Below are 136,272 nucleotides of genomic sequence, written 5' to 3' on the forward strand. Positions count from 1 at the left end.
CTACTCACTGGGGAGGGATTCTCGTGTGACTACAGGGCTGAATACTCTACATGGGGGGGATCCAGGATGGGATAGAAGGTTAGTGGGCTTTATTGGTGTTGTTTTGCTCGCATCGGAAGCGTTGCCGAGCGCTGCTCATATCTTTCAGTCCGTCGACCCAGACCATTCCAAGTCGAAGCCAAAAACCTGAGCTACATCTCTTTCTCACTTGTCGATCATGATGGCGAGCAGGGATTTCCACATGAAGTGGTCTCTAAAGTCAGTGCTCTCTTCGTTTCACACCTTCTCAGGAGAAAACCCTACTCACTTGAATATTCTCTCTACTTCAACCCCCTCCGTAGATTGAGTATCAGTTACTTTCCGGCGGTAAATGGAGAATCAAGATGACAGCACAAGCAAATGGACCGACACCAATCATGCTTTCCTCGCATGTTTACTGGTTTGTTTTTTTTATTTTCTTGTGATTGATATCTTGCCAGGCGGTGGTGCTCACGTCTTGATTTGCGCCGGGGGGGGATGGCAGGAATTTGGATGCATATGGCTCGGACGAGTCGGCCCCGAAGCATTTCCTACAACTGAACGCGCCCCAATACATTGCCACCGACCCGATCCTGATCCCGACAGGGAAGCTAGAGTCGGTGAAGAACACGCCGCTGGATTTCCTCGAGCCCACCGAGATCGGTTCGCGCTTGAACGAGACTGCCGGGCTGTGTGGCCAGGACTGCATAGGATACGTCAGTAGCCCCACTCGCCACCCTCGTCCTCCTATCTCATGTCGGCCACCGCAAGTGACGAAGGGTCTGTTTGTTAAGCTAGGACAATGCTTTGGTCTACGATGTCCATCGGCCCTTGGAGGTCCCAGCAATGTCAATGTGGAGTCTTCAGTCGGGGATCAAGTCAGTCCCCACCATTCTTGCCCTTTTTTTTTTTTTTTTGGAAACCTTTCCCACTGACCCTTTCGCCCCCGCTTTCGGGACGCTCAGGATGTCTGTCATCACCGACCAACTAGGCGTCCAAATTTACTCTTGCAATTCAATCGTCCCCAGTGATAAGTCCATCCTTCCCATCCCTCGGAAAAAATCTCAGGCCGGACCGAATGGGATTTATGAAAACTATTCCTGCATCGTAATCGAGCAACGTAGGTTCCCAAGATATCTATTTTTCCTGCTCCTGTAAACCAAGAAAACACTGATAACTGAGATTATCACCGGTCCAACTTTCGTTTAATTAGAGGGGCTCATCGATGCTATTAATCATCCGCAGTGGAACATCGATAGCTTCTATGGGCCCGATAGACCTTATGAGTGGAACGCCATATACGAATTCTCAATTGTCTAAATCATCTCGCTTGATTGTCTCCTTTCAGACCCAAGGCACGTGATCTCATAAGCCAGCATCACTCCAGACTAGAATATGCCACTCTTCCGGTCCGTTGTCGGTCTCTTCAACGACGGCGACGAAGATAGTTCTTGTTTATTGTATAGAGTACATCTTAAGGTGAAGAAAGTCTTATTTTTCGACAAACGTTTGAATAATACATGTATGTATGTCGTATGTTGTCTTGCTCTTCATGGCTCCTTCATCTGTCGTTGTTATGTACTCCCCTCCCCTCACCACACTCTTACACCAACCAGTCTCGTTATTCATGTTGTTCCTCCTTGCCATATCTATATAGGGCCTTACCTAAAAAACCCTGTTTTTCCGCGTAAAAACGCTGTTTGATGACCTGGCGACGTCTACACTGCTGCGGCGTACACGCGGTTTCCCCCGTTACACATGGTTTTTTTATCTAATTTTTCACGGCTTAGTTTTAAGCCTTTTTTGAAATTTTGAATTCATTTCCTACACTTTGAAGGGTGTAGAATTTAATGGTGATATGTAACCATTTTTTACTAAATTACTCCCATGAAAAGTTAATTTTGGAGCCCACCTAGTTTCTTGATTAAATTAATGTGGACTGTTCTGGGTGTTTATTGGGACTTTTTATTATAGTTTTTGTTAGAATTATGCCCCATGCCCAGAAGAGGGTTTATTTCCTTTTTGTTCCTTTTCTTTCCATCAGGGTCCTTTAGCCTCCTAGGCCCCTCTTAGGCCCCTTTTTCTCCATGTATTTCATTCGTCCCCTCATGAAATACAACCCCCACTTAGTTCCAAGCCATTGGTAGTCAGACCTGCTCCATTGGAGACTTCTGCACTGCTGTTCTGAGTCCCTGTGCATCCTGTGCACTTGACCTTCTTCAGCTCACTTCACCTCATTCTCAGGCCTCTGGCCACATTTTCTTCAGTTTTCTACATGAAATTAAAAGGCGCAGAATTTGATAGTAATATGTTTTAACTCAATAATTGCATCAGTAATTTTTTTACGGGGTTACTTTGCGCACGGAGGGAAACTCATTGCACACAAGGATTTCCGTGGCTGTGACGTTGCTTGACATCATGGTCAAGCCCCCCTCCATGCGTGCCCCAATCTGCACACGGTGATTGCAGGGGAGCGAGTGAGGGACAAACAGTTCCCCCCTGTCCACGGAGGCGGTATGAGTGGGCAAGGACCTGGGCGTACCTGACGCAAGGCTAGACACCAAGTCATGCGCATCTGTGATGCACAGCCTCGCGGGTCATATAAGTATGGTCCTCAGTGCTGATGGTTTGACTCCCTCAGCGCTCCTCTTCCCATCATTGCCCATAGCCAGCTCATCTAGAGCCGCTCACCTTTCACAAAAACCACCCACCCACCCTTTTTTGGCTCAGGGTTTGGGTTTACACCCAAATCCCCAAAACCTCTATGTTCTTTGGCATAGAGATGAGGTGCAGGCGCATCCTCTTCTCCTGGTCAAGGTTAAAAAGGGACATTGGCCCTTCCTACCTTTACACCCGCACTTGCTGCGGCTTAACGGCGGCGCCAACAAGTCGCGCAGCAAGTACCAGGCAAAGAGCGGCCGCCACAGTGGACGGGCAGCAACAAAATCATCTGGCCTCAGGCCAGCAACCAGTAAAAATTGGTTATCAAGGTCCTCTCAATGACCACAAACCAGCCATTGGGGGGAATCAACCTTCCAATTCTGCTACAGACCAGTCATTGGGAGGACTCAACCCTCCCAATGACTTGAAAAGACCAGTCATTGAGAGGAACAAACCCTCTCAATGACCAATCTATTCCGGTTATCAAGGAGGATGTGTCCTCTTGACGGCCCATCTATGCCGGTCATTGAGAGAAGATACTCCTCTTGATGGCCAGTCTATTCCGGTAAGCAAAAAAATTTAATCCTCTCAATGACTGGGAACAGTCATTGAGTGGAATTAATCCTCTCAATGACAAGGACCAGTCATTGAGTGGACTTAATCCTCTCAATGACCGGGACCACTCATTGAGTGGACTTAATCCTCTCAATGACCGGGACCACTCATTGAGTGGATGTAACCCTCTTGATGACCAGCGCCCATTTTTGGAAAGAACTGTGCAGGTACCAGCGGTGTAAATGTGTGAGCCCCCCTCCTGGGGTGTCACAAACATATGACAAAGTCCCAAGCAGTACCCATGATAGTCTCAGTTCCTCCCCCTTTCATCTAGCTCGGTAGAGATGCTGATCTCTCCTTGCTAGGTATGTCCTCTTTTCCCTTTTCCTTCTTTTCCCTTTCCTTTCCTCCCTGTCTGATTGTATTGAGAGATTTTGATCTCTCTTTGCCAGTCTTCCCTTTTGCAATACATATCACAGTTGGGCACTAGAATCCATGGAGACAAGTTTCTCAGCGCCATTCCCACAAAATAGTACCCGGGTTTGTTTTGAAATTCTATAATAAGTGGTGCTTGTACTTTGCTGGTGCTTTTAGTCGCCGCTTTCTGCTAGCGCTAACACTAATTTTCCATTTGAAAAAGTGGTGCCCCACTCCACTACATGAAAACACCGCTTTTTGTAGCAAAGGGTAGCTCTTGCAGTGTTGGTTAAAAATTGGGCATGGCTTTCCACAAACTGAACAATTGGAAAATATCCTACCAACAATCAATCAAAATCCATTTGGAGTATTCAATTCAACAGGACTCAAAACAGTCAGAACAAAAGAATGAATGTGGATCCACAACCAGTTTCTCATATGCAACAAAGGATACCTTGTGGACATCTGGCCAACAATTTAACTACTCTAGAAAACAATCAGACTCATCCTTCTGGAACTTACTGCAAACCTCTGGACCCCAAAGGCAACAGTCAACCCATTACAGAACACAGTAAGTATTGCATTTGGCAATTTTGATAGTTCCTCCAACACTTTTGATAGTGCCTCAAGTCTCACTTGTCTCTGAAATAAACTTCAGGGTGTAAACGGTTTCGGCCAACCCGGATCTAACCCAATATTTGTCCCATTTTGGGCTGGGTTTTGGCACATTTAGAGTGAAAATTGGACAACAAAACCCAAACAGACCCAACTCCAATAACTTTTGGGTTGGGTTTAGGGATATTCTTGTATTGAGCTATCCTGAGAACCCCAACTATGAACCAAATCTGTAGTACACTTTACGCCTGACTTAGCTAATTCCTTCCTCCTTGGGGGAGTGAAGCGACCTCTGAAGGAGGGACTTACACGCTATGTGGACCCCACAGCCTGAGAGAATTACGACTTTTGGTGGGGAATTTTTTAGAATCAATCTCCCTCATGAGCCTCTGCACCATTTTTGATATTGTTTACATTTCTGGGATGGCCCAAGCTGTCACAACCTTTTTTTTTCCTATCCTCAAAACCAACACTGGGTCGCTACGCTAACCACAGCGGTTAGCGTAGCGTAGCGCAGCGCAAATGCGCTATTTTTTAGCGTAGCGTTAGCGCAATTGCACGCATATGCGCTAACGCTACGCGCACGCGGTGCGCAGCTATTTTAGCTGATAGCGTAGCGTTAGCGCAGATGCGCGCAATTGCGCTAACGCTACACATGCAGGGCGCAAAAGAGCGCGAGCTACGCTTCGCTACAGCGCCTTTAGCGGGAAAAAAGGGCTTTTTTTCCGCTAAAAGCGCTGTAGCGCAGCGTAGCGACTGTGGCGGCGCGCTAACGCTAACAAAGAATTGGCGCGCTGTTAGCGCCGCTGAAAATTAGCGCAGCGTAGCGGCGCTAACAGCGCGCTAACGCTATGCAAAATAGATGGGCGTTTTTTGCCGCTACGCTAACGCGTAGCGCTGAAATAGCGTAGCGTAGCGTAGCGACCCAGTGTTGTCAAAACCTCTTTTTGAGCTGCAATCAGAGTTGTAACATCATGGATTTCAAATTCTGTACAGTGCAACATGTGAGATACGGGATATAGCCAACTGATGAAGTTGCAAAAAAGACATTTGACTGACATTACTGTTATTATTTCAGCTCAACAATAAGAGGCAACAAAGGGGGAGGGACTATCTGGGGTAACTGATAGGACCAAGGAGCATGAAAGTAGGACGTTTGGGGCTCACACTCAATGATTTTATTTTTTTATCCAAGGAGCGGACACATAAACACAACTAGAGATCCCCCTGCACATGATCCAGAGGCGGGCTAAAAGCATGTGACACAAGACAACAGGAACATAATATCTACTGGGACTAGGACAGGAACTGGGACAGGAACTGGGACAGGAACTGGGACAGGAACTGGGACAGGAACTGGGACAGGAACTGGGACAGGAACTGGGACAGGAACTGGGACAGGAACTGGGACAGGAACTGGGACAGGAACACTCCATGTATCATACTTGTTTCAGAATTGATGGGACAGGAAAAAATCCCTCACTACATCATTTTTTCCCAAATATTTTGTTCAAGTGTAAATTGCTGCCTAAATTGACTGGATCAAGTCTCTGAAACAAAGTAAGGGAAATTATGGTCATCAAACCATTTTAAGAACTGACTTCCAAAGCCAAAGCCAGTCAAACATATTGTTTTCAGTGCTACATGTCTTGTTGCTCAATAAAAAAATCACAGCACCTTTCCATTTTTTAGCCAGGTTGCTGAATTGGCATTTAAACAAGCACTATCACACCTCCCTCTCCTCTTGAACAGAAACCTTGAAAACCACACTATCTCTTCACAATCAGAAAGCCAATATGATACAACCATTCTTTCTATTGTTAGTCATAAGCATACTCTTAAAAGCCTCTTTAGCAACTATCTGTGCAGAGGTCACCTTAGATGGCCAGTGCTTCTTTGTCGTAGATGCCCACCAAATCCCAACTTATCAACAGGTAAAAAAGGCGGGTGAAAAAATACCACAAAACTTGCTACTCTGCCATGATCCAAATACTTACCAACCACCTCCTGAATCAAAGATGACCAACCTAAAAGTTTATTCAGTATCAAATGAACATGAAGTCATCTACAGAACTAGTGATCAAAAGGGACCCAACGATTTTGCCTCTAGTAATATTAAGCACGGACATGGTTACATGAGAATTCCAAAATACTCAAAAGCTTGGGTGGTGGCTGTCACTTCCCCTATTGACAAGGGTAAAGTGGATCCTTCCCAGAAATTGTTGCCTCTAAACTCTGAAACCTGCAGAAAAGTATTAGAAACCTTTCAAAAAAACCCAGAAGTTTTCTATCATGAAACCACTCTTGGAGAAGAAGAGGAGCTCAAAATGAAACCCAAAGAGGCTGGAGCCAATACAGCTTTTGATGATGTTAAAATGATACCTGAAGATTCCAAAGAAAAAACTGATTTGACCTGTAAGTTCCTGCATGTACCCATAGGTAGGACTAAACATTATACCAGTATAGTTTCTAATACATTCTCTTCCTATTCATTCCACAACCTCAATCAGCCTTGGTTCAAATTCCAACCTACCATCACTCTAATGTGAAATCCTAATGGAAGAGGCACTTTTAAGAATGCAACCACATGCACTGGGATTAAACAGGCTATCTTTTTGGATATCAACAGGAGATATATGGAACTGATTAATATCTTATCTGTTGAAATTTCAAATCTATTCAATTCCCTATCATCATCAACAATACTTCATGCACTCCATTCATTGGCTGGTTTCCTAAATATAGTCATAATGGCCTTCTTCCATATTCTTCTTTTGTCTATTCTTATTCCTTTGGCATTGTTCTGGCTTGCATAAGACCACATCCTTAGCTGTTCATTTCTACAAGATTTTTTTTGTGGCCCTTGGAACAAATCACTCTTTCTCTGCCTCTCTAATCTGTTTTTGATTTTTTCCCTATGTCTCTCAATTAAACAACAGCATTGTGAGGTGCTGCTTCATCAATTTTGCAGATTTTATCCCAGTTGAATTATCTAAGTTCACTAAAACCTGTAACTCATGGAACTTTGGTTCAAGGGTTTCCCCTCATGAAAACCAAAAAACCTTGACTTTTAACTCAGTAGGGCTGGTGCAAATCACGCTAACCAGTACCCTAAGCCCACGTTGCCTTTGACACTCCCCTGTGGCTTTAAAGTGCCTAGGTAGGTGTCAGCACCCGTCTCTTATGTGATGTGGCGTTGATGGGTTTTTGATTGCAAACCGCAGCGATTATGTAGCGGTGGTAAGTTTTTGGGTCACACTATAGCCTAAAGACCAGTGGAAAAAAGTCCTACTCAACGCCGGAAGGCGGAGGGACTGGCACCCTTACATATGTAAGGGGACGCGGCAAAAATCAGCCAAGCGCCGTTGCGTATAAGAAATATATCACTTATCTTCCAGGTTACCAGTGTGATAATAACACCTGTACCTAGGGAAAAGATACACAAACAGAAAAAGAGCTGTAAAGTAGAAAAAGGTTATTTAGATTATCAGAAACCCCACTCACTTATGATTTCAGTAAGGTACACGGGTTTTTTGTGGTAATAATCTTGGGGGGAAGAATCTCTCCAGGGGAAAGACCCCCCCCCTTTATATTACAGGATCCTGATCCTCCTTTGAGTCAAGGTCTCTGAGGGATCCTTAACTCCAAGGAGGGGGAGAGGATCACGGAAATCAAGAGAGGGATTTACATAAATAGTTATGTAATCTCTCTATTTGTATATAAATTGCTCTCAATAAGGATAAATACATAGAGAGATAATCTTATCTCTCTCTGTATGTACAATATGTAATGAGTGTGGAATAAGGCTAATTACATACTCAAAAGAGTGTGAAATATGTAGTTAAATAAATAATAATAGTACATTGTAATAAAAGGTACTTATTAATGTAATGACAGGGAATTGAACTCATGACATCATGTACCCGAGTCAATTACTAATGCAGTCTTTAACCATTAGGTTATAACACCGCGGGCATCTCGCTGTTGCTGCGGGCCGCAGCGACATCATGATGCTGCATATCAGAATACAGCGTCAGCTGCAGCGACATCTGGCCGGCTGATTTGCCTTTAGACAGCCGGCCACCACAGTACATACATAAAAACCTCTTGATGACTGGTCCTTGTGCCGGCCATTGAGAGGATTACACACTCCTCTCACTCCTCTTGGTGACCAACTCATGGACCGGTCATCGGGAGGATTCCACACTCCTCTCAATGCCAGCACACACTGGCGTCAAGAGTAGTACAGACACCTCTCAATGGCCGGCACAACGACCGGTCACCAAGAGGAGTACGCACTCCTCTCAATGGCTGGCCCAAGGCCCGGTCATTGGGAGGAGTACATACACCCTTCCCTCGATGGACGGCAGAGACCGGGCATCGAGGTGCATGTACTCCTCTTGACACCGGCCTGTGTTGGCATTGAGAGGAGTATGGATTCCTCCTCCCAATGATTGGTCCTTGTACTGGTCATCGAGAGGAGTGTGGACTCCTCCTCCCAATGACCAGTCGTTATGCTGGTCATTGAGAGGGGTGTGGACAACTCTCAATGGCTGGCACAAGGACTGCTCCTGATGGCTGGTCCTTGGGCCATCCATCGAGAGGAGTGCATACTTCTCTTGGTGACCGGTTGTTGTGCCGGCCATCAAGAGGTGCGTTGTTTGTACATACCCCGGTGGCCGGCTGATGGAAAGCCGGCCAAGTGTCGCTGCAATACTTGTCGCGCGGGGTTTGAATCCCCACTGAATTGTCAGATGTCGCTATGGTCCGCAGAAACATCGAGATGCCCGCAGTGTAAGAAATGTACTATACCATTGTAGACACATGGACTTAGTGTCTCAGTTTCTGAAGGTGGGGGAGCATGGGGGAAAACCTTTGGTGAAAATGGAGGCCCTATTTATATTCTTTTCTACTGGAGGGTCTTCCTTCCAGTTGGTAGGGTTTACAGCCCTTTTGACCGGAAGGGATTCCCTTCAGTCAGAGAGGCTGTAGAGCCTCTTCGCCTGAAAGCAACACTGGGTCTCTACGCTACGCTACGCTATTTCAGCGCTACGCATTAGCGTAGCGGCAAAAAGCGCCCATCTATTTTGCATAGCGTTAGCGCGCTGTTAGCGCCGCTACGCTGCGCTAATTTTCAGCGGCGCTAACAGCGCGCCAATTCTTTTTTAGCGTTAGCGCGCCGCTACAGTCACTGCCAGCATAATTGGCTGGGTTGAAATTATCCAAGTTTAACTAGGATGCATACAGCCAATTTAAACTTGGTTGATCTCAACTGATGAAATATAAATCCAAGGTACCACCCTTGGGATCATATTTCATTGGTTGAAATCAACCCAGTTTAAATTGGTTGATTGCATCCCAGTTAAACTGGGATAAATTCAACCAAGCCAATTGTGCTGGCAGTGAGTCGCTACGCTACGCTGCGCTGCGCTACAGCGCTTTTAGCGGAAAAAAGCCCTTTTTTCCCGCTAAAGGCGCTGTAGCGCAGCGTAGCGCGCGCTCTTTTGCGCCCTGCATGTGTAGCGTTAGCGCAATTGCGCGCACCTGCGCTAACGCTACGCTATCAGCTAAAATAGCTGCGCACCGCGTGCGCGTAGCGTTAGCGCATATGCGTGCAATTGCGCTAACGCTACGCTAAAAAATAGCGCATTTGCGCTGCGCTATGCTACGCTAACCGCTATGGTTAGCGTAGCGACCCAGTGTTTCTGAAAGGATTCCCTTCTGGTCAAAGGGGCTTCAGAGCCTCTTTGACTGGAGGGGAATTCAAAGAGGCTGTAGAGCCCCTTTGACCAGAAGAGAATCCTTCTAGTCAAAGAGGCTGTAGAGCCCCTTTGACCGGAAGGGAATCCTTCCAGTCGAAGAGGCTGCAGAGCCCCTTTGACCGGAGGGGAATCCTTCCAGTCAAAGAGGCTGCAGACCCCTTCGACTGGAAGGGATTCCTTCAAGTTGAAGAGACTGTAGAGCCCCTTTGACCGGAAGGGAACCCTTCCAGTCAAAGAGGCTCTTGTAACAACTCGGAAATTCTTCATTACCTCTTACTCTTTTATTGCATAGTAGTATGCATTTCGATGGAAGTGATGTCATTCGGTAAGAAGAGTCATGCGTATGAATGCAATAAGGGCTACTAATTAATAATATTGAACTCAGCTTGTCTTATACTTAAAATCTTGTCAGATAATACTCAGTTGTGATACGAATTGTGTTCAATAGATTGTTATAATAGTTCTTCCCTCTTTGTTCGAGATTTCCCTTTTCTCTTTTCTTTATCTCAATATCTTTGTTCTTTATTTATCATCACGTTCGAAATCTTATCCATTAAACTTCACCTTATACTGTACAAGTTAAAATCTCATTAGAGTTTCTGCAAGATTTAGCTTCCCCTCTTGCTTATGCTAGGCTATCTTGCCATTTGAGATAAGACAAGTAGGTGGGCCTTCACAATTATATCAAGATCTTCATACTCGGATTCCTTGAAAATATTATCATTAGAGTTCTCGGAGTCTTGTTTGTTTGAAATTGAAAACTTTCTTCCTTTCGTACCAGTTAGGAATACTCGAGAAACTTTTTTGGCTATTCAACCTTTTCAAAGTTTATCGCTTCACGATGTCCGACTTCTCTTCTCACGTCGATCAACCTTTGCGTCGAATGACCTTTTCCACTCCTCTTTCTCCTACTCCAGCGACTCAACTTTCTCCCACTCCTAACGTCATGCCTGCTTCTCCGCATTCTTCTACCGGTTGCCCGTCCCCTGGCCCGGCACCAATCGGCTTTGTTCCTCGACCAATTCCCAGCACTGAAGCCCCGGCTAATCTTGCTCCTCATCCAGTTCCTAATCCCCATTTCACCACGCCGATTATTGCCCTTCCTTCTCCAGCGGCTAATGACGGAAATGTATCAGATATGTTGGCTTGTCTTCAAGTTACTGAGGGAATGGATAGAGATAATACCATTTTGACTAACTCACAGTCTATAGCAAATCTTCAAATAGAAACTCGTTGATTGGCGGAACTTACCCGAAGATCTGAGGATTCAATTCGTCAATTGGATCAGTTGAGGGTTTTTGCGGCGGATGTTACTCAATTGAGAGCCACGGTTGAAGAGCTTCGGTCGACCGCAACGGCCAACAATGTTTTTTTGGTTCGTTTTGAAGAACCTGCGGTTGCGCCTCGCCCGGTTCAGAACATCCCAGAACCTCCTTTCTTCTGTCATATCTATTTCTCGGGAGATGTAACAGAAGCTCACAAATTTTTTTCTTTGGTTCGAGATACCTTTGCTCGCTTGCCCAATCATTTTGCGAACGATTGACAACAAGTTTTGTGGATTGCTTCTTACTTCAGAGCGGCTTCCGGCCGTATTGGGGATCCTTGTCCGTCATACACCTGGTGGCGAAGCTTGTTGGCTAGGAACGCTCATGTCCAAGGATTGGATGCTCGCCGCGCTTCTTCTTTGACGGATTATGTTATCAACGAGTTATTAACTTCTGATGCCTTCTTGACAACACTCGAAGACACATTTTCGAATCACACTGAAGAAGAAGATGCACAATGACAATTGTTGGCTTTGAGGCAAGGTTCTCGACCCATTGGCGACTTCAATATTCAGTTTAGGACTTTACTCTATGGTGTGGATTTGTTGGACGCTTCTCAAATTGAGATTTACGAGTCGGCAATCAATCCCAGAATTTTAGATTTGGCAGCTATTAGAGGGGGTTGGAATGAATTGACTTCCTTGGAAGAAAGAATGAAGATGGGGGTTCGATTATCTGTTGATTTGCCACGTGTTTCTTTATTGAATCGACCGCGCCCTGCACCTACTCATATTCCTCAACCTCCTCTTGTTGAATCTCGCCCTCCTGTCGCCCCTCCCCCGCCGGTCAATAGAACTTCTCAGCCAGTTCTGATGGACCTGGATGCCATAGAAGCGGAGGAAGGGTTTTCCTTTGTTAATTTCAGGACGGAATGCCGAAAGCGTCAGTTGTGTATTTGTTGCGGTAATGCTTATGATTCGGGGCATGCCGCCATTCGCGGTTGTCCTCTTCCGGATGATCGTCGATTAACTAGGCCTGCGATTTTGCGTTTGTGGAGGGATATGGGAGGCGCTCTTTGCAAGGATTCTCACGAGCCTCGTGCGGATGGATCTTGAGATTCAGTTTTCAAGGGGAAGAAGCGCGAGTCGATCTCGGAAGTCTCGCAAGCCGGTCCCAGCAAGAAATCTCATTCTGAACCTCCTTTGAATTTTGGCGCTGCAACTTCCAATAGGGCTTCTTCCGTGCCGTCTGGTTTGGGTTCTCTTTTACCCCCTAGCGGTGGTAATCCAGGTGGAGCTGCAGGTGGTAGCTCTCAAGCTGGGCCCTCCAGGATGGAAGCTTTGGATTCAGTTTCTGCAGAACCCTGGTCCATCAGCGAGATTTTGTTTCATCGACAAATGATGGAAGCTGAATATGATGAGGAAGAGGAGGGAGAGTTTAGTAAGTCTTTTCATCGGATATTAAAGCCAAAACTTTTTAACAACCAACCTTTCTTTGACGGAAAGCTCCTTGTGAGAAAGAAAGAGTTGATTGAAGTTTTGGTGTTGGTTGATTCGGGGGCTTCTACCTCATTTATTGATGAATCTTTTGTTTTACAGAATAAGTTGAAGTTAAAGCAACTCGATTGTTCACTTTGAGTTTGGTCGTTCGATGGCTCGGCGCCTGTTTCAGGCGATATTGTTCATTTTATAGATGGTTTCATTTTGATCCCCACTGAGGGGGGCAAATTTCTGCATTCTTTGGTTTGTTTACATGTTACTAAATTGTCTTTGGCAGCCATAATTCTAGGGAGTACTTGGTTGAGTGCTACCAATACGTTTATTGGTGGAGCGACGAATGATATTGTTATCCATAGTAGTGAGGTTTCTGTTTCTCCAGCAAAAATTTCCAAGGGATCGTGTTTGTTGAAAGAATTTCATGATGTTTTTGTAACTGAGAGTTTGTCTTCTCTTCCTCCACATCGAGCTGGTTTTGATTGTGAGGTCAATTTAAAAGATAATTCTACCCCGCCTTTTGGGAGGATGTATAATTTGAGTAAGGAAGAGAGAGATCAATTAAAGAACTACGTGGACAATAACTTGAGTAAGGGTCACTGCAAAAAAAACTGTGTCAACTGTGAGCAGTTGACATGTGGCAACTCTGAGGAAGCTTGTGGTGTTACACCAGCCTTACTCAAGGTTTGACTCAACCCAAGCTTCAATGCACAGTCACTGTGCACCTTGCACAGTGACTGTGCCAACAAAGGCACTTCTGCATTCATGTGGAGTTACAATGGCAGCTTGGCTTGAGTATCCTGCATGTCAACTGCAAGCAGTTGACCAGGTTATTTTTGCAGTGGGTTTTATCCGCGTTTCTTCTTTGCCTGCAGCTTCTCCTATTTTTTATGTTAAAATGGAAGGGAAAGCAGATAGGCCTTGTGTTGATTACCGATTGCTGAATGGTATGACGGTTAGGGATTCTTACCCTTTACCAGTGATATCTCAATTAATGAATAATCTTCATGGGTGTAAGTTTCTTTCAAAAATCAATCTGAAAGCAGCCTTTAATTTGTTGCGGGTTGCGGAACTTGGAAGGACATGAATGGAAAACAGCCTTTCGGACTCCTTGGGGGTTATACGAATATCTAGTAATGCCGTTTGGTTTAGCTAACGCACCGGCGACTTTTCAGCGCTTCATCCAACACGTTTTGCGGGAATACTTAGATATTTGTTGTTTTGTTTACATTGACGATATTCTAATATTTTCCAGGACGGAGGAAGCGCATTTTGAAGATCTTCGTAAGGTTTTGTCTAAATTACGGGAATATTTGCTGAAGGCTTTATTGTCCAAGTGTGCATTTTTTTGTCCTCAGGTTACGTTTTTAGGTTTTGACATTACTTCTGAAGGTTTGCGCATGAATCGGCGGAAGTTGGACACTATGAGAGATTGGCTATACCCTACAAATCTTAAAGGTTTGCGTAGGTTTTTAGGTTTCACAAATTTTTATCAAAAGTTCATTCCTCGTTTTTCTCAGGTGGCAGGACCACTGACTACTCTGACTCAAGAAAAGAAAGGTGCGGAGGTGGGTTTTGTGACTGATGCTTCTTTGAAGGCGTTTGAGAATTTAAAAGCATTATTCATGGAAGAGCCGTTATTAAAACATTTTGATTTTGAAAAGTTACAAATAGTGCACTGCGATGCGTCGGGGTTTGCAATAGCTGCGGTTCTCAGCCAGCAAGATGATGAAGGGAATATCTTTCCAGTAAGTTATTTTTCTCGGAAGCTGACTGACAGAGAGCGATCCTGGCCAATATTCGACATTGAGTTACTTGCAATAGTAGCAGAATTTTAGGATTGGGGGGCGTGGCTGATGGGGACAGCAGAGCCGGTACAAGTTTTTTCAGATCATTCTAATCTATTACACTTTAAAACAGCTAAATATTTATCTCCGGAACAAGCTAGATGGGCGGGTTTTTTGGATAACTTTAACATGTTAATTTACCACATTGCAGGTGCCCGGAATCCAGCTGATGGACCAAGCCGTCGTGAGGACTTTGTAGGATCGCGAAGTGAGATATTTGGTTCGGAGACTATAGCTAAACGTTTGGTTGAGTGCGAAGACGTTGTGCCACAAGATCAGGATGTGAGAGTCGGATTTCATGGGATTCATGACATGGGGTTTCAACGACCAAATCAACAGTTATTAGATTTTTTTGAATCAAATTATACTAATGAGGAATTGGTTTTAAAAGGGGTAGAACAAATAGATGGGGTTGTGTGGTACCGTGATCAAATATTAGTTCCTGGTTCTTTGCGAGTTCGGATATTGACGATGTATCACGATGCACTGACGGTTGGTCATCCAGGGGTGGCGCGGACTTTAGCAACCCTTACGCGAACATTTTCTTGGCCTCAGGTGAAAGCTTCCGTGATTGATTATGTTAAGACGTGTGATTCTTGTCAGCGAGTAAAGGCGCGCATGCAGCTGAGTGATGGTAAGTTGGTTCCTGTGCTATCTGACTCAAAACCATGGAGTACCATTGGTATGGATATGATAACTAAACTGTGGGTTTCTGGAGGTAATGATTCAATATTAGTAGTAATTGATTTGCTGAGTAAACTGACTCATTTTATTCCTTGTAAAGAGGCGTCGTCATCAGCAGTTTTGGCTAATTTGTTTAGGAAGAATGTTTTTCGTCTGCACGGATTGCCCGATAAGATAGTTTCTGATTGTGGGGCTACTTTTGTAAGTGAATTCTGGAAGGCATTAATGACTTCTTTGAATATTCGCAGTTCATTATCTACTGCGTATCACCCGCAAACGGACGGTCAAACAGAAAGGATGAATCAGGTTTTGGAAGACTACTTACGACATTATTGTTCTTATTTTCAAAACAATTGGGACAAGGCGTTAGACATGGCGGAATTTTCAATAAATAATTCGGATTCATCAAGTTTGAAAGTTTCACCATTTTTTTTCACGTATGGTCATCACCCTAAGTTTAATATTATTACTGAGTCGCGAGGGATGAAAGATTTAGATACTTTTATTACAGATTTGCAAGAGACTCAGGAAACCGCGATGGAATGTTTGGATCTTGCAAGAAGGAAGCAAGCGAAGTATTACAATCTAAAAAGAAATCCATTGCCGACGTATGTGGAAGGTGATTCAGTATTAATTTTGCGGAAGTTTATCAAGACGCGTCGCCTGAATTCAAAATTGGATTATAGATACATCGGTCCGTTTAGGGTGGTAAAAATGGTAGGATCTAATGCGGTTCAATTAGACATTGAACGTGAATACCCAAAATTACATCCCGTTTTTAATGTTTCTTTGATAGTACGTTATTTTGGACCAAATAGTATTGTGGATCGCGGAATGATTGAGGGTGTTAAGGAGAAATATTATTGCAACAATGAGGTGGTTGATTGGGATAATCTGAAGGATGTTTTGGATGCGCGTGAAAGACAAAAAGGTAAGTATGATTATCTCATTTCTTGGAAAAACTCTACAGTAGGAGATAACACTTGGATCACTGAAGAACATATTCCTGAGAGTTTGAAATTGATCATTCACAAATTCCAAACTTCTCATGCGGAATTATTTGGCTTAAAGAAGAAAAAGAAAACAAAGAAAGCTAATGATTCCGTGGAAGGATTGTAGGTATAAGGTAGGTCTTATTTGTAACGACTCGGAAATTCTTCATTACCTCTTACTCTTTTATTGCATAGTAGTATGCATTTCGATGGAAATGATGTCATTTGGTAAGAAGAGTAATGCGTATGAATGTGATAAGGGCTACTAATTAATAATATTGAACTCAACTTGTCTTGTACTTAAAATCTTGTCAGATAATACTCAGTTGTGATACAAATTGTGTTCAATAGATTTTTATAATAGTTCTTCCCTCTTTGTTTGAGATTTCCCTTTTCTCTTTTCTTTATCTCAATATCTTTGTTCTTTATTTATCATCACGTTCGAAATCTTATCCATTAAACTTCACCTTATACTGTACAAGTTAAAATCTCATTAGAGTTTCTGCGAGATTTAGCTTCCCCTCTCGCTTATGCTAGGCTATCTTGCCATTTGAGATAAGACAAGTAGGTGGGCCTTCACACTGCAGACCCCTTTGACCGGGAGGGCATCCTTCCAGTCAAAAAGGCTGTAGAGCCCCTTCGACTGGAAGGGATCCCTTCAAGTTGAAGAGACTGTAGAGCCCCTTCGACCGGAAGGGAATCATTCCAGTCGAAGAGGCTGCAGACCCCTTCGACTGGAAGGGCATCCTTCCAGTCAAAAAGGCTGCAGACCCCTTCAACCGGAAGGGGATCCTTCCAGTCAAAGAGGCTGCAGAGCTCAACCTTACTGGCTGGTGAAAATTTATTGAGAGCAAGTTTGCACTAGTCAACAAGGTTCGCAGCCTCCTTCTAAATAAATCCATTTAATTTTGGCGGATAGGGAGGCATCCAGTCAATCACCTTTACCTCTCTTGTTCCAGCTTTCCAGCCCTGACTGTGTCACTAATCCAACAAGGACCAGTTTGAGAGGTCAACATGGTCTGTCACAAAAGGGGGAAGAGGTGGTATTTTTAACTGTTTCCCGGACCAGAATCTCAAGCCTTTTGAATCTTTGACCGGAAGGGAATGAAAAACTCAGGAATAGGGCTTCATATAATTCCATTTTTTCAAGACAATCAGTGTGCAATCAGCCACTTGACACCTTGGACAACTAGATCCTGGTGCTCCTCCAGGACATATGAAACTTAAATTCTTGCATATTCTAAGCTTGTTGATGGGAAGTGAGAGTTCTTTTAGACACAATTTACACTTTTTTTTTACTTTCTTTGAGGAGCAATGTCATTGTATAGGGCTTCGCCAGTAGATCTTGCTGAATCAGTGGGTGGAGGACTGGGAGTTTCTGGAGCTTTCCTGCTCAAAAAGAGCTTGGCCTTCTCACCTCCCTAGATAACAAAAAGTATTTCAGCTTTCAGAAAGAATAAGATTTAAGGGACAATCTATTGAACAAAATTCACTTGCATTGTAGGTGGTTTCTTGAAGCAAAGGTCCATTGACTTCATCTGTGTCTGGATGAAAATTTACATCTGGGTAAGTTTCAATTTTATTGGGTTAATCAAAAAAATGCTGATCCGGTGACTTTCCAGGTCAATGCAGGTATTTTCAGGAACCCGCCAAACTACAACAACAGGAATCCTTGCAATTTAAACCAATTTCTAGATTCTTCTTGCAAACCCTTTATTGAGCTGATTTGCTCATAAAAATTGTTCAACCTCTTCCTCCACTCACACAATATTATACTGTTCCTCAACACTGATTCATTGGTTATTTCAAAATCATCTGATGTCCCCAAATAAAATGGTTTCACTTATTACATCATATTTTTTCAGTGGCTGTGAGTGAGACTTCAAAAAAGTGTCTCAATTAAACCTGATCTTAATGCACAGTCTGAGACAAGCAGCGGCAATCTAAGCCATGGCGCCAGGCTTGAGTCATTGCCGCGTCCCCTTATTGCATAAAGGGGCTAGCCCCTCCACTTTGTAGCATCAAGGCGTGGTTTCTTCCCATTGGCCTTAACAGGTTATAGTTTGGCTATATTCTTCCGCTGGCCGCTACTCTAGCCGCTACAGTGTGTATAAAACCCATCAACTCCATGTCACGTAAGAGACCGGAGCTGAAAATTTCCATTAGAAACTCCAGCCAGAGTGTCCAATGTATGCTGAGCTTTTTGGACTATCAAGATGTCCATTGGACACTCTGAAGATTTCCAACAGATGGATTTACAGGCAAAGAATCACTTTGAATCTTCCGGAAGCTTCCAAGTGATGCTCAGACCCCTGAAGTCCGCTGGATGCTCTCCAGGCATCCTACAGACGCTTCTCAATCAGAAAGGTCCGCGGGATGCAGTACATTTCCAGAAATGCACCTGGTAGTGTATGTACCCCCTTTTTCAACAATGGGTGATTACGCTACCCGCAGCGGTAGCGTAATGGTAAAGTAGCAATTTTAAGGTTGCTACCGCTAACTTACACGTACTTACATGTAATTTTTGGGCACTAAATTATCTGTGCACAATTTTAAAGATTTTTCATTGAAACTACGCTATCAGAAGGGTTTTTTTGGGGGGTAGGCTAAATCCACACCAAACAATTACTACATCCACTCCAAAAATGGAGTGAACAGTAGTCCACTCCAACTTTCATTGGAGTGAACCAATATAGTCTACTCCAAATTTTGTTGGAGGTAATCTTCAGTTAACGCAAGGCAAGAATTGATGATCTGGTGTTGTGCAGTTTGATTAAGACTTGGGAAATTTGCCTTGTGATTCATAAAAAGTGAAACATGCATTGTGGATTTTGATCTGAAGAAATTCAATCTAGATAGCAAGCAGATAAACCATAACACATCCATTGGTGGATCAGTCAGACTTACATTTGGTGTGGGAAGGGGCAAAGTATAGAAACCTATTAATGACCATTGCCTCTCATTTCAGTTCCTATGTCAAAAGGTTAATGAATGGGTTTTCACAGTATGCAAAAGTGATGTATGGAGGTTTTCCATACAAGAATCATCAGTCAAATGGAATTGCTGTCAATATTAAACCCCAGGCTCTAGAGGCCAAGGAAAATTTGTCTCTGGTTTGAGAATCTGTGTGTCAAGTCCCCCAATCAGCGCCATCATGCAAGCCCATGTATGATATTCATGAGCAAAGTCTTCTTCATGTAATTGCTGGTTTTCCTGTTCCGGAGTTGGATCAGCCTCCTGTGGGGGTACCCTCAAGCTCCTCAATTCATTGCGCTGTTGGATATTGTTCTTGTGTGCGGCAGTTTTGACATGCTGGCGCCAGTCCTTTGTCCCTCTTGCTTGGGGACATACAATAGTATGTAGCACCATCTTTGTGGGTTCAGTCTGTTGACAAAGAGGAATATGTGAGCCTGTGTGTCGAGAACAAATGAAGTAGTGGAGAAAAGGCATACCTGGCTCATCAGTGGAGTCCATCTCAGCCACGGATTGATGATTGTATGGTCCTGGGCGATTGAATTTGTGAAGTGGGGTCTGAGTGGGTCGTTTTGGATGAGAAACAGATCTTGGCTGGGGCAGGAAGCTTTTCCGGATTCACCTCACTAAGTGCTGGGGAAGGAAGCGTTAAAGTTTCACCTTGCCTCACCTATGAAGTGAAAACAAGGGTCTCTTCAAGGTGTGTCTGGGGGTCGTTGAATGCGAGTGCCCTCCGCCCGCATCCCACACCCCTTGGGGCTGCCCTCATGGCTCGTGTCAGCCTGTAGGTAACTAACCATGTCTGAGAGGGTTGTTACTAGCAAGATGATAGTGTAAGATGCCAAGGATGGGCCAATGGGTTGGTGGTAATACCTGTAAAAGGTTTCACTCTATCAGTAATCTTGACTGAGAGGCTTGCTCAATTAAGGCGCATCCAGATCAACACAGGGTGTTAATAGGCATCCAAGGAATAACTCAACTTGGGTTCGTGGTTTTACCTACAGAAAGGTAAGGGTAATCAAGAGTTGATGTTATTCCTGAATTGAAAGATGGGTGAGAATGAAGGCACTGTTTAACTATGTATGTGTTAAACCTTGCTATAATAATATTCTGAGGGATAAACAGTCCTGGGGGGCGTGTTTATATAGAGGGGAAAGAGCAGGAGGGAACATGAGGTGCTTGGAGGCGCTTCAGGACCAGGGGGGAACTGGAAGCGCTCAAGGGAAGCAGATCCTCATGAGGATCAACATTGGAAATGATCAAGGCAGTGTAATGATCAGTACTGATCCTAGATCAGTAGCAGTGCACACTAGCTGATCATAACCAATCATTGATTCCATTCAGTGCTCTTTGAATTGGATTACATCATGTATTGTTTATGTATTTATATCATAACCAATATGTTATGTAAATAGGGACTGAGGCGTAACAGGGGATAAATGAGTGATACCTGTCTTGGGGTATTTCACATGTACAGTAATATTACAATGTATTTTAATCTTACTGTTTGCACGGAAATTAACTCTTATAACAACAGTACATTATGGTAACTGTATTTAACTATGGTTATCTGTGATGTGATGTATAACAAGAGTACATTCTTAAGCTTGTATCCAATGATATACATATGTAATAAAGGTGTAAAGGAATTTACTATAAGTAATGTGAACAATTGCAGGTACTTGGTATGTGTAAGGTACTGTGACATGTACTCTGTGGCTGACAGCTCGCCCGACCCGGCTCAAAGGCTCAGATGGGGCCTCTCTTGGCCTACGCCTCACCAGGGCAGCGGTACGGCTGTGGAGGCATGTGGCCGACTCCCGGGCAACCCAGGGCCATACTCACCCCAAAGCGCCCCCCTGACCTCTGGTCCTGCCGGCGGCCAGCCTCGGCAACACCATGATGAAACCGCGGGTCGCCCCCCCTGCCGAGGCGGCGTAGGGGTGCCAGATGATTGCGTCTCTGGGGCAATGGCAACCCCATGTCACAAATGAGGGCGCCACCAAAACTGGTGGCGCCCCGGTTCATGACAGGGGGCCGTCACAATGACTGTGGGTCTTCATGAGCTCCAGCGGCGCCAATGTGGCGCCTGCACTGCTGGTGCGCCGGCTGGGCGCCCCGACATTGGGCCTGCAGAAACATAAGCTGGCCAGCTGGCCGCCCAACCAAAACAGACCGAAACCCACAAGCTTGGCTCCATCTGGGCAAATGTTGTTGGTTTAGGGCTTTCTAGGTTGGGATGTCCACCCTGGGGCCACCAGACATGATGTATGTTGCCCATTTTTTTGCGGCTCTTGAAGTTTCACCTCACTTTGGTGTTTCCTCTGATTCATTGTACATACATAGTTTTTTATTATTATCCGCAATAGTCTTGTCATAGATGAGCCGAGTTCTGGACTTTGTTTCACAACTACTGAAGCTGACAGCTCCGGTCCAAAGCACCATGTACGAATAGAATACCCGCCCTCAAACTCGATTATTTACATTCGCTTCAAGAACATTTGTGATTGTCAATGAAAGCCGCCGTGGAGGGGTAACCATCTCAGAGCCAAATGTGGTCGCGGATGCTTGCAACCGCCACCTGTGCTCCAGGGATGCAAGATATCAGCGGGTGTCCGGCGTCATTAGGCCCAGTCTGACAGTCAGTCTGACCCGCTGAAAATTTCGACCTCACAGGGCGGGCTGATCACTATCTAATTCGGGGGTGGTCCAACGTCTTGTATACGCGACAAAATTCAAATGCAGCCGTGAACTGGGTTGTGCTGATGCATCTGTGCAGTTCATATTTAATGTTACAGCGGCTGCGCATGGTAGCTCGACATGTTCACAGCGTGAGTAACTGTGAAATTGCTGGGTCTCAGGTAATCCAGCGTAGTCGGCCGGCCAATTGACGGAGGACACAAATTTTTCCACTTCCTGTGGGCCGCCGACGAACGATAACAACACAGTGCAACTCTCAATCAACTTGGTCAATGTTCAGTCTGTCCCGATAGAAAAAGAAGCTGGTGCCGTTGTGATCCTCAACACCCACCTATAATGACAGAAGAAGTTGACTATGAAGGCCTCCAAAATGCTAGTCTGGAATTCAAAATGATGGCGGGCGCGCTAGCTGGAATCTCCAAGCATGTGGTCATGTATCCTGTTGAGAGTATCAAGGTTGGCATTTGTTGAAGCTTGCATGAAGGTATCTGCCCCGCTATGCAGCGAATGACATGCGCGAGGCGAGTGGAGTGGGTTAAAGGAGGCGGTGGCGTGGCATGTAGCAACCATACTGTGTGGCAAACATTTTTAGTAGGGGCAACCCGCTGCCTTGATGCATACATAGTGACTGGTACAGCCAGGGCAGGACCCTGGGAACCCCCTATAGAGGTGGGTAACCAAAATGTATGAATTTTTTGGCCAAAACCAAAAAGGGTACTCACCAAATATGTATGAATGGTGTTTTCTTGGCATGAGGGTACGCATGGAAAATGGACTTTTTTTCTCATGGGGTTGGGGGGTTGGTAACGAAGATTGTATGAAAGTTCAGGGTTGAGCAGAAAAGCCCCCCAGTAACCCCCCCCCCCCCCCCCCCCTCAGCAGCAAGCCAAGGCCAGCCAACAATTTGTTTTTTTCAACTACCCGCCGGCAAGGAGGAGCGGTTCTAGGGGGTTTGAGAGCCCACAACTAGTAGCCGGCTTAATCCTGTTTAATCTAGATTCTACTTGAATACACAGAAATTCAAGCTAATTCTCAAACGGACTTACTTTGTGCACTGCAAAAAACTCTTTGCGCACTGCACAGTGCGCGCAGTCCCAAACACTTCGCGCACTGCAGGCAACGTTGTAACCGCTGCGCTGCAGAAAGCGCAGCGAAGCGGTTAGCGCAGCGGTTTTTGGCACTGCTGCGCTGTGCTGCAGTGTAGCGGTCAAACCGCTGCCGCTTCCGCTTTCCAAGATCCCCAAGAAAAAAATTGTATTTTAGCGCGCTGAAAAAAGCGGCCAACCGCTAAAATCAGCGGTAGCGCAGCGTAAAACCGCTGATTTCAGCGGTAGCGCAGCAGCAATAAAGCGCTAATCTACATACACTGGGGGAAAAAAAACTCGGGGAAAAAAACATTTAAACTACCAGTAATTATCAATAATCAAGATTTTTTTGTAGGTTTTTAGAGGGGACAGAGCTCAAGAACTCCTTTGCAACTGGCGACCTTAGTTCCCTCAAAGACAAGAGTGGTATCTCGGCCGCTGGGATGTGGTTCGTCGTCGGCTTCATCATCTGAGGCAATCGTAAGTATGGTATTGTTTTTCTTCAAATTTGCAGCACGGGGCCGTCCAGTGGCAGGAGCAGGGCTTTCAGGGACCAGCGAAAGACGAGAATCCCCATGGGTGGATACAAAACCTGGCCGGGTGCTTGGGGTACGAAGACAAGTGGACTCCCGGCGGACGGATTCAGGCGGGTTGGTTCCATTGCCGGCGGAGGTGTCAGGTGGTGTAGACGGTGGAATGTCGTTGGATTTGGCGGGTATGGCAGATTGCTGAGACCCGACCATGATATCGACACGCAGTGACTTTGACGAGGTTAGCAAGCGGAGACGTCGAAGGGGTATACTATAACCACTACTACTAGGTATGCCGGTATATGCGCCGCTCCCCGATCGGAAACTGCGCAGCTTCTGCTCCCGCAGCGTATAGCGGTGGGTGCAGCGTTTAGCGGTCAGGAAGCGCCCATGTAGGGGTTTTGCGCTGCGCTGCGCTATTTCGCAGCTTTAGCGCGCTTATTTCCGCTGCGCTAACGCTGCCGCCCCTCAGGATGAAGCAGTACCCCGCTAAATTTAGCGCTAGCGGAAGCGGTTTTTCAACCGCTTCCGCTAAATGCCCATGGGACGTAGCGGTGTGACCGCTGCGCTGCGCTAAATGGCCGCTTTTTCTAGCGCAGCGCAGCGGTTACAACGTTGCTGCAGGTGAGAAACCACAAATTTTTCAAGATTTTTTTCGACCAATCAATAGAAAGCCTTTTAATTGGCCTCTCTGAATTTTTTGGGAGTTTTTTGAAGCATTCTTCCATGTTAAAAAAACATAAAAAACAGACCAAATGTAGGATGTGGGGGCCTTAAAAACAAGCAAGGTTCCCATTGCCCAAAAAATTCAAATATTTTATTAAGTAATTAAAGATATAAGAATAGCTCTTTTGGAAATTTTTAGCTAATTTTTGCAAGGATAAGGGTCTGAAAAATGAGGATATTTTAGATGCAATGTGCTATCATGTAGTGAAATTTCCTCATTTTGCATACCCTTATTTTTGCACAAAGTGGCTCAAAATTATCAAAGTAGATTTTCTTATATATTTCATTACTCAATAAATGATTTGGAATTTTTGGGCTATGGGAACCTTGTTTTTTAGGCCCCCACATCCTACCTTTGTTCTGGTTTTTTATGATTTTTTTAACATGCGGGAATGCTTCAAAAAAAACTCCCAAAAAATTGAGAGAGGCCAATTAAAAGGCTTTCTATTGATTGGTCAAAAAAAATTGAAAAGTTGTGTATTTCACCCGCAGTGCGCGAAGTGTTTGGGACTGCGCGCACTGTGCAGTGCGCAAAGAGTTTTTTGCAGTGCGCAAAGTAAGTCCGTTCTCAAAAAGGTAGAAACATGTCTGGGCTCATCAGAGCAAATCAGAGCTCATCCAACTATCTTAAATCCACACAATCCTGGACATTTAGATGTAAGTTTTGGCCTATATAATTGTCAAAAAATAATTAAATCTATTACACAAGGTATCAGACGTTGAAAAATCCCCGAAGACCCAAAGGCCCTCTGGATGACCCTCCAGCTGTGCCGGAGCAACAAGAAAAAGAGGGCCGGTTGGTAAACTAGCCAGGGAGGGCCTAACCAAGCAGCTAGGTGGCTCCCAGGGAGGGGGCGGAACGAAACCGAATCCCCTGCGGATCAATCAACCGTCCCACCCCCCCCCTCTTTATACCTTAGCAATTAACTCGACCAGCCTACTCCGCAACTCCGCCTCAGTCACTCCTACCCCCGTGGCTTGACTTGTCCCCTCGCCAACCGTCTCCGCCTCGGTACCGCCACCGTTCAGCCCTAGCCAATAAACTTCAGCAGTCACCTCCTGCCCACAAGCCTACCTTTCCAGCTCTCAACATGCAACACAGCCAGCCACACAATTCCTCTGTTTTTGATTACCAAAACCACTGCCAAGGCAAACCCTTGCCCACCCTCTTGACGCAACGCACCTATATACCGTGTTGTTTCCATGACCACGCCACTCGTCACTCCGCGGAATCCTGCCAACACTGGTCGGCACCACTACGCGCTTATCCTGACCCACTGCCCTACTTTGTAAAAAATAGCCAGGCGCAGCAACTGTAACCGCCTTCCCCGTTGCCAAAGCCCGTATGCACTACGAAGAGGACAGACGCCCGATGAAGGACGAGTTCTTGCTCGACTTGCTGGCGCCGGCGGAGGCGCGTTCGCATGCCAACCCGGGTGGCATAAGTAAGCCCCCCTGCTACCACTCTGCACAGCCCGTTACACATGCTCGGTATGCATGGCTCAGCATATGCTAACTTGGCCATGCCGGACGCCGATGTCCTGACTGCTCTCGGAGCTCGGTTTGATGACCGTGTGACTGGAAAAGTTGATAGTTAGTCACCAGCTCTCCCTTTTTTTCTATTAAAAACATTTAGTTTCCATTTTGTCTGATAATGAATAATATTGGCTCCTATCTTCTAGCTTTTGCTCCTCATGCCTTGGCCGCTGCCCAACAGGGACAAGGAGGGATCATCCCTTCGAGATCCAACCAAAGAACATCAAAAAGGTGGTCCAAGCGGCATACTAAGTCAAAGGAGATGTGATCCGAACGGGGCTGCTGAGCATCCTGCTGGCGCGGAAGAGTCCGCTGGAGCGAGCGGAGTGGCGGGCGACAAGCCAGGGGTGGAAGGAGAAGTACTCGTTCGTGTAAGAATCGTCAGGCAAGAGCGAAGCGATCAAGCCGCGGCCCGCAGGAGGTCATCGAGGCGCCCAACGTCTGGTCCAAGGCCGTCCCAGGGCGCAAGGATAAACTGGCATTTTCTACTCAGAAGCGGCATTGCAAACTTCGCTATGAACTTTGCAATGGGCTGATTTCGATCGTGCCGAGTGCCCCAGAACGAGTCCTGTAACATCATCCGCCTCGCGCGGGTGTTCTTTTCATATGAACTTCGCGATTCTTGTCACACTCTATCTCCCCGAGCTCGACGACGACAACTTCTCCTCGTGCCAACGAATCCAAATATCTTTGAACAATCACCCCATCGCGATCTTTGATCTGGCCGACGACTTGTATCATGATTGGACAAGTTCGTCCCCCCCTCCTCTGTTTCCTTGTTGTAGATGCTGACGGGAATGAAGGCTGGGATTTTGGAATAAACCATGAAAATTCAACAAAGCGTATAGGTGTTAATCACCATATTGTACTCAATGCAAGTGTTTTGTAATATTCCAAATGCATCAGAAATACTGTTCCACATATGTAATTATTCATTGCCCGCAAAAATGAATAACTATCACAGGTTGCCAAGTACTACAACTAGAAACAATTAATGTCACACTGTGCAAAACTTGAGGGATGGAGCTGATGCCAAGTCAGTGGAGGACTTCCTTTTGATCTGGAAACTCATGTTTTTCCAGATTTTACAGAAAAATCTGGGCATTGGGAGTCTAGGTCCTACTCTAGATTTCCCTAGAATTCCCTGCAAAATGTGAAAAATTCTGGAATCCCAGATTCATGGGAAGTCCTCCAGTTTCATTGATCTGAAGTGTGTGTCATTCTTTCTTTAAAGGTTCTTTTGAGAAGGGGGCAGGTGAAACAATAGATGTAAAATTAATTTACAACAGTTGAGTATGTTATGTACATCAATACACATATCTTGTCATTTTTAGGCTTTTTTCAATGTCTGAGGAAAAAGGGAGGCTGCAGGAGGCTGCGCCCTGCAGCGGCGAAGGCGCTTTGGCCTCTAGTCTATGTTTAATTCATCTTTGTAAAAATGTTGGTCAATCATTTTTTTTGACTTAAAATGCTACAGCTGCCTATAAAATGCTATGCAGTGAAAAGAACGGCAAGCTGGCTGCGCAAAAAGGCCCGCTGTGGGGTTTCTGTGCCAAAAAAAAAGGGTACGCACCAAATTTGTATGGATTTTTGGGTAGAGCCCTGAGGCTACGCACCAAACCGGTATGAATGCCTTGTGAAAATGTATGAATTTTGGCCAAATCTTGGATTTTTGGTTACCCACCTCTATAGGGGGTTTCCAGGGTCCTGCCAGGGCCCAGCGCTCAAACCTCCATGCTACAACATACAGCATGGAGGGCGACACAACCGCCACGCCACTGCCTCGCGACTGACCACACAGTCCTTGTATACATACAGCCATTCTTGAAAAGCTTGCGGTTCCGGCAGCCTGAGAATCCAACAAACAAAATCTATTTTCTCAGCCCCCTCCCCTGTATTCTTCCAAATCGTCCACTCTTCGCACTCCTTCCCTTTCTCCTTCTCTCCCATACCCCCGCTGTGGAACTCCTACCGTGCCAGGCGGTAGGCAGTGCTTGGAAGGGAAAGTGGTGATGAGCCTGCCTTCCTGTGAGGTCCTAGGATGAATGAGATCTGAGAAAACCAGAGAAAGGGGGTTGAACAACACTGTCAGTGAGACTTGTTGGCGGGTTTGGGGGTTGAGGATCTGGAAAGGGATGCTGATGAGGATCTTGAGGGTTGATAAGGATCTGATGAGGTGATAAGGATAAGGATCTGAGAATCTTGATGGTGTATTTCGTGGATCAGAAGACTGCCATGCCTCCCCATCATCTGAGTTTGAAGTTCGAACTCAGACTCCAGGAAGTGAACATGTCACAGACATGTTCATCACATCCCTAACTACAAACAAGATCTACACAACACAAACAAAACAAAACACACAGAAAGAAAAGATCAACCACATACATAGAAAAATGAGGAGAGTAACATAAGAGAATTATGGGTGCAATGTATCAAAAAGAACAGAGAGAAAAATCAACAACAATCATCAATATCAATCATAAAATCTTGAATCTTGAGCTTGAGATTTGAGATGGAGAATCTTGAAGTCTTGATCTTGATAACTGGTCACTTGAATCTTGAGTCTTCATCTGGATCTTGAACCATGGACCGTCTGTACCATTTTGCTCACCACACCGCCCCCCCCCCCCCCCACAAAAATGCCCCTCGACCCAGCCCCACCTCCCCGCCCAATTGGACCCACCCACATCTCAGCTGCACCCACCCACCAGCCAGCCAGCCTCCCCGGATCCCCAACCGCCAAAAAAACAATTTCACCAGTACAGTGAGTCAGCGCAGCCCTTTTATTAGACGGTTCCTGTTTCTCTGGTGTCACAAGCATGTACATAGTGATATTCACACTCTGAGTCCGCAGTCTACTTTGTCGCCTAACCTAGTTGTCATGTTAAAGTCCAATCCCTGTTTCCACTTGTTCCGGTTTCTTTAACACTCAACACTTGTTCACCTCAAACTCACTGCTCCCTTTGACTCACCGTCTACAGGTCCGTTTCCATCTTTTCACTTCATTATCTCCTGTTCTCACTGTAGGCTCTTCTTTTAGGTTTGCTCTCGTCTGCTCGTTACCACCGCTCCCTAAGCTTGTGTCTAACGCGCATCCCATCCTCAAAGGTGTGCCTAAGTAATCAACACTCAACACTTTTTCGCCTCAAACTCACTGCTCCCTTTGACTCACCGTCTACAGGTTTGCTCTTGTCTGCTCGTTGTCACCGCTCCCTAAGCTTGTGTCTAACGCGCATCCCATCCTCAAAGGTTTGCTCTTGTCTGCTCGTTGTCACCGCTCCCTAAGCTTGTGTCTAACGCGCATCCCATCCTCAAAGACTTTTTTGCCTTATACCTTTTAACCTTCCCCTTTGCCATCCCTTGGCCATCTGACCAAACGACTGATTCCCCTAACCATGGCTGACCCCCCATTTTGCCCTCGGATCCAGACATGGTCTACGTGAAGTATGCCCCCGAAGTGAAGGCCATTGTGGTAAAACTCAGCCTGCGCGGCATGCCCCTTGCCAAGATCAATGCAACTATTGACCAGAACGTCTCGCCAGACTACCTTTCGCGCTGGAACAGTTTGTACCAACAAACCAGGGACTTTGTTTGAGATCCAGCGCTGTATCTTGACCGTGGCCGCCCGTTAGCCTTCTCTTGCAAGGAGGCAGAGTTTGTATTGAACGCTCTCAAAGCTGCGCCCACGTTATACCTTGACAAGATTCAAAGTCACATACAAGCAATTACGGGGACTTGCCACCCAATCTCCACCATAGCCGCCAAATTGAAGACTTGGCTCCTGTTGACCAAGAAGGTGGCCCGTACCTACAACACAAACCAAGACAAGGCGGCCAGGTTCCAATATAGTGACCGGATTGGGAACTTCCCAGCCAAATACTTGGTTTTTCTGGGTGAGTTCACTCTCATTTTCCCCCATTGCGCCCAATGCACAAGGAGCTGAGCTTGTTTTCCTGGCTCAGACAAATGCGGTGTGTCCCTTGGGACCCACGCGCGTGACATTGCGTGGGCCACTCAGGGCCTACGCACAAAGAGGATTCCAAAGGCGCTCCAAGCCAACCAAATTACCGTCATGCCCCCGGTATCATTGGACGGGTTGCTTGGGACGATAGCCCAAGTCGGGTCAATGTGTTGTCTGGACATGCAGTACTTCATCGAGACGGTTTGGGTGAGTGCTTCTTATTTTTGGTTGCGCTGTGGCTTGCATTGCTGATTTTTGCCGTAATGGTGTATTCCTAGATGCCAGCTATGAACCCCTTTCCTGGGAGAAACAGCATCCTCGTGATGGATAACGCGCAGATCCACCATGGGGGGGAGGTTGCTCAGATCTGCGCGGCCGCGGGCGTCTTACTCATGTACCTGCCAACCTACTCGCCGGACTACAACCTGAAAGAACTCAAAGGACTAAGAGCTTATAATTAGATGGTCATGTATACAATCTAATTACAAGTGTCACAAAATATGGGAAAGTAAAATTACCTAAGAGCGGAACAAGAAGCCGCTGTCTACTTTTTGTAGAACTAAAAAGTGGATTCCTTTATGGAATTCAGGCTTAAGATGATCTTAATGATCTTCCTGTTTGCTGGTGGCAAACTGTATCATGCATTAGCTCTTCCTGCGCAAGGATAAGGATAAATCCAATCTCTTACTTGGATCAAGAGTTTATCTCTTATTGTCCAGCTTATTTAGCTTCGGCGAAACGGCGTAGGAGTTGCGCAACGGCGTCTAATCAAGAACACCTTATGTTCAGCTCCTACGGCCTTTTGTTTCTTATGGACGAAGTGTTTACACTCGCTAACTCACCTTTTTCTGTTTCTTCTCTTTGAGAGGATTTGGTGGTTCGTTCGGTCTTTTCCTGTGCGTCTTTGACTGCAGGAGGGGATGAAGCCTTTAGCTGAACATCTCTACCATCTAGTGATTGAACTCGCTACTCACCTTTGGTGTTAGCTGAGATTCTCTCTGCTAGAGGTATCTGACCGGGAATCTCCACGTGTCGATTTTTGCGGCTCGCGGATGCAGAAACTGTATTCATCATTTAGATGCAATCAGTATTTTCATTCCTCCGCAGCACAGCTTTGGACTGCGGAATCTGGTTTGCTTTGCTTACCTTTTTCCGCAGCTTGTTGAGCTCCCGACACCCTCCTCAATTTATCAGGACGGTGTCGTTCACCTTGGCTAGTAATCTCACAGCCTCCCATGCTTCGAGTCGCAAGATGCGAAGCAGTCTCCGAGATTTGGATGACCGCCAGGTTGTTGAGAGATTTTCGAATGACTGTTCTTCCCACTGGTTTTGTGAGGAAGTCGGCCGAGTTGAGAGTCGTCTTCACATAGACCAATTTGAGGAGATTTATCGCAATTAGCTCACGCAAAAAGTGCAGACGGATTGACATGTGTTTTGTTTTAAAACTGTTCTGTGATGTTTCACTTTTCGCCAGATCTATTGCTCCGCGGTTGTCGATGTTCACCGTAATGTCTTTGAGCATTGGAAGCGTTTGTGTTTCATCCGCTAGATTGGCTACCCACGCTAAGTCTCTTCCAAGGTCTGAGAGTGCCTTATATTCTGCTTTGGTTGTCAAAAGTGAGACCGTGGGCTGTTTAGTTGACTTCCAGTTGATTAGATGCTTCCCAGTTAGTACAACATAACCAGTTGTTGACCGTCTAGTATCCGGGCAATTGCCCCAGTCAGCGTTGACATAGGCATGCACACCGGATTCTTCACTCTTCACATATGTCAAGCCGATGTTTCGAGTCCCTTTTAGGTAGCAAAAGACTTGCACCGCCGCGTGGTAGTGTTTGATCCCTGGCTTTTCAAGATATTGGGATAGCGTACTTACAGCATACGCGATGTCAGGTCGCGTCAGAATACTGAGGTAATTCAACGATCCGACTAGCGCCCTGTAGTTTACTCCTAATTCCTCAAACTCTTTCACATCCGCCAGAGTTGCTTTCTTCAGGTATTCCCTCGGGTTCAGAGGACACGATGCCGGGTGGTGATGTTCTAACCCGAATTCAGCCAGCTTTCGATCAATATATTGTGTTTGATTGACTTGAATTCCGCTATTGAACCGCTCGATATTCATTCCTAGAAGAAATTCCGCTTGTCCCATGTATTTTATGTCAAACTCTTTCTCCATTTCCATTTTGAATACCTCCGGTTGCTTGCTTATTATGACTAGATCGTCAACGTGCGCAAAAATCCACGTAGCCAGCTTTCCAGGCGTCGCGGATCGCCAGAAGACACGAGGATCCGAGAGAGACGCTCTGAATCCAAGCGAAATGAGATAGTTCAATAGACGTTTGTACCAGACAAGCGGCGCTTGCTTAAGGCCGTAAATTGCCTTCTTCAGCTCCAAGACAGAGTTTGGTGGGCATTCCAAGCCCGGTGGCGGCAGTAGGGTAACCGTGTCTTCCAGCGGACAAGTTAGAAAAGCACTGCGCACGTCTAGCTGGTGAATTTCCAGTCCATGATTAACCGCAAAGGAAAGCAAGTAGCGAAGTGAAGCTGGTTTCCCCGTTGGCGCATACTTCGCTTCAAAATTCAGACCATAAACCTGTTTGAATCCCTGCGCGCAGATTCGCGCTTTAAACTCAATGACTTGATTTTCTGATCCGAGCTTTTTCCTGTAGGCCCAGGTAGCTGGAATCGGATCGTTGCTTTCCACGCGTACTCGAACTATCCAGACGTTGTGCTTTTTCATGTTGTTGATTTCCTTCAGCTCGGCCTCTTTCCAGCTAAGACTTTCAGAGCACATCATTGCTTGTTTATGATTTTTCGGTTCTATCGAGACAGAGACTGTGTAAGCTTGTTTTCTTTCTCTCTTGCCGTCAATGATGTTTTGCTGATCAATGTCACCAATTATTGGTCTTGCTGGTTGCTCATCGCTTTCGTCCTCCCCTGAGCTTGAGGTCTGTCTGTCAACTTTCTCCTTTTCTCGTTGCCGCAGGTTTCCAACAATGGCTTCAAGTTCTGCCTGATCCTCTTGGTCTTCAGCATCCCCACACAGTTCCAGCTCCTCGTCGGCAAAAGGAAGCTTGGCTTCAGAGTTGAAAAGAGGTAGACGATCACCGTTTGAGAGATTAAAACTTTTTCTCTGCGCCCCACATTCCGGAAACGTCTGCTCATCAAAGTGTGCATGTTTGACCGTAAGGACTTGCTTGTCTTCCAATCTACAGACCTTGTACGAAGAATAATCATTTTCATAGCCTAGAAGTACTCCCTCCCAAGAGATTGCGCTGAATTTTTCTAATCTATTCTGCTTTGGCTTGACTATCCAGACTTGACATCCAAAAGGTTTAAAGAGATTCATGTTCGGTGGCGTTTTGAATAGCAGTTCAACAGGAGATTTCTTGCTTCTTGACAAGGACAGTAGACAATTCGTCGTTGCCGTAGCAGTTCGCACCGCCTCCGCCCACCACTTGGGCGCTAGATTGGACTGCATGATCATGCATCTCGTCATATCAATGATCGTCCGATTGGCTCGCTCCGCCAGTCCATTGTTCTGAGGCGTGTATGGAGGCGCCACATTGTGTTGAATACCCGCTTCAAGAAGAAGCCCGCCGAGCATCTTGTTGCAGAATTCACCCCCTCCATCCGTAAGCAGTTTCTTCATTCTGTACCCCGTTTGATTTTCGAACAGAGTTTTGAACAAGGTGATTGCCTCAGTAGCTTGGCTTTTTTCCTTTAGAATCACGGTGTGAATGTATCCCGTGTGCTGATCTACGAGGGTGAGGAAATACCTTGCGCCAGCGTTCGTAGCAGGTGAAATTGGACCGACCAAGTCGCCATGGACTACCTCTAGTGGAGCACTCGTCGGTTTAAAATGGCTCTTGAAGGTTTGCCTGACTAGCTTTCCTTGCATACATGCGTTGCATGCATGCGTTTTAGTTAGATCTAGTGGAGTTGGAATAGCTGCAGAGATCCGAGCCGAACAGGCATGGCCAAGTCGATTGTGCCACTTGATGAAGTCAGAGGGTTGCGTCGCAGCCTTTGCCATCATTCCCACTTCCAGGTTGATTGGATCAAGCACTCCCTTGATCTCAAGAAGATCATTGCTGATGTCGACCGCAATAGGTTGTCCATCATCAATCTTCACCGCGAACCCATTGAGTCCTTGCTGTATTAGCGCTTTCGTGCGCATCAGTTGCACTGGCGAGACCAGGTTGCGTGTGAGGTTCGGCACGTAGAGAGCGTCCGTGAGTGTTAAAGTACCTCCATTAGCCAATGGTAGTGTAGCTTCCCCTCTCGCAGTAGCCACCAGTTCACCCGACCCACTTCCAGTCGCAATACCTATGCATACCGGACTGGTCTGCTTGAAGTAGCCGAGAGAGGTGAGCATGTGGTTGCTCGCTCCGGAATCAAGGATTGTCGACTGTGACTGAGATCCACTTGTGCTTGAGAGATAACTGAAGGATGGTCGAATATTGCTTTCAGCCGAAATTTCTCCCGCCTTGTTGACAGTAGTGTGGTATCCTGATCCCTTCTCTTTCCTTGCCTTTTGCTTCTCGAGATGCAGCTTGTATAGATTTGGGTGCAGCGTCCAGCAAGCGTCTTCCGTGTGGTTGGAAGCTGGATTGTGCTTATTGCCTACGCAAGTAATTGGCACATAAGGTTTTTTCTTCTTATTCGGCACGTTCGTTGCTAGAGCTGTGGTCATACTACCGCTAGAGTTGGTTTCAGGAGCTTTCCGCTTGTTGGTTCGTTCAAAGCGCCCCACTTCCCGAAGCCGATTGATAACAAACTTGGGTTTACCGAGAGAGTTGAGATCGCCGAATAGACTTTGCATGAGGAATGGGCATTTTTTGGTTATTCGACTAATGATACTGCAGCAGATCACGAAATCGGGTACTATCATCCCCAGAGAGTCGAATTTAGCTAGGCACTCTTCAATTCTGATTATGTACGCCGCCATATTGTCATTGAACTGGGTGTCTTCCCATTGCGCCCACACCTCGTAGCTTGCCAGAATGGAGTCAGAGGCGTAGACAGATTTGAACATCTGCCAAAGTTCATAGGGGTTCTTTGAGTTGTCCTTCTTGACGATGGTGTTGAATACTCCATCAGTAAGATTCGCACAGAGAAGATTGGCGGCTTTTTGCGCTTTTGCCTTCGTCCTCTTTGTCATGTCTGGCAGAGGAGGATTGTCGATGAAGTGCTCAAGGTTGAATTCAGCCAGCACCATTCGGATTTTCTTCTCCCAAATCTCAAAGTTTTCCCCCGTGAATTTCGGGACTTTCATCGTTGGCTTGCCAGCGATGCTGGAATCACTCGACTCGCCTTTGGAATCGGCCATTGTCTTGTCCCGCTCCTAGTCTTATGGTCCTGAGGTTGCGTTCGTAGCACGAGACTGTAAATCTGAAAGAACTCAAAGGACTAAGAGCTTATAATTAGATGGTCATGTATACAATCTAATTACCAGTGTCACAAAATATGGGAAAGTAAAATTACCTAATAGCGGAACAAGAAGCCGCTGTCTACTTTTTGTAGAACTAAAAAGTGGATTCCTTTATGGAATTCAGGCTTAAGATGATCTTAATGATCTTCCTGTTTGCTGGTGGCAAACTGTATCATGCATTAGCTCTTCCTGCGCAAGGATAAGGATAAATCCAATCTCTTACTTGGATCAAGAGTTTATCTCTTATTGTCCAGCTTATTTAGCTTCGGCGAAACGGCGTAGGAGTTGCGCAACGGCGTCTAATCAAGAACACCTTATGTTCAGCTCCTACGGCCTTTTGTTTCTTATGGACGAAGTGTTTACACTCGCTAACTCACCTTTTTCTGTTTCTTCTCTTTGAGAGGATTTGGTGGTTCGTTCGGTCTTTTCCTGTGCGTCTTTGACTGCAGGAGGGGATGAAGCCTTTAGCTGAACATCTCTACCATCTAGTGATTGAACTCGCTACTCACCTTTGGTGTTAGCTGAGATTCTCTCTGCTAGAGGTATCTGACTGGGAATCTCCACGTGTCGATTTTTGCGGCTCGCGGATGCAGAAACTGTATTCATCATTTAGATGCAATCAGTATTTTCATTCCTCCGCAGCACAGCTTTGGACTGCGGAATCTGGTTTGCTTTGCTTACCTTTTTCCGCAGCTTGTTGAGCTCCCGACACCCTCCTCAATTTATCAGGACGGTGTCGTTCACCTTGGCTAGTAATCTCACACAACCCAATTGAGAAGGTGTTTGCCGTCCTCAAGTCCCAATTGAAAAGCCAACAAGTCCTCACTGGGACCCGCGCCGACGCCGAGATCATCAAGGATTTCTTGCCGACTTTTGTGACTCCGGCGTTGATGAGGGGTCTCTTCCTTGGCAGCGGGTACTTGGCCAGTCAATAAAAAGGATAGTGGATGGGATTCCGTCAACTATCTGGTATATATTTCTTGGCACTCCATGATGTATGTTTTAGTAAATCCCCACAAACACGCAATCAAAGCCCTGGGTGCATATCTTACAAAAGAGATTTTGGGTATGTTCCCGCGTGCCGCGCCTGGAAGATGTTGAGGGTAATCCGGTGACAGATGCATAATGCATATGCATCCTAGGGTGTGTATGTTGAAGGTACATCAAGTCGGGAGACGAACTCAGAGTTTTTTTTATCAAGTCATTTCAGTTTTGGCCGCAAGTCTTTGTTTTGGACGTGGTTAAGATCTCAGGTATTTGATTCAAGTCACAAAACATCTGAAGATCAGAAGAAACAGCGAACAAGGTAATTAGTGCAATCATCTATCAATATCAAACTTGAATACTCACTCGTTGTGTCAATAATCACATCTAGTCAAGGATAAAATATCACATCGTTTCAGGGGGAGCTTAATTGACAATATCATCTAGGAGCTAAAGCGTTTGTCTTGTTATCTCAAGTTGTAGTGTTGGTTAGATTAAGTCACCAAAACTAGTGTTTCTTTAGTTTTGTTTTTCTAGTCGTGTGTGTTAAAATTTTCGTTGTTGTGTTCAGTTTACCCGTATAGATTGCATCTTTTCTCTGTTTGTCAATTTCTTTCTCTATATATGTTTAGTGATGTCGTGTGATTTGAGGCTTATCAAACTTGTTTTCATTTATTTCTATTAGTCTATAAACTACTACTACTGGCTGTAATAAATATTGATTCAAAACAAAGAGTGATGTTGCTGATCAACACAGAAGAGGTGATCATGAGGTTCCTGAACCTCTTGCATGAGTCACCCAAAAGCCTGGACATAGTGCCCTCTTTGGCCCTACATCAGCACCTTGGACAAGTCCGACTGGTCCAAGGCGCTGCAAGACAAATTCTTCTCTGCTGTAGCTCAATCTCCCATGGGGCTCACGGGCTTTGGCCTTGAGACACCCGCCTGCCTTTGAAACTCTGCTGCTGTGGGTCTCAAGGGAGTGTTCCCCCTCACTCAATCTCCTATGGGGCACATGGGCTTTGGCCGCAAGACACCTGCCTGACTTGCGGGCAGTGGGTCTCAAATTGAGACCCCACGGCACTGGCTCATTTGTGGGTCTCACGTTATGGACTTCTCCCATCGGCATTCATTGCATGTATTTGTCTTATGTGACATCATAGAAGGCAATAAAAGGTTCTGACTAACTCGGCATGACATGGGCCCAAGGCGGGGGCAGTATCACTACCAAGATGGATGAATTTGCGATTGTGGTATATTGATCAATATAGCGTATATTGATCAATTTATATGGATCAATTTTTTTTTTTTTTATTATTCCTCTTGATACCTTTGTCTGTTTTCCATGTCTCCTTGATACTATTCTATAATCTCTCTCCTTCTGCCTGTGTTAGCTTCAAGCCACAGGAATTTTTTTTTTCTTTTGCCTGATAACATTCATAAATTTCTACATACACCACTCAATTCTTCCTGATAGAAGGACGTTGCAAGTTTTAGGATTAATCCAGGGTAGCTGAGGGGTCTCAAATTTTTTTTCTTTTTTTTTTTTACTTCAACAATTGATGTTATCAGAAGTCTCCAAATCAACTTTTTTTCAAAAGAGGAAAAACATTGACCCCTGACCTCTCTTATGATACCATCCTGCACACATTTTTGATTTGGTTGGTTGAACTTGCTCAGGATATTGCATATCATACTTGAAGTGCTACATGCATAGAAGGCCTTTTTGAAATTAGTTTACCATGGTTTAGCATATTTTGGTCAGGTTCTTTTTTTTATCTACTTTTGTTATCAACCACAGATTAATGAGGAATATTTCCACATAAAACTTCATCGGACAATTTTTCTGCATATAAAACCCAGAAATATTTTAACATATAATTAATTTGGGGTTGCATCCATTATGCAGCAGCAACAATGTGATCAGTTCACAAATATCACTAATTTGGTAGTTTCTGGCCCTTGCTGCCACTATATCTCAACACAGCGTGGGAGTTCTTCCATGATATTGGTATCAAAATGATCAATAGCCCCCAAGGATTCATTTTGTACCTTAAATTACCACATAACCCAAATGTAGCAGCTACAATCTGATCAATTGCCGAATGTCACTAATTTGGTAGTTTCTTGGTGTTGCTGCCACTATATCTCAACACAGCCTGGGAGTTCTTCCATGATATTGGTATCATAATGATCAATAGCCACCAAGAATTCATTGTGTACCTTAAATGACCACAAAACCTCCTAACGTAGCAGCTACAATCTGGTCAGTTGCCAAATCTCACTAACTTGGTAGTTTCTTGGTGTTTCTGCCACTATATATCACAGCAGCATGGGATTTCTTCCATGATATTGGTACCAAGATGATCAAATGCCCTCAAAGATTGATTGAGTACCTCCAATGAGCACAAAACCCCCAATTGTAGCAGGCACAATGTGATCAGTTGCCAAATATCACTAATTTGGTAGTTTCTTGGTGTTTCTGCCACTATATCTCAGCACAGCATGGGAGTTCTTCCATAATATTGGTACCAAAATGATCATATGCCCCTGAAGATTCATTGGGTACCTTGAATGACCACAAAACCCCCAAATGTAGCAGCCACACTGTGATCAGTTGCCAAATATCACTAATTTGGTAGTTCCTTGGTGTTTCTGCCACTATATCTCAGCGCAGCATAGGAGTTCTTCCATGATATTGGTACCATAATGATCACATGCCCTCAAACATTCATTGAATATCTTGGATGACGACAAAACCCCCAAATGTAGCAGCCACCATGTGATCAGTTGCCAAATATCACTAGTTTGGTAGTTTCTTGGTGTTTCTGCCAGTATATCTCAGCCCCGCGTGGGAGCTCTTCCATGATATTGGTACCACAATTATCACATGGCCCTGAAGATTCATTGTGTACCTTGAATGACCACAAAACCCCCAAATGCAGCAGCCACAATGTGATCAGTTGCCAAATATTACTAATTTGGTAGTTTCTTGGTGTTTCTGCCACTATATCTCAGCGCAGCGTGGGATTTCTTCGATGATATTGGTACCAAAATGATCACATTCACCTGAAGATTCATTTTGTACCTAAAATGACCACACAACCCCCGCATGTAGCAGCCACAAGGTGATCAGTTGCCAAATATCACTAATTTGGTAGTTCTTTGGTGTTTCTGCCACTATATCTCAGCGCAGCATGGGAGTTCTTCCATGATATTGGTACCAAAATGATCACATGCCCTCAAATATTCATTGAGTACCTTGGATGACCACAAAACCCCCAAATGTAGCAGCCACAATGTGATCAGTTGAGGAATATCACTCATTTGGTAGTCTTTGATGTTTCTGCCACTATATCTCAGCACAGCGTAGGAGTTCTTCCATGATATTTAAATCAAAATGATTACATGCCCTCAAAGATTCTTGGAGTACCTTGGATGACCGCAACACCCCCAAATGTAGCAGCCACAATGTGATCAGTTGCCAAATATCACTAATTTGGTAGTTTCTTGGTGTTTCTGCCAGTATATCTCAGCCCCGCGTGGGTGCTCTTCCATGATATTGGTACCACAATTATCACATGGCCCTGACGATTCATTGAGTATCTTGGATGACGACAAAACCCCCAAATTCAGCAGCCACCATGTGATCAGTTGCCAAATATCACTAATTTGGTAGTTTCTTGGTGTTTCTGCCAGTATATCTCAGCCCCGCGTGGGTGCTCTTCCATGATATTGGTACCACAATTATCACATGGCCCTGAAGATTCATTGTGTACCTTGAATGACCACAAAACCCCCAAATGCAGCAGCCACAATGTGATCAGTTGCCAAATATTACTAATTTGGTAGTTTCTTGGTGTTTCTGCCACTATATCTCAGCGCAGCATGGGAGTTCTTCCATGATATTGGTACCAAAATGATCACATGCCCTCCAAAATTCATTGAGTACCTTGGATGACCACAAAACCCCCAAATGTAGCAGCCACAATGTGATCAGTTGCCAAATATCACTAATTTGGTAGTTTCTTGGTGTTTCTGCCACTATATCTCAGCTCAGCGTGGGTCTTCTTCCATGATGTTGGTACCAAAATGGTCAAATTCCCCCGAAGATTCATTGTGTACCTTGAATGACCACAATACCCCCAAATGTAGCAGCCACACTGTGATCAGTTGCCAAATTAGTGATATTTGGCAACCATTCACATTGTAGCTGCTACATTTGGGGGTTTTGTGGTCATTCAAGGTACACAATTCATCTCTGAGGGCCTTTAATCATTTTGGTACCAATATCATTGAAGAATTCCCACGCTGCGCTGAGATATAGTGGCAGAAACACCAAGAAACTACCAAATTGGTGATATTTGGCAACTGATCACATTGTGGCTGCTACGTATGGGGGTTTTGTGGTCATTCCAGGTACTCAACGAATCTTTGAGGGAATTTGATCATCTTGATACCAATATTATGGAAGAAATCCCACGCTGCGCTGAGATATAGTGGCAGAAACACCAGAAACAACCAAATTAGTGATATTTTGCAACTGATCACATCCCAGCTGCTACATTTGGGGGTATTGTGGTCATTCAAGGTACACAATTAATCTTCAGGGGAACTTGATCATTTTGGTACCAATATCATGGAATAACTCCCACATTGTGCTGAGATATAGTGGCAGAAACACCAAGAAACTACCAAATTAGTGATATTTGGCAACTGATCACATTGTGGCTGCTACATTTGGGGTTTTTGTGTTCATTCAAGGTATACAATGAATCTTCAGGGGCATCCAATTATTTTGGTACCAATATCATGGAAGAACTCCCACGCTGCGCTGAGATATAGTGGCAGAAACACCAAGAAACTACCAAATTAGTGATATTTGGTAACTGATCACATTGTGGCTGCTACATTTGGGGGTTTTGTGGTCATCAAAGGTACTCAATGAATGTTTTAGGGCATGTGAATATTTTGGTACCAATTTCATGGCAGAACTCCCAGGCTGCTTTGAGATATAGTGGCAGAAACACCAAGAAACTACCAAATTAGTGATATTTGGCAACTGATCAGGTCGTAGGGCTACATTAGGGAGTTTCATGGTAATTTAAGGTACACAATGAATCCTTGGGGACTATTGATCATTTTGAAACCAATATCATGGAAGAACTCCCAGGTTGTGTTGAGATATAGTGGCAGAAACACCAAGAACCTACCAAATTAGTGAGATTTGGCAACTGATGAGATTGTAGCTGCCACATTTGGGGGTTTTGTGGTCATTTAAGGTACACAATGGATCCTTGGGGGCTACAGAACATTTTGATCCCAATATCATGGAAGAATCCCCAGGCTGTGTTGAGATATAGTGGCAGAAACACCAAGAAACTACCAAATTAGTGATATTTGGCAACTGATCAGATTGCAGCTGCTGCATAATGGATGTGACCCCAAAAACATTATTTCTGGGTTTTATATTCAGAAAAATTGTCCAACAAAATTTTATGTGGAAATATTCCTCATTAATCTGTGGTTGATAACAAAAGTAGATAAAAAAAAGAACCTGACAAAAATATGCTAACCCATGGTAAACTAATTTCAAAAAGGCCTCCTATGCATGTAGCACTTCAAGTATGATATGCAATATCTTGAGCAAGTTCAACCAACCAAATTAAAAATGTGTGCAGGATGGTATCATGAGAGAGGTCAGGGGTCAATGTTTTTCCTTTTTTTGAAAAAAAAGTCAATTTGCAGACTTCTGATAACAGATCAATTGTTGAAGTAAAAAAAAAAAGAAAAAAAAATTGAGACCCCTCAGCCACCCTGGATTAATCCTAAAACTTGCAATGTCTTTTTTTCAGGAAGAATTGAATGGTGTATGTAGAAATTTATGAATGTTATCAGGCAACAAAAAAGATTCCTGTGGCTTGAAGCTAACACAAGGGGAAGGAGAGAGATTATAGAATGATATTAAGGAGACATGGAAAACAGACAAAGGTATCAAGAAGAATAATAAAAAAAATTGATCAATATAAATTGATCAATATACGCTATATTGATCAATATACGACATTGCAAATTCATCCATCTTGGTAGTGTATCAAGGAACAATGATGATGTGTGTGAGACTGACAGAGGAAAGGAAACTTGATTGAAACTGGCACCAATGGTGCTACTTACCACAGGAGTTTTCATGCACATGGAACATTAAAACTCCTGACTGGGGGCGACCTCGGATTGCATAATGGCCAAATGGGATGGCTGAGATTCGTCAGAGGTGGTGTCTTTGGGATCTGATGCGTCCTCGCGGGCACGCGCGGGCTCGGCAGGGCCATGCGGGGGGATTGCTGTGGCAGGGGTGGCAAAGACCGGTTGGACAGAGGTGCTTACAGAAGTCAAGCCCACCAATGGGCCGTCCAGCGTGCCTGTGTGGGTTGGTTTTTGAACCGGGGGGCCGCGCTCCTTCTTTGGGCTGGCCAATTCATCCGCAATGGTGTGTGTAGGGATTAACCACGTGGCCCCCTTCATCAATTTTGATGCCAGGGGATGGGGGAACTTGAGCTTCTCGAGTTCGTGTGAGGAGACATCAAAGAAATAGTCCCATTGGTTGATGTGGGAGAGTTTGATCAACCCGCGGGAGAGGTGATCCTCCTTGGGGATGTTGCATAGGTTGAGGAAGTCCTCAATCCCAAGTGACCGGCCAGCCTCATTCAGTTGGAGATGGGTGGTGGGCGAGCTCATACTGATCCAGGAGTTTGGCAATTCCGATCTTGGGTTTGGAATCTTCCAAGTCCGTGTGAACCGTGGGGGAGACCAAGTTTGCCCAAAGACTAACCGACTAACCGTCTGCGCGATCCCCTGCGGAGCCGGGCTGCAAGCAATCTTCCAAGCGGGGGACCAATGGACGTCAACCGGAACGCCGTGGTGTGGCATTACCTCGATATTGGAGCTCACATCCCAAGTGTGGCAAGTTGAGGGGACCGATTGGACTGAGTGATCACCGGGAACTGGAGCTGGGTCCTCAGCTTTCAACGCAGTCCTGTCTAGCTCGTCTGATTCACCGGCAGGGGGGAGTCCAGATTGGGTGACTGGTGTATCCCTACCATCATCCTCATCCTCAACGCCAAGGGCTGTTAAGTCAAACCCGAGGGCGGTCGCATCATTAGTAATTGGGGACAACTCTGCCTGCGACTTTGCCACACTGCCCAACCTAGGAACCCAACGACCTGGGATCACGCAGCCAGCTGAGGAGACTTGGACCGGGGTGAAAACAGAGCCTTTCTTCTGAGGCATAGGGGCTGGGGTTGCCAAAGACTTGCTTGGTGACGCAGCCTGCGCAGGCGTGGTAGGGGGGGGGGGGGGGGGGGGGGGAGGGGGTGCTTGGGTGTTGTGGTTGACTGCGCAGGAGATTTGGTCGGAGAGGCGCGTGACTTGTGCTTGCTGAGTAGCGCCCCTTGCTTAGCAGCCAACTCGGCCAGAGTGGGAGCCGGCTTCTTATCCTTTACAAATTCGGGTATGTCGGGCGGGTTGTCCTGGTCAATTCCCGTTATCTTGTGCAGAATGCAGCGGCTCCACTTGGTTAGCGCGTCCCAAGTGACGCGGATCAATCCCCCCGGGTTGTTGGGGTCTTTTATCCTCATGGACTCCGAGTTCTGCCCGTACTTCCCAGTAATGTAGACGTGTAGATCCGCCGCGATGTGTATGTGTTCTTGCTCATCCACGTCAGCATGAGGCTGCCCGAAATCAGAGGATTCAAACCACATTAATATGGCCCTACGGGGCCCTTGACGAACCGACCAGGATGGGATGGACTTACATTGACCGCCACACAGGCCTGGGTGCGTTCGAGCGCCAGCCGAGTATTGTCGGGCCCATAACTCATAGCCAGAGCATCCTGCTGCGACCTCGCCTGATCAAATGGGCTCAGGTACATTAGCCAGCTACCCAACGGCAAACCAATAATAACCTGAGAGAGAATACCACTTATGGCCTGTTGGACCTTTGCCAACTTGAGCGGATTGGTCATAGACACCATAACCAATAGTGAGGCCGTGGGACTTGTTCCTGCTTCCTCCACGCAATTGACAAATATGTCATCGGAGGTGACCATTGCGTTCTTTCGATGAGCAAACGTCTTGTTGCTTGGGATGATCAACTGCCACCGGAGCAGCCCCTGCCCCTGCATATTTGTGAGGTGCGCCCCCAGGAAAGGGACCAGGGAGTTGAGGGAGTCAATGCAGTCCTGTCGGAACTTCGGCCAAGTCGTGTGTTGAAGCACCGTCTTCAAATACACATCGCTCTGCGTGATCACCCGCTCCCATGGCTTCGCACTGGCTGCGGTTGTGTTTCGCGGGTTTACTTGCGCGATTTGGCCTGCAGCGGACATCTGGTAGACGTGATGTTTGATAAGGATCACGCGGGCCACCGGAGGAGCGCTGGGGGCCGTGATCAATGGTGCTGTAGCCGGGGGGGGAGGGTTCACTTGGGGAGCTGTGGGGCCGGGGCCATTGGGTTGCAATTGGCTGCCCTCCTCGTAGAACAGCTTACAGCTGTTTGCCTGGGAGTCTGGCGGCTGACTCGGGCCGAGGTAGGATTCTTGCGGCTCCCCGGGGGCATTTGGAAACGGGAGAGGGTCAATGCGGCTTGTGAGTGTGAAAAAAAAATTGGTTTGTTTGGTTTGAGATGACTGATGATTGGACGGAAAAGATTACTCTCAGCTTTCATCAAAGGGGTCATCATGCATGGGTACGTGTTGAGGTGAAAATCATACATACCATAATTGCCACGATGATTTGGATATGCTTGATTGCGGAAGCGGACAGCTTTAACTTGGCGAACGGGACCAATGGACCTGATAGATGCAAAGGAAATTTCAGTCAACCAAATCATTGGACGGCCCAGTGGAGGGGCCAAGACTCACCGTACTGGTGAAAAAAAAAGTTTTGGCGGTTGGGGATCTGGGGAGGCTGGCTGGCGGTCGGTTCTGGCTGGCTGGTGGGTGGGTGCGGCTGAGATGTGGGTGGGTCCAATTGGGCGGGGAGGTGGGGCTGGGTTGGGCATTTTGGTGGGGGGGGGGGGGGGGGGGGGGGGGGGGGGGGGGGGGGGGGCAGGGGTTTGGGAGAGAAGGAGAGAGGGAAGGAGTGCAAAGAGTGGAAGATTTGGAAGAACACAGGGGAGGGGGCTGAGAAAATAAATTTTGTTTGTTGGATTCTCAGGCTGCCGGAACCGCCAGCTTTTCAAGAATGGCTGTAGATACCCAAAAACTCAAGGTGGATGAGTTGTTCAGTGTGAGCCTGAGTCTCTATAGTGACAGCAGGACACAAGAAAGAAGGGGGGAATATTTGGATTTCTTTGGATAAAGAAAATACAAATATAAGAGAGAGAGAAACTGAGCAGGATCAAGATAAGCAAATATTCAAGGTTTATTCTGGTGGGAATTCACGTCTACTGGCAATGCTACCTCCTTAAAGGAGTGCTGCCAAGCTGTGCTAGAGAGTGCAAAAGCCTCCTCTCACCAAAGAAACGTGGAGATCTTCTGGATTAGACAAGTTTAATCCAGCCACAATTTTTTAGCTTCCTTCTGGATAGACAAGGTTCTTCAAAGGGAAACCTATGTTGTTTGTTTCTTACAAAAACCACAGAAAAAGAATCAGGTTAAGCAGGGACAGCCCTGTGGTCAAGGATAAGGCAAAGGCCAGCAAAGAAGAGCAGATCAAGCAGACACAGAGTTGTACCTCTGAGATAAACAAGGTTCAGTGAAAGAGTTTACTTACTGTCAATATCCTAGGCGCCTGCAACGGTAGGTATACTGGGAGTGTGGTAATCTCTTTGGTGGGGATCCTAGGGTTATCTGAGGTGTAATTCTGGTGTGCTGAAGTCTGTTGAGCCCCCTCAGGCAAGGGAGATCCTGACTTCGAAAATTTTCACAGTTTGCTTACATAATTACACATGTACAAGTGGTTGGCGCGCCTGGTAGCTCCGCCACATCACAGCTGTGCATGCGCGCCATAGCTCTCATTGAGTCGCGGGACTCAATTGTAATTCATTGAGTCGCGGGACTCAATCGCCTGGTAGCGCTGCCACATCACAACGGTGCATGCGCACCATAACTCTCATTGAGTCGCGGGACTCAATTGTAATTTGTTGAGTCGCGGGACTCTATTGTAATTCATTGAGTTGCGGGACTCAATTGTAATTCATTCAGTCGCGGGACCCAATTGGAGGAACAGATTCTAAGGCTGACACAAGAACTTAGGGAAAGAGTAGGGTTACAAAGGAATGATAAGTTGTAACTAGGGTTAGAATTTCATGAGAAAACAGAGTATGAAGTCAAAACAAGGTTATCTCTTAAGATAAAAAAGACATGAAGAAATTCATATGTAAAAAGTAGAAAAAGGCAGACTTCAGGTCAGCTGAGCTGACTCTAAGGCTGACATTCAAGGTATATAAACCTGGGGTTTTGAATTGTTTAACCCCAGGAAGTTCTCTGCCGCTGCACTTCCAGCTGGCAGCTTGTCCTCAACCCCTCTGCTGCTGCGCTTGAATGCACAGTTTGAGGGTTAATTCTTGATGACCCCCGTTTGCAATTGCCTTAAATGTGGCGCGCTGGGGGTTATCTGCCCAATACTTGCAACCTCTCTAGAAGAGGATGGGTATTGGGTCTGGTGTTGTTTTTTGGCTGTATTTTTTTCTTCTTGTTATTATTTTGTATGGGAAACCCTTGATCTTTGTTTTGGTGATTGTCTGTCTTTAATAAACTTAGATTTTTCAAAGTTACATGCAAGTTTCAATTGTACAGATTTAAAATTACATTTTTTCAAATTTGAGAAAGCTTAATCTAAGTTTATTAAAGACACAGTTTTGCCAGAATCCTAAAAAAAAAATCAAGGGTTCCCCCTGTAAATACAAAAAAAAATTAAAAAAAAAATCAAGGCTTTCCCTGTTGTACAAAAACCAATTCAAAACTTGTAACTTTCCCTCAAACCATACAAATAAAAAAAATCACAAAGCATTCTGAATTCTCAATCAGCCTTCCAACATTGGCAAAGCTGTGCCCGCAGGTGCAACACCCAGCCCGCGTCAAGTGCACGGGTCAAAATTGATGGACGTGAAGGCCCCTGGCCCGCAGCTAAGGCTACGACCCGTGGAGGGCCCACTCTTTGCCCCTCGGACTGTGCATGTGCAACAGCGGAGGGGTTGAGGGCAATGGATAGCTGGAATTGCAGAATCTCCAATCACCCTGGAGGAAACACCACCATTGGATCAAGCTATTCTCTTGCGGCGCATTCCCCAGAACACCCGTTTCCATGAATGGAGATATGTAAGCGTGGCTTGGTAACAATAGGGGCTAGATGAATGCAACAAAGGACTGGAACGGTGGGGGTGCCATGATACCTCAAGTTAGGTGGAGCAGGCGTTTGGTAATGATGGGATGGCAATGGTTGTCATAGGTAAGTTTGAGTTCAATTTGCAGGGGTGCAGGCAACGGGGATGGCAAGGTGGCAATTGGTATCCAGTATCCGCTTCCCTCCTTACCAATAATCTCAGCCATCCTGAATTTTTCCTCACCGTGAGGCTTGAGCTATCCGGCCCACATTTCACATTGGGGGGGTTCAAAGTTGACTCCTGCACTGTTTCAGGAGCTAAAAGTCCCAGCCAAAAATCTCCAGAACTTTCTGCAACTTTGAATCCCCCATTTTGTGGGATTTAATTCAGGACCCACACAAGCAGGGAAAAAGGTAAGTCCAAAACTTGCCCATCTCACCAATGGCTGGCCCAGAGTCCAGACCGGCCATCAATTGCATTGGATGGCCAGTCAACACTGTCCATTTGTACATAAACCCCACTTGATGACCCGGGGGGTCGTCAATTCACAAGTGGCTAACCAATAATCCACCACTCAATGACCTGACCCGGTCATCAAGTGCTTGATGGCCCGGTCACCCAGTCTTTGGTTTAATACAGACTCCACTCGATGACCGGGTTGATCATCGAGTGGAGTGTGGACCATCCACTCGATTGCCTGGTCACCCGGTCATTGAGTGGAGCGTGTACCAACCACTCAATGGCCCAGTTACCCGGTCATTGAGTGGATACACACCCAACTCGATGGCCCGGTCACCCGGTCATCGAGTGGATGGTACACACTCCACTCAATGGCCCGGTCACCCGGTCGTCAAGCGGATACACACCCAACTCAATGGCCCGGGCACCCGGTCAACAACTCCACTTGATGACCAAGTGACCGGGCCATCGAGTGGAGTGTGTACCATCCACTTGATGGCCCGGTCACCGGGCCATCGAGTTGGGTGTGTATCCGCTCGACGACCGGGTGACCGGGCCATCGAGTGGATGGTACACAATCCACTCAATGACCGGGTGACTGGGCCATCGAGTTGGGTGTGTATCCGCTCGATGGCCCGGTCATCCGGTCATCAAGTGGAGTCTGTATCCACTCGATGACCGGACTGGGTCATCAAGTGGATACACACCCACTTGATGATTGACTCAGTCATCGAGTGGATACCCACTTCACTTGATGGCCAAGCCTATTGTTGAGTGGAGCGGGTGTCCACTCGCTGACCGGGTCCGGCCATCGAGTGGAGAGTAACCACTTGATGACTCAGTCGGGTCATCGGGTCATTGAGTGGTGGGGATTGGTTAAAGTGAGCTGTGGTCATTGAGTGGGGTGTACGTGGGAGTATTCTGTGGACTGCATCTGTTATTGACTTGATGACCGGTCAGTTGAGGCCATGGATCTGATGAGGTGTGTCCAAAAGAGATTTTTCTCTATTGGAGGCCATGGATTCAGGAATTTGGGGTGTTTCCTGATTCAGGAAGGCCCTTTCTGCATCCCCTCCTTGTGAAGGAAATTGGGTTTGCAGGAAGGAATTCAGGTCCATTTTTTTTCCTGAATTTTGGTCCTGAAACAGTGCAGGAGTCAACTTTGAACCCCCCCTAATGTGAAATGTGGGCCGGATAGCTCAAGCCTCATGGTGAGGAAAAATTCAGGATGGCTGAGATTATTGGTAAGGAGGGAAGCGGATACTGGATACCAATCACCACCTTGCCATCCCCGTCGCCTGCACCCCTGCAAATTGAACTCAAACTTACCTATGACAACCATTGCCATCCCATCATTACCAAACGCCTGCTCCACCTAACTTGAGGTATCATGGCACCCCCACCGTTCCAGTCCTTTGTTGCATTCATCTAGCCCCTATTGTTACCAAGCCACGCTTACATATCTCCATTCATGGAAACGGGTGTTCTGGGGAATGCGCCGCAAGAGAATGTTGCTGTGGTCATTCCCATTCCTCAGTATTCCATCTGAACAACCCTTCAAGTAGAGCATGGCAGCCACGCGCTATGCCAACCACAGCAAACAGTCAACGCATATGTTTTTTTTTTTGGCCCGCCATTCCAAACTAGGACAGTCTTTGCTTTGTTTTTGACCGGAAAAACCCAGCAAACCACCCAGTTTCCGTCAACCATGGCGGCTTTAGCTGGCAATTCACCCGCCCACTGCGACTAACATTTTCCGCTGACCCCCAAGCTGGGAGACCCACACGGAGCCGTGAAAAAACAGACCCATTCGGAGAAGACATTTGACCGGGGCCAAGACGGCGGCGCACATCTTGTCTTGGTCGCGTCTGCCGCCCAAAAAGAAACTATCAGCTTCCAACTCGACGGGGAAGAAGTTGAGCAAGAAGAACCAGCAACTCCAGCAGGGAGCAATCACCAGGGTCGACAAAGAGGAGCAGGAGGCCAGACAATCAATAACAAGCAGGTTCTGAAACAGCTCTTGAACCAGTCCACTCTCTCGCCCCCTCCACCACCTTTGAAAAACCAGACCAGTCAAACGAGTTGGAGGAAACCATACCAGGAGCAACACAATCTCCCAAAAACTGCATGATCTGGGCAAAGACATCAAGGAGGTGGCCCATGGCGTTGGCTCCTCAATTATCTCCTCCGCCGCCGCCTTGCCCTCCGTCTTTACTCCTAACAACACATCCTCCGCACCCTCATCGCCATCCAAACTCTCAATGACTGCCTCCCTGGGCAGGAAACCTAACAGGACCAAGCTCAAGATTGCCAAAACAAATGCCGCCCAGCTCCAGGCCCAACTCGAGTCCCAGCTGTCGCCCAAAATCGACCTCCGGAAGATCAAAAACAAGTACCTACTCTGGACTTGCAGTGCTCTGAAACTGCAGATCTTCGAGGTCATTTTACCATCAACTCTTTCTCACTAGAGAGAGAGAATAAGAAAGTCAATATAATGTGTTAATTAATGGTCTGTGTATATATGGGCATATGAGCAAAACAATCACCCTGGATGACCACTGTTTGTTCTTGGTGATCACCAACCAAATGAATGTCCTAGAGTTCTGGGGGAAGATCAAGGAATGCTAGACGTACAACCAGTGTTATAAGATTGCAAAGGAGCATATGCGGGGACAGGTGGACGTCTTTCAGCGCCTTCTTGCGCTCTTGAAGGCGCTGAAAGAGTCAATAAATGTTTTCCAAGTGTCCTATCCTCCCATCAAAGTCTCAGATGAGTTCCTTGAACTCCAAGATAACAATGCCCTCACGATCTCATACCACTGCAAATCATATGGCCTTGGGGATCACTACAACTGTGTACTCTCTCTTGTTGGATGAAATATCATTCACATGTCACATGAAATCAAATTACATCTCAAGAACATTCCAACACGTAGAACTTAGAATCAGAAACCGGAACCAACTTGAAGACTCAAGAAAAGAAGAATAAAAACAGCTCAACTCAGATCAACTTGTCAACGCTCAACGTCGGTGTCAACCAAGGTAAAGTCGTTGATATCAAATCATCTAGTATCAACGCTCATCCTGAATGCATCAACAATTCACTCAGTGTCAGCCAATAACATCTGTAAGCGTCAACTGTGAAGAATACAACCTTTCAGGGAGAGGAGGATAGGTAGATAGTTTTACTTTTCAAATTGTTCTTATTCATTCTCATCAACTCAGCACTATTGTTTATTTTTTAGTTTTCATTATCCTTAAAACTTCACGCTGTCTCAATTAGTCTGTTGTCACTATCAATTGCACCATCATAGGTAAACCTCATTAGACTATTGTTGAAATTACTCAGGTGAAAAGAATTGTGTGTTGTGGGATTTGAACCCACGACCTTCTACATTCATGAGAGCTGCTCTTATATCACTGAGCTAAACACACAGTTGGTCTTACTGGTGATTTTTGGATATTAGATCATATAGCTTGGCCACTCAAATGGGGCTTGAAGCATATATTCCAACAACTATATCAATTTATTTTTCCTAACAACTTATTAACTTTCATTGTTTTTGGTTTTTACTACTACTGGTTTTAAGAGCGTGAAATTAAATAAGGTCTCAATAAACTACATCTCTTCCTTTTCTCTTCCCTGAAATATGCTGAAGTACTCATATGCCCACTTTCTTCTCTCCTCCCTTCCCTACGGGGTTTTTGAAAGCTTTGAGACCCATCCCAATATATTTTTTACTTCTATATATTTTTCCTTTCTCTTGCTTGAATGGATCTGTTTGATACTGTACAATAACAACACAAAATGTCATGAAGGTTTTCATGGTGCAACTTTTGAGCTATTGAGGAGGTGTTTATTGGCAATATTATGGGGACAGGCTAAAGCTCTCCAAGTTTGGATTGTGTATGCTCCAAAGATGGCATGGAACAGAAGTGTTTTGGGTGTGAGCTGGTTGCCCCAAAGAACCATTGGAGGGAAAAAGCACATTTTACCAGAGCGTGTGGTTGGAATGATGGATGGAGCCAGCTTGACTGCACCTTCAACTTTCTCCTCTCATGGGTTTTTTGAGGTGCAACTATTTAAGATTAGGAAAGGGTTTTGCTGAATACTATTTTACTGCTTTATTCACTCTCCATTTCTATAAGATTTCTTGAGAGATTTTCAATGGAAAAGTGAAAATATTATTAAAGCAATTTTTTGTTGAATAGTTGATCTTTGTGCTTCCTGTACTTCATTAATTTTCAGATATATGCTATAATGCATTATCAGCATGCTACTCCTTATGATCACCCAGTTTGAGATCCATAATCATGAAGACTTGGTCTTCACAAAGTAAATTTGTTTTTCTCACCATGGGGTTTATCAAATGTGCTATATTTTAAGTATGGAGAAGGCAAAATCAGAAATTTTTACAAAACAATTGACATGAAAAAGAGTGGAAGCAGAGAATTCAATTTTATAGTTCTCATTTATCTAGACAAAAGAATTGGATGAGTTCCTGTTGGTATTTAGAGAGCTCTAGTTGCCCCTCTAACTCCAACAGCTATCAAAACAACAGTCAGTGCACATGAAAGCAATGAACTACAGGCTCATGAAGACATTTTCCCTTTTACTGAAAATTAAGAGTTTGGGTGTGTAAATTGAGATCTGGGTGGCTCCCAGACTTGAAGGGTATTCATCCACTACCCAGATCAGCAGGCATGACCATGACTTATGATCTGGAAAATTGTAAAATCTTTCTGGATTAGTTAACTGAGTAATAACCGGTATTGGGAGACTTTACTAACATCCACTCCAATCCTATTGTTGTTTGAATCTCTCTAGGCAAGATATCTCCAAATTTTGACCATGTTGCTAGGAATAAAACTGTAACCCAATCCATCTGGTAAGTGGATAGTTTTAGCAGTAACTTAACAATGATACCCTGACCGGGACAAGTTTCAACTTACAATTTATTTCCACATGAGCTGGTGAATAACAGTGGAAATTGGATTCCGCAGCGGCGGAGACGCATTGGCCTCTATTCCACTCCAATAAATTTGGAATGAACATCTGTGCACTCCAAAAAAAAATGAAAAAATGTTGCTTGGAAAAAATATTTTTGTAGTGGAATTGGGTTTACTCCAAAATTTTTGGAGTGCATCATGGTTACACTCCAAAAAACAGGCTTTTTTGGAGTGTAATTTTGTCACTCCAACAAAATTTGGAGTAGACTATGGTTCACTCCAATGAAAGTTGGAGTGGACTACTGTTCACTCCATTTTTGGAGTGGATGTAGTATTTTTTTGGTGTGGATTTAGCCTGCCCCTTTTTTTGCATTACATTACAGAATGGAAATTCATTTCTTTTTGGATGGCAGCATTGCTTTCAAAACCTTCCCAGCCTTGGAGAAATCCCCTGTCAGAGGGATTTCCTCCCAAAGCCACATAAGGCTTGAGACACAGTGATACATTGTTGTAGGGAGCAGCCTGCCTTGGTTGCTGCTACATACATCCAAAGCTGCAGAGAATAGTCTCTCAAAAGCACAGGAGCTTCCAGTTTCTCCAAGCAACAATGGGTTAAGAAAGAACACTCATGCGCTTTCTTAGGTCAATATATGCTACGCTATCTGGTTTCTAGGGGTAAAAATGACCCCTGAAGTTACGCTACGGCTTAAGATGAAAATTCTGCGCTACAGTTAGCGGTAATGTAGTTGGGTAGTCATTCAAATGATTGCGCTACTGGGAGATCCAGATAATGTAGCGTAATGTAGCGACCCATTGTTGCCTTTGTTCCAGTCATCATGGGGAGTGTACTTACTCCTCTCAATTACTGGAAAAACTGGCCATCAAGGGCAGTATGGAATCCTCTCAATGAATGGAACAAACTGGCTATTGAGGGGAGCATGTACTCCTCTTGATGACCAGAAACAACTGGCCATTGAGGGGAGTATATACTCCTCTCAACGACCTTTTTTTTCATTGAGGCAAGTATATACTCCTCTGAATGACTGTTTTCTTCATTGAGGGGAGTATATACTCCTCTCAATGATTTTTTTTTTTCATTGAGGGGAGTATGCACTCCTCTCAATGAGCAGAGCAACCGGGCTTTTGAATGGAATATGTACTCCTCTTAGAGAATGTCAATCAGTACCCAGGGGGGAACTTATTACCTCTCTGAAATCGCTGCAAACCCGCGGGGCAGTGCCAGGTGCGGGAATAGGTACCGGACTTTGGCCAAAAAGAGGTGTGGTACCCAGGTACCACCCGCAAGTACCACTTTCCCCACCCGGGGAAGAGCTTAGAGCATTTCCACCGCGGGCCCTAAATCGGGGCCCTAGTTGGAAATTTCAGGAGTTTACCGCCTCAACCCGACCCACCGCGGGCGCTATTTGTGTCAAAAATTTACGGCCGTCCCTAAATATTGACCTCGAGTCCCTACATGTAGGGACTCCGAGGGACTCACTAGGGACTCATTCATCCCCACCTCAACTCCCTTTCACACACCAAACTCCTCGTGAAACTACAGCTCACACCCCCGAATGTACAATCCCTTCACATGATGGCCAAGGCAGGCCGGCCATCAAGAGGTACTCCCCTTGATGGCCCGTTTGTTCCGGTCATTGAGAGGAGTACATACTCCCCTCGATGGCTGGTTCCTTCCGGTCATCAAGAGGAGTACATACTCTCCTCGATGTCCGGTTCCTTACAGTCATGAAGAGGAATAGTACTCCCCATGATGACCGGAACAAACTGGGCTGTTCTGATCATTGAGGGAGTACATACTCCCTTCGACGGCCGGTTTGTTCCAATTATCGAGGGGAGTATATACTCCCCACAATGACCGGAACAACCCGGATTGTTCCGACCTCATTGAGGGAGGTACATATTTACTCCCCTTGATGGCCGGTTTGTTCCAGTTATTGAGAGGGGTATATACCCCACAATGACCGGAACGACCCGCTTTCCAATCATCAACAAGAGGACTCTCCTCGATAACCGGGTGGATTTGACGGGGGAGTGGACCGGGGGCGACGTATGCCTTTCATGACTTTTTAGAGACTCTCGCGGTGTATGCCGCAGCAGTTTGGGGCGCCAAAACTGGCTGCGCACTGCCAGAGATCAAATTTTAGCGCCCCAAAAATACCGCCCGCGGTGGAAATGCTCTTAACCCCTGCCCTGCGTAGTGTGAGCCTGAGTCTCTATAGTGACAGCAGGACACACCAGGAAAAGACAATAGTCCCTTGGAGAAAAGTGACATTTGAAAGCTTTGGTTGCAGCTCCAAAGTGGCTCTGATCCTGTGCCACCTGTGTCCTTGGTGATCAGTGTGATTTATTGGTTTATGTACATACATATCATCATGGCTCAGTGCTCACTGGCCCAGCTCAAGGATCCCCAGTGCCACCCAGCATTGTTCATTCTGGCAAAGTTATGCACTAACAGTGAGCCACTGAGCTATGAGCCTATGACTTTTGGGTGCAAGTTCAACAAACCTGCCTAGGCCTGCCTCTTGCTATGTAGATGTACATACAGAAAAGTCAGGGAAGTTTTTGCTATTACACACATATTATAAATACTTCCCCTGGTCCGCAAAATGGGAGTTGATAAATGCATGCCTGTCCCCCGTGGGCACGCCCACGCACACGCCCTTTGAAAAGGGTGTGTGGGGCTGCATGCCCTGTACTTTCCAAAGGCGTGCAAGTCAAAGGGTGTGCAAAGGACGTGCACCGTGCCTGCTTGCCAACCTGCTCGCCAAGGGGCTTATCTCCCGGCGAGCATGTCAGACACTGAGACACTAAGTCCATGTGTCTACGACTGAAAAGTAAATGTCTTATAACCTAATGGTTAAAGACTCCATTAGCAATTGACTCATGAACATAAAGTCATGAGTCCAATTCCCTGTCATTACATTAATTTTGTAACTTTTATTGCTATGTACATTCATTATGGACTAAACCATAATATTTCACACTTTTAAGTATGCAATTAACCTTATTTCACATTGATTACATATTTCCCATACAGAGAGAGACAAGATTATCTCTCTATGTATTTATCCTTATTAAGAACAATACCTACAAACAGAGAGATTACATAAGTATTTATGAAAATCCCTCACCTGAATTCCGTGGACTACTCTTCTCATTGGAGTTAAGGATCCCTCAGGACCTTGACTCAAAGGAGGGAGCTGATCCCTGTAATATAAAAGGGGGGGGGGGGGGTATTTCCCCTGGAGAGATTCTTCCCCCCAAGATTATTACCATACAAACCCGTGTACCTTACTGAAATCATAAAGTGAGTGGGGTTTTCTATAATCTAACTAACCTTTTTCTCCCTTAGAGCTCTTCCTCTCTTTGTGCATTTTACCCTGGGTACAGGTGTTATTATCACACCTGTAACCTAGAAGATAAGTGATTTCTCCTTATACGCAACGGCGCTTGGCTAATTTTCGCCGCGTCCCCTTACATATGTAAGGGTGCCAGTCCCTCCGGCTCCCGGCATTGAGTAGGACTTCTTTCCACAGGCCTTTAGGCTATAGTGTGACCTTATAAACTTGCCTCCGCTACATAACCACAGCGGACCGCTACCAAAATCCCATCCGCACCAAGTCACCTAAGAGACCGGCACTGACACTTTCTCATCTTGCCAAACAAAGAGGAGGTCTCTCCTCTTGCCGTTCAAAGAGGATCAAGGGCCCTTGTCTTTGAACGGCAAGAGGGGGGAAGGGGGTGTGCGGCAACACTGGGTCGCTACGCTACGCTACGCTATTTCAGCGCTACGCGTTAGCGTAGCGGCAAAAAGCGCCCATCTATTTTGCATAGCATTAGCGCGCTGTTAGCGCCGCTACGCTGCGCTAATTTTCAGCGGCGCTAACAGCGCGCCAATTCTTTGTTAGCGTTAGCGCGCCGCTACAGTCGCTACGCTACGCTGCGCTGCGCTACAGCTCTTTTAGCGGAAAAGAAGCCCTTTTTTCCCGCTAAAGGCGCTGTAGCGCGCGCTCTTTTGCGCCCTGCATGCATAGTGTTAGCGCAATTCCGCGCATCTGCGCTAACGCTACGCTATCAGCTAAAATAGCTGCGCACCGCGTGCGCGTAGCGTTAGCGCATATGCGTGCAATTGCGCTAACGCTACGCTAAAAAATAGCGCATTCGCGCTGCGCTACGCTACGCTAACCGCTATGGTTAGCGTAGTGACCCAGTGTTGTGTGCGGCCTTGCAGAGGCAATTCCAGTGAAGCTCCAAGCAAACGGTATCATGGGGTGAGGTGAATCAAAGTGCACACCTTCCAGTGCGCGCCCCCTGAGGACCCAAAAATCTCACAATTATTTGAAATAGTAACAAAAAATGGTGTGTAGCATTGTGATTAAAAAACACCAGCCTTCCCCAGAATGTAATCAGAAGTGGCAGATTTGTTGTGTGAAATATCACTCACATGTCACAAGCTAATTACGTGGCATGTCTAGAAAGTTTTCTGATTATGGGCTGTCCTTTGCAAACCATCAAGATTGAAAAAGTAGATTGAATCCATCAACAAACTCAATGCATCAAGACCTCAATACAACAAACTTATCAGCTCAAGCTCAGTGTCCTGCATGTTGTACAGCAAATTGGAGGGTGTACTTGTTCAGGGGGAGGAATATAGGTACTGGTTCATCACATCGCCTCATCATTTCTTCAATTTTACTCATGTGTCTAGTTTTTCTGTGGTTATTTTGCTTATTAGCTTGTTGTCACATTTCATCAATTATCTCAAGCAATCTGTGTTTACAAGAATATACTCAAGCCTAGGTAACCCTCAACTACCATTGTGATTTCTTTTGTGCTATCTTTTCTTATTGACTCATGATGTGATGTTTTTTAGTATTTACTACTACTGGTATTAAGAGTTGTCAATTATAAAAGATCTCTACAAACTACAAGATTAGACCTTTTATGTATTATAGTGAAGAAAAATCTTCTTAATATTCCTTCCAAAATAGGCAATTGACTGCTTTGCATGCACAAATTCTACGTAAGTTGGATTTGTTGCAGACCAGGAAGAATCAAAAAAGTACATATTAGATTAAGCTTGGGTTAATTATTTTCTGTATGGATGAGATCAAATTTTTGTTCCTGTGGCATCTTTCAATGCTGCTAAAGCCGCTCCTGGATTTGCACTTGTCAGAGCCGCCGTCAAAACTTCTTTTGCCTCCTTTGCTGGGTCTGCAGAAGTCAAGGCTGCGGTAGTTGCTCCAGCAGCCGTGGTTGCAGCTGCTCCAGTGGTTGGTAAAGCTGTGGCTAAGGCTATTTTGGTGTCTTTAGCTACGTCTGCAGAAGCTGATCCAGTGCCTACGCTTGTGTTTGAACTTGCAGACCCTCCGGATAGTTCAATCAGTTTCAAGTTTGCTAATAGAAAAGGTTAAGATGAAAGGAATTGATTTTAGTCAAATTTTCTATCCAAGCTCTCAGATATGAAGATTCAATTTGACCTGGTACAACATGTTTGCGGCCCTCAACCACCAAATCAGCCGCCTTCTTAACAGCAGCTGGGTCCTTTGCGTTAGACTCAATCAACTTTAATCCATGTCTACAGAATCCATGAACTCAAAAAGGTTCAATATTCATTTGATTTTCTGTCATATATTTATGCTTGCTAGGTTTTTGTATTCTCAATCCCAAGGGACCAAGCAAGGTTCACTTACACTACTTTTGATGGTCCATTTTGCCTTACCTCTGCTAATGCCGCCATTGCTCCCTTAGGGTCCGTGGCAGCACTCGCCAGAACAATTCTGGCGAATTCCTCGCCTGCTTCCTATGACCGTGTTTTTCATCAATTCAGGAATGTTGAATAATAACAAGATAAATGATTGACAAAGTTTCCTCACCTGCACTAAAGCTTTCTTAGCAGCTTGCTCAATTTCTTCGGGCTTAGAGCCTTCTTTCTGAATGATTGACATTTGCTCATCCACAATCTTAGTTTGGCTGGCTAGATTCTTTTGTTGTTCCTCGACGGTTTTCTTTTGAGTGGCATCCGTTATGTTCTTACCAATAGCTTGTTGACTTGGGCCAATTGCAACCTTGGAAATAAGCCGCCTGCTGCCACCTGGAATATCGCCAATCAGAGCCAAGTTTGCAGGAACTACCTGAAGCCTACAGGAATACATTGAAGAGTCAGACAATTGTCCTCAGCCAATTTAGTCATTGAATCTGAGGGACATACCGGGCAAGTGTAACCTTTGCCAATTCTTCTCGGACTTTGGCCTTATCTTCAGCATTTTTATGTATCTCTTTAAAGGCTTGGCTTTTGTGTAACAATGGACAGTTTTTTTTTAGGAAAAATCAGTTACCCTTATTTTTTTAAGTAAATATCCGTCTTCAAAAAGATAGGAAGGATTCTCACGCACACAACAGTTGGACCTTGATCTCTGACTACAGCAAGCGCCCCTTGAGCAGCTGCTGGATCTAGAGCCACACTGGCCAGCTAAAAAGGTACAATTATTTCTATTCTCTTAGTATCCGAGCTTTCAAAATAAGAGGAATTAAGATACTGACCGCCTCTCTTGGGAAGTCTTCGGCTTCTTCATTCTTCAATGCATCCTCAGCTGCTTTTTTTATTTCCTCTGCCGAAGAGTTTGGATTCTGCATAAAACGAATTCAATTTTTTTTTGTTGATCGGATAAGAAAGCAGAATCAGTTTATCCTCTTGTTCCTGGTTTGAAGGTATGAAAAATTTCTATGAAGTGACAAGAAGGAAAATACGGCATCTTACTTGGATGATTAAAACGTCTTGATCAACGTTATTTGTGGCTTTTAATAGATCAGAAGCTGCTCTCCTAAGTTCCTTGGCATCGTTCCTTCCGGCTTCGTTAAGCGCGTTTTTATTTTGCTTCTTGTCAGTCTTGGATGTTGCCTTTTTGACTTCAGTTGCTGAGGCAGTTGTTTCTTGGGGGCTTCGCGCAAGCAAGGCTTTGTAAGAAGCACGTCTCCGAAGCCTATTCCAGTGAGATGAGCGTATTATTAGCTTTTCTTCCCAAAATAATGTAGAAAGTTCAACCCTTACGGTTTAAATTCATGAAAACTTGGGTTGATTATGATATCACGCTGATCCAAGGGGGCGCCATTTACCTCAATATGAGGAGACGTTAAACTAAGAGCCACGTAAAGATAGCTAACTAAACTGGTTAGGGTAGGCATATTATCGTGAATTAAAGTAAATCTTTGTAGGGATCGTGTTGATGATTGGATATCAAGTAAAAGTTCAGATGATGCCTGCTAATCAAAGATCAACTTGATGATTAACTTGATGAATAAAAAATCTAATAGGGAAGGTTAGCAATGAGCACAGCTCAATTGAAGACAAATAAGCTATAATAACTTATTGAAATAATATGTAAGTGATGGATGGAACTTGCGATTGTGTTTCAGACGATGGAACTTTTCCCTCAGTTTGATTGCCTGGAGGTTTTTATAGGGCGGCATATTCCAATAACATCACCGAAAGCCTTACGAACATCTAGTTGTGAATTGCTCTTGCATTAACTAATGGTATATATTGCTTGGTCGTCTCCCTCGGTATTCGGTCGCAGTCACTACATACCATCGCGCTTGAACGTATAATTGAAGTCTGCGAATTTTCGGCACGTCTCCTTGAGTGCGGTCGCTTGCGATCAGACCTCTGAATTGCACTTCGGCCGAGCCTTATCAACGCTGGAATTTTGATGCGGCAACTGATGATAATTCCGGAGTTTGAAGTTCAAGATTATCAAGGTTTTCCCCCGGTTGAATTTTGAACCCACCATCTGAACATGGAATGCTGCCATAGTCGTCATGGCGAGTTAGGCCTGATATGTAGCAAAGCGACCTAAAGCGACCTACATAGTAAGTAAACAACCGCTGCACGCTCATATGAATTTGTCATCAGGATCCCCAAACTTGTCTTCTTTGTATCAAAAGCACTCAACACGAGTCTCCCCTGGTGACAGGCTCGCTGGGGCTGACGGTGAAGCCACTAGCCTAAAGCCCCTTGATCGCAGGTGTGTCAATAGGGTTGACGGCGCCACCTTTGAGAAGGTGCGCGCCAATGGGCGCCTGAAAAACCCCCCTCTGAAAAAACCCCCTCTAGGGGGCGCGCCTTTTGCAGGCGCAAGGGCGGCGCGCCCAGGCGAGGCTTACAGCACAGGTTTTTGACTCTTGAGCATGTTGGTGAATTTGTATTGGCAAGTACAACATGTGTAGCTTGCCGGGTTAAGTTCCGTGAAATTTAGCAAAACTTTATGTAGAGGTTGCGGTTGCTGATGCCACTTGTCTGGTGGCTACGTACTGGTTAATTTTGTTGATTAAGCCGTCGCCTCACCCCATAAATGAAAGATAGGAATGAATCTGCAGGGTCCATCTTGGAAAGTAACCCTTACTTCTCGGTGAGGTGACAACTGCAACAATTTACGCACCTGAGGCTGTGTTTCTGCTTTTGTGGCAGCTTGTTGGACTTTTTAATTTTGTAGCTGGTACTACAGATATCCCCTTCTGAGGTTCTCTCTTTAAAATTCATAGCGTGAAGACAAATGAAAAAGAACTACTGCATTTGGGAAGTCTCCAAGTGTCGAGAACGAGCCTCCATAAACCCCGGTTGGTTCGCAGTGATACCTATACATACAAACTAAAGAATACATTAATGTTGCCGGCGACTTCGTCTGGAGGGCCTGATTGATATGGTAACTGATTGTCTGATTGTGCAAAACGGTGATGGGTGAACGAGGTGAGGTTGCACACCATACTCATACTATCATTCCTACGTATTTTCATGCAACTACGTGTAACGCTTATCCACCTTGGTTAAATACCTTTGTCCTTTGGTGTCAGTCTCTTTTTCCCATCCTTCCGAGCTGCGCTCAACCTCTAGAAATCTATCACCTTTTTCGTATTTATCACACTTCCTTCACCTAGCTTATATTCAGATTGAAAACGTTATTTACGCCATGCCAGGCATTAAATCTCTTATTGGTTTATTGGTTACCTTGATGGTAGTTTCTGATTTCACTGTTGATGCTAGTCCACTATATATACCCAATGAGGTACCCGATCTTTCAACTTTAACCAAAGCCAAAAGAGATCTCTTGTGAGTTTATCTGGTTTTATAGCTCCTCCGACTGTTTTGAAAACACTTAAATCAATTCAGAATGCTGATGAGCGACTTTATGAGTGAATAGGCTCGCCAGAAGAAGAGTTGAAGTATCGCGTCCCTCACTTGTCGCCCGATCGCCGACAAATCGCAAAGGAAGGCCGAATAACCTGCAGATACTCGATGGCGGACCTGCTGGCCACCCCGGCAAAGAGGGCAAAGAGGGCAAAGAGGGCAAAGAGGGCAAAGAGGGCAAAGGAGAGGGAAAAGAAGGAGGAGGGCTTTTGACAGATCTTTTAGGTCAGGGTCCAGGCAGAGACGCTGTCAGACCACCTCCTCCCCCGGAACTACTTGGGGGACTTTTGGGTCGACCACCTCCTCCCCCGGAACTACTTGGAGGACTTTTGGGTGGGCCACCACCTCCCCCTCTGGAACTTGGAGGACGTTTACCTCCACCTCCAGAACTGGCTGGAAAAGAGGCGGGGGCCCCGCCTCCTATCCCTGAAGTCGGGAGTGGTAGATCAGGCGAAGCAGCAGCCAAACTCCGTACCTCTGGTGTCAAGTTAGGACAAGCCGATGCTGCTCCCAGACAAAGAGGAAAAGAAGGAAAACTTGATGAGCCGCCACCACCACCACCTATCGTTGAATCTGCGAATGAAAAAGTAAAAGATCTTGCTAAGGAAGGCGCGGGGGAAAGGAAAAAAGCCGAAAAGGAGAAGACAGTTGAAAAGGATAAAATTAAAAAGGACAATGGTGGTGAAGAAGATATTCCTGAAGTTTCCAGTGGTAAGAACTTAGCTGTAGTTGAAGAAGGATCTAACGGACGTGCCTCAACCGGCAAAGGAGATGCAAAATCAAAATCAAAAGAAGCAAAAGTTGGCTCCCTTCAGGTTGATTCGGAAGCACCTCCCGCTCTTCCTTCTCTTCCTCCTCCTCCTCCCCCTCCTCCTCCCGGAGGAGAATTGGCACCTGAACTTGTTGGAAGGCCAGGCAAGGAAGGAAAAGCTGGAAAAGGCGAGGGAGAACTAGGCGGCGGACGACTTGTTCGGGAAGCTGCGATTACATTGGCTCAAGCTAACAGACTGATTGAGAATAGCATGCAATTCATGCAGGTAAATCATATTTTTCACATATTTTTAATCCGTAATTGCCTAAAACTCAGATCCTTACAAATGGTTTATTTTCCTTTCGGTCCGGTGGACCTTTTAGAGTTCCACCGCTAACTCTACGGATATTAAAAAAGCAGCCGAACTAGCCGTCAAGCTTGGAAATGCCGAAGACTTTTTAAGAGAAGTAGTAAGTTTAAAATCACTGACTTGAGAAAACATGTTCTTCAAAAACTAATCTATCTGCTTTTTGTGACTTTTCGTAAACAGCTCGCTAGTGCATCACAGGATCCAGCATCTGCTCAAAAATCTCTCGGAATTATAAGAGATAACGGACAAGTTTTAACGTACGTAATTCTTTTTTCTCAACCGATGCACAAGCAATCGCAGATATTTGATCTCACAGGCTGATTGCCATCCCAACTTATTTGGTCATTAATCAATGAAACTGTGACTTTTGATTCACAAAAATGAAGTAAGGGTTTTGATGACATCGCCAAGAATCCGGAAGATAAGGCCAAAGTCAAAGAAGGACTGGAAAAAATGCAAGCTGCGCGGTAAGCCGAACACCACTAAGAAATATTGAGTCTAATTGATGGCAACCTCACTTATGAAACATACCAATTCATCGCGTGGGATGCACCAGAAAACAAGTTCTCCTGGCAAACAGTGAACTGATTCAGGATGTCTCAGGCGGTCGGGGAAATAGGTTGCAAAGGCAATTAAATTTGGCTGGAAAAGCTAATGAAAAGGTGGCTGAGAACAAATTTGTGAATGATGGTGCTCAAAAGAAATCAATAGAGGAGGCGCAAAAGAATCTGGCTTCCCAGTCCAAGACTGTTGATGATCAAATTGCAATCATTGCAAAGGAAGGTACCGATGCTACAGCAATTGCAGCAGCAGCGCAGAAAGCCTTGGAGGGAGTAAGCACCTTTTTTTTACAAAAAAAAAAAACTAGGATGAGTTACTCACACAAAGTTTCTGTCAAAAACAAACATCTCTTTTAGGAATCCGCGCAGCACTTCTCCAGAGAAGTTTTGGCAAGTGGGGCAAAAAACCCGGCGGAAGCTATGCAAGCCTTGGGAAGTGTAAGAGACCATCAGTTCAATCAAGTTGTGTAAGTGAATTTCTCTGGGATGACACCAAAGAGGCTCAAAGTTGATTGATTTTTTGCATGATATATCTCAGCGCTGGCCTTAGATCAATTGCCGCAAATAGTAAGAATGCCGAGGCTGTCAAAACTGCCGTTTCTGTTGTCAATCAAGGCCGTAAATTCATCGTCGCAGGTAAGCATTTCTAGAGAGACTATCAGCGATAATAACTATGTGACCTCCTTACTGATTCATACAAATAATTGGTTTGGTAAAAATCCAAAAACCTTTGCAGCCAATGAGAAATTGATTGAATTGTCTGGAGGAACTGCTGCAGAAGTAAACGTCAAGGATAACAACAAGGCGGCCGAGGAAAAAACGAAAGTAGGAGCCGAAGCAGCCAAGCAGAACAAGGACAACAAATTGGCCGACGTTAAGAAAAACCAGGTACTAGCACAGAAGAAAGAAGGAGACATAGGCGAGAAGAAAGCTCAGGAAGAAAACAAAAATGCAGCCGAGTTTCAAAACAAACAGAAAGAGGAGAAGGAAAAGAAAAAGAAGGAGGAGGAGGAAGCAGAGAAGAAAAAGAAGGAAGAAGAGGAGCAGAAGAAGAAGCAGGCCGAAGGCGGGCAGACGGCCGAGAGCAAGGAGCAAGCTGGTGCGGCCAATGGGAAACCTCAAGAACAGCAGAAAGAGCAGCCCGAAGGAGCCCCGCCGGTTGAAGAAGTTAAGAACAATGCGGGGGCGGAAGAAGTTGCAGTTGAGGCAGAAGCCACTGGAGTCGAAGTTTAGCTTTTTGCTATTCTTGGACCAAGCAGTGAACAACATTCAGGTTGAAACCTCTTCCCCCAACTCCAGATGGACACAGCCTTTTCTCATCCGGATTGATGAATTTGTGAATATATCCAGATGAAATATAAATGACAGGACATTTGTGCTTACTCATGAGCACCTCTTAATGAGGCTTACTCGCATGTACAAATAATTTTCATTCTCTATCTTGTTCTCTCAAAGAGACTTTCTGATCATAACCAATGTTGCATAGTTATCTGATAGACATTTTGGTAATCAACACGCATTGATTTCTAGAAGTTCCACGTTCTAGTGCAATTTGCAAATGAAAGTTTTTAAACCCCAAAACATTTTGTCAGTCATACTTCATCTATCGTCGTATTTCACAAGTCAAGGACAATTCGAACTTGTCGAAGTCCACGTCCCTAGCACTGCGATCTCTCCCGCAGGGAGGACAATTCCGACAAACTGTTCGACAGCTCAATCGTACAACTGGAGGCAGATGAGGACGGCTCAAGCAGCTTCTGAGCAGACTCATGCTGTTCGCGCTCAATCGTACAACTGGAGGCAGATGAGGACGGCTCAAGCAGCTTCTGAGCAGACTCATGCTGTTCGAGGGCCTAGAGTCCCCACAAACAAAGAGAATAAAAAGGATGGATTGCTGGTGAAATCTACAGACTCATCCACATAATCCACGTGTTGCACATTCAAGCGTGCAGAGGGAAGAATCCACCCATCCTAGTCTTCAGAGGTTTGAATTGTGTTGCCGCTCTCCAACCACATCTTGAAGAAAAACTCGAAAACCCCCAACAAACAAGGAACAAAAAGAATCTGAAAAAAACGGTGACAGAAACCGGAGAACACAGAACAGGGAAAGAAAAGAGAAGAAGAAAATGTCTATTTTCTGATTGAAAAAAGCCCGATGGCGGTAGTGAGAAAGGTAAAGGGGAGTTATAAGTCCATACTGTTACAAACAAACATGATTTTCCATTCTCCCACCGCCTGTTTCCAGAAAAAGCTACCTTGGGTGAAGTCTCTTGAGCCGAGCTGTTGAGAATGATGATCGAAGGATTGATGAGGGGGAGGAAGATGGTTGTCATGGGTGCCGATGGTAGTGTCGGAAGTTGACGAATCGAAGCTGTTTGGGTTGCGGTCGAGGGGATGGATATGGGGGTTAGGGCGGAGAGTGTTGGGGGCAGAGGAGGGCGAGAACCAGGCGGCGGAGCTGCACAGGTAGCCGATCTTGGCGCTGTAGTCGTACGAGCTGTTGTCGTTCAACTCCTCCTCGGTCTCCTCAAAAGGCTGCTCAACAGACGAGATCGACAGGCGCGATCTGTGGGCGGCGGGCGGCCGCGGAGACGACGGCAAGCCCGGGCCGCGCCGGGCGCCCGGCAGTCGGCCGGGCGGGACGAGGTCGTCGTCGGTGCTGCTCGTCGTGACAGCCGATGAGAAGGATGATGCCGAGGTCTGCCTGAAGCGGCGCCGATGGGCACTGCTCGCAGGAGTGAAGAACGACATGTTTCCATGTGGGCGCTCCTTCGCTTTCCCCGCCTCCCAAACCATCCTCAGAAACTTCAGCGAGATAAATCCTTCCTGAACTTCGACGCTCGACGCCGTAAACGCCGTCAAGCAGCAGAACACCTCGTCACTTGATGGTCTGCTCCCAGGTCCCCCGCCAGGATCTTTCTTCCCGTCGACATTCTTCCATTTAGACGGTGTAGGAATGATCTGCGCCTGGACCTTGACTGGGATTGCTCGCCATGTGAAGGTATGGATTGGCTTGAGTAATAGCGGCAGTGGGAGGCCTCCCGCGAGTCCTGAATGTTGGTCGATGCCCGAGCTTGATTGCTCCCTCGTAGACGATCGTGAACGGGACTCATATCCGAATGGGCAAATGACCGCATAGGTCAGATACCCACGCGTTACCAAATAAATCGCTCGAAGATGATGTTCTTCTTCGCTTTCAACCTCATCACGACCACCCGCTCCAGCGGTGTTCTGGCAATTAGGCGTTTGGCTGGGAACTGGAATCAATAGTTCTTCGCATCCTGCCCACCGTCGGTCACTGACTAGCCGGTTGGATCGGCGATTCTCGACTTGGAAACCATCATCTTTTGATTTTCCAAACCCATCTTTGATCCGTTTGTTGACCAAGACGGGCTCGATGGAGCCCGAAATCGAAGACGAGTTGCGCCCAAACGGCTTGAAGTTACGTTCCAACTGACTGAGGCCACTAAAGCTGCCCGTAGTGGGTCTTAGCGTTGTGGTTGTATAGGAGGAAATGCTGGTCGTCGTCTGGCTTGCCGCGATGGCCCCCTGTAAATCTAATTCTCGAACGCTCAGGTCGCTCAAGGAAATGACGACCGCATACTCCTTCATCGTCAGCAGCACCGCAAGTTCGCCATATCCAAGCCGAGGATTGAGCGTTCGTCGGCTGAGTGTGGAGGTACGGGAATGAGATGCGGCTCTACTGTTGTTGTTGTTGGACCTGGAAAACTCAGACAGGACTAAATGCGCAGTCTTTGCCGTGAAAGGCGCCGACATCTCAGCACATAAACTTGACCAATCCAATAAATCGAGAAAATGTCAGCAGGTGGGACATTCAAATTTTCTTACTCTTGGATACATAGCAAAGAAAAGGAGATGACGACATACTGCCATGTTCGTTGAGGGGTAGGCTGTGACTCCATGACAAATATCATTTGCTTGGTGGCGATGATCAAATACCACCATCCGTCATTGGGCGTATGGCCTTTAGGCTCATCATCTCCGTCATCGGTACGTGCGCGTGATCGTGATCTTAATCCTGCGGGAAGGGAGTCGTTGATTTGGTCTAATTGATCATTAATGGGATTGAATCCGGGCACGGGTGAATTTGAAAGTTTGATGAATAGTATCGGTCCATGGGCCTGAATGCGAGGCAGATTCAGGGATATCGTTTGCTTTGCCCATTGGAGGGGTAACTCGAGATGTGATTGATTCGATGACTTCTGACCCGCGGCAGAGGGGGGCAATGGATTGGGCAGCGGATGACTTGTAGAAGGCTTGTGTCCATGAGAATCCCTCGATTGGTGTCGGCTGGGTGCACTCGCGGGGTGAGAAGGAAACGTGTTGGAAAGACTGTCGGATAAGTTGCTGATCGAGCCCTCGGCTTTTTGCTTGCCCTTCTCAAACATCGACATCAATCCAGCTAGAGCAGAAGTTCCAGCAACTAAAGCCGAGCTTCTTTTGGTGCTTGAAGATCGCTCTGCTAGATCTAAACATTCGGAGCTCTAGGGTGGTTGATGGGCAAGATAAACGTTGAAAGTTTATCAGTCAATAGTACTAGATATCATGATAAGATCGAAGTGGTACAAAGCGCTGAGAAACGATGAAATAAAAGGCTTGATCAACCAACTTCACTAAACGCACGAAACTTGACAAGATTAACCATCGACTGGAGCGGCCACATCTTGACTGATTTCGTGATCCCATCCATGCCAGCACTCATGATCGATTCATTTGAGGACGATGTGAGTGCAATGACGATGCCAGGTAAAGAGGCATTTGAAGAGTGGGGTGTATCTTCGATTGCAATTTCGAGTTGATGTACGCCTAAGCCTTGCCATAGTTGATATATTTTGCTGTCGGTGGGTGAGACCATATCTTTCTTGACGGTGGACGAAAGAGAGGGCATCAGATCGCACACGTAGAGCCCTTCGATCGTCCCAACCAGTAGGAATCTTTCGGCAGGCGGGTCGGTGGATGAGGTATAATTCCTGATTCTACTCAGTGGCAGGGGGATTGCGCATAGTGGTTGGGAGGGAAATTGGGGTAGAAAGCGGGACCCGATTTGATGGATCGAGGTAGATGGGGTCAGGTTCACGGCTCCTGGTCCAGGTTCGAGGTTTGGTTTGTGGGCGGATGTTGAGCCGTCGAATTTGCCCTTCTGATGTCTTAAGAACGTATCTTTGTGGTTTCGTGAGGCTGATTTGAAGGCTGCGCGTTCGTCCCTAGCCGATATGATGGATGAATTTCGGTCAAGAGGAGTGGATTGAGGTTGAATCTGGGGTTGATTTGATTGAGGCAAGTCCCAGCCGGTCCCGAATGGACGTCCCTGTAGTTCCGCCTGCTGGCGATCAACCGTCCGTTCTTCAACTCGCTCTCGAGCACGTTTTTCGATCCATCCTCGCCACCTTCCAAATCGATGTCCTTCCTGATCTTTGAGTTCGCCATAGGTGGGTAATATATCCGGGGAGATGTTGCTGTTGTCGGCTTCGTCGAGGGGGGGCGGTCGTTGCGGAGAAGCAGGTTGGTTTGGCGGAATTTGCGGGATGTTGCCTGGTTGCGGAGAGCTGAACAGTTTTGGTGGGCTTGGGTGGCTGCTGTCTATCGGATTAGGGTTGCTTCCATCGTGGAGCGATAGATGTGATGCCGCGTGGTCAATTTCGTAGCAAGTTGTGGATGGGTTGCCAGGATTCGGAGTTTGGGAATCTTCTTCGGCAGTTTGTTGTCCTGATGGATGAACACGATCCAGAGGACAAATCAGTTCTAATCACGGGAAAGCCTTGAACACGCTGCAAGAAGATTGGCCTGACCCGAGTTAGGATAAACGAAATTTGAGTTCATGGCCATGTGTAGACTTCCTCGGCGCTTTAATCGCTGTGCACGGTTTCAAGTCTTGAATACAGCCTTGGGTTCTGAGCGGAGGGGGCAGATCGGAAGTTAGCACGGACAGGGCTGCTCGATGATGTCCGGAGTAAGGGTCAACGTACGTCGTCACACAATCGAATAGCCACCACTTCTTGTGTTATTAGCACATCGTCATCGCTCTCTGTATGTACCTGTGTATTCGCCAGTGCCGTGTTGGAGGGCTCCCTGTGACTTTGATTTTGATGAGCAGGCGTCGTCGAAACGGTGCTGAGTTGCCAAGGAATGAGGTTTAAAGGGGTCGGACATACATACACCTGCTTACATAAAAGGAGTGCATACACGCAGGCTGCGGCTCTCCACGCAGCAAGAACCCGACTCCTGTTGATCAAGAGCACCCCCCAATGCCATCCTCTGTGGTTTTTGTTGTTGTTGTCATTGTGGCCAAATTAGTAGCATGGAATGTGTTTGCAAGTTTGGATGAGCCCGTTACCGACTGCGACCTGACTGAACTACAAAGTCATTCCACAAGTGGATCGAGGACGGCGCCCCGCAGGAACCCTCCCTCAGGGGCCGATGTGGATCAAAGTTACAGTCTTGACACCAAGCGGAGGGTTCGTCGAGCAATCATCGACGAAAGGCTTGATTCTCATATGGATTGTCTCCTTACAGGCGCCCAACTCTTTGTCCAAACTTCACAGGGCAGAAGCACATAAATACCGAAAACTTCTTTGCGATCGACTGGCGCTATTGAACTATCGGCTACGGATCGTTCAGGAGTGCAAAGCTTTGGTCTTCTCAACATTATTAATGTACTATATGGATATTTGTTCGCAAGTTAAACGCGAACGGAAATCTTCGCCGGGACCAAATTCGTGTCGTTTTCACATTAACAGCAGCATATATAGCCGCAGTGACTGCGGAGGTCACTGTTAAGATTCAAATCTGCTCGACACTGTCGTTACTACACAGGCCCGGTTAGCTCAGTCGGTAGAGCATTCGGCTTTTATGCGCAGGCCACCTGCACATGACACCGAAATGTCGGGGGTTCGAGCCCCCCATTGGGCGCTTGTTTTTTTTGCCCTGCCCATCGAACCGTCCTCGATTCCGCGTCCGGATAGCTTGCCACGGAAGGTATTTTTGTGTGTATACTTCGGAATGAACATCCAAAAAAACATGGATAACTGGGGTGCCTATTGTCGGACGCGATCTCAAGCCAAATTGTCCAATCTAAGTCCTCCGAAGGAGATTTCTGAGTGTGGGGTGGTTTTGCTCAGTTTGTTTGAGCTCCAGGCCGAGCGGAAAGTCTGAATCTCAATTGTTTTTTTGGTCAAGCTTCAGAGTTGGTCACTGGACTGATCCACAGCTAATGCGTAATACATATCCCAGCTGCTGATTTTGTTAGAGGGGGCTGAGACGAATTCTGCTTGATGGCTTGGAAATAAATCAGCCGTTTCCAGAAGAGTTTCACCATTCCTGAGACATGCAATTTAGGACTGGGCCATTGTCAGCATCATCTGTATCATGCAAAAATGGAGGCGAGTGTGTCGCCCTGGTCACACGTTGGAACCAAAAGATAATTCTTGCAATCCGTACCATACTAGCATGATTTGTATCCGACAAACCTTACTGGGAGTTGCTCTTTTCCGTTCTATATTGATTACTGCAACTAGGGATGCCGATCACGACACGGATTCGGAGACATCAATTCAAAACCTTGCAGAAAAAACCGACTGCAATTCATCATGGCAGTCAAAAATGCAACTCTCAGACGATGATACTTTTCGTAAGATGCCCGTGCCAAATGGTGGTTCATTATCTTTTACTGTTGAAGTTGTGGGAGGTAAACGATGCTCTATTTTGTAGAATCCTTCCGCAGCTATTTTCTCGACCTTGACGATAATCGCAATAGCCCCGGACCAAAGCCAGCCCACAGCTTGGGCACAAGCAGTACAGTTGGTGAAAAAGGTCAGCTCAATTACTAGTCAGCTTCGAGGAGATATTCGTGATTATCACTGAGTGTTTTATAACATGATGAACTCATCTGGTATTCAAACATGTAGGTATTCAAAATGTAAACAATGCCTATCGAACCTCAAACCCTTTGCTCAAAAAACGTGCATTGTACGAACGGTTGGCAGCGGATCAAGAGTCCCTGTGTCAATACCTGCCTGCAATCAAATTTCCAACCAAGCCGCGTTCCTCAAGTAAGATAGGTTAACTTCAAAACTTCTCAATCATCCTGGCGATATTTCTTGTCAAGAATGAGCTGCTCACGATCTGATAAAACATATTTCGCTCACAATCATCTAGGGCCGCGCCTCAGCCGTTGGAACTCAAAAGGCATATCTATCAAGGGTCGTCAAAAGATGAAAAAAAGCCAACGCGCTACAACAAATTTTAAACTGGAGACTGTCATCCGCACAAAAAATAATACCGGAAAGCAAAAAATCAATAATTCTTTCCAAGTCAAAACTGGGCCGATTTTCAGAGAACTCCAGGAAGCCAGAGAAGATACAGAACTGTTTGATCTGTTTACGCGGGCTCAAAAATTAAGCCTCAAGCTGAAAGCCAAACAGAGAAAGTCAGTCAAAGATCTCCATAGAAATATTGAAAATAACAGAAAAGCATTAGAAACAGCATATCTGGTCCGAAATAACAAAAAATACAGCATTGAATTAGCAGAGCTTACACAGCAAACTGATTCGGAGCTTGAAGAAGAAGATATTGTTGTTTATCCTTCAAACCCCAAGCTCAAATTACCAAAAGATGGAAAGGAGCCAACTCACAATGCCTACATCAAGCTGAGATTACCATCACATAAAATGCAAGTCCCAGAAAAGGCAAACCGAGTGGTGACAAGAGCACAAAGGATTGGAGAGTACTTAGATTATCTCCATCAATTTCCTCAAATTATGCCAGATGCACAAATACAGGTCAAAATTTCAAATGAAGCTCACCAAAATCTTCTTGAATGGTTCTACAATTTACTATTCAAGGACACTCAAGATCACCCGCCTCTCCTGGGTTGGGCTCAACTGGAGTTTCCACTAAAGCATGGAAACCACAAGAAATTCAATCCTGCTCAGATCATTCTTTACAAAGCTCTAACACAGGCAGGTTGGCTAACAATCTCTCAAGTTGCTTATGTTGCAATTAAGTTGCGCAACATCTGGCTAGAATTTAATTGACCAACACAAATGCCACAAAGTTGAAACTCTCTAATGGCATAACTAAAGTCAACTTCAATGTGAAAGACTCAATATATGGAATTGAAAATGAACTGGGGTATGCTTTCCAATTAAATACTAAAAAAAATGCTTTATCAGAATTAAGTTTGATATATTGGACAGAGTTCAGATTGAACTGATTGCTTATAGCATTGAAAACTAAAATCCAATTGTTATATATTTCCTCAACTGGTCAGGCCGGGGCTGAGCAGGGGCCCGCCCACTTAGGGAAAGCTGCCACAGGAAGTTAGCCCAGACAAGCATTTTTCTTGAAAAATTCATAGCATGCCGTTCTACAATCTTTGATGTTCTGGAAGATGTTTCCAGGAGATTTTTACTCATACAAAAGCTGTTCCATGTAAATTGATCCATGTACTCGATGCCCAAGACGGCAGCCCCCGTGTGCCCTCTGCAGCAATCTGATCTTCTGCCGCCGGTCCATGCAGCCAACGAGGACAAGGACAATTATAATGTGATTGAGGGAGAGATGTCAGCTTCTTTAGTGTAAATAAATTACTGGAGGAATTTCGTGAATAATTCATTCCTCTAGAGAAACTATCATACTTGTCTCTGACAGAATATCATCATCATCTTTGTTGGCCTCAAAGGCCGACGAGAGGAGATTGAATTGGCAAGAAGGGCGCGGCACCCGACCGTCAATCAGAAAAAAGCTTGAGAGTACAAAATCAAGCCATGATCTTCATGTTGTAATGCCAGCCTCCTGACCCTTTTCAGTCATAATTTTAGCTTTGGTTGTGGGGTGCCAGGGATGGAAACGTATTTTCATTCCTATTGGGGATCAATCATCCATGAAGTCTAAGCCCGTGTGAACTATGTTGGATCAGCACCCTCAAATTGAATACATCTCACTGAGTTTTCCTTACAATTTTAAATTAGTGGGCTTCTCATTACCAGCGCTGGACTTTTGACGCCAGAAAAGAATCAGAAAAGGGAGCTGGCGAACGAAAGCTACAACTCCTGCATGCGCGCATTGAGTTGCGGCTCAATACCTATATGACTCTCTGAGGGTGTCGGATATCAGAACAGCACTAGTACTAATTGCTTTCAACCCTGAAGAGTCGGTACTCTTGCTCAGTTCAAGTAGCGAATTTTCATCAGCCCTTATCCGTCGCGTCAGTGTTGCTTTTGGAACAGTGAGTTTTCCGAATTAAGCAGTAAATACCTGTTTACTAGTTATCAAAAGAGAGACTCGGGTGGATTGCCATTCAACAGGCGACCTTCTCGGATAGAGTTAGTGTAAGCTGGTGTGGTACTCACAGCCCCCTCGGTGCACCATGATAAAACATGGAATTCGGTCGAGACTTCATTTTACTTCACAAGAGGGACAAGCTTTCCTATCCATTTTGGGATTCTTATCGAAATTGGGATCATATGCGCAGGTCCAATCTGAGCGGCGAAGATACACTACGAGGGAGAGATTCAGTGAGCACAATATTGCAGCCCACAAAGCTGCAGTACCACCACGTACCAAAAGATGAGCCGGAAAATACAAATGGATGTAGTAAGAGTTCGCGGCTCTAGGACGCATTTAAAGGTGCCATGATAGCATTAAAGACAGTCTGCCGTTATCTGTAGGGTAGATTTTCTTTGAAACTTTCGTTTCGGAAGCTTGGCGGCCTTTGTCCATGTTGGCGCTCGGCTTTGGACATGACCCTGAAATATATATAACTGGTCTGAGGAGCCGTTCTATTTACTACGTAGAAGACTCTCTTAAAACTTACAGCAATACAAATATCTGGTGCGGCGAAAAAAATCTCTTGAAGAGAAGACTCTCTTAAAACTTACAGCAATACAAATATCTGGTGCGGTGAAAAAAATCTCTTGAAGCTAGCAATCCACCAGTATTTGGTCTGATGAATTGAACATAGAAGTACAACCAACAGTAGGAAAACTCTCTTCAGGAGAAAGGGCCTAGCCGTTGGGCCTTTGTGTACGCGGCTTCCTTTGAAACCTTATGAAGACGCGACAATTGGTGCTCTCTATTTTGCAGATGCTGAGCCCTCAGCTTGTGACGCTGCCGCACCCCCATTCTTATTTAACCCGAGTGCTTCCTTCAGGGCAAGGTTAATTCCTCCTCCTTCATCCCTAGCGAAGAGCAGCACACTCTCGAACCGAGAAATTCTTTGGCTTTCTCCATACCTACTTTCCACTTCTCTACCGCTTCACCACTTCCATAAATAATTTTTAAAAAATGCCTTTGTGCAAGGGGAAGATGCGCGAAGAGGAGGACTCCGACTCAGATGAATCCTTCCACTGTTGCGGCAAGCCAGAGGACCTCCTCGAAGATTTCCGATCTTCGATGGAAACTTCCAAACCGGAGGTGAATGAGGTGCGCGTCCCCGACAATCAAGACTACTACCTTTATTCAGCTGGCCTCGAACGAGCAAATCCCCCCAGCAATGGACCAACACTTTCATCAATCTGCGACTCCCAACGGGCTCCAACCGTCTGTTCCTCTGATTCCGGACACACTCGGGTCGGAAGCGCTCTCCTCATCATCAAAACTGACGAGGTAGTCTTCCCATTCTCTTCGACCGAGATGAGGTAAGTAAAAAGAGTGACTCTCTAGCCCTTTCATCGATAAAAGTTTACTGACATTGATCACTTGATTTCGCTATGTAGGACCATTCGAATCCAACCAGTCAAACCAAGTCAGCCTCTCAAACCCATGAAGAAGTCAAAATGGAAAATTCAGATCCCTCGGCCCCAGAGCTCTCTCCGAGCGGTTATCAGTCCCACCAACGATCACCCGCCAAGTCCCGAGGTTTCGACGGCCCAAGCGTCAGCCCTTCATGGTCCTCCACCACCAAGATCGTGTGGCCGTCGCCGGGGAATGGTTTTCACTTCGACCAGCCTTCCTGAGCAATTGAAGGAGTTGGCCGAGACTGAGGGTTCAGATGGCAGTGGTACTTGAACACATGGCCCGACGGCTCTTTTGCAGGATTCAATTGCTCACTTCCGGCTATCAATCTCATCCCGCTCTTTTGTATTTTGTTTTTCTGTTCTATTATCCTTAACATTTATCTGAAGCTCTCCTTTGTGCCACCACTGTTCTATTATGTGTATCGATTAATTATCTGAAACAGCCCATGTGCCATTAAAGGGACTAAGAAATTGCATCATTCTTGTATCTGTGGAAATGATATTATCGCCGAATAATGAGTAATTGTCTATTGTATTTGATATCAGCTTTGAAATTCTGCCAGCTCTCTTCCTCAGCTGTTACTATTATCGTGCCGTCCAAGTTCATCACACATGAGATAGAAACTTTGGTGAGTCGCAGCCGGGCCAGTATGCCTTACCTCGGACCGATAAGACACACCGGTCCAAGGGGAAGGAGGTGAAAACGATCTAGTTGTAACTTGTGTCAGTTGAAGAGGAAGAAGCAGAGCACTCATCTCGGACTGATACGACAGATCTGTCCGAGGGGAAGGAATACGCTATAACCCTCGTATCGGCCCAAGACGGCAAGATAAGTGATTGCCAGCTTGCTCGCCTCTATGAATTCTCTAGACTTGGCGACTATATAGAAGTCAACAATGAAAAGGCCCAAATGGAGATGCAGATAGCAACTGCGATGGGAGATGTTTGTGGCTCCGGTTGCCACATGAGGTGCTCTTAACCGAATCAATTCGGGCAGAGAACGCGAAGCCTCGAGCCCGAAAAGGCGCAAGGGGCTTGGTTCCAAACCTAACCCTCTGTGGATGTTAACCAAACATATTTTGGTCAGACAGAGTTTGTCCGACGAGTTCGGCAGCTTGGGGTCAGCAAATTGCAAAACTCGCCGGGAAAACTCAGTCCAACAACTGCTCGAACAACCTTGTGCGAACAAGGATGGTTCACACTCGAAGTCAAGCATTTTACGTGGTGCTGCTTGCTGGTTTCGGAAATTTGTTATCTCACCAGCCAAATTGGCTTGAACTTGTAAGCCAAAGCTTTGAATGCTGATCTGCTGGTTTGAAATTTTCGTGTTGCTGAAAATGTGAACCCCCCAATGGAGAGGCACAGCTTCGACTCTCCAAAGATCCTTGAAAATACCAAATTAGCAAGTGTGACAGCTACCACTAAATCTAGGATTTTATTTTGAATGATTGGATTTCACATACACACATATATATCTACCACATGAATATGCACCTATATATATATCTATGTATTACAAGGAAAACAGCAGTTTTGTTCAGTTATTTTTTCTTCTTTGTTTGTTTTTCATATGCAAAATCAATCAGCCAAACAAACAGACAGAAAAAGAGATGATTAAAGAAGATAAAGGGGAGGGGAATGTGGAGATGTATGTATATAAATTAGTAGTCTTTGAGCAGAAAGAAAGGGAAGTGGTTATTCTTTGTATGGGGACGAGTTAGAGAGAAACAAGAGGGAGGAGATTCTAGGAGAGATGGAAGAGGAGGACAAACGAGGAAGAATACAAAATGCTGCAATATGTTTTGTTTTTATTAGGCAAAAAGGAGAGAGAAAAGATACAAAAAAACAAGAGGGGGGGGGGGGTGATCAATAAGCGGAGAATTTCTGGGCGCCGACGCCTTGCGGTGGGTATCCGCCATGGTGGGAGAAGCCGGGATTAGGGTTGGGTAGCGATTGGGAGTTGGTGGGCGACATCTGCCCGGAGCCCGGATGAAGATAGTAGTCGCTGTCTTCCGGGGCGGCTTGGCTGCCTGCCCCCCCTGCTTGACTGCCCATGCCCGAGAGAAGGGCTTCCTTGGAGCTGATCTCCCACACGGCTTGTTTCGAACCCACGGAGAACTCGAGATCTTCCTTCGTAATCGAGTCCCAACTGAAAAAAAAAACAAAAAAAAAACGGGCAAGTCAGTGGTTGGGACGAGGGGAAAGGGGGAAGAGGGAGGACGGACTATTTGTAGACCATCATGACGGCGAGGAGGAAGCAGAGCTGGGAGAAGAACAGGCCGTCGACGTAGTGGGTGATGGCCGAGCAGATGGTGAGACTGAAGCCGTAGATGAGCACGAGACCAACAACGAAGAAGCCGAGGCCGAAGAGGATGTCGCCGATTGGCCAGCGGTCGTCGAGGGTGCGGACGACGAGCAAGAGCTGGAGGATCACGTAGATGGCTACACAGGCCCCGTTGAAGATGTACATGATGATCCACAGCGCCGTTGGCTGGGAGGGCGAGAAGGAGGCCAGCGAGTTGAACGTCGCTATCGCAATGAAAAACGTCAGACTGAACACCGCCAAACAGCTCCCTCGTAGCGACTGTGTCATGCATTCAGAATCAGGCCGTCAGTCTTGTACTTCGGCTACTCCCGCTCTCTCTCTATTGGGAGACTACTGACCCATAGGCTTAGGGGTGTGCCGTCTTCGGCAAATTGGAAGCCGACGAAACCGTTGACTAGCAGACACCAGAAGGTAGCCGAGAGCATGCCGGTCTCGAATGCGGCAAAATACTGGGGGAAAACAAGGTCAGTTATTTTTTTGCCACGGGTTCGGGTGAAAGCGGGGGGAGGAGACGAACGGGGTAGATTTTAGAGCTAGAGGGAATGAGTCCGCTGTCGAGGAAGAAGGAGGAGAGGGTGACGACGGCATAGAAGTAGAAGAAGTGGACGATTTCCTTCCGGCCGACGGCGGTATATTTGGAGCGGATGTGGAGGATCATGAGGAGGAGCATGATGAGGGCGATGATGTGGATGAAGAGGACGGCGGGCTGGAAGAGGATGACCCCGTTGAGCTCGACGTTCCGCGCATAGCAGTTCGGCTGGATGCCCATGCGGCTCGTGCTGCTCGGCGACGAGGCGCCCATCAACGGGCAGATTATCAGCGCCGCCGACGAGCATATCGAGTCGAAATCGCCAAACGAGAAGCCCATCTTTCTTTGGGATTGATCTTTCGGGGGGTAGTCCGTTGGCCGCTTCTTTTCAGGGGTGTGTGTTTTTTTGATGGATTATGTATAGATAGTTCTTTCTTTTTTTAGATAGGTCGCCCTCCGTGGATGTCCAGGCGGGATCCGGTGGGGGAGCTCTCGGGGCGGGTGAGTGAGTGTGGGTGTGGTGGTTGGCGGTGAACGATTGTTGGCGTAGTTGTTGAGGATGAGCGGCTGGCGAGAAGAGAGCTCGGTTGGCAGAGTGGCTCGGATCAGCTCGGATCAGTTCTCCTCGGTTGCCCTGGTTTCACAAACCCCCCGAGCTCCCCGGGAAACCACCCGACAGCTAGTCATCCGATCAACAACCCGGCCTGGATAGAAGAAAGGCTATCTCGCAAGACAACTTACCACCGGGACATGCAGCCGTGCTCAGGTGAAGAGTACCTAAAAATGGCAGGATAAAACATAAAATTTCTCAGATGTCACACGAAACCTCTACAATTTGAGAGGCCTATGGCACAGTGGACCTGAGTATGGGCTTACCTGCCAGACTGCCCATTGGCAACAAGATAGGATGGTAATGAGAAACAATTTCAAAACTGTCCAAGCCAAGAGAACTGATGGGCGAAGGGCATCCTCTCTGAGTTCTTTCTCTCAGGTGAATTTCCCTCATCTTGCATTTTCTAAGGACCAGTGGCAACTGAAATTCTGTTAGATTTCTAGTCTCACTCGCAGTCTATTAGTTAATTCATCATCAAGAAAAATTATTATTAGCATAAAATTATCATTACTAAGACATTTAGTTCTTGATGTTATCAAGATAGACATGTAGTTCTAGATAGTTATCTTTATTTTTAACTTGTGGCTCTAAAATCATTGTCCTGTTATTGAGACGTGTAGATTCTCAGCTTTCTCCTGTAGTAGAAACATGTAGTTCTCTTCTCAAGTTGTTGTATTCATCTGTCACAAGTGTGACAGGTGAACTTGGTTTATATTCTTCTCTGATGTCATTGTAATTAAATCATCGAGTCATAGCACATTTTTCTGTTGACACCCTCAAGAAGTCATCAAGCCAATCAAGTCCCCAGCTCCTCTTTCAAAATTATCTCCTCTCATCCTTGGAAGGCACAAACGGGTCTCAAATTCTAACAAATTCTACCTTTTTTACCACATTCAAAAGGCTGGGTGGGAGGAGTCTGATTCCAAGGAAGAGGAAACATCAGGTCTAAAATATGTGGCTTTATTATACTTAGATTACCACAAAAGGGTTCAAAATTCCTGGACCAGAAGGCAAGAAATTCTTGCAGGTTTGAGGAAAATGATCAAGTGGAAAAGAGACATGGCAATGCCCAACTGGAAAAAAAAATGATTAAGGTCATAGTAAAACCTTCCTGATACTAAAATCAGGTCTGTGCTCCAATAATAAAATTCAATTAAGGAAATCAAAGCTATTCATAAAAGTGATAAAGTTTTTAGATTTTTTTTTTTGTACTTTAACTAAATCCTGTAGAAAGGAAAAAATTGAGAAAATTGAAAAGATGGTGAATAAATTTGAGTTTCAAATTCATAGAAGAGAAAATCATTCTAGCTCTGAGGGAATCTACACCAGCTTTGGAGGAAGCTCTCTATTTGCAAAGTTTTGAAGCAATTTGTGCTGTTTGTGGGTCAATTGTTTTGGAAGTATATCTTGAGGGATGTATTTGAAGCTTTTGGTCTTTTTAATAAGATCAAGATACTGTATGATTTCCAGCACATTGGCCTTTGATTGAGGATCTGGTAGACTTTCCATTAATGCCCTTGTCTTTTGGAACAGTTTTTGAATTTCAATGGCCTGACCACAGCTATTTCTGTTCCTCAACATGATATCACAAATCATGTCAAGTTTACCACTCTTTTCAAACTATTTCTTCAAATTCTTGAGTTTTCTGGCATAATTGATTTCTTCCTTATATCCATCAATCCGGGAAATCACATCCATAATTTCATCAGGGTGGGATATGTTTGTTTGGAAAAGCCTTACAATCTTTCTAAAAATATCTTTTTGTAAGTCTGTTAAACTTGAATCTACTGCATTACATCTTTGAATGTGCAAATCTTTAGCAAATTTATAGTATTCATTGCCAGTTGAAGTTTCTTGAGTTATTATGTCCCATAATTGTTTCTGGATTTCATCCTTGTTTCTTAAATTTGTCAGCAATCCATTCAGTTGTTCAGGATATGTCTTCTCTTCAACATTTTTCAAAATTAGTTTTGCCCTTCTCAAGATCTGTTGCAATTTTTTCCCATTGGGATATTCTAACCCTAAAGCTTTGGTTCTATTTTCAAGTAAATCCTCTAGTAATTTTGAGTATTTATTGGGTATAATTTCCTCTAAATCACCAGATCCAAAGGTTTGAAATTCAATGGGTAAATGCAAATTTTATCTGATGACAATGGAAGATAGATGAAATAGAATTCTCACCAATTGAGACACTTGGCACTAGTTTTTTCTCAATCCAAACTGGTTCTAACCTGGCAGTCTTATCTGTTTTGTATTTTGTATTTTTGTTCAGTGCCACTGCAAGGTTAGAGTCACAAAATTCTACTATGCAAAAGTGAAGGAAGAAACATTTTTGATCTTAAACAAGATCTGAATGGAAATTTTGACATACAAGCTGACTGTTCATCCTGTAACATTTCATCCAAATCACCAATGAGAGACAAAAAAAATCTCTTTTTGACCCCATCCAAATATATGACCCCTAAAATTCCAAGGCTTCCATCAAGAAACTTCTCTAATACATTCCAGAAGGAGTTAGCAAATTTTTCAAAATTGTCCTTATGGCACAACAGTTAAAACTTATTTCTTGCTACTGACCAGCATCTGCTTTGTTTTCCTTAGTTTTGTATTCTAATAGAGAGACAGTCTTCTCTGCTGGTGCACCATTGTGATTCACTGAATAATCAAAGTCAGCAAATCTTATTATTTGAAACCATTCAAGTTTTCCAATCTGCTGTTTTAGGCCAAGAAAACTGTGAAATTTTAACATACATTTGGGTTTTAAAACATCCCCAGCATCTGAAACAAAATAATCATCAAATACTAAGATTCAGAATAGAAATCCTTCCATAAAATTCTCAATCTGCCAGTTGGAGGAAAGAATAGGGCCCTCTTTGGACACACCATTATACGTGATAAAGGTGTGTTTTTATAATGTGCAACTGGCAGGTGTTTTACATATTTTGGAGAGATGGTCGGGGGGGCAAACTTTGGGTTGCACATTATAAATTTGCTCATGCATCACGCACAACGGTGCACCAAAATGGGGCCTGGATGAGAAGATTGACATACCATCTAATTTAATTGTTGCTCCAACTGATGGTATGGGTCTGTGATTAAGATTTGAAACAACCAGGCTTTCTGCTCTCTTGAAAAGACAATTTTTAGGTGAAAGTGGATGTGCTGCAAAAATATAGTAATGGAAGAGCTGGAAGGTAAGTATTATCTTGGTTGAAAGCATGGCTACGTATGTGAATGTTTTTTTCTGGTTGATGTTTTTTTTAGAAAATCCCAGTTATAGATGTTCAGAATAGTCAGTGAGTTTTTGTTGGAAGACTTGAATCACAAAATCAAATGGATATCAAAAATGTATATGATTTTCTCCTCTCTACTTATCCCAATACCACAACACAGGGGGGCCTGATCAAGTAAAGATTGTACCAAGTTTTTAATTTTTACCAAAAAAGGGGACAAATATTGTATCAACAAAGCAAACCAAAAGATTCAATATTCTAAACAAACATAGTTAGCTGTAGTGTGACCTTATTGCTTCTGGTTACATAAAAACCCCAAAGATTGTATGTCAAGGGTCCTCATTTGTTACATGTTTCTATATCATTCCCTGAAACAAATTTACAGTTTTGCAGAGAAATTTGCTGCAGACAAGAATGAGCTTGCAATCTAAAACAACTCTAGAAAACCTGTTGTGAAACCTCAAAAAGTTCAGTCTTTCAACATATACTTTCAATGAGGTAAAATTACCCATTACCTCCATGTACATCAATCATGGGGTGATTATTCTGTCTGATTGGTGGAACCATATTGATCATGTGCTGTATTTCTTCAGCTTAGCATTGGTGCATCAAGTCCCATCAAGTGGCTAGTACACAGCACATATTCATGTTCAGTTTTCTTGTGCAAACAGAAGTATGGTAACCAGAGTCCGCTGTAGTCTTGGAGTGGTTGCATTATGTTTTATTTATTCATACAAAGAGAAATAGGAAAAGGCAGGAAAAGATAATGGTGCCTTTGGTACATAAAGCCTGTTCTTCATGGGATGACTTCCCGTGTAAACCCTCCTCCTCCTCTGGGGTTCACAAGGTTTCACCAATGAACACCTGCCCTGTCACAGACTTGTAGATAGCCCGTTCCTCCTCCTTCCTTGGCTCAGCAGAGAACTGACATGCAGTCTCTCTGAGCCAGGTAAGCTCCCTTCCTTTTGTCTCTCTTCTTTCCTTCTTCTTCCTCTCAAGAGATAAGGGTGAAAGCGCTGCGCTCCAAAAAGCGCAGCGCAGCGTGAAGCGCAGCGGTTTTGGTGGCCGCTGCGCTGCGCTGAAAGTAGCGGCCCCGCCCGCTGCGCTGAAAGTAGCGGCCCCGCCCGCTGCGCTGAAAGTAGCGGCCCCGCCCGCTGCGCTACCGCTTTTTGGGTCTGGCAAGAAGCGGGAACCCGCTACTTTCAGCGGTAGCGCAGCGGAACCATCGCTGCGCTACCGCTTTTTGACCTGGCCGCGTAGCGCTCCCCCGCTGCCAGCCAAAAAAGCGCAGCGCAGCGCAAAGCGCAGCTGTTTTGGTGGCCGCTGCGCAGCGCTGAAAGGAGCGGGTTCCCGCTTCTTGCCAGACCCAAAAAGCGGTAGCGCAGCGGGCGGGGCCGCTACTTTCAGCGCAGCGGGCGGGGCCGCTACTTTCAGCGCAGCGGGCGGGGCCGCTAATTGGCGTCCCGCGACGGGGCAATGCCAGTCTTCCACACAACACACCCCAAAGCCCCGTCCAGAATAATTTGCCGTTGCCAAGCCAGCAATTTCACCACCTCCCGACAGTGTTCCCAGAAAGTGCCCCCACACCGTCCACCACGCCAAGCCCTGTGATGCACCGGGCAAGAGGACCGGCACAACACGTATTAGGGTCCCCCCGCAAACAGTGTAGTTCTATAGTACTATATACGTTGTAATGTATTATTGAAAAGCATATTGAAAAGTACAAAAACCAAGTAATCAAACACTTTCCGAGTCCGTGGGACCCACACTGGGATCAGAATCTTCGTCCTCGTCGTCAAGCGCTCCTCCGGCCCGGACCCAGGCCGCAAGCCCATCCTCCAACCCTGGGATGACATCTTGGATGTCTTCCTCCCCACTCGGCAGATCCACCCAGCTCACGAGTTCCTGATTCCTGGGCAACTCGCCAGAATTGACCACAAAAAATTTTGCATTTTTGTGTACCACAGTGGCGTGGTTTTCTTTGGATTCCTGCCGCTCGACACGAACACGCCCGGTGGCTGACACCTCACACCCTCCAGTGTGACAGTCGTGCTGCACATTGAGGGTGGACACCACCTCCTTGACATAGATGGACACATCAGTTTCACTTCTGCCCACAAATAAATTGCTAAGACTCACCCTCACACGTACAAATTTTTGTGGTCCGCTCCTCACGATGCCGCGCATTTGGTAATAAGAATTTATTCCCCCCCTTTCAAACTTGGTGTAGCAGATCCAAAATTTAAATCGCGCCCTCTTCTTCGCCTCCCACACGTGGTCTATGCGCCCAACATTGTGTTGGGCCTTTGCATCCGCTGACCGCACCTGCAGAAGTCGTGGGTTACCCAATCAAAATCCGGGAACTCACACTAAAGATGAAGAAATTATATTTCACTCACCAAAACAAAGGAACCCTGGTTGAGCATCCAATGAGAGTTCCATCTGATTGCGCTCAGCTGAATCAGCTGCCAGCCCGCAAGGTGGTCCTGTAATCCCCTTGGGACCAAAGCCTTCTCCGCCGCCAGTACTTTAGAATTGACTGGTTGGGGGAAATTATTGCTGTCGTCCATGTGGCAGGTGTGATTATAGTCCATAGTTCTTTGGATTAAGACATCATTTTTGAACAGCTGACTGACCCCAGGAGCAGCTGTTATGTACCCCTCACATGACCAAGGATCATTAAACCACCCACCACAAACCAGGTGGCGCAGAGCTTTCGAATTCGCAAACGTGGTCGCTATGTCCTTGCCAGGACTCTGGCGGTTGGAGTGAATCAACGCCTTCCTCAACACCGCGTTGAAACTCTCGAAGGTCTCAGTTGCAAACAAGGGGGCAGGCCCAAACCGTTTGATCGAGTCAGGCAGGTGTAGAAGCATATGAAACTTGGGCTTGTTTACCCATTGCCCAGTAATCTTGAACAGGTAAAACAGGAACTTCTGAATATGAAATCGAAGGAGAGTGAGGTAGGCGTCCATGTCCTCTATGTGGGTTTGGAAAACCAACGGGGCCAGTTGAACTAGAGCTATCCATGCCAGTCGATCATCCTCCCCCATGAACTCAAACAAGACAAACGGCGCACTCTGGAGGACTACTTTGAACTCCTTTCCGACGTAGTTGGAAGAGTGTTTCGCCATGTAGTACGGCGAGAGGGATGGAATGTTCAAACTAGCAGTATTGAACGCACGATACCGGCCCTCAATTATTGCTAACTGTGTTGGCTTCATACGTCCCATAAGATCAAGGACCAAATACTTCACGACACCAAGAAGAAACACATGTAATACCTCCACCGGGGTGTCAGTGCACCCATTGAAATCTGGCAAGGGATTATCGGGAGTCACTTCAGTGGCCAATCAGACAACCATGAGTTACAACTCCCAAAACTCACCCGGGACTCGAAAGAATGAGTTGAAAAGACGCGGCTGATTGGTCTCATCCAAACTTTCAATCCGCTCCGTGAACGACCGGTTTGCCGCGGTGGCATTAGCTCCCTTGGCTCGGATGTCATACACATGCGAATATATTTGTTTGTTTATAGAATCCTTGATGCCCAGCTCGCCTCCAAGCTTGGTGACCAGAGTTTTGGTCCTGAGCCCTTTCGATACCTCCCACAATTGATAGCAGTTGGCTATGATCGATACCCATGATCGTATCCCATTCTTAATCTGAAAAAAAGACCCCCATCAGCAAAGATACCTCCCAGTCAGACGCATCACATCAAGTGGGTAGGACACACCCATACCCCATTGGCGCTAACTTGCAGAAAAAACTGCAAGTAGGCCATTGATCTCTTCTGGGCCGCCCTTTTTACCCCTAAATCACACGCACAACATGAGTTGCGCGCGTTTTTGGGCATGACTGTGCTTGTTATCTCGGCATGCATCGGTGTGTCCGCAAGGAAACAAAGTAAACTCGTTGTAACAAGGACCTCTTCGCCTAACCCAGAATCATACGCTGGGCATCCATGCTCAATGAGCTCCCTGTGAAAGTGTAGGGGTTGGCTCAATTCATAGTCCTCTGGTCGGAACATACAATCAAACAAAAATCATGACTCACATTATGTCATCTACTATCCCCTCGGCAAGCTCCAAAGTACCTGCACTGTTGGATGTGCACAGGAAGTGACAGTGAAAGTGCTGATTGGTCAGCTTTGGGGGTAGCCCGGCGAGGTTAAAATAATACAAGATATGTTTGTTCCACTTCTTAGATAGATTGCCGGAGGTGTTGTCGGAGTAGAGCGAGATCGGAAGGTGTCGTATCACCCAATTGCCGGCTTTAGCGCGCCAAGGGTTTGGCATTGTCCTGACCCGCGTGTCATCACACTCCTTGATCTCTAAATATATGCGGAAGAAATATGAGTAAAGCTCCCCAATAGGCTGATAGGGGCTTGAAACACTGAAAGGTCTATGCGCCCACCATAAATCCTGTTGTCACAGAGTGTGGAAATAAGGGTGCCATCAGGTGACTCCATTAGAGGATATTTGACGTAGAAATCGGCCACTTTGAAACTTTTCATCTGCGGTGCAGTGAATGAAAGGTCTTTGGGAATGATGAACTTCAGTCCCCCACGTTCCTCATTGATATCAATTGTTGGGGTGACACAGCGGGCATATAGTTCCCCTTCAAATTCATAAATAAATTGGGGGACAACTATGAGGTCCGACTGAAGCTGGACCAGCTCGTGCAGGTAATAATCATGGCCCATGTGACGGACCATTTGGGCACGCGTGTCCGGGCCCAGCTCCTTCAGCCACTTCGCTGATTAAGATAACTTGAAGATGTGGCGACCGTTGGTGAACTCTGGGTAATATTGTATGTGGGGTTCAACAATTGGGTTAGAAAGCTCCAGGGAAAGTAGACGTCTGAGACTCAATGTGTGCACCGGTGTGCCAAAGACTGATTGGTGGCCTAAAACCTCCAGGCCAACCAATTTTCGAATATTTTTCTTGACTCTTTGGACTGTTGACCAATATGGGAGCTCCGTTCCGGCCAGGTTGAACATCATTCGGATGTGATTGTACAAGAGACGCGAGATGATGGTCCTTGTGTGGCCAATGACCATAGAGCCAATCATGTACTGATAACAACACATACAAGAAGTTCAACACGCAATGAAAACTAAGGATTAGCCTTCCTTGAATGTAATATGTGACCCACCTCCTTGTGAGACCCCCCTTGAGGCCTCACAAGCAGGGATTACATAATCCACTCGTCAGACTCTTAGACTCGGAATCCCCGCGCCCTCCTAGCTCAGCAGAGAGAAGCTAACCTCTCTCCTGGGCTAGGTGAGCATTTTTCCTTCTTCCTTATCTTCAGTTGTATTAGAGAGAGAAGCTAACCTCTCTCCTGGGCTAGCTCTTGCAATATAAGTGGTTCCTAGAAAAGTCTCTCCTTGGCTTCAAGCCAACGTGCCAACCCTGATAAGCGCCCAGTGAAGAGTCCCAGAGCGGACTCTTACACTCCTTTGAATTGAAGGGCCACCAGTCCCAGCTTTGGGTATGTGATTGAGAATTTCCAGCATTATCTCGACCTTGGAGGTTATCGGCCACGGGCAGTTCGCAGGGAATTTTGGGGTGGTCGCCAGGGATAAGCCCGTCCCAACCAACACTTTCACCTGAATGTGAAGAAGGCAAAGAGTAATTGGAGTCTTTATCTGAAAAATAACCTCCAAAAGCACTGTCCTCATCTATGAATGCCAAATCCTTATGCAAGTGATCACTGGCACTGGTGCTGACTGACTCGGCACCGTTGGGAGATTGATTGTGAGCGAGTATCCATATCATATTGTCTGTTTGGGGAAGGGGGGTTGATGGCCCGCTTTGCAGGTTTGGTTGGTCGCGATTTCTCAAAGCTTCCAGGTGAGCAGGGTTCTTTTCGTGTTTACGCAGGTTAGCCTTCTTGGACCCTCGCCCTCCTCCACCGCATAGGTGACAGAACCATTTATCACCCTGCTTGCCAGGGCGTTGGTAAAACATGCCTAGCGCAAACAAAAGAAACAGAACAACTTTCACTTCACCGGGCTCATCTAGCAGATGCTGCAGACTCACTCTCATCCACTTTGTGTTCAATCCGGGCTCTTGAATGTTGCACCATTTCCGGAATCGTAGTGGAATCGTGACTTGGGTTGGGGTGAATCACTGAGACTCAGACCGATCTTCCCCAAAGCTGCCAAAGGTGGCGTTCTCACTATCAACCACAAACTGATTGTCGAATGGGCCTCCTGTGGAGGCGCGGTGGATTTTGCAAACCAGCAAACATACCACACCAATTTCTTTGTGGAATGGAGTTACCCATTGGGAGACCCATTTGGGGCAGCGTCGCGTAGAGGCGCGGTACATGGGGTGGATGGAAACAGAGAAATAAACTCGTGGAATGGAATTACCCATTGGAAGACCCATTAGGGGCAGCACCTGAGGGGCAGCATCGCGTAAATCATAAAGACCAAGGCTCGCAGGCATCCTAAACAGATGAACCCATCCAGTTTGATGGTAGTTTGAAATCAGTGAACTTAAATGCTGGGCTTCTGCCCAGTGCATCAGCCTGATCGGAGGTTCCAATTGCCGGCGTGGATGATGTGCTCAGCTATCACACCCCAGCCACTAATCTGGTGACTGCAGCGGGGTGGTGATCATCACGCAGCCAGTGTATAAAGGCATCTGCTTGTGTGGGAGTTCTGCCCCCCAGACCCTTCCGATTTCACCGCTGCGCAACAAGCACATTTCTTCCCTTTCAACGTACATACTTCAATCATCCTCATTCGAACACCACCTGCAAGATGTCCTCATCCAGCCAGTCTAACGATGAAGCGCAAAACTCACGCCAAACGCCTCAACAGGCCAGCCGTGCGGAATCACGTTCGTCTTCTCGCTCTGCATTGAATCATTCTAATGCGCGAAGACACCGGGCTAGTCGTGGTGCCCCCTATGCGCCGCCTCTGCGAGGTTCGCAAGCAAATCCTGATCGGACTCAAGGATTGGCCGATGGGCCCGCAAGGCCTGGTGAGTCCAAATTCCAGAATAGTTGCTCAAGTTTTCGTCATTAACTCCATTTTATAGCTCATTTGCCGCCAGGTCATGCACAGGAAAGCCCTGTAAGGTGACCGGTTGGAACCACCACAAACTATGGGGGCCCGCGCGGGGGTGTTAGCCGACCTTGGCCTCCGTCAATAGTACCATTCGAAGTAGATGAGGAGCACCTCAGTGAGAATTTCACCGATAACATGGGCCGCACATATAACCTACGTGCACCATACACTGAGTTTTCCAAGGAACTGATTCAGGTTCATTCTCTAGTAACCTATCTGCATTCAAGAAACAACCCAGCTGACCTTTTGCGTACCTTTAGATCCCCAGACCGCGACAATATGCCATTTTGCTGTATTCAATTCTATCTGTGAGACAGTCAGTTGAGTCGCTCATTCACTCCCGGGACATGGCCCTTTTGGCAACTCTGACGGCGGCCTCATTGTCGGTACAGGCGCGGTTGTTTTCCTATTCACGTCACCTTTGGGTGGGTCTTCCTGCCTCTTTGAGTTTGATGTGCTGTCAACAGTTGACTTTCTTTCTGTAGGCCTTTGTCCAGAACCGTGCAAAGGAAATCCTTATGGATCCTTTTTTGGAGGTGTACTCATTGTTGAGTGTAATTTGATGAAAACTAGTTTTGCATATTCAATTTCATGTGTACACGTGGAGAGTACAACTTGAAGTTCAAGCGCTCTGTGAAAATCTTTTTTCTTGCCTTCTTGGTTTCCGTTTTACCATCGAGTCACTTTTGGGACGTTCTCACGCTTCAATCCCTCAAGACTCAAGAAGGCCGAATTAAAGGAGAATCATCGTTCAGATCCAGAATCTGAAGACAGTAGCGTTTCAGGAGGAGTTTAATCAGAACATACAGTTGGAGTCTCAGCTTTTGTTGTTTCTAGTTGTTGTCTTGTTATCAAAGTTCTCGTCATCGTTGTGTTCAGTTTCTCAGTAAAGATAACTTCTTTATCCTTCTACAAAATACTACTACTGGCTGAAAATAAAAATACAATTTGCAACAAAGAGTTTGATTAAATACCACATGGTAGCGAGAGTCATCTCTTGAATTGTATTCAGCTCAGAGTTAGAAAAGAAGGATCAAACGTGAACTGAACATTAGGTCTGCATTATGGCGGACGAGTCTGATTCATCGAGCGATAATTGATCATCCATTCGTGTCGATAAACTTACATTGAATAATTGGGTTCAATGGAAGTCGAGGTTTACTTTGTATCTCAAACGACATGATCTTCAAGACTTGCTAAGCCGGAAATGGATCGAAGACGAAAAGAACTCAAAGACATACAACAAGAAGAACAATAAGGCGCTTGATGCACTATATGGAGCAGTTAGTAAGGAACTTCATAACGAGATCCTTGAAAATGATACATCGTTCCTAGACGCATGGGACGCGCTAGCTTCAGCTTGTGGTCAAAATTCGGTTATTACTACTTGCACGGCGTACAAAAAGGTCCATTCAATGAAATACCAACCAGGAACGTCGTTAACTGATCATATAACTGCATTCAAAAGTGCTTATACTCGGCTTTCAGACATAACAGCGAATCATTTGCAAGAATTCGGCACGGTTACGTCGTTTATGGCAGCAGCCTTGTTTCTTGACAGCTTGGAAAACGACTCCAACATGGCTCCATTGATTCAAACATGCTATGATATTCAACCGTTTAATCTGAAGAATGTAACGGATCGTATCTTAATTGAAGCTATGCGTTGAAAACATCGTACAGAGTCTCAAGACAATGTTATGTTTGCCTCATCGTCAAATCCGTCTTCAAAATCAAACAAGAAGAAGTCGAAGTCGTCGAATGGGCCCAAGCCTAAAGCTGTAGCTCCAACCCTTAATAACGCTAGTCAAACATCTGCTAGTAAGGGTAAAACTTTGAATATGCCGTCAAGCGCCAAGTCAACATCATCTGATTCAGTTGAAAATCGCATTCAGAAAATTGAACAATCAGTAAGCGATCTTACCGACTTAATGAAGAAATTTGTGTAATGATTCGTCAAGTCACTCTTTATTGTAAATCGTAATTTATTTCGGCCAGTAGTAGTAGTAGAAAGACTAGACATGATATGAGAAAGATTTAACAATAAGTGAAAGAGTTCAAAAGCAATGAAGAACAAATAAACCAAAGGAAACTCTACTAACAGAATAAAGAAGCAATCTTTACAGGTAAACTGAACACAATCAACGATAACGAAGAACAATCAAACTAGAACACAAAACCAAACTGAAAGAAAACAAACTGTTTAGCACTAAGATAAAACAAGCATAAAACAAGGATGAATAACAGAAACCAACGCTGTGACTCCTTGAGCTTGATATATTCTCCTCCTAAACCGATCCTGTTTTTCAGTTCTTGACGCTAGCTGAATTTTTTTTCTTTCGAAAAATGTGATTGTGAGTGTTTGACTGGTTGAACTGATTGATACTTGATTTTACCTGAGTAGCTAATCCTTCAATGCAATGGCTTTCAAACCGACTAGATCGAGTATACCGTGTGGAAAATTTGAACGACCAGTTGACAAGACACGCGAGACCGAGAAAGCAAGAGAAAAAGAACTTTTCCGAGTTTGAAGCGAAGTCTACAAGTGCGTCCACGTGTACACACAATATTGCATATGCACTATGCATTGTGTTCATAAATTACACTCAACACTCCTCCTTAATTTGAGGACACAAGGTTTAATTGTTTTACCGCAATTGCCGCTTTGATGAAACCCAATAATTTTGTCAGAATATCCGCAATCATATCATTTGTGGATATGTCTTCAATCTTGAGCTGATTCTTTGCCACAATGTCCCGCAAGTATTGGTACCGGATTTCAATGTGTTTAGAGTTTTCAGATAAACGAAGTTCTTTGCTGATAATTACCGCTCCTGAGTTGTCATTTTTTATGCACGGAACACCAACCGGAACCTTCATGTTGACTAAAAGATTTTTCATCCAGCAAATTTGTTTTGCACACACATTGATGGCGATGAATTCAGCTTCCGTTGTTGATTGCGCCACAATCGACTGTTTTTTAGATTTCCAACAGACCACATTTCCTTGAAACGTAACAACATAGCCCGTGGTCGATTTTTTGTCAGGACTAGACATAGCAAAGTCGGCATCCGCATACCCGATAAGTTCGCGAGGAGATCCACGAGCTTTCAACTCAATACCAGGATTTTTTGTTCCTTTGATATAACGCAAAAGATGTTTCACTAGGCTCCAATGATGTTGAGTCGGTTTTGACGAGTATTGAGACAAAATATTTGTGGCGAAAGCAATGTCCGGGCGCGTATGTATGGCTAGATAATTAATGTAACCCATAGCCTTTTGCATGATTGAGGCGTCAAACGGCGTAGATTCTAGTTGCACTTGATGTAACGCGTTAGTTGGAAAAGGGGTTTTGACAGAATTAGCATTTTCCATGTTGAACACTCGAAGAATCTTCTCGGCATACGCCTGATGATGCAAAACAACCGAATTAGTTTTCCACTCCAGCGTATAGCCCAGATGCTGGCTTGGTCTTTCTTTTACTTTAATCTTATACGATTTTTCAAGTTTTGATAGAAAGGATGTGATCAGGGACTTAGTTTGACCTACAATCAGGCCATCGTCCACATACATATGTAGAAATAATGTCCGATCGGCATTGAAGAACAACGCATCATCCATTATTGACGGAGTAAGACCAAGTGAATGCAACGTATCGGTGAGATGTTTTTTCCACATTCGAGGAGCTTGCTTCATTCCGTAAAGCGACTTGTTCAATTTCCATACCCAGTTTTCTTTGCCTTCAACTTCAAAACCCAAGACTTTTCAAACATATACATCAGCATCCATCTCACCGTGCAGAAACGCAGTTTCGACGTCGAACTGATAAACCTCCCATTTGTACGTCACCGCAATGGATGGAAGGATTTTGAACATTTCAATACGACCAACCAAAGCATACGTTAGATAATAATGCTTGTTTGGTTCTTGATGATTACCGAAACCAACCCAGCGCGCTTTGTACCGTATGACTTCATTGGCTTCATTTAGCTTTCGACAAAGAACCCACATTCCTCCAATAATTTTTTCCTTTTTTGGCGGTGGAACCAGATCTCCAGTGATATGAGCAAGCTGAGAAGCATGTTCATTCGTCATGGCTTCAATCCACAAGGGTTTCTCTTTGGGACTCGCCAGTGCATCCGCCACCGTTACTTCCTGAACTAAGTTGACAACATCCGGTTGCTGATCCATAGTCATTGTCGAATTTTGAGTAGGGCGTCGCTTGGTTGAAACAATATTTGAGACATCAATATTTCCGCGAATTTCCTTTGATGGTTTATCCGAAGTCCATTCCCAACTCGGCTTCAATCGGTCAAGAACCTTCTCAGAGAGTTTAAAGTGTTGACCTTGATTAGGATGTGCATCAGCCGAGTCCGCAACATGATTCGGACGAACAGTATCATTTGTTTGTATTTGTTGCGCTGCTTTTTCAGCCCTCAGCTGTTGTCGACGACGTAACCACGCTGATTTAGTTGCCTCCAAAACATCCGAATCCTCATCACTATTGGTATGTCGCTCCAAACTATTTAGCCCGGCGCCATGCTCCTGATCATTATCATCATCTTCGGACTGAGACTCATCAGATGATTCGGATGACGAAGCAGAAGTTGAATGTTTGCTTTCTTCAGATGCTGATGACTTGGATGAAATATATTTGCCTGGAAGTCTAGCTATCAGTCGAGGAAGACGACTTTGCGATTCAGCAATGATTTTTGGAAGAGACTTTAGATCTTTGGTTGGTTGAACCTTCGTTGAATTGACCTGGATTGAAGGAACTACATAGTCACGGCTAATTACCACTCGATGCAAAACTGAATCATAAAACCTAGTCGCATCCGAAAAAGGTTCAAAACCGAGGAATTGAAGTTCAACTCCTTTTGGTTGGAGCTTGAGTGAATCGGACCGATGAACCACCACCCGTGCACCAAATGGAATCAACGGCATATTTGTGCGATCCGGTTCAATCAGGGCATTCGCTTTGGCTAGTGCTGAAGTTGGTGAGATCCAATTTATTGATGAATGTGGCAAAACGTTCAGTAAAGTTGACGCATGCGACGCTGCTTCATGCCACATAGATTGTGGAATCTGAGACTGCAATAACATGCATCTCATCTTCTCAAGCAAAACCCCGTTAAATCGCTCCGAAACGCCGTTTGTCTGTGGACAATTTGCTGGCCCGCGTTCAATTGAAATTCCGAGTTCTTGAATTTTGTTCAGAAATTTTGTTGAACTAAACTCGCCGCCTCGATCGCTGTGTAAGTAAGCTGGTACACGTTGCACTTTGTTATTTAATTCCTCAAAAAACGACAGCAATTTGACTTCAGACTCAGACTTTGCTTTTAGCATATAGATTCGATTAAACCGAGTTGCATCGTCAATGACTACCAAGATATACCAATAGCCCAATTTCGACGGTGGAGATATTTGCAAAACATCCGTGTGCAATCGGTGGAACGGCAAACTTGATGATGGAAGTTTACGTGAGTGAGGAGTTCGATGAATCTTTCCTTTGACGCATATTTCACAATCTTTAGCCTTTGTTGATGAACTTGATGAAATGTGATTATCCCGACAAAAGATTTCAACATATTTATCCGAGGCGTGACCAAGACCAAAATGCCAATCAAATTCACTCGGAATCTTCATGTTTACAACACAAATGTATTCGGATATTGGAGACATGAAGAGTTTTCCAATGCGCGGAAACGTCGCAACAATCTTTTCACCGCCTTTGATCAAGAATTGATCTGTTTTGAAATGCGGTTTTAAACCGTGATCGATAAGTTGAGTCGCAGATATTATGTTTGCGCATCCGTTCGGGACATGAAAAACCGGGTTGATAAAGTAATTGCCTACTTTCAGTGTTCCAACGTGCGTGGCTTCAATCGGAGATGAAAACGTATTCATAAAATGATTTGTCAAAGGTTGAAAATCTGTTAATAACTCCAGATTTATCACACATGACTGAGTTGCGCCTGTGTCAAACACTAAGAACCGAGAGAAGTACTCTTTTGAAGCTTGTTGAATAGTACCGACAAAGAAATTTGACCTATCGGAATCGACTTCAAATGGACCACGAGCTGAATCGGAGGTTTCGTGAGTACCATGCACCATTCCAAGCATGTTGGTAGATGCAAACTTCTTCATAAGTTCCGTTAAGTCACTAACTGAACGTTCAATCTTGTCTATACGGTTTTTGACTGAATCTCCTCCACTAGACTTCAAAGTAGATTGGTTTACCGGTGCTTTAGACTTATTCATCGATGATTGACCAGCATTGTTAATTGTTGGAGCCACAGCTTTGGGCTTCGGCGTATTTGTGCTCTTTGACTTCTTCTTATTTGACTTGGACCCGCTATGACTTGATGAAGTAAACATAACCTTCTCCTGAGAATCTGCTCGATTATTTCTTCGGAGACCTTCAATTAAAATTCGGTCGGTAACATTCTTCAACGTAAATGGTTTAATGTCATAACAGGTTTGAACTAAAGAAGCCATTTCAGTATCCGTCTCCAAGCTATCCAGAAATAACGCAGCGGCCATAAACGACGTAACCGTTCCGAATTCTTGCATATGGTTTGCAGTTAAATCAGATAATCGAGTATAAGCGGTTTTAAATGCGGTTATATGTTCGGTTAAAGACGTTCCCGGCTGAAAACGCATAGAATGAACTTTCTTATATGCGGCACAGGTCGTTATCACCGAATTTTGTCCACACGCCGATGCTAGAGCTTCCCATGCGTCCAGAAACGAAGTATCATTGTCGAGGATCTCATTGTGTAGATCTTTACTGACTGCGCCATACAACGAATCCAGAGCTTTGATGTTCTTTTTCTTGTAAGACTTTGCGTTCTTCTCATCTTCAACCCATTTTCGATCAAGCAACTCCTCGAGATTGTGACGCTTGAGGTACAGGATAAATCGAGATTTCCATTGTACCCAGTTGCCTAGAGTTAGCTTGTCTACTCGAATTGAAGAACGTTTGTCGCTAGACGAATCAGAATCATCTGACATTGCGATGTTCAGTTTGCGTTTAATTCTCCTCTAACTCTGAGCCGAAACGATTCAAGAGGTGACTCTCGCTACCATGTAATGATTCGTCAAGTCACTCTTTATTGTAAATCGTAATTTATTTCGGCCAGTAGTAGTAGTAGAAAGACTAGACATGATATGAGAAAGATTTAACAATAAGTGAAAGAGTTCAAAAGCAATGAAGAATAAATAAACCAAAGGAAACTCTACTAACAGAATAAAGAAGCAATCTTTACAGGTAAACTGAACACAATCAACGATAGCGAAGAACAATCAAACTAGAACACAAAACCAAACTGAAAGAAAACAAACTGTTTAGCACTAAGATAAAACAAGCATAAAACAAGGATGAATAACAGAAACCAACGCTGTGACTCCTTGAGCTTGATATATTCTCCTCCTAAACCGATACTGTTTTTCAGTTCTTGACGCTAGCTGAATTTTTTTTCTTTCGAAAAATGTGATTGTGAGTGTTTGACTGGTTGAACTGATTGATACTTGATTTTACCTGAGTAGCTAATCCTTCAATGCAATGGCTTTCAAACCGACTAGATCGAGTATACCGTGTGGAAAATTTGAACGACCAGTTGACAAGACACGCGAGACCGAGAAAGCAAGAGAAAAAGAACTTTTCCGAGTTTGAAGCGAAGTCTACAAGTGCGTCCACGTGTACACACAACATTGCATATGCACTATGCATTTTGTTCATAAATTACACTCAACAATTCGCCTTGTCAAACATGTTAGGAATGGTTCATGACTCTCAACAAGTTGTTAAGTCAACACGTGGTCCATTCAAGGTTGATTCAGATTGTTCAAATTTTTTTGTCGCTACGGTTCAACATGCGTCTAGAGAATACTTCTCTCGGTTTTTGGTTTTTGACACTGGCGCTACTCAGTCCTGTGTGATCAATCTTGAACTGCTTACCGATGTACAGCCATTGACGAATCATTTTATGAACACATTCTCATCGCCAATTGAAGCAACTCATGTAGGCACGTTGAAAGTAGGAGATTATTACATTAATCCTGTATTTCATGTACCTAACGGATGCGCCAATATCATCTTGGCTTCTCAATTACTCGACCATGGCTTAAAACCCCATTTCAAAACCGATCAATTTTTGATTAAAGGAGGCGAGAAGATTGTAGCAACTTTTCCACGTATCGGTAAATTATTTATGAGTCCTATCTCCGAGTACATTTGCGTGGTCAATATGAAGATTCCGGACGAGTTTGATTGGCACTATGGATTGGGACATGCCTCAGACAAATATGTCGAGTTATTTTGTCGGCACAATAATGTTTCCTCCGGTTTTTCAACCAAATCCAAAGATTGTGAAATATGCGTTAAAGGAAAAATTCATCGGACAGCTCACACTCGAAAGCTCCCGTCATCAAGTTTGCCTTTTCATCGATTGCATACGGACGTACTCCAGATTTCACCTCCTTCAAAGCTTGGTTTCCGGTACATACTTGTGGTTATTGACGATGCTACTCGGTTTAACCGGATTTATTTGCTCAAGGCGAAGTCAGAGTCAGAGACTAAACTGATGGCGTTGTTTGAAGAACTCAAGAACAAAATTCAGCGTGTTCCGGCATATCTTCATAGTGATTGTGGCGGCGAATTTAGTTCAACGAAGTTCATTGAAAAGCTAAGCGAGTTGGGAATCTCTATGGAACAAGGTCCGGCAAATTCTCCGCAAACCAACGGAGTTGCTGAACGATTCAATGGCGTGCTACTGGAAAAAATGAGATGTATGTTATTGCAATCTCAAGTGCCACAATCTATGTGGCATGAAGCAGCTTCTCATGCGTCGACATTATTGAATGTTCTCCCTCACTCTTTGATAAACTGGGTGTCGCCAACTTCAGCCTTGGCGAAATCAAATGCACTTATTGAACCAGATCGGACAACGATGCCACTTATACCGTTTGGCGCCAAAGTCGTGGTTTGTCAGCCTACGTGATGCCAAGGATATTATCCTTCTAGCTACACGTGGTGCAAAGCAAAAGATTAGAGTTATAAAACTCTAAGACAAGGTTATAAGGGTTAATTCCAACGTAATTGTTGGGAATTATGGCGTAAGAATAAGGCAATTTGGGCCAATTTGGGCCAATTTGACGTAATAAAATGAATATAATTAATTTTAAAGAGGGGCCTGATAAATCAGGGGTGTTTAATCCCTCTAGAATGAAGAACTGGGGCCTGTAAACAGGTGTGGTTTAAATCCCAGAAAGAAATGGCAGAGAATCTCAAGAGAAGGGGCTTAAACTTACTAGTGTAAGACCCTAGAGGCACTTGAGGTTCTTCAGGCGTGAAGTTGGGCAGTTGGAGGCGCTCAGAGGAGGTAATCTTGAGGGCAGGGTGGTTACTGGGCAGCTTCAGGGCGGAAATTGGGGCTAAAAATCACGAAAGTAGGTATTTTACCTGGCAAATCACAGGCTAATGAGGCTGTTGAAGGCGGGTAAAATTCTAATAGGTAATGTAAAGCTGGGGAATCTCCTTTTGGGCGGAGAAAGGGCCCTTTATATAGCCTAGGCAGGCCTCCAGGGGCGCCCAGGGGACATGGGGACACTTGTGGGCGCATTCTGAGGCAATTTGGTTGCGCTAGAAGGCGCTGTGGGTCGTGGAACCTTGGGGCTTGGATACAAGGGTTGCCAAGGACCTTTTACAGAGGTTCTGCGTGATTTTACACGTGCCTTACACGTCATGGGGGCTGGTTTGGGGGTTCTGTGACGCTCATTTCCGTGAAAATGTGCCACAGAAGGTACTAGAACTGGCTTCTGTGTACTAGTACACGTGTAAGCAGTGCTTTATACATGTTCTGGAGGCGCTTATTGATTGCTCCAGTTCATTTGACCCCTTCTACATATTTACTACAGTTGTAATTTACGTGTAGTGAGGCTTGGGAGAAGCTGGGGCGCTTTCTAGTGTCTCCTGTGCACGCTGCAAGAGCTCTTTTCAGTCTAGAATGTTTTTATATTGAATGACGTGGTAATTACATCTTGTTTGGTGATTAATTACATGTGTACAAGCCCTATAACACATGTAATATTGTTATTGGGGCGTATTCTGGTCCATTCTTACTTATTGGTAACCTGAGCGCTTTGGTTGCGGGCTAGTTTATGCATTATGCATATATTTACACTAGGAGCGCGGGCTTGAGCTCTAGGCAACAAAGCACGCGGGCTTGGGTGCGCCACGCAACAAATAAAGCTATCTTTTGAACTGTACACAACACCTCAGTTACGTCACTGAAAATGGTTGTAAATATATGTACTTATATATATATGTGCATACAAGTGCATCCACGCGGGGCGTGATGCACTTGCGTAAACTTTGAAGTTAGTTTACACAAGGAAGGGATAATAATTAAGGGTACATGTAAGTGAGGTACCCTAGGTTATTTTACCCGTAGAATCAGAATCTTTCTTAATATTTTACTTATTAATTACAAAAAGCTAAGTAATTAATTATTTATAAGTGTTTTTAATGTTTTTTGCGTAGTTTTACATATGTAAGAGTAATAATGTCTCTTTCATATGTAAAACTACTTTTCATATTTTATTTGTATATTTTTATGTCACGGTGGCTCTGCCATAGTAGCCAGCTGACATTCCCTACCCCTAAGATGAGTCTCTGCTCAGAAAAAGAAAGGTCTAGAAAAATTTTTGGCCATCTCAGGTTGATCTCTTACTTGCTCTGTAGTTTCTCAGGTGAATAGGTCCATCTGGTATATTACTTTCTGGTAGCCATTCATCTCTATCCGCGGATAAGTTTTTATATCTGACCAAGTAGAGTCTGGTGTCTTTACCTTGTATTCTTTCTTTCTTGTCCTTCAAGATTTTATGTACTCTTAACTGTCCTGAGGGTGGAGTTTCTTCTATTGGGACAGGTTGCGGGGGGGGTAATTCTTCTTCCGGCCTGACTTTGTAAGGTTTGATCAGGCTCACAGGAAAGACAGGATGTTTCCTAGATAGTTCTTCACTAAGAATGACTTCCACTGCGTTTTTACCATGCAATTGCTTAATGGTGAATGGTCCTATGAATGGAGGCTTAAGTTTTCTGCTACCACCTAAATTATTAAAATTCACCGTGGATAATAGAACTTTTTCTCCAATCTTGAACTCCGGTTCCTTATGGCTTTTATCCCATCTTCCTTTGTTATATTCAACAGCATCATCTACACACTTCCTGGCATGTTGGTGAGTTGAGTCCAGCATCTTTTTGAAGTCAAGAGCGGTAGGGTGCAGATGAGGTAATTTGTCATTAAGATTGTCTTTGGGCATACGTGGGATCCATCCTCTTTCTAGTACATATGGAGCTACTTTAGTAGAGGAGTGTTTGCTACTATTGTATGCAATTTCAAGGGCTGGTAATAGGCTTACCCAGTCGTGAGTGTATCCATCATGATTTTTAAATTCAAAACCAAAGGAGCAGAATCTGCGCAACATATCCTCCAGAGTCTGGATCATTCTCTCTGCTAATCCATCCGTCTGGGGGTGATAAGCTGTAGAGAATGCCAGTTTAGTGCCTAGCATGTCGTGAAGGTTCCTCCAAAATTCTGAAGTGAATTTAGGATCTCTTTCACTAATGATAATCTTTGGAATTCCTACGTCAGCCATGATTCTATTCCAAAATAGCATAGCTACTTCCATAGCTGTGTCATCTTTGTGATTAGGGATGAATCTGGCCCTCTTGGAAAACCTGTCTACAACAACCAGGACTGAGTTGTAAGAATAGGGTCCTCCTGGGGGCAGGCCTGTAACAAAATCCATATTGACTATTTCCCATTTCTCTGTGGGTTCTGCAATTTTCTGGAGTAATCCAAATCTTTTACCAGTCTGTTTGTTTCCTTTCTGGCACGCATCACAAGATTGGATATAATCATGTACTTGTCCTTTCCAGTCAATCCACCACGCAGTTTGTTTGATTCTTTCCACTGTTCTCTCTTCAGAGAAGTGGCCAGAGTTCACATTATCATGGCATTCCTTCAGGATGTCTTTGATTTGATCTTTATTACTTAGTACCAAAACACTAGAGTGTTTATGTCTGAAGTAAAGAAGTCCATCTAGCAACGTGAATTTTCCCAGTTTATAGTGTTGGGCTAAATTATCTGGTAAGCTAGCAATCAGTTCTGGTGGGCTATTGTCATTTCTCAAGATTTCAACCAATTGGAGGAGTTCACTGTTCTCGTCATAGCTTTTCTGGACCAAGTCATAGAAAGCATTATCTAAGTCACAGGCATGTATCCCTAAGATTGGAAAAATGTCTTCATCCTCAGGGTCATATGCTGGATTATCTGGGTTATTTGGCAAAGCCCATCTACTTAGACCATCTGCATTCTTATGTTTGGCTCCTGCTTTATGGATTATAGTCATATGTCCTCTGTACTGTTGTATTGCAATTTGCCATCTAAGCATATGTCTATTAGGAGTTTTCATATTCATGAGGGTCCTTACAGCGGTACAATCAGTGACTACTACGAAGTTAGACCCCTCCAAGTAGTAATGAAGTTTTTCTAAGGCCCACACCAGTGCTAGGCATTCCATTTGACTGGCGCCATATCTCTTTTCTGAGTTTTTTATTTGTCTTGATATAAACAGAACAGGTTTTTCAACAGGTTTATCATCTATGACAAATTCTTGGTGTAATGCGGCACCCAGACCATCCAAGCAAGCATCAATGTACAATATAAAGGGTTTATTGTAGTCTGGTTGGGACAGTACGGGGGCAGATGTGACAAGCCTTTTAAGCTCTTCATAATCTTGCACTCTGTCATATGTCATCTCAAAGATGGTGTCATTATTACATAGTGCATAAAGACTTTTACTTACATGGGCAAAGCTTGGTACATGTTGGCGGTAATAGCTGCAGAAACCTAGAAATGACATCATTTCTAATTTATTCTGTGGCATAGAGTTAAGTAAGACAGAAGCTACTCTGTTCTGATCAATGGCTAAGGATAGTCCGGAAACTACACGTCCCAAGGCTTTAAGTTCCCCATATCCAAAGTTACACTTTTTAATGGACATCTTTAAACCTGCTTCTATGGCCTTGGACAGCACTAGGTTAATTTTCTCCAAATGAGTTTCCCAATCATCAGAGTAAATTATAATGTCATCTATGTACACCATCATCCAACTTTGTCTGATGAAGGATCCAAATACAGAGTCCATCATCCTCTGGAAATGTGAGGGCGCATTTTTGATACCAAAGGGCATTCTTAGGTATTCAAAGATTCCTAGGTGGCAGATAATCCTGAGGTATTTTCTGCTTTCTGGGTCTATAGGGATCTGGTGGAAACCTTTAAGCACATCCATAGTGGTGATGTACTTAGCTTTGGACAGGTTGTGCAAGGAGTGATCTATGCGGGGAATGGGATAATAGTCAGGTCTAGTGTAATTATTAAGAGCACGGAAGTCTCCAACCATTCTAGATTTCTCATTATGCCACGCAATTATTACAGGTGTTGTAACTTCAACTTGCTCATTATGTCCTACTTTCCTTAAGACACCTAATTCCTGGAGCTCTTTGATGTGAGTTTCAAGAGCTTCTCTGGACTTGGGGCTTGAAGGATAGGGAGGCCTCCGTAGCTGAGGCGGATAAGGTTTGCTCACCGTGAGTTCTAGTTTCATGTCATGACCTTTAATATTACCAATGGGTTCTTCAGTAGTACAAAAGGCTTCTTTGTGCTTGAAACAAGATTTCAGAACATCAAGTTTTTGATCTTCCGTCAGGATTTCACTAACAGCAGCTTGGGACAAGTACTCTTCTTTAAAAGAGTGTAGTTCCTCTTGATACTTTACGTTATTAGTATTAAGCTGGTCCAGGAGCTTAATATTAATATTGCAAATCTGGAACTTTCTTTTCCAGTCTCCACCTATGGTGTAGAATCTGTCTTTACTTTGAAATATGTCTATTCCATACATGCAGAATGTATCATTACCCAAGATCAAGTAATTACACACAGCATCTTGTAAAACAACAAACTCCACATTTAGTCTAAGGGAGCCCTTGGAGTGCGGGAAGATTAGTGGCATAACTACTACTCCTACTGGTTTCATAGCAGAATTGCAGCTGCTGAACTTGGCTTTTGGCATGGGGAGCAAGTGATTTCCCCATTCTGGATAACAATCATCCAAGAAGGTACTACTGACACAGGAGCAGAAGGCGCCTATATCTAGCAGAGCTCTCAACTCTGAGTCACGGAACAAGACCGTGGTATAGCTGGTTTTACCCATAGTATAACTCATCCCTGCTTCAGGTTTGTTGGTTAGTAATTTGGCGTCAGAAACATGGCCAACTTTCATAGAAGAGTCCCATTTTTGAGGTAAATTGGAGTCTCCATGAATGGAATTAATGGACAATTCATCACCAATATCAGCTTGGATTACGTGTATCCTAGGCTGGTCTTCGTCTGCAGGTTCAGTAGTAACAACCTCAAATTGAGATTGAGTATCTTCTTCACTGTCACAGTCCTCTTCTACTTCCACATTGTTAATCCTTTTGCGTGGATTAGGACATTCAGGTTTTTTGTGGCCCTTTTCCCCGCAATTGTAGCATTCAGGGATTGCAGTCCTCTTCACAGGGGGATCTCCTGTAGGAGGCTTGGGTGTTTCAGATTTGGGGAGATCTCTTTTTTCCGGAACACCATTTCTCACGTACTTTTTGTTAAGACCATTCAGTACTACAGTTTCATGCAATATACCTATAAATTTGGCTAGGTCTACATTCATATCACTGAGTCTGCATCTCATTAAGCTCTCAATTTGTCCTCTACATTGATTAAGTAGTCTATCATTAACTTCTTCTTTAGATGGGTTGTTGTACATGCAATCTATCCTCTTTTTCTGGCGCAAGCACCATTCTGTGGCAGCTTCTTTGGTTGGGTCAAAGTAGTCTGTTTCAAAAGCTTGGCGCTTTTCAGTTCTCCAGATTCTGGTTCCCCATTCCTCTTTGATAAGCTCTTTCCATGCCTTCCAGCTTTGTTCACCTACCTCTTCTCCTTTGGTGATAAACCAATCTGCCGCCACACCCTCAAAGAGTCTAGGCATCCTGGAAATAACAGCTTCCTCATCTGCGCGGTAGGATCTTAACATATGATCAATGGTCCTGATAAAGTTCATATGATCATACTCTCCTTTGCCGTCAAACTTGGGCCAATCTTTGATTGGAGGCATTAACTTATTTATCTCAACCATGTCAAGGGTTCTGTAAGGAGTGTTCTGGCGTGGATTATTATTCTGGGGAGGAACAGAGTTACGCATAAAGGGGTTGTTATGTCTGGGAACCTCTGCTTGAGGAGTGTAGTGTGGTTCACACTGTTGTTTTCTCTCTTGATAAGCTTGGCTGCCATATGAGGCATTTTTGCCACGCTCCTGGGCCACTGGGGGAGGAGACTGATTATCACTAAGATAATTATTGGCACCCTTCAGATGTGGAGGAATGTCTCTCTGAGTACCATCACTGCATCTCAACTCAGGTACGGGAGCGTAATTTTCCGCAATATGGGGAATATTACGAGGGGTTTGGACTTTGATGTCAGATGTTGATTTCAAATTCTTGATTTCCGCAGAAAGCGTAGAAATCTGAGACGTAAAATTCTCAGTGAGAGCCTGAATTTTCCCATCCATGTTAGCATTGAGCTGTAAGATTAATTCCTTAATCTCAAAGTTCTCTGCTTTTTGTTTGGCAAAGTGTTCCTTTTCCAATCTGGTCACTATCTGATCAGCGGTAGAATTGAGCACGGCAGCAGAATTCCTGGAGTACTGTAAGATCTCAGACACATCATACTTAGTGTCATGGGTGGTATTTTTGAGGCTCTCACAATCTTTTCCAATCTCAACAATAAGCTCACAATGCTTATTTGGCAACTCAAGGGGCAGTGGCCTCTCCAGTTTTTGGAGGACAGATAAAGTTCTCGAGTTAACAGCTTCTTTAATTTATTTTAAGCTGTTATCAATACTATTTACAATAGATTTTAAATTGGTTTCGCTATTATGATCTAAAGTGGAAAGGTTGACGTTGATAGCGTCGAGGGAGTCAAAAAGAGAAGTGAGTATACCAAGATCTAATCGATGTTCTTGTAGAGATTCGCTGCGATTTGAAGGAGGTCGGTCGTTCTCTTCCACCGAGCCGGGTCGTCGAAGTTGATCGAACTCGAGCTCGAACTGCGATTCTTGCCGCCTTCTATCTTCTTGAATTTCATCACCGTCTTCTTCGGCGGGGCTGGGAAGTGGAAGTTTTTCGCTTCCCAGGGGTTCCAGCCCTTGACGAGGGCCTCGATTTCGTGGTTCTCCATGAGTTTCTGGAGGGCCTTCTGGGATTCTTGAGCCGTAGTGAGCAAAGCTCGCAGCCCGGCTGTCGCTCCGTCGTTCGCGATCGCTAGGTACTGCTTCCAAGTACTCACGTGCTCTCTGGCCCAGAGTTCGATCTGCTCCTCCTTCGAAAGGGTCTTGATTTCGGGAGTGATAGGGCGTGTACGGGTAGGAACCGATAAGCTGGGGGAAAGCTCGTCGATCTCGTCGATCTCCATAGCGGACTCGTTCGGCTCGGTCGGACGAGGGCCGTCCTTGGATTGAGGAGGGGTGTCGGATGGAGCCGGGGTGGAAGCCGGGGTAGCGGGCATCGGATCCTTGCGGGCGATCGTGGTCACCTGCATATTCTTGACCCGATCTTGTAGCTCCTTTGCCGCCGCGAGCTCGCGTTGGAGGCGGGAGTGGGCCTCGTAGTTCGGGACGAGTTGACCTAGTTTTGTTGTTGACCATTGTCAGCTACTGTACTTGGTTTGAGGAGAGGTTTGGTTTTTTTTTTTTTGAAAGGGAAGGTTGGAACTTACTAGTGGTAGTCTTGTCAGCGGTTGAAGCTGTCGGGGCGGGAGTCGGGTTATCGACAGTAGTCTCGGCGGCTATGCTAGCAGACACTGTAGGGTAGATGAGATTAGATGGTGAGATCAGCTTCGAGTAAATAAGTTGATCGGGAGAATTGAGAGCTGTAGAAAAAAGGAACTTACTTTTGGCGCGGTATTCGGCGTCGTAGAAAGCTTTCTTTTTAGCTTTGGCTGCTCGGCGGTAGCGTTGGATCTTGAGGAGGGTATCAAGATCCTCTTCTTCGCGAATATGGGCGTGGTAGGCGGCGAGGATGATTTGTTCCTCGGGGGTGAGCTGTTCCCACGGGGTGGGTTGGTAGTCGCGGAGTGCGGCTTCTTTGCGCAGGCGCAGCAATTTCAGGTAATACTGAATTAATTCGGCGTTTTCCTGTAAATTCACTGGAAAAAAACACGCTACAAAAGTCAGAAATTAGACTTAAAATTTTGTTTATATATTTTTGTAATTTTAGTTGAATTTTTGACGAAGAAAATGACTAACTTGGATGAATTTTTAGGGTTTTTGGTTTGGTTTTGGCGTAGAAGGTAGAAAAAAAGGTGATTTTTTGTCAGTTTTAATGTTTTTAAAGGCGTAAAAAATTCAGAGAGTAGTGAAAATATTTTTAGGTATTTTTTAGAGTATATTTTGGAAATTTTTGACGTAAAAAATTTAAGATTTATAAGGGCTCTTTCTTTCAAATGAATTTGAAGGAAATCTCCCGGCCAGACCCCCAATTGTCAGCCTACGTGATGCCAAGGATATTATCCTTCTAGCTACACGTGGTGCAAAGCAAAAGATTAGAGTTATAAAACTCTAAGACAAGGTTATAAGGGTTAATTCCAACGTAATTGTTGGGAATTATGGCGTAAGAATAAGGCAATTTGGGCCAATTTGGGCCAATTTGACGTAATAAAATGAATATAATTAATTTTAAAGAGGGGCCTGATAAATCAGGGGTGTTTAATCCCTCTAGAATGAAGAACTGGGGCCTGTAAACAGGTGTGGTTTAAATCCCAGAAAGAAATGGCAGAGAATCTCAAGAGAAGGGGCTTAAACTTACTAGTGTAAGACCCTAGAGGCACTTGAGGTTCTTCAGGCGTGAAGTTGGGCAGTTGGAGGCGCTCAGAGGAGGTAATCTTGAGGGCAGGGTGGTTACTGGGCAGCTTCAGGGCGGAAATTGGGGCTAAAAATCACGAAAGTAGGTATTTTACCTGGCAAATCACAGGCTAATGAGGCTGTTGAAGGCGGGTAAAATTCTAATAGGTAATGTAAAGCTGGGGAATCTCCTTTTGGGCGGAGAAAGGGCCCTTTATATAGCCTAGGCAGGCCTCCAGGGGCGCCCAGGGGACATGGGGACACTTGTGGGCGCATTCTGAGGCAATTTGGTTGCGCTAGAAGGCGCTGTGGGTCGTGGAACCTTGGGGCTTGGATACAAGGGTTGCCAAGGACCTTTTACAGAGGTTCTGCGTGATTTTACACGTGCCTTACACGTCATGGGGGCTGGTTTGGGGGTTCTGTGACGCTCATTTCCGTGAAAATGTGCCACAGAAGGTACTAGAACTGGCTTCTGTGTACTAGTACACGTGTAAGCAGTGCTTTATACATGTTCTGGAGGCGCTTATTGATTGCTCCAGTTCATTTGACCCCTTCTACATATTTACTACAGTTGTAATTTACGTGTAGTGAGGCTTGGGAGAAGCTGGGGCGCTTTCTAGTGTCTCCTGTGCACGCTGCAAGAGCTCTTTTCAGTCTAGAATGTTTTTATATTGAATGACGTGGTAATTACATCTTGTTTGGTGATTAATTACATGTGTACAAGCCCTATAACACATGTAATATTGTTATTGGGGCGTATTCTGGTCCATTCTTACTTATTGGTAACCTGAGCGCTTTGGTTGCGGGCTAGTTTATGCATTATGCATATATTTACACTAGGAGCGCGGGCTTGAGCTCTAGGCAACAAAGCACGCGGGCTTGGGTGCGCCACGCAACAAATAAAGCTATCTTTTGAACTGTACACAACACCTCAGTTACGTCACTGAAAATGGTTGTAAATATATGTACTTATATATATATGTGCATACAAGTGCATCCACGCGGGGCGTGATGCACTTGCGTAAACTTTGAAGTTAGTTTACACAAGGAAGGGATAATAATTAAGGGTACATGTAAGTGAGGTACCCTAGGTTATTTTACCCGTAGAATCAGAATCTTTCTTAATATTTTACTTATTAATTACACAAAGCTAAGTAATTAATTATTTATAAGTGTTTTTAATGTTTTTTGCGTAGTTTTACATATGTAAGAGTAATAATGTCTCTTTCATATGTAAAACTACTTTTCATATTTTATTTGTATATTTTTATGTCACGGTGGCTCTGCCATAGTAGCCAGCTGACATGGTTCATCGGCCGGATTCTCTAAAACTCAAACCTCGTGGTGTGGAGTTACAGTTCCTTGGGTTTGAACCTTTCTCAGATGCTACTCGATTCTATGATCCACTCGTGCACCGTGTTGTCATCAGCAGGGACTATGTTGTTCCATCGTTTACGGTTTCTTCAAAGTCGGTGTCATTGACAAAAGATCTAAAGTCGCTTCCACGAATCATTACGGAATCAGAAAGTAAACTCCCTAGGCTGGTGACTCGGTTACCTGGAAAGTATAAAGCGTCCAAATCTTCTAACTCTGAAACTCAAAGTGTACGAGAATCTTCGAAATCTTCAACTCAATCTAGCTCGAGTGATGAGTCTGAGGATGATTCAAGTGATGACGAGGATGATGACAAGGTTGTTGGTGATTTAGCAAATGAAAAGTTGCCGTCTGAGACCGATGATGATTCAGATGTATCCAAAGAAACTAAGGCTAGGTGGATGTATCGCCGCCAACAGGTTCAAAATGAAAAGTCTATGTCTACTATTCATACTGGTGATATGCTTCGTCCGAATAACATCAATAACACGTCGAGTGATATTCCAAATCAAGGTCGTCAGTTTAAGTTGTCGGAGGATCAATTAAAACGTCTGAAACCAAGTTGGGAGTGGCCGGATCAACGACCGGCAAAAGAGATTTGTGGTAATGTCGATCCAGCAAACATTCTGTCAACAAAACGCCGTCTGCCGCGTTTGGTATCATGATCCGGCATTGACTAGCAACCGGATGTAGTGAATCTTGTTCAAGAAGTGACGATGACGGAGGCGTTGAATAGTCCAAAAGAAAAGCCTCTCTGGATCGAAGCTATGACGAATGAACATGCGTCGCAGTTGGCGCATATCACTGGGGATCTGGTTCCGCCACCTAAGGGCGAAAAAATTATTGGCGGCATGTGGGTTCTTTGCCGGAAATTGAACGAGGCAAATGAGGTCATCCGATACAAGGCGCGCTGGGTCGGATTTGGAAATCACCAGGAGAAGGATAAACACTATTTTCTGACATATGCGTCGGTTGGTCGGGTCGAAACATTCAAATTGTTACTGTCAATTGCGGTCACGTACAAATGGCAGGTGTTTCAATTTGACGTGGAAACCGCGTTTCTTCACGGTGAAATGGATGCAGATGTTTACGTTCGACAAGTCTCCGGTTTTGAGGTGAAAGGGAAAGAAAATTGGGTTTGGAAGCTAAACAAGTCATTGTACGGTATGAAGCAGGTGCCAAGAATGTGGAAGAATCACCTTACGACCACGTTGAAATATCTTGGACTCACTCCATCAATCATGGACGATGCACTGTTTTTCAACGCTGATCGGACTTTATTTCTCCATATTTATGTGGATGATGGCCTAATTGTAGGTCAAGACAGATCTAAAATCCTCTCTTTCTTATCCGAGCTTGAAAAAGCGTATAAAATCAAAGTCAAAGAAAACCAAATCAACATCTGGGATATACTTTGGAATGGAAGACTAACTCGGTTCTTCTTCATCATCAGGCTTACGCGGAGAAGATTCTTCGTGCGTTTAACATGGAAGGTGCGAATTATGTGCGCACGCCGTTGCCTACGAATGCATTACATCAGGTTGAGCTTGAGTCAAGTCCGTTTGACGCGTCTGTCATGCAGAAGGCAATGGGGTATATAAATTATCTTGCTATTCATACTCGCCCAGACATTGCATTTGCAACTAATTTGCTTTCAAGATACTCGTCAAAGCCTACTCAACATCATTGGAGTCTTGCCAAACATTTGTTACGATACATCAAGGGTACAAAGAGTTTGGGAATTGAAATAAAAGCTGGTGGACCTCCTCGTGAACTTGTTGGGTATGCGGATGCGGACTATGCAATGTCGAATCCGGATAAGAAATCAACGACCGGTTATGCAGTTACGTTTCAAGGAAATCTAATTTGTTGGAAATCTAAGAAGCAAACTGTTGTTGCTCAATCAACTACGGAGGCTGAATTTATTGCTATCAACGTGTGCGCGAAACAAGTTCGATGGATGAAGAACCTTCTAGTCGACATGAAGATTCCTGTCGGAGTTCCGAGTATCAAGAATGACAATTCGGGCGCAGTGATTATCAGTAAAGAATTACGTCTGTCTGAAAACTCAAAGCATATCAAGATTTGGTACCAATACTTGCGTGATATTGTAGCTCGAAATCAACTCAATATTGAAGACATTTCGACAAATGATATGATTGCTGACATATTAACAAAACTGTTGGGTTTCGTGAAAGTCTCAATAGCGGTGAAGCAATTGAATCTGGTGTCATCAAATTAAGGAGGAGTGTTGAGTGTAATTTGATGAAAACTAGTTTTGCATATTCAATTTCATGTGTACACGTGGAGAGTACAACTTGAAGTTCAAGCGCTCTGTGAAAATCTTTTTTCTCGCCTTCTTGGTTTCCGTTTTACCATCGAGTCACTTTTGGGACGTTCTCACGCTTCAATCCCTCAAGACTCAAGAAGGCCGAATTAAAGGAGAATCATCGTTCAGATCCAGAATCTGAAGACAGTAGCGTTTCAGGAGGAGTTTAATCAGAACATACAGTTGGAGTCTCAGCTTTTGTTGTTTCTAGTTGTTGTCTTGTTATCAAAGTTCTCGTCATCGTTGTGTTCAGTTTCTCAGTAAAGATAACTTCTTTATCCTTCTACAAAATACTACTACTGGCTGAAAATAAAAATACAATTTGCAACAAAGAGTTTGATTAAATACCACACTCATGTGACCCAATTCGAGGTGGACCGCCAGCGGGACGCAGTCTACTGGAGCAGGTGCAGGTGCGAAACGGGCTTATAATTGCGCGATGGACGCTGAACTGACATCCTCTTATTCAGGATCATGTCAGAATGCAATCAAACGAGTTTAAACAAGATTACCTGCCCGCCGGGTATATGGATAGAGACCCGGCAGCAGTAGCGAGCGTCAATTCCGAGTTGCGTGATAGGTTGAAACACGAGCGCGGTGCAATGCGCAATTTGGTAAGTAGTTTCCGTGCGTCGCGTGTGTAGCAATCAATGGGGGCTCACTCGTTGTGGCATTTTCCAGTTGCTGAGCATGGTTCACAGCCCTTTGGGCGAACCGTTGACACACCCAGTTCCCACCTTGACCAACTTGATTATTGATGTAAGTTAAGGCTACTATCAACCGGGCGAAAAAAGCGGGCATGTCCTAACCTTTCCTAACTGATTGCTTGTTTTGATATGTACTACAGATGCAATCTCGGATGTTGCCTAACTCCGAGGGAGACCTTCACACCGACACTCGGGTCAGGGCGCGCATTGCTTATCTGAGGATTCAGACGATTTGTCACTATGCCCGTTGGGTGCCGGGGGATATTAATCGGCAGTGGGCTTTAATTGACAAGCAACTACAGGAGCTCCGAGGACGGTGCGGTTCTTACAGGCAAGCGTGATTGACCTTTGGCGCACGCAATGGCTCATGCGCTTGTATTGCTACTGAACCACGACTATCTGCATACAGTTTTTTCAAGCTCATACTTGAGCTGGATTCAAGCTCATTCAGAGACCAATTCTTCTCTTGGCTTGACGTGGAGAATATCCGGCCCCCCACCGACCTCGAGGTGATGGCCAAGATGGCAATCATTGCAGAAGAAAACGCGACCCAACCTTTGCCAACGGCCAGCACCGGATCCCATTGAGCATGACCTGCAAGAGTTGTTCTTGATGGGTGCCTATTTCCCCCAAATTCGTACACATTTGTAGATAGTTTTTTTTTCTTTGTTTCTCCTACGTAGTTTCCCTTATTGTGAATGTTTCATTTGGCGTAGTGTGTGTTGGGCATGTGTATATTTCTTTTTTCCCCCAATGCGTACGCAATACCAAATACAACTGTCATTACATAATTACTGAGTTATCCCATGATGTGGGAAATTTGTACTTGCTCTACACGGCGCGTTGCAGTTTGTGCAGCAGGATGCCGTGCCTGTGCCGTGCAACATCTTGCGCGACGTGGGCTCAATGTACTTCTGGGATATGGCCATCGGTGGGGAGTGCCCCGTTTGGTGGGCGTGCTGAAGCGGATGGGCTCACGTCGGCTGCTCCCGTCTGGTGATGTGGAATTAAGACCGTCCGAATTCTTGTGGGGTCTCGAGACGGCTGCATGGTGCCGTCGCGAGACCTGGCACGGGGCCCGTGTATGGGCCGTATATTGTTGCGGGGGTGGCCCTGTCCTGGGACGGCGTGGTTTCCCCGTCCCCAGACGTTCTGGTGCGCCCGTGGTGTAGATCAATACAAACAAGATGGCAGAACTTCCGGTAAATCCTTGAGTCAATGATTCCTCATCAAGCAATAATGATCATCGAAGTGACAAGATACGGATTACGAAACTCCGCCGCAATAATTGGCCAGAGTGAAAAAAATCTTTCAAACGTCTTATTACTGGACGTGGTGATGAAGAAGTTTTTGATCCGGTCTGGTGCGAGGCACACAAATCGGAAAAGAAGTTTTGAAAAAAGACGTCAAACGCCTATACTCTTCTCAAGTTATGTGTCTCAGCCGACTTATATCCTGTTGTTCAAGCTGTCGATACATTCTCAAAGGCGATGGAGGACTTGGCAGACGCCTGCGGAGAACGTTCTTTAATAAAGCTTGGCGACAAACTTTACGCTCTCACTCATCTCGACTACGTTCCCGGCACATCAATTGCGGAACGCATCAGTAAATTTCAAACTATGTACACATCATTGAAGTCGGCTCAAGCTACTACTCCAAAGATTCAAGTCAAAACTGAAATGGCTGGAATAATTTTTCTGAAAAGTTTTTGATTTGATGACTCTTTAAATTCTCTCATTCAAAATCTTTATGATGTGGAACCCTTCACATTCGAAAAATGTGCTATTTGCATGAATGCTGAACATAGTCGGGTTGAACAATCTGGCTCGATCAACACTGTCTCGTCTAAAGCATTTGTTTGGCCAAACAAGGACAAATTCAAGGCAGCTGAGAAGAAATTTAGAAACGTGGTACCAACGAAAAATCAAGCAGTCCCGTCTAAGTCATTAGGTTCCAAGGAGAAAATGAGTGATCAAGAAATCAATCAACTCATTGAATCATTGACAAGATTTCGTTCTCAGCGGTTAAATTCAATTGATGAGTCTGAAAATGAAGACGTAGCCGAAGCTCTTACAGAGGTGTCTCTTGGTGACCCAGAAGATACAGGGTTTTTTGTTGAAGACAAAAATAGCTTTCACATGGGTCCGATTGACAATGGGAAAATTCAATTGGTTCTCAATACTGGAGCTTCAAAATCAACAGTCTCGGATGCACGGCTTTTGTCAAATCTACAACCTGTTACTAAGAAGATGCAAACATATTCCGGTTCTATTGATATCACTCATGCAGGGGCAATGCGGTTCGGAAAATATAACATTCATCCGGTTTATCTGGCACCGCAAGGCAAATGCAATCTAATCTTGGTTTCTCAGCTCCAAGATCATGGATTTCGTTGTGTTCATAAGAATAAACTATTCTTGGTTTATATGGGGACAACAATAATTGAGAAGTTTCCTCGAACTGGCGATTTATACATTTTGTCCGGTTCAAGCGTTGTCACATCAAGATCACTGCTATCAATTAATGAAAGCAATGCGCTCAAAGATTGGCATTTAATACGGGGATATAGAATTTTACAAAGTGCCTTTTACAGGGTACAAGGCCCTGTAAAGTCAGTACTGCGTAAAAATGTGCTTTGCCGGGGGTTATGTGTAAATTTACAAATTGTGGGCCAAATCTAGCCCATTGCAAACTCACCCCTTGTGAAAAACACTGGGTGAAATTAAGCCCCCAGTTCTCAAAATGTAAATTTGCAGGGCCATCATTATACGGGGTTGCACTTTGTAAGAGGACTGGCTTGTAAATTTCAATTTGTGCCTCTGCAGCCCCAAATTCACAAGCTCCATACCACACTTTGTCACATGCACGTTGTAAAATTATATCCAAAAGAATGAGAAACATAATTTTGCAAGGTGCATTTCCTATTTACACTTAGGGAACCAAAAGGAAAAAACCGTATAAACGGAAACAAAACAGATCAACATGAGTTTAATTCTTTGCGACCCTCTGGCTCCTTCTGCGGCCTGAAAGGCCTTCAGTGTTTGATGGGACTGGCTTAGTTGCCTTTGCAACTCGAGCTGGATCATCGACTCGGTCCTCTGACGGAACCTCGGGAACGACCTGCGAGAGCTTAAGTTTCAATGTGATTGGTTGTTTGGCTGGGGGTTCGATTGGATTTGGGCGAGCTGAGATGTCCGCCGTGGAAACTGGGACCTTAATGTTTGGGATTGAAGCAGTTCTGACTGCCTTCGCTTCCTCAGAATCAGACTCAGGAGATGAGCCTGCACTTGAGTCCGACAAATCTTCTTCGCCATCGCTGGAATCCGATTCGCCTGCGCTATCCTTTCGATCCTGAGCCTCTTCAGAAGCATCATCGACATCGCTTGAGTCCGAAATGTCGAATTCATCAACAACATACCCTTCGCAAACAATCAACGGCTTGATTGGCTTATCCTCAAGGGGATCCAAGGAGGGAATGGCGGTGTGAAGAGAGTTTTGCTGATTTGGATTGATCATGCCAGCCAAGTGAACAAATGGGATGTCACCTTCGGCATTGGGGTTCGCGTTGGAGATCTTAGCAATTGCAGATTTGACATGCTCCTCCTCCTCGGATGTCCATACACGGGTGTAGAAAAGCCAACTCGTGAAAGGGTGGCGGCCTCCAATTGATGTCATGTCAGTATTCACAATTCGAGCGTTGCCATCGTTCTGCCAATCATCGTGCAACCAGACACCTCTGGTACTGCCTCGTCCACTTCGTACAACCTTACACCAGTAGTGGCATCCGTTCCAGTATCCGCGAGAGAAAAGAGTGAATTTCACGCCAGAAATTGTGATCTGGTATGGCCAGTCCATAGCGCCCATGTATCGCTCTCGTTCAATGGGATCGCTGGGCTGAGTGACTTCCATGAAGAAGTACAGATGTTGCGGAGGAAGGTCGTCTTTGAATCCAAGCCGAGATGTCTCCCTAACGTACTCAGCAGTTGAATTTACATCTTCAGGTCGTTGGGACTTTACCGATATCGCGGGGGATAGGTCTTTGACCTTCTTGGGTCGGCCTCTGGGCTTGGGCTTCTGCTCGGATGATGCCTTGATTGAATCGCATCGACAGACTAGCCCAGGAGTTTTTGAAAGACCGGTGGTTGTCCACAGGAGGATCAGGCCCAAGACATCAGATGGGTTCAATCCGTTCTCAAGGAAATTCTTCAATTCAATCTTGATGGGTGTTAACGATCGAATTTGAGGGACCAGGCATGGTTCAGCTGATCTGCAAGCGAAGTCTCGATGCTCAACAACTTCGAACAATCCTGTGAGAGCCTTGGTTGGATTAAGCTTCGGATCCAAGAGTAGCTCGATGAAAAAATCGCACGAAGCAAAGGCACCAGGCTGAAACCTTGCTTGGTGCCTCTCATTGCACATGTTGAAAAGCTTGGTCTGGGCGTTGGTCAAGACTGTTCGGATCCTTCCAATTTTGGTTAAGTTGAAAGTGGTTCGGGAGCCGAAATGCATGGCAAGATGGTAAAAAAGGGTTGCCCCTTTCCCTTTGCTGTCCCGAAGCCATAGGGGGTTGTACAGCGCAAAAAGAGATTCCAAAGCGGCAGACATCCAGCATCGATTCTTCAGATGGGGCTCCTCTGAAGCGGTGTATGATTGGTAAGTGGACCACGGACTTCGGTCAACGTTGAGTGAGTTCTTGGGACGCCCGGCGTTCTTTTTCTTGATCGAAGGTTCGGGGCCATCAAGAAGACCAGCTGTGGTGTCAGGTGGACGGCCGTCGTTGATGAATTTCCGCTTCTTTGGCTTGGCCCAGCCCATTGAATGTGAAATGTTGACCTGCATCTTGGTCTGAGATCCATACTCGACCGATACCCCGCACATGACTGCATTGTACTCCTCTTCCAGCACACTGATGAACCCCAAAAGCTCCACCATGCCGACAATCAGACATTTCTTGCCTGAACTTCAGACAAAAAAGAAAAAGATCTTGATTAGCTCTGAGCACGAAAAGCAGAAAAAGCTGGTGTTCCCGCCCTCACCTGATCATGTAGTAGACACGATGCATGCTTTCGATGGCGTTGGTTGTATCGGGGAGTCCGTCTTCGCCATCAGGATGATCATCCAACATTGGTCGACGAGAAGGAAAAAGCATTGATTGGATGTCTGACATCGTCCACCAGTCGAGCCAACGCTTTGTCTTGGGAAAAAGGCGGCGCAACTCGTCCAGTTTTTCTTCATGGGTAAGACCACCCTCCTCGATTGGATCCAGTAGAGCCATACACTTTTTCTGAAAGTCGGCCTAAGCAAAACTGGTCAGGTTGGAGGACGGAAGACTCAAGCAAGAAACCAAAAACTTACATCTTGATCTGCCGAGAGGATTGAGCGATTGCGCCTAACCCTTGTCACCTGAGCCCGAAAATGCTGGTGACATCCCTTAATCATTTTCGCCGCTCTCATTGGGTCGGTACATGCAAAAACGTCCATGTACGCAGCCTTGAACCCTTCGGTTTGTGCAAGAGAAAAATCGACCACTTGTCGAACCATTAGATCGCGCTCCGACGGGGTGATGTCGGGCCGGACAAATTGCCTCAAGAGGGCTGAGAAGTGAAGCTTGTAGTAGTTGACGCTGAGTCCTCGAATCCACGAAATCTGGGCTGGTATCCACCTAGCTGTTTGCTCACAGAACATTGATGTTGTGAGCAAATAGCCATTCTCGAAGAACCGATATGTGACATCGGAGATGAGGCCGCCCTGGTACACCTCGTTGTTTTCATCTCGTGCCAATAGCCGCTCGGCCATCCACTTGGTCTGGAAAGTGAAGTGTTCGCACTCCGTCTGAAAGCCTGAGGAGATTATAAGTAGTCCGCGCCTAACAAAACAGACACTTCAGCTAATGGAACCCAATAAATCCAAGAAAAAGAGACGCACGCATTCCATTGGAATAAGTCCATCATGAACTTATCTCCAACACCCGCGCCTAACTTGTCAGGGACAATGTTCAGCTCTCGGAGCATAAGCCGGCGGTAGTATCTCAAACGATCAGCGTTGATAAATGAGCCGTGAATTTCTGTTACGCTTGTGATTGGATCGTCAAGCGTACTTGGTTGACCCATCTGAAAAGTCGAAAGGAAGAAATGGGATTAACCAATTTTGCAAGTCACAAGGGGATGAACAGGTGAGACCTACCTTTAATTTGAAAGCACCGGCTGATGGGTTCTTCACAATCTCAGCTTTGAGATCAGCCCGGGCAAGTGGGTCCGGCTTTTTGGATTCGGGCCAGGGGTGGTCGTGTAAGCCTCGGTGTCGGAGCAGAGCCCAGCCGGATGGAATGTGAAAATCAAATCGGAGAGCTGTTCCATTGCAAGCTTCCCAAGTAACTTTGCCCGGACATCGGCCAGCAGCTCCTGGACATTTAGGCTCACTGAAATGATTCAAAGGGTTTTATGAATTGTCAGTAACATCTTTGGAGTGGAAATAAATGAACAAAGCTCTTTGAAACTCGCCGTTCAAGGTATTCCTGAATACCTCCCCTTGCTGTTGGGGGGGAGCCAACCCACTGGCAGGTATCAATATTGCAAACCAGGACACCAAGACAGTATGTCCGCTGAATTTTCCAAGTTCCTTTACCACGCTTCTCAACTCCCGTGGTTTTAGTAAATCCTACAGATCCAAAGTTGACCACAACCTGGTCGGCCCCCTTGACAAAAATGGTTGCGCCATTAGGATAAATTGGATAGCCCTCACGGTCCAGGGTGCATCCGTGGTCAATGAAAGTATGGAACAAATCAAAGTCAACAGGCAACTCCCACTTCACAGTCATATCGGGTGGGTCGGGTGCTGGGGGGTTCAACTACGGTGAAGACATTGGGATGTTTGTTCAAAAAAAGGGAGGAGCGGACAGCAATGCAGATTGTGCAGAAACGGTGTTTGGGGTGGGGGGGAATGATGCTCTGGCAGATGCGCTCAAGTACGCCAAAGTTGTTCGAAGTTTGAACATCCTGAGAGGTATTCACGTCTCCTCAATACGCATGGTGAGGCATGGTGTCATGCCAAACGTGATGAACTGTGAGATTGTGTGTACTACGTAAATTGGGCAAATACATGCTTGTATTTCCGTATTATACAAGCTGACACTGTACTATTACAAGCCCTGTAATCACAAAAGCGGTTGTAAAATAGTAAAAATCAACACAGCCCATCCCAATCCGGAAAATTAAGTGGTACAGCGGCCAGCGCCGTAAACACGGCGGTGCAAATGTGTATCTGGCCGCTTGAGGGTGGTTTAATACACCCCACATTTTGCAGGGCCTGTCTTTGCAAGGGGGCAAATTTGGCCCACACTTTGTAAAACTACACATAACCCCTATTTATGTATAGTTTTGCACAGCACCTGTTTTACAGGGCCCTGTACCCCGTAAAATATACTTTGTAAAATTCATCTGCCCCATTTAATACTAGGCCATCCTTCCGACGTTTATTTGAAGAAATTCTTTGAGCTAATGAGCATCACCCCGAACAATAAAACTGGATCGTCTTTAAATTGTGAGGTGTGTAGAATGGCTAAGTTGAAGCGTTCTTCACACAGCAATCCACTTCCATCTGCTTCAACTCCTTTCAAAATGATTCATATGGATGTACTACAGATCTTGCCTAACTCTTGTAATTCTTTTCGTTACATTTTGGTTTTGGTCGATGATTTCTCGCAGTTCAATCGTATCTACTTGATGCAGAAGAAATCAGAATCGGAAACTAAAATTATGTCGTATCTAAACGAGATAAAGAATCAGATTGATTGTACTCCATCAATTCTTCACACCAATCGTGGAGGCAAATTCGGGTCGACAGTTTTCAAATCATTTCTTTCTCAGTGCGGTATCTGTTTGGAGCAAGGACCAGCCAATTCTCCTCAGACCAACGGGCTAGCCAAACGTTTCAATAAGACTCTTCTTATGAAAATATGTTGTATGCTAGCACAGTGTGCGGTGCCTCTGAACTATTGGGACAAAGCGGCAAAATTTGCATTGTCACTAATCAACATGCTTCCGACTTCAGCACTGAACTGGAAATCTCCAAATTTGATTCTGGTCAATGAACGCGCAGCAATTCATGAACAAGTAAGAAAAGTCCATACGTTACTGCTGTTTGGTTTCAAAGTTTATGTACATACCCAGTCTCCATCGTTGAAAGTCCTTCCCCCTTCTAAACCTTTCTATTTCCTTGGCTATGAGCCCAGATCAGACGCTCTGCGTTTCTTTGATCCAATATCTTGCCAAACGGTTATAAGCCGTGACTACACTCCATCAATTTTGTCATTTCCTTATAACTCGAAAGCCGCAATCATGAAGTTGTCATCAACTTTGCCCACATCATCTGCAGAACAAATATGTGAGGGTGAAATTGTGGAAATTGATTGTTTGTCAAAAAAATCTGCCAAGCATTTCATTGCTCCTTCAACATCAACATCTGTCTTGCCTACGTCTCCATCTTCCATTCCTTCCCCAACATCCCCAACATCTGTCCCGCCAATTCTTCCACCAATTCCTCCTGCCCCGTCACTCAACGTTCCTTTTCGCCCAACTGACTCAGCATCTTTGCATTCACAACAGCCTCCTCCAACTAAACGGTTTACGTATGAGTGGGGTCCTTGAAATCAGCTGGCGCCGAAAGACATTTCTTCAGACATCAATCCTTCAAATATTGTTGAAGGATTGCGTCGTGCAAACAAGGATCTTCCTAACCTCAGCTTTGCGGCTCCGACTGAATTTCCCAAGCTAAACTTGGCGCAATATGTTTCTATTAATGAAGCAATGAACGACAAAAAGGACTTGCCGCACTGGGAAGATGCTTTGTCTGCTGAATTCAACTCGCTTCAATCCAAAAACACCGGTTCCCTGGTTCCGCCTCCCTCGGATGACAAGACTATTGGTGGCATGTGGCTTCTTACCAAAAATTTAAACAAATTCAAGGAGGTGATTCGTCATGAAGCACGCTGGGTGGTTTTTGGAAACCATCAGGAGCATATGCTTCACTTTTTCAAAACATATTCGTCCGTTGCTCAAAACAAATCTCTGAAAATGATGTTATTGCTGGCTGTTTGCTCTGGAATGTTTGTCTTTCAATTTGACGTCGAGACCGCCTTTCTATACGGCGACATCGACACATCAATTTATGTTTCGCAAGTGCTCGGTTTTGAAGACCCGGATCCAGCTAAAAAAGGTTGGGTTTGGAAATTAAACAAGTCGCTTTACGGTACTAAACAAGCACCGCGAATGTGGAAGGCTCACCTGGTATCAACTCTCAAATCTGTCAGTTTTGAGGCATCCGTGCTGGACAATGCGCTGTTCCATAATCAAGACAAATCGATTCTTCTTCATATGCATGTAGATGACGGCTTGGTCATTGGGAAGTCTCGCGAGCAAGTTCTATCCTTCCTCAGCAATCTCAAAAAATCTTACGTCTTGAAAGTCAAAGAGCGCTGGCTCAACACCTTGGATGTACCTTTATCTGGAACAAAGACGGTTCTCTGGTGATTCATCAAGCTGATTTCGCTCATAAAATCATTGATGAGTTTGGGATGTCCAATGCCACCACGGTGAAAGCTCCGTCGCCACTTAATTTTCCCCGACTCGTTGCATCTGAATCTCCCCCCTTCGACATCAAAACTATGCAAAAAGCCATTGGAATGATGAATTGTCTGGCTCTTCACACTCGGCCTGATATCGCATTCACGGTCAACATTCTTGCTCAGTTTGCGTCTTCCCCTTCTTTTTCTCATTGGTCTCTAATTAAGCATCTCCTCCGGTATCTTCAAGGCACGGCCTACGTCGGTATTCTCTTTCAAAAAAAACCGCAAACCGACGCTTTATGTAGCTGGGCAGATGCGGATTACGGTACATCTTTAGTAACGAAGAAATCAATGTCTGGCTACGTCATTACTTTCTACGGCAATCCAATCTCATGGACAACAAAGAAACAATCCATTGTGGCTCAGTCAACGACTGAGGCAGAGTTCATTTCCATCAACAAATGTGCTAAGCAACTAAGATGGATGTCAAATTTGATCACTTCACTCGAGATTCCGCTAGACCCTCCAATCATCTACAACGACAATTCCGGCGCGGTTACCATAAGTAAGGAAGCTCAGCTCAACCCAAACACTAAACATATTGAAATCCGCTTTCAATATGTACGGCAGCTAATCATCATAAAAGTCTTACGTGTCCAGCAAGTTTTGACAACCAAGATGATTGCGGATGTCTTAACTAAGCCTCTCGGAAAAATCAAGCTCTTAATAGCGTACAAACAGTTACATTTAACCAATGTGCGTGTTTAGCAGAGGTGTTAAGTTTAATTTAACTTGCACTTTGAGTTAAACTTTATGCATATGGGTATGCATGAAAGTACATGACAATTAATCGGAACTCCGCTCCCAAAACCTTCTGACGACCAACTTTCAACTCTCATCACTCAACTCGCCGACAACTTTATTCTTCCCCTTTCCGTTTATTCCTTCTTCCTCATCACACATCCAATCCAATTCTATTGCTCAACCATTATCATTAACTCCAAAAATACTTGAAGACAATCTCCTTCGGACTTGTTCATACAAATCAAAGATCAACTCAACCATCGACGACTCTAAGCTTAAGGAAGAGCTAGATACAGTCTCCGGGCAGGTAGTTGATTCATAACTCTATTATAATCTTATTCGTTCTTATGTATTGACATCATTCTTAACTGTTTTTTCAGGCTGGTTCGTTGTGATATTTCCTTGTGCTTCCGGTCATTGATTGTTGTCCTTGTTCAAGATTTTTAGATTTGTTCTGGTTCTTTCTTTTAGGTATTTCTTTTATTTTATCTTATCTTTACATTCATAAAACATATCTTACTATTGTTTCTTATATCTTTACAAGTGAATTACTTTTTATTGAGTTCTTTACTATACTGTTTCAATAAAGTAATTGACCTACCATTTTTACAGGGGCTTTTGCGCTTCAGAGAGCCAATGGTCATGATAATTATGCAATACTATGAAGGCTGCTTCCGGATGGAGGGCAAAATCTCCCGCTGAGCATGGCAGGGCAGCTGTATGACTACCAATGTCACGCGGCGGCTTTTTCTTGAGACTTGGGGAACAAACAAGGCTGAGCCACAGAGCTGGAGCTTGAAGGGAGACTTGGGGTGCATCCACCTGAGAGCATTCCTGGCCAACCTTTGGTGCAGCTGCTGAGCTCCGCTGCTGCCTACCAATATATAAGGCTCTCTCTTGCCTGGGTGCATCCTCAAACCCCATCTCCTCACTGCCTCCTTCTATTGTGCTGGAGCTTCTCGGCAGCTCACCCGTTGTGGTAGAAAATCCGGTACACGTGGCAAAATGGTGGATTTGACAACGGAGTAGCGGACACACTCAAGACGTTTCAGTTGCGTTTTTTGTGACTGACATGTGCCCGCTTCATTATCAATTACACATCTCCCACTGTACAGAAACCAAAAACAATGAAGTTACAACTCTGATTTCAGGTCAACAAGATTTCTTGAGGATTTGGAAAAATTGTACAATTGTGGGGAGAGCCTTGGCCATCCCAGAGATTAAACCTAGAGCAAAAAAGGTGCAGAAAACCTTGTGTGAGATTGATTTTAAAAAAAGTCCCCACCAAAAGGGCTAATCCTCTACCAACGCGGGGTTGACATAGCCCGGAAGTCCCTCCTTCAGAGGTTGCTTCACTCATCAAGGAGGGAATTAGCTAAGTTAGATCCAACTTCCTCCTCAGGTGGAAGAGTGAGTAAATATTTAGGGCCTGTACCATGGGCCTCAATTTTGAAAAATTTCAACTTTTTTTGCCCTGTACACAAAAATTGAAAACTAGTGGAGGGTTCAAATGTTGAAATTCTTCACATTTGGGCTCCAACCTACATTTTGGCCAGGCTCAGTTTTTGTCCCAAGAAATTTTGAGGCAAATAAATTTGGAAAATTTCAATTTTCATGCCCTATGGTACAGGCCCTTAAAGCTCCCTTGAAATGTTGTTTGGATTTCAAGGTTACTTTAGACAGCCACATGAAAAATCAGTTTTCTTAGTTGATCTCAGTTTTGTCATTGAACTGCCTGTAAGTGTCAGCTAGCTTAACTAAGACTTTTGAACAGAGGTTCCAGGAGGGCCCTGCCTGGAGGAATCTCCGTAGGAGAGGCATATTAATAATGTCTGCAGGCTTGCAGACAAAGGAAGGATTTCAAATCCCTAAAACAAAGTTTAAACATCAACAACATCTGTAAAAAGAAATCCAAGCAGACAGTTTTCTTGGCAGTACTGATGGGCATCCTCACCTAAGTTCTTGGGAAATCTTTAAAGCTGATTGAAGGAACCATTTATGAAGGTCAAAGAAATCCTGAAGAATGTTTCATTGCTCTGATGATCCATTTTTGTATTTTCTGAAAATTGAAAGATTAAATATCCTATCTGCAAAAAAATATAACAATTGAGTGGCTAAATATGTAGTATCTCCAGATATCTGCGGTTTTGTTAATCAAAAATCCACAAGTCTTGAAGGCAACGTTGTAGATCCTTGTTTAAATTTCTTCATTCATTTTTTATTTTCTTAAAGATTGGTACAGGGAGGATGGTTGGAATTGAGGATATGAGACCAGTGCCAAATGAAGGCTGAGGTCTGGAAACGTCATTTTGCACTGGGGCAGGTATGCAGGAGCTGAGGGGAGGCTGAATATTTTTACTCCAGTCATTGGCAATTTCTTTCTCACCCAAGTTTTTGAACTTGTGCACAAACCCCCGCCTGCGGGAAGGGAAACTTTGCCATCAGCCACAACAATCCTCCAATTAGGGTGGAATTGTGTTTTGTTTGAAGTGTCAGTGAGTCCGTGAGATGATGGTATCTTGGTTTTTCAAAGCTTTTTTTTGAACATTTTTGCCTTTGAAGCACCCAGACAACCAGAGATGAAAAACTGAGTCAAAATGGAAATATTGAAGGTAAACCTATGCTTTTTATCTATCATTTTGTGTAACATCAAATGCTAAAAATAATGAGGCTGGGGTATAAAAACTGCACTGCCAGCATAATTGGCTGGGTTGAGGTTATCCCAGTTAAACTGAGAGGAACTCAGCCAATTTAAACTTGGTTGATCTCAACTGATGAAATATAAATCCAAGGTACATACCCCCCTTGGGTTTATATTTCATCACCAGGGGAGATATGTTCCCACTCTCCAGGGAGTGCCCTACGTGAATTTTTTTCCATAACTGTGCTGGAGGCCTTTAGTAAATATAGCTTAAGCAGTGATGTATATAGTGAGGAAGATCATCCATAAGTGGTCTGGAACTCATCCCAAAAGTCTTCTTGTCACAGGGGAAAATTATTCAGAACTGATGCACAGCTCACCCTGAACTCTTCCAGACAGTATCAATAAGTAATTCATAACTGAATTCAAACTAATTTGGGAATCATCCATAACTCATCTTGAAATATAACCCAGAACTCAAATTCAAATCAGTTGTAAATGAACTGGAACATATCAAAGCAGTTTCCTGTAAGTATAATTGAATTATTTGTGGCCATTTGTTTATTGCACCAGCGGGAAGTGACAAATATTTCTGAAAAGGATATGTTGTTTCTTGCAGTTGAGCAAAAACAAACCATTCAACTTGCACCCAGAAATAATAGTTAATGCTAATGCTTAGTGGCTTTGATGTACAACTAAATAACCTTATCTTGCTGAAGTACTAAATTTCAATGATGCCAGCTGTTGTTCATGGCATGTTGAATTGATCCAATTTTTGATAATTCCATTTTCACGTTGTTACACAGTCATTCTTGCATAGAATTATCCATGGATTAACTACAGTGAAACAAGTGCTAAAAACACCTTGTCTAAATTGATTACAGCTCTGAATGGCTTAAATAAAGCCCAATTAATCTCCACAAAGATTTATTGTTTATCAGATTACAATTGCAGTATAAAGCCAAGGGATTGAGGGAGTTGTTGGAATGGTTTGTGATATATGATTTCATCCTCAAATACAAAATGCAGTGAGAAATGCTTGTGATGTTTCAAGTTGTCCAAAGGAAAGAAAGTGACAAAACTCATACATAAATGCACATATGTTTGGTCAATTTGAACCAGAAATCTTAATCTCAGTTACTTTCACAAATGTTTAAGCACACCGCATGAGCACTTTGACTATTTTCAGCGTGGTATATTGATTCTGTTGAGAAAGAAACTTGACCGGTTCTTCATCAAAAACTTAATATTCCACATTCATCCAAACCATTCATTCGTCAGAAATTGACTTTCACAACTGATGAGATACATTGTCACAAATTGATGTGGATCAAAGCACTGTTTGGGACATTTGAGAAGGAAACTTGAATTGGATTGAAGACAGATCACTTCAAGACATGGGTTGGATGAAGAGTTTGGAAATTAAGGAACATAAAAAAAAGAGGAAATCATGACATTTCATTTAAAACTAATTGTAAAAAGATTTGGAAAACAACTATTTATTTCTTTTCTTTGGAGGAGCGTTTGCATTGTCAATTTGATTCTGCAAGCCACCAATGTCTAAATCTTTTTTATATAAGCCATTGATATAAGCAGTAATAGCATTAGCCATTCTCCTGTTTATCTGACAAGAAAATCCAATTCTGGTATACATTCCAGAAGGGGAACAGCCAGGCAGAGTTTGATGGCGGTAGTCTTGAGATCTGAATACGCACAGTGTAACACCAAGGGTTTTGTTCAAGTCTAGACAGACTTGAAAATCACGAAAGGAGAACTGACCCCCCTCCATGTCAAACATTTCATCGGCCAAGATCTGAGGATTATCCGAGTTTTTTGGGTTGAAGATCGGAATCCAACCAACAAGCGTCCAGTCGTTCACATCGTTATTGGTGTGCGGATGATTGTAAAAGTCGTACATGGTAAAGGTCAGGAAAGAGGAGAAGTCGGCCGATGTATAGGGTTCGCCATACTCCGTGTGATTCATCGAAGGGTACTGATTAGTGATGAGCAGCTTTTGATTCGAGTCGTGGACGCCAGGCGCAAAGCTTCTCAATTTGTCAGAGATCCACTGTCCAGCTTCAAGGAGTCGGGCTTTCTGGTCCTCTGGGTCGAATTTCAGGAGCTTCATCTGTTTCCGCAAAAACTCCATGGAGCAAAACCGTCCAAAGTGTTCAGTGTTCTTTGAACATTTCCGCCAGCCATCGCCCCATAAAGATCCACGAATTTGGGGCCCGTTGGTGTTGATTTCGGAAACATAGTCGATTCGGCTAAGGAGGTGAAGGACAAATTTTTCCCAACCTTTTTTCTCGCTGGCCGCCATTGTTTCGAATGGATACCAAGCTGCCATGCAGAACGGAGGAAGGTTGTTTGGCGCAACAATGCAAACGCCATGCGTCAGGGATACGTAATGTTCTCTGATTGTTTGGTCAGTTGTAATGACTTCATCAGGGCACAGATCGTGTTGACGAGAAGGTGGCACGGTACGGTGGTGTATGTTGTCGTGCTGGCCGGGGATACAAACAGGTGCTTCTCTTTTTGCCTTTTCTCGCGCAAATCACTTAGCGTCCTTGCCCATTCGTGAGCGTTTGCCTGGGCTGAATAAACAAATGAAGAGTTTATATCAGCCAAAAAAACATTACACAATTCACTACAAGAAGGGAGATACGACGAGAATAGCCGGTCCAAATAATCTTGAGCACCGCTTGGTGGTAATGCAGAAGAGGTGTGGTGTACATAGGAGTAGCCGTGGCACGGTTGATGTGCACGCCGACCGCACTACTCGTACATAACACCAGAACCTCCCTGGTCCAACGGCTTCCCCAAGAATCAGTGCCTTGTAGAATTAGCCGTGGCACGGATGATATGTACGCCTACTGCACTAACTCTACAAAACACCAATTCTTGGGGAGCCATGAGGATTGAGGGAATCTATCAGAGGAAAACTCACGGTAGATTGTTTGTCGGGTACAGTTCATGTGGCAGCGCCACAACAGTTTTGCAGACATCCCCAAATACTAGCTGGAAATCCTGGGATGGTGTGGATGATGAAGTTATTTTCGAGCAGTCAAGCGTGTGGTAGAGCGAATGACGAAGGGGCAGGCCGGCGGTGGTAGTGTTGCTACCCAATAAGTAAATCTTTTCATCCCACGCCGCTGTGAGTTGGCCAATAGTCATCATTTCTGCACCTCCTTCGCAAGCAACCTCATACCAAGCATAACCTACATATGACAAAGAAGCTCGTGTTCAGGTGCAGGGCAAGCAAGGCACAATTGGACCAATAAGCAGAAGAGATACTCACTCAGGAGGTCCAAGGCCCACATGTCGCACAGTTTCAAAGTTTGGCCATCTACTCCGCCAAAAACGAACATTTTCTCGCCAAGTTGAAGTGCTGAGTGCTGTTGGCGTGGAGGGGGAAGAGATCCCAAACAAGCTACAGATGTCCACTCCTTTTTACCAAAATCAAACGTCCATATATCGTTGAAAACGTTTTCGCCGTTCGAACCACCAAAAACGATCCATGAGCAAGCATATACAATGGCCGAATGGCCTGATCGCGCTGCTGGGCTACGGGGGTATGAAACATTCTCCCATAGCGAGTTGGAGGTCACTGGAGAGATATACATTGAAATAGAAGACGCTCTCAGCTTTGAGATCATGTAGAGGCCAGAAAGAGAGACAAGCTTGCAATGGTCGATGTCAATTTGCCAAAGGCGATTGTGAGCCAATCCATTCATGTCAGTCCCGGCGTAAACGTAAAAGAATCCTTCAAATATTGTTGTTGTTGATCCAAACGTCGCAGCTGGAAAGGGTCCTGAGACTGTGTATCGACTCCAGGAACTAGTTGATAGCGAGAGGGAATAGATGCGTGTATCTTGCTCGGCACGACCTGGTTCTTCTGTCATGCCACCCCAGAGGAACAGATGACCATCTGCTGCAGCTAAAAGTGGTTCAGATTGAGGAGTTGGGGCGGGACCTCGCGTGGCGACAAGTTTTGCGGTTAAGTTTGGTGTTGAGACGGCAGGATCAATGCTGAATGAGTATAGATCGCCTTGTAAGGCACCATTGAACGATCCGCCAAAGGAAAAGATGGTTGGGGGATCAATGAGGGGGAAGTACACCGTTGAGCCGCTTCTCGTCCGAGGAAATGGGGGCTGTAGGGGAAAGGAAGTCGACATGATTCTCTGGCGGGTGGGATAGGAGTACACAAGGGGATGATGTGACCACCAATCGGTAAAGTGGACTAAGAGAGGAGCTGGGGCATTGATTGCACCTGTTACAGATTGGCAGGCCAAAATAAGTGGAATCGGGCGATGGGGTTGATCCCGAAGTGCAAAAGCTCCAGGAAACCGAGGTGGGCTTGCAGGGGAACTGTCCTGTTCAAGAGCCGAATCGTTCTCCTGGAGCAAACAATCAGAATGGGTCATTTAAGAGGATATCAGCGCTGTTATCGAATCAACGCTGTAGGATAGATGAAGGGAAAGGTGTTCTTACGCCCGCTCCTGATCAATCTTTGCTGAAACCAATATCCGTTAGCTCCATGGATGATACAGGATACTCCTGGGTTGATGGGTGGATGAGCGCTCGCGCAATGAAACAATTGAGGTGGGGGTTGAACAACAGATGCAGACGAGTGATCAGGGTTGATAGGCAAGTTGTAGAGGTTCTGAAAACTGCAGGCAGGGGTTGTTGAGCGATTCCAGGAGAAGATTACAGAAGAATGAGGTCTTTGCTCTAGAGAGCAACACTCACATTCAAAAACGAGGTTCGGATCGTTCGTTAGCTGAGGTACAAACAGGTGCGAGGCACTCACCGGAAGGAGCAGCGGGTCTAGATCAAGCATTTGAAATGAGGGGCGCGCGGTGGGAGAGTGATGCTGTAAGCAACGAATTCAAAGAGCGAGCGAGCAGACAAGAAGATCAAAAAACCCTACCAATTGAAAATAAAACAGCACATCAGACTGGAAATACATATATGTAGTACTCAACGGTCCTCAATGATAAAATGACAAAACAAGCCCTTGCCTCATGAATATTTTGCAACAGTTCATCAGAAAGATGCCAGTGGGAGATCAGGGAGATGTGGTCCAGTTGAGTAGAAATTTCGGAATCTAGATGGTTAGGATCCTCATATGAGGCTTTGTACATCTAAATGACATGAAAAGCCTTTGAATGAACGAATGGGAAGTGGGAACTGGATGACGTTATGAATATCAGGCAGCATGTTGAGTAATCAACTGTGATTTGCTATTTGGGTACACGTCAATTTGAGCAGGGGATATGATGGTGAGGTCCGATCTGGACCCAAACAGACCCAGACAAAATCATGTTGAGAACTTAAACATGTGAGGTGATTTTTTGACATCTCTCTCACGAGGAACATGCAAATACAAAATTTGCCTGATGTGACAAATCTTGGAAAGTATAGTGTATCAATTGTTCAGAGTTTGCTGGCTATGAAATCACGCTGAAAGGATCACAAAGTTAGAATTCACTTGAATAGACTACATACATATCTATGAAATTAAATGTTTATATAACAGATTCAATAGCAGGGAGGCACATGCAAGGAAACAATTTGCTCAGTACATTGTCATGTACGGGCAAGCGAAGGCAGAAATGAAATCTGTATTCAAGTGAGTTGTACAAAATTCTATTTCCCCTCTGGAACTGAGGTTGTGTCATGTGGGCATATGTATTCCCATGATTCAGTCTGCGCATGCATGATTCTTTACATAACTGGAGATAGAGGAAACAAGAAGCATCCCCATCATGTACGTGCGTACATGATGGTGGACATCGAAAGATGCACTGGCAGGGAAGTCAAGTTTGTATGGAGATTCAAACAAGATCCAACTCTGAATGATCTTCTGATCTAATTATGTGTGATGATTAAACGGGCAGCAATCATAGGGGCGGAGAATGGTAGGATTAAGCTCCGGCGGTGGGATATCTTCAAGTGGTAAAACAGAATAATGACTCCGAAGATGACTCAGGTGTAATATCAGCTATTTCTGCTGCCAAGATAAATTTGATGTACTACCCAAAAACTGGAAGGCCCTGATGTATATCACCATGCCAGCACAACCATAAAAGGAATTTCTTGCCAGCCAGTCCTTTGTTTCCTGATATTCACCTACAACGAATTATACACACAATGATGAAATTTTTTGCAAATTGCTTCTTAGACACAAATACCCCACGAAGCAGTCATGGTGATATGATTAGTTTTAATAGTGTCATCTTCTCACGTAACTCCCAAGCTAGAATTTACCCACAACAAATGAGACATTATAATATAAATCTCTGTAATACACCCAGACCAGAAGTTATTCTGCCATCCACCACACAAATTCTGCTTTCAGGAACTCTGATCCTTACACAAAATATACCATCCCCAACTATTACATCCGACAACGGCAATTGGATTCCGCATTCTGGATTGCTATGTATCCACCTGGGGGAACCGGATGCAACGGAGAGAATGCATGTGGGGGGCAGAGTGGCAATCACAAGTGACTTTTCGCCCGGTGGGAACGAATCAGATCATGGATTTCTGATTGCTGTAGATGCCAGCGAATTGAATGTTTGTCATTTCCCTACTCTAAGCTATGTGTGCGGGAAACCAACTGTTGATCCTTTTGCATATTTCATGGCCAATCAGCCCACGCCAATGCGTCTGGTAGGTGATCCACAACTGAATAACCTTAACCTGGCCAGGTTCAGGGTGGGAGATCAGATCGAGATGAAGGGATCAATTGTTCCAGGGGATTGTACCAGCTTATTAACTATCCAGGTGTGTGTAAAATTTAAGGCTAGGTGAGCGGGAATCATGAGAGATTTTGATTGAGCCCTCCGGAAACTGACTGCAGTAATCTTGCAACAGGTCTTTGATATAAACGAACTACCCAGGAATACAGGGCATAATCACAACCTCCGGGAGAGACCAAATCGGCGTTTTAGATTAGACTCACACAACCGCTACTAAGAAGATTCAATTTGTGCTGGTTGCCATTGGTTGTTATGCAGATGTTACTCAATTACAGGTTTTCTTGTCTTGCCTGGTATGCTGGGGAATTTTTTATCTGCAAACATTTTCTCATTTGAGGACAATTGGATTACAAGCAGTAAGTTACCATTTACAATGTTGTCCAGTTTTCCTTGCCAGAAAACATGCTTTACACAAGAGGAATGAAGTCCTCGTCAGAAAATGAGGCAGATTTCTATGATGGAACTTCCAAATTGAGGATTCCCTTGTGAGGTTCCAAGAAAGAGTTTTCTTGTTACGTTAGCCTTTGGGTAATTGGGTGGAGAAGACCTTGGGGGCATGGGTGGTGGTATTGTTGTTTTTATGTATTACACATTGTAGAAATAGACTTTGCAGTCCGTCGTGCACATGGATATTTTGGTGGTGGAAGGGATTTTGTGAAATGGGTCACAATCATGTACGCGCGTACATGGCAGTCAACACTGCATTGTACGTATGCAAGAAACTATCACAAAGGTTAATCACACAAATATGTTATGTATTATCCAAATAAAACGGTTAACAGGAAGGCCTGACAAAGGATATCTTACACATAAAGACAAACAAATCCAAACCAAAATGCCTGCCGTGGAGAACACACTTTGTAGCAATTTTCAAATTGCACCAATTAACACAGTAGAACAAAGAGGCACATTGACTTGTACATTTCAAAATTGATACATAAAATCCTTTATTCCTGAGATGAGATAATGCAGGGAAGGAAAGGGAACAAGTCATTTGCCTTTGTGGGTGGAAGGCCAAAACAAAAGTTGCTTGCCCTCCAACACTTTGGGATAGATGAGTATCGCCATTAAAAGGCGGGATTGAATGCTAGGTGCCTCTTCTTGTCCCACCCCTCCCTAGAATTCCTCAATTGCCAGTCATAACTCAGCCTGCCGTATTTCCAAACTATTAGACAATCATAATGATTGAGATTGCTGCCAATTTACTTCTTGCAAATACACGTAGTATACAACGAGTTGGAGATGAAATACACCTTGGGACCCCTATTGCATCATTTAATCTTCCCCCATCATTCACTGGGTATCAAGAATATCATGTTGTGCTCAAATTTCATGATCCTGATATTCCTGCAATCTTTGACAATACTCTCAGCCAGATCTTCCTATGTGGAAAATTATCATTGTGTCCTGTATCCAACCAACCAACGATTACTGTAGAGAACCTTAATTGGTATATTCACCATGGAGAACTCCCCGACCTATATCAATACGAAAATGCCCAGGTCTTTGGTATGGCTCGAGTTGTGCAGGTCCACTGGCATCCGATTCACGAGAGGGTCTCTCATCTTGAAATTGTGGATAATACCATCAAGCAGGTATGGGATTTACCTCTAGACTGAACACTAAATATAGCAGTTCTCTAAAATGCCCATGAACATTTGCTTGAGTGTGCCCCATCAAATTGCTGACCTTGTTCCTGCGCAGTCCCACTCAGGTTGAATCAATTTTTGTTCACTCAATTCCGAGGCGCTCAAAAACTTTCAAGACCTCAAACACAGAGATTGTATTAGATTTAGTGGCAACGCAGCTCAAGTTCCCAGTGTCCGCTACGGATTTGTTTCTGTTGGTGTATGTGATACTCCATATAATCAAGATTGACTCTAACAATAAGCACTGACTCGTGGTCTGGGTGTATATCATATTAGGTTGAGTGTATAGTGAAACTTTCTCGATCAGAGGTAACTCGATACGGCTTGAGGAGTGATCCAAAAAAGAGATACAAACTCAAAGCAAAGGATTGGAAGGCACCCCGCACTATACGAAGAAAATCCACCAAGAAATTTCACCGCCGCCAAACGTGACGATTGGCATTTAGTTTGATTTTTCTCAAAGATTACTACATATATATAACTTATGTCCTAAAGGAGAAATGAATTAAAACCATTATCAAATGAAAAGATATCCCATGCGCCAATGACTAGAAACCGCAAGTGATGCATGGAAGGAAGACTACTATGGTCACTGAGGTTTCGTTGATGAATACCCATTGTCTGAGGCAAGAATCTGCTTGGTGTTTGGAAGTGTTACACATTCCACGGTTTGCAAAACGCACAAACAGATGTAAGGGAGAGCATTGGAGAGACTTCATTTCAGAAATCAGCAGAACGATGGCAATTTTTAATCTTAAGCGCATCAGGGCAAGATGAATTACTTATAAACAATTGTGGCTAGGAACAACAGTTGACTAGTACAGGCTTGGTATCTGGGAAGCTGAATTTGAGATATAAAAGACCAAATCACAAAGGGAATAAAAGACGAGAAGAACAGTTTGAGTGAGAAGAGGCCAGACAGCAATAAACTTCAGCGTATGTACTGATGTATATGTACAAGTTTAAAAAATCAACTGTCTTCTATATGACGGGAAGCATGGGGAATAAGGAAAGGTGAAGTGGGCTGGCATTCTGCCCAATGACTGAGAAAATCAAGAGTAATGGCCTGAGCAATCTCATGTTGGGTTGGGGTCTTTTCCATGTGGGAGATTCTGTTCGGCAGGCGGAAGACAGGGGAGAATATCTTAACAATGTATGCTGAGAGGTTTTTCCAGATGGGTTCTTCGGGCGTATGAGTTGAACTTGAGTGTTGTTTAATTACTGAGATTACCTGGGTGAATTCCATGCAATCAGAGACAACGGCGTGGCGGTGGTTCTTGGATGCTAGAAAAAGACCGCAAACACCACCGAGGAGGAAAAATATCAAGGGCTGGTAGTTTTGACGACGCTGGTAGGACTGTAGTTTGCGAGTTGATTCATCTCGAAGCTGGATCAATTCTGATGATTCTTGGTTCGTCTGAGTGAGAGCATCAGATGATTTGTGGGTGGCACCGCGGTTCCGCTTATTGGTTTTCTTGTGCACCTCTGTCTGTGGGGGCTCGCTGAGTGCATGAGTTTGGAAGATGACATATGCTGAGAGAACATCAAGAATGAGGTTTAAGAAATCATGGAGAACATCAAAAGAATGAGATCGCTGGGGGGCTGGAGCATCTGAGGTAGGATTTTCTTTGGCAGACTCAAAGCTGGAGGGGCAGTTTTTGATGGCCTCAATGTATTGAAGTACTTGTACGCCTTGAATGATTTGATCGTTGCTCTGCTGGGTTGTGGGGACGGGTGGCTTGTACAGACTATCGGCCATGATCTCCACAGAAGCGGCAACAAGCTTTGCCCACTCTGAGATGGAGGTTTCGGTAGGGTGCGCAAGTCGATAAAGGAACCGGACTAGAGTTGATTTGGGATGGGGTGTCTTTGCAGAAGTAGAGATGTAGGATTGCGGCGGGATGGATTTGTCCTTGTTTCCAAATGTGGCAAGCAAGGGGAAATCAATGATGTCGGGACAGTACCACTTTTCATTTGTGGATGGTGACAAGAAGCTGTCCGCTAGATACATGGGAGAAAAAACCTAACAGTTAGTTACGCTGTGTTTGGAGACACGAATGTAGAAAAAAGAAAAGAACACTTACCCAGGGAGCTGATTGTTTTAATCCATGATGCGTATGAGCATGCCGTGCGTTGGAATTGGAATTCAGGGTTTGAAGGAGTTGAAGCGTGCATGGACTGTACACGAAATTGAACCAGAGACGTGAGGGAAGCCCAGGTGGTTTGGTACCTTTGCCAAGATGGTTTGGATCCCTCAAAATCTTGGTGAATATGAACAACTTTAATTCGCACATCGACAGACTTGAGGATTGTCAGCGGGCGAACAACAACCTGAGAAGAGGGATCGGAAGGGTTTGGGTTGGATGGGCCACTTGGGGTTGGATTTGCTTGACCAGAATGGGTTTCTGGGATACTTTGGGAAGGTTGCAGAACTTGGTTGGTTGGGGATGGTTGAGGGGCCGTTGTTGTTCCGTGTGCAGGTGGCTCCACCGGAGCGGCTAGATTAGTGTTGGAGACCCCAGCTTTCGCGTTGTTGGTCTCAGTCGCAGCTGATGGAGAGGATTTGGGCGGGATATGATGTTCTGGATTTCCAACCACTGAGTCGCAAGCTACAGGTCCAACTTGAGAGTCGGCAGGTAGAGTTGGTGAAGCCTGCACAGCATTATCAGGGGTATCCGGAGAGTGGTGCGGTTCCAAGTCTCTGATGGTGGCAAGAGCTGCTTGTGCACCCATTGGGGTGTTAATGTTTGGATTCTCGGTAGGGGCATGTTTCGGGATGGTAAGCTGAGATGTGTCTGATTTGTTTGAGAGAGCTGCTGGATTGGAATCGTTACTGTTTGTTGGAGTCTTGGTATTCTTTTCCAACAAGTCGGCTGGCCAACCAGAGGCACCTTTTTTGGCTCGTTTCTTGGGGGGCTTGCTTGAAGTTGCTCCAGTTGATGTTTGAGGTGATGTGGAGCTTGGTTTGATTGATTCAATTTTGATGGCTTCATTGTCCGGAATCTCGCCTGTTTCCTCCCAGGCTTTGCAAGAGCTTCAGTCAAAAGAG

The 136,272-nt window shown here is 44.9% G+C and overlaps 11 protein-coding genes across 11 annotated transcripts in view; 6 read left to right on the forward strand and 5 right to left on the reverse strand.

Moving 5' to 3' along the window:
• The window catches only part of PtA15_17A95 (uncharacterized protein), a gene marked incomplete at both ends in the record, with an annotated part of 2,232 nt that extends 894 nt beyond the window's left edge, over positions 1-1,338 (forward strand). The window contains 7 exons of the mRNA XM_053164602.1: positions 36-78; positions 162-258; positions 342-439; positions 524-734; positions 817-896; positions 984-1,138; positions 1,232-1,338. Coding sequence (XP_053028169.1) covers positions 36-78; positions 162-258; positions 342-439; positions 524-734; positions 817-896; positions 984-1,138; positions 1,232-1,338 — 791 coding nt within the window. The remainder of the gene's footprint in view (positions 1-35; positions 79-161; positions 259-341; positions 440-523; positions 735-816; positions 897-983; positions 1,139-1,231) is intronic.
• Positions 1,339-42,436: 41,098 nt separating this feature from the next.
• PtA15_17A97 (uncharacterized protein) lies at positions 42,437-43,522 on the reverse strand (the record flags this gene model as incomplete). Its single annotated transcript, XM_053164603.1, has 2 exons — positions 42,437-42,654; positions 43,231-43,522. The coding sequence occupies 2 exons, from the start codon at positions 43,520-43,522 to the stop codon at positions 42,437-42,439; spliced, it is 510 nt and encodes a 169-aa protein (XP_053028170.1).
• Positions 43,523-49,581: 6,059 nt separating this feature from the next.
• On the forward strand, positions 49,582-50,481 carry PtA15_17A98 (uncharacterized protein; the record flags this gene model as incomplete). The annotated part of the gene is made up of 3 exons (XM_053164604.1): positions 49,582-49,616; positions 49,818-50,018; positions 50,082-50,481. The coding sequence occupies 3 exons, from the start codon at positions 49,582-49,584 to the stop codon at positions 50,479-50,481; spliced, it is 636 nt and encodes a 211-aa protein (XP_053028171.1).
• Positions 50,482-58,094: 7,613 nt separating this feature from the next.
• PtA15_17A99 (uncharacterized protein) lies at positions 58,095-60,169 on the reverse strand (the record flags this gene model as incomplete). The annotated part of the gene is made up of 9 exons (XM_053164605.1): positions 58,095-58,381; positions 58,465-58,562; positions 58,678-58,787; positions 58,861-59,125; positions 59,196-59,276; positions 59,380-59,456; positions 59,528-59,614; positions 59,745-59,967; positions 60,036-60,169. The coding sequence occupies 9 exons, from the start codon at positions 60,167-60,169 to the stop codon at positions 58,095-58,097; spliced, it is 1,362 nt and encodes a 453-aa protein (XP_053028172.1).
• Positions 60,170-61,717: 1,548 nt separating this feature from the next.
• On the forward strand, positions 61,718-65,082 carry PtA15_17A100 (uncharacterized protein; the record flags this gene model as incomplete). The annotated part of the gene is made up of 10 exons (XM_053164181.1): positions 61,718-61,730; positions 62,406-62,879; positions 63,084-63,205; positions 63,303-63,389; positions 63,470-63,546; positions 63,909-64,122; positions 64,207-64,316; positions 64,388-64,485; positions 64,586-64,737; positions 64,924-65,082. The coding sequence occupies 10 exons, from the start codon at positions 61,718-61,720 to the stop codon at positions 65,080-65,082; spliced, it is 1,506 nt and encodes a 501-aa protein (XP_053028173.1).
• A 951-nt stretch (positions 65,083-66,033) lies between these two features.
• PtA15_17A101 (uncharacterized protein) lies at positions 66,034-69,696 on the reverse strand (the record flags this gene model as incomplete). Its single annotated transcript, XM_053164182.1, has 4 exons — positions 66,034-67,639; positions 67,738-68,354; positions 68,480-69,576; positions 69,660-69,696. 4 exons carry the CDS (start codon positions 69,694-69,696, stop codon positions 66,034-66,036), a joined length of 3,357 nt encoding a protein of 1,118 aa, XP_053028174.1.
• Positions 69,697-71,316: 1,620 nt separating this feature from the next.
• Positions 71,317-72,902, forward strand: PtA15_17A102 (uncharacterized protein; the record flags this gene model as incomplete). Its single annotated transcript, XM_053164183.1, has 5 exons — positions 71,317-71,497; positions 71,578-71,679; positions 71,775-71,918; positions 72,025-72,295; positions 72,383-72,902. The coding sequence occupies 5 exons, from the start codon at positions 71,317-71,319 to the stop codon at positions 72,900-72,902; spliced, it is 1,218 nt and encodes a 405-aa protein (XP_053028175.1).
• A 2,251-nt stretch (positions 72,903-75,153) lies between these two features.
• PtA15_17A103 (uncharacterized protein) lies at positions 75,154-75,876 on the forward strand (the record flags this gene model as incomplete). The annotated part of the gene is made up of 2 exons (XM_053164184.1): positions 75,154-75,506; positions 75,585-75,876. The coding sequence occupies 2 exons, from the start codon at positions 75,154-75,156 to the stop codon at positions 75,874-75,876; spliced, it is 645 nt and encodes a 214-aa protein (XP_053028176.1).
• Positions 75,877-77,471: 1,595 nt separating this feature from the next.
• PtA15_17A104 (uncharacterized protein) lies at positions 77,472-78,799 on the reverse strand (the record flags this gene model as incomplete). The annotated part of the gene is made up of 4 exons (XM_053164185.1): positions 77,472-77,754; positions 77,831-78,189; positions 78,270-78,380; positions 78,449-78,799. The coding sequence occupies 4 exons, from the start codon at positions 78,797-78,799 to the stop codon at positions 77,472-77,474; spliced, it is 1,104 nt and encodes a 367-aa protein (XP_053028177.1).
• Positions 78,800-84,043: 5,244 nt separating this feature from the next.
• On the reverse strand, positions 84,044-84,493 carry PtA15_17A105 (uncharacterized protein; the record flags this gene model as incomplete). Its single annotated transcript, XM_053164186.1, has 2 exons — positions 84,044-84,385; positions 84,458-84,493. The coding sequence occupies 2 exons, from the start codon at positions 84,491-84,493 to the stop codon at positions 84,044-84,046; spliced, it is 378 nt and encodes a 125-aa protein (XP_053028178.1).
• Positions 84,494-89,081: 4,588 nt separating this feature from the next.
• PtA15_17A106 (uncharacterized protein) lies at positions 89,082-112,387 on the forward strand (the record flags this gene model as incomplete). Its single annotated transcript, XM_053164187.1, has 6 exons — positions 89,082-89,304; positions 89,377-89,396; positions 111,564-111,707; positions 111,775-111,852; positions 111,941-112,116; positions 112,210-112,387. 6 exons carry the CDS (start codon positions 89,082-89,084, stop codon positions 112,385-112,387), a joined length of 819 nt encoding a protein of 272 aa, XP_053028179.1.
• Positions 112,388-136,272: the final 23,885 nt, after the last annotated feature.

This window comes from Puccinia triticina, chromosome 17A (genome assembly GCF_026914185.1).
Source record: "Puccinia triticina chromosome 17A, complete sequence".
NCBI classification, from domain to species: domain Eukaryota; kingdom Fungi; phylum Basidiomycota; class Pucciniomycetes; order Pucciniales; family Pucciniaceae; genus Puccinia; species Puccinia triticina.